The following is a 144179-nucleotide window of genomic DNA, read 5'->3' as shown; positions in this document are numbered from 1 at the left end:
CCGTCTTGAAGTGGCAGGTGTTTTTGAACTGAGGTGAGATTAACCATGACATGAACTAGTCCTTCTTCTTCATCATGCTGTCAAGGAACATGTAGTTCATGCCGAATCTTGTTGCATTCCACTTGACCAACTCCCCATCAATAGCTTCCCTCATTATGCTATGAAGATTGTTGGAGTTGTAGAGCCAACTGCAAATCTGCTGCCCGCTTGCAATGCATGCATCATGTTCCGGAAACTTCCCTATGTCCTTGACCATAAAGTTGATGGTGTGCATAAGGCAAGGCAGCCATACGATATGGGGAACTCATCCGTGAGAATGGTGCACGCCTTTTTATAGTTGGAGCCATTGTCTATCACCAGCTGAACCACATTGTTAGGCCCCACTTTCATCACCATTGCTCTGATCTCCTGCACAGTAATGCCAAGGTGAAATGAGTATGATCCCGATGGTCATTATGGTTCGGTGGATGAAGCGGGACTTACCTTCAATAAGAGCACAATGGAAATGGTACAACTGTGTCCCTAAGGGCCCGTCTTCCTTTTCAGAGAGAACTGAAGCAGAACATCTTTCTCTATGAGAATTTTAGAGTCAAAAGGGAACCGAAAACATTGATTTTTTGTGCATGGTCTTGTATTTCCCCGGACGCATCGATCGACTTCAAGAAATACATAATGCCACTGCTATAGACCAAAAAATTGATAATTGAGTTTCGCATAGGCCTGGTCCAAGAAACACACATGAGGGTGACACCACATTCATCCCACTTGGCCTTCCACTTCTTTGTCTCCTTCTCTATCTCCTTCACATTCTCATCCAAATGTTTTCCATCAATCTCCCTTCCAGTTGGTATTTTGATGCCAACACCTGCACTAAAGGAAAGAGAAAGTGTTTAGACCACAAAGACGGAAAGAAAACCATGACTCAAAATAAACGTAGTTACCTTGTTTCTGAGTCTCAATGATGGCAACCTTAAAGTATGGGTCATCAACTTTTCGGTCAGGAATACCTACAGCATGGCATGCCTTTGCCCATGCCCTCCCGAGAAGCTCCCTCGATGTCTTTCCCTTGACAGTCCATGGGCCAGTATCTATCCATTGCTGTCGTGGAGCTGAGTTCAACCCTAGGTGGTAGTCCCTAACCCTCTCAAGGACTTGTGACCGGCTCCTAGTGAACATCGAAGGCAGCGGTCCACCACTGGCTCCCACACCACTCCCTCAAACACCGCTCCCTCGAACACCTACTGCCTCCAGCACGACTGCTAGATACAGATCCACCACCAATCTCATATCGTGGCCCAGCTTGCTGCATAAATTCATACTCTTGCCGTGACTAGCGTAAGTCAGCCTGCAACTTTGCATCCTCATCGTGCCCCGAGGCCCCCTCCTGCTCTAAGTCATCGTATGACGCCCTTGCTGCTTGGTCCCTCAGCAGCCTTTCTCGGGCCCTTGCTTTTGCTTTAGCCTTGTTCTTGTCCAGCTGCTCAATAAAGAAGGCCTTAACCTCGAGTGGAACCGAAGGGCAATCCTTCACATCAGAACCCCGGTGTGCCAGATGCTCCTTGGGCCGGGTTGCCCCTCCCCCACTCTTCTCTTCCCTGCAATACTTGCATATGAATCCACCCTTGACCTTGTGGCCATGCTCCCACACTGGGTCCACCATTTTCCTACAATCACGGAGGATAGTTCACATACTACCTAGTAACATGAAACCACAGGCCATTAAGTTCATCACTACTCACCAATCGTAACATCAGTATGCACTCAATGTAACAATAATAATTAACACTAATACTAACAGTAGTGGTTCATTCCAAGCATTTATACTCAAATAACCTAGGTTCCGTACTGCACATCATTAATATTATTCACAAATAAGCACTAGGTTCCATAAATCGACATAAAAAATCCTAGGTTTTCCAAGCATTTAAGCACTAACAATCCAAACCCTAGGTTTTCCAACTGCACACATTAATATTATTCACAAATAAGCACTAGGTTCCATAGATCGACATAAAAATGCATCAAAATCACCCAAACCCCTCTCCTTCCTTCGGATTCCAGGCGGCGGCGGCGGCTTCCCGCTCTCTAGAGGCGGATTTTCGGACAGCGGCGGCGGTTTCCCGTGCGGGAGGCGTCGGCTTTCCGCCTAGGCGGGAGCTCGTCGGGATCTGGACGTCCCGGTAGGAAATCCAGACCCTGGAGGCAATTTCCCGCCTCCCCGCGACGGAAGAAGGGCGCCGCGGCGGCGTTCGCCCGGGGACCGCAGAGGAGAGGCGTCGAGTGGACAGTGGGGGGATGTGGGGGACGAATGGTGTACGGTCGAATGGCCTGAGGTGAGTGGATAAGGTGGTAGATGCTTAACGGGTTTTAGAGTCTTAACGGGTCCGAAGAATCCGAACCCAAATAGCAATTTTAACCAACCAAATCACCTTGGATTTGAACAACTTCTAGACCCAAATGCTCAGAAAAACACCTGGTTTTTTTATCATCATTGTTCCTGATTTTTTTACAATTTTTTTAAAATTTAAATTCGGAACGGAAAATGACGAAAAAAACGGAATTCCATTTTTCGTACATGTCCGGAAACGAATTTTTTTTTCTCCAAAAAACTGCCGGAAAACAGTCGGAAAGTTTTTCCTTCTGCGGGACTGGGAGGCAAAGAGAAGGTAAGAGAAAGGGCAGGAGATGCATGTGGTGGGCCCCGCTCCATATGGAAGCGGCTTTCGGTAACCGGAGCGAGGATTTCTTCTCTCTCCTTGTTTCTCTTTCCTATGTGGGCTTGCTATAGCGAGAATCCATTGCGTTGTGAAAATGGATGCTCTGTGTAAATACTGATGCGAGCAAGCGGTGTCGTGGTGCGTGTGTGCATGGATGCTCAACCGGGTGGGGCATGCTTGTGAGGAAATGGCTATTGGAGTAGTGTTCAAACCAGCGGGGAAGAGCAGTGCAGCCGTACTGCTCTAGAAAGCTAGCATCTCACGTATTGGATACTTGGCCGCTTTGCAGGGGATGGCGCCTCTGCACCGCTGGGAACCGATGCATTTGGAAAGCCGATGACCTGCACCGCAGTCACGTACGCCTATTCTCGCGTGGGTGTGGCCCTCTCTCTGGATAGATGTGCACCAGGAGCGCACTTTTTTTGCCAGATTCGGAAAGGAGACAGCTACCACCCGTGGGGGTGGAAGCTACCACCGTCCACCGGTGAGAGCAAATCCTCTATATATATATATATATATATATATATATATATATATATATATATATATATATATATATATATATATATATATATATAGACGTGAGATTGGATTAGGATCTAAACCCAGACAAGACAATCCAGAGAAAGTCCAGGTCCCAAAAGCCACGTATCCAATCCAAACCAATTGCACAAATCCAAATCCAGTCTAAACATCCAAATTATTTAGTCAAGATGGTCAGAGGATGCAGGGCGGACTAGTGAGCAGGAAAATCCCCATCCCAAATCCGTCGGACCCGCGGAGGTCGAGCGGGAGGGCCACCTTGCCGTGGAGCCGGCCGCGCTTCGCTCAGTAGCGTAGCCAGGATTTGGCACCTTGGTATTCGTTATAAAAAAATTTGTGCAATGCAAAATAGACTCATCCTCTAGAATCGAGTTATGGCATTCTATCGATCACATAACAGTACACACCTTGCCTTGAAAAAATCGGCTTCGCTCGCCGTCTCTGGGCTCACCGCTGCAGCGAAGGCGCCATAACCAGTGGTTATCACCGCTGCAGCTAACTGCTGAGTGCCTGTTGGCTGCTGCCCTTTGGCGTTTGCTTTTTGGGATGCCCTTGAAAAAATCTAATGAATGATAGTCATCCATTGAAGCAGAAATTTAGATGAATAACATACATATGTATGCAATATATTGACCATAGATAATAGGTGCTTGATGAGGACATGACCAATATGCATACGACCAAGGCCCAAGCAAAGATGGAGTTTGAAGCCCAATCCGAATTAAAACCCAATTTATTCACGAGTCCGGTTCGGACTGCTGGAGCAGGCCTCACGAAAACGGACGCCCAGGCCACATACGGGCTCCGTTTCATGCGTTCTACATATCGTTGGAAAGCTAAGGAGATAAGCTTTACAACACAATTGGTTTCACGTCATTTGGACTTCGGATTCGACGGGAAATCACGTCGCAAAGTGACGGACAGAATCTGTCAGGGTGCTGCAACACCGGTTTTTGGGCCCGCTGGCCTTGTACGCCCTAGGGCTGCCCGGCCACCCCCTTGGCCACCCCCTAGCCCTCTCTCTTCTATATACACAGCTGCTGCCATTAGATTAGATGGGTTTTGCTTAGATTATTCTGCTTAGACAGTTTCGCCGTTGATCGGTTTGTGGAACCCCAACTTCGTGTGTTTAATCTTTTCTATTCGCAATTTCAGTTGCATCTACCGTGTTCTTGCTTGTGTTCTTCGATTCGCAGGCAGGGATAAGTCTTCGTGGCGAGGTCAGTCATGTGTGCACGGTTGACAACCAGAGGAGACGTGGTGCTGCGATTGCAAGGTTCAAATCGTGTTGATTGGAAGCCGGATCGTGTGTGTCGTGCCTCCGCCAAATCGATAGTTATCCCCACCTGACGGAAGATCGGGAATCCCCGTCCCACTGCTAGAAAATCTCTCATTAGTACCGGTCGGGAACCCCCGGTTTGTACCGGTTTCCCGACCGTACCGCTCCTCCGGTACTAAGTACACGCGCACTTAGTACCGGTCAGCTGGCCCGGTACTAAATGACCCGTTTAGTACCGGTTGGTAGCACCAGCCGGTACTAAACTGGCCTGTTTAGTACCGGTTGGTAACACCAACCGGTACTAAACTGCTGGCCACGCCAGCAGCTAGTCCGAGCAGTTTAGTACCGGTTGGTAAAACCAACCGGTACTAAACGTTTTTTTCTTTTTGAATTAATTAGTATTAGTAGTCGTACTCGCAGCGGTTTGTGTATTCGTACTCGTGCTCATATCTAGAATTCGTATTTGTATATGGAGCAAAGCAAATAAAAAAAATTATATACATATACATACATGGATAAAAGAAATGTTAGAAATTATATACATACATGGATAAAAGACAATAATATTTACAAGTATGAATTCTCATAAGTTTTCTCCGACAAATTCTTCAATAATTCTAATCATCTGCATCGTCATCGACACCGGCATCCTTCTTGCGGCGTTTGTTGAGTTTATCAGCTCGAGCCACACTTATTATTGGATCGGAATAAAATTCACCTTTTGGATTTATCACCTCATTCAACAGGAATCCACAGAGTGCTTCTTGAATTGCCCTGATTCTTTCCGGTTCGATGAGGTTCTCTTTCAGTCTCCAAATCTGTCAACAACAAATAAACACCAATAGTTTAATTTAGTACCTGCATGGAATTAGATACAAGAAATTGATACTAATGTTATACATACTTCGAAGTTTTCTTGTGTCACCCTCTTGGTTTCTCTGCAAAAAAAGTGCATGTGCTCACATACGTAGTATCCGCAGAGGTTGGTTCCTTGTTGCTGTCTCAAACACTATATACATATATACATGTTATGAAATATTCATGCTGTTTGAATAAATGAAAGTAGATGTGCGATATTCGTACCGGCTTGTTATAGTTGAATTCAAGCTCATTCAGTGTTGACGCGACTCCTAATTGTGTTTTGAGGAACCGAGACCATGCCCTTTGCATGATGTCTACGAGATTTTGATATAATTCTGGTGGCTTATTCAAGGAGTCCCACACAGTAACTCGGGACCGATCGATTTCGATCACAAGTAGGATCCAGTGGAAACTGTTGATACATACATATGGATACAAGAAATGTTAGATATATACACTTATTGGCTTGTTGAAGTGACTCAAAAAGTGAAAGGACTCACTTGAAGTTGTACGGCAACAGAATGAATGTGCGATCGTGCTACCCTTCCAAGGACATGACTAAATTATTCTCGGTCCGATTAGGATATTTGCGTACACACTCCTCATGTATAACATTTGGATCTATGAAGCCAACATTGTAAATCCCGCTCTTCCGGCATTCTTGCATTTTCATCCTGCACGATTACAAATAAAAGGAGGGAATGAGAAATCTAAACGACTTAGTAGAGCTAGAGTATACAATTGACAGAAAACACTTACATAGACCATACACTGACGAGGGACTTGTCTAGGGCGTCTTGATGGAATAGAAACAAAAAATGGTCCAAATCAATCCAAATGTCATCCATTCCCCGATAGAAATGGGTATGTTTAATTCAAGCAGCTAGCATTATATACCCATCTGCACATGCTTTCAAGTACCACTGATGTAACTCATGCATTCTTGTTGGTAGGGTGTCAATCAACTCTGGCCACATCAGAGGTTCCCCCAGTACAAATGGTTTTTTTCCTGCCCCTTGGTGAAGCGGGATTTTTTCCAGACCTAGGAGCTGAGCTTTTGTGAGGTTCGTTTCCTTGACAAACTCAGCAGTAGCTTCATCCTCTTTTGAAAGCACTACTAGAGGGGGTACGCTTTGTTTGGGTTGTTCGCCGAGCTGGGGGACTTGGTTGTACCTTCGATTACTCTTCTTCTCCCATGATTTTGTAATCGAGCAGTCGTAGTCCGACATCAGTGGAGGCTTTGGTTGGCACATCATGGATAGATAGAATTTCTTCGCTGCTGGATCCACTGGTTCCTTTGGCGGAGGCTTCTTTGGCTTCAACTGCTTGCGCACGTCTTCTTGCACCCAAGCAGTCAATTCCTCTGGAGTCATTTCGTAACCTGACTTCTCTGGTGCGGACTTCTCTTTCTTGTTTCGTGCTTGGGTCTTCTTCGGCCTTGGAGGTGGCGGTGGCGGCACCCAAGTAGATTTCTTCTTCTTTGCGGGGGGGGGGGGGGGAGGAGATGGCGGAGGCGGACTAACACTGGGCTCCCCGGAAGCGGCCGGTGACGGCGATGGACTAATGCTGGGTCCTGGGCAGCGGCCGGTGACGGTGGATCCACACTTGGCCTCGGAGACCTTTGAGCAGCTGGCAGTGACCTCGGAGACGGGCTAGGATCCCTTCCTGCAATTCTTATGTAATGTTTCTTCCAACCAATCCAATTGTGGAGGGCCTGTCCTAACTCCTCTTCTCCATCGCCTCCAGGGATCTCCAGGTCGAGGTCTTCCCATCCATTCTCGACATGGTCAACCATGACTCTAGCATATCCTTCTGGGATCGCCATGCCATGGATTGTCCCGCCTTGAACGGGAACTTTAGCAACCCCGTGAGCAACTACTTTCAGTTTTTTCCTGAGCTGATATAGAAGCTCACAGGGGGTCCTCACGGCGATGTCGTCCACAGGGTAATGTTCCGCAACCGCTTCCTCTCGATCTATGGCTGGGTGCTCCGTTGAAGTGACGCTGCTACGACGCTGCGAGCCGATGGGGCTAGTCTCCAGCTGAGCCATTGATCTGGCTTCTGGTGGCTGCTGTTGGCTAGCTGTAAGTGCACCTTCGATCGAAGCAACCTGTTCTTCTAAGGCACGCACCTTCTCTGCTACTTCAGCCTTTTTTCTCTACCGGCTTTGATACGTCTCTATGTCTCCACTGAAGACATGCTTCCATGGAACTACGCCCATGCCTCGCACACATCCTGTGTGTTCCGGTGTGCCAAGAGCGTACGTTAGCTCATCTTTCTCTCTGTCCGATTTGAAGCTGCCTTCGGACACGGCCTTTAGTGCCACTTCGAGCCTGTCGGCCGCTTCCCTTATGGCATCGCTAGTGACGAATGACCCATCTTCCATATTCAATGAGCCTCCATGAGCGTAGAAGTAATGTTTTGCTCGCAATGGCCAGTTGAAAGTCGCCGGTACGATTCCTCTGGCAACGAGATCATCTTCCATCTTCTGCCATTTCGGAATCGCCGACGCATATCCTCCTTGCCCAAGATGATGGAAGTGCTTCTTTTTGCTCGCATTCTCCTAGGCTTGGGCTGTCTTCTTCTCGCTATCCTCGAACGACTTGTACTGCACGAATGCCTCCCAATAAGGACGTTGATTCTTGAAGTTTTTCTCGAAGTCCGGCGTGAGTCCCTTTCTAACATAATCTTTGTTCAAATTTTTCTTGAACATCTGAAAAGCAAAAGCCATCTTCTTCATGACCCAATCCTTAAACAACTGTTCTTTGTCCTCCAGAAAGGTGAAGTGCCGTTTGACATCTGCCCATAACATTTCTTTCTCGGTCTCGGGAACGATGTCAGCATCGATATCTGTGGCTTTACTTTTCTTCCATAGCTTGAAGCTAATGGGAATGTGGTCCCTGACATAACATCCACATTGATTCACCACCGTCGTCTTCACACCCTTCGGAGACTTTGGTTCACCGTTAGGATTCAATGAAGTGATAATAGTGTGCCCCTCCATGATTTTCTTCGACCCTCGTTTCCATTTTGGTTTTCTAGTCGATCCGGATGCCTATAAAATATGTATTTAGTGCGTATTGTACTTAAATACAGAATTAATGCGTATGTTTATATATATAAGCACGAATTGTATATACCTCTGCGCTATCATCTTGCACAGTCGTTTGTTCTGTCTGGTTATCATCGCCATCGCCAGTATCGTTAAGGTATTGGCTACCATCGTCCTCGGCAGCATCCTCTTCGTTGTGGTGCGTGCCCGTACCAATTATGTCCGCAAGAAAGGCCTCGTCGTCATCACGGTGAAAGGGATCCATTTCGTTTCCTATGTGAATCAACATATGTTTGATATGCAATTTTGTACTAATTGACAATGTATAAAAAATTTACAAGTGCACCTTCAATAAAGCCGTACAACCCATACATGGACAAAATTTCTAAAATTTACATCATATACATCTTATATACAATGTGCCCTAGAATTTTATAAAAGGTGCCCTGAATTTTCTAAGATTTTCAACTATTTTTCTACAATTTTCACCAATTTCTCAGATTTTCTACCATTTTCTACTAATTTCACCTGTTTATAGTATAACAACATAAAATTTACAAAGAAAATTACAAATTCAATAGATAAAGCTGTACAAGACAAAATTTACATCATATACATGTCATAAAATACACAATTCAAAAATACCAAATAAAACAATAAATGTTATGCCCGTAAAGACATGAAGTTTTCTACAATATTCAAGATTTTTGTACAATATCCATAATTACTACAAGATATAAATGTGAAGCCCATAAAGACATGAAGTTTTCTATGTATATATCTACCAATTTTTTACAAATTTTTACAAATTTTGTACAAATTTCAACAAATTTACTATATATTGAACAAATATCTATAATTTTCTACAATTTCTACAATTTCACTATTGCGTATCAATTTCTAACAAAAGTATGATCAAGGGGCCACTTGCCTTCCTCGAAACGCTGCTGCTGAACGGCGTCTTCAAAGTCTTGCTCTTGTTGACCCTCGAACGGCGCGTCGTCTACGCATCACACAAGCACATACAAGCAAACACATACAACAAATAAGAAATAGTACACCAAATAATATAAACAGTACAAAAAGAGGGTATAAAACTATTCTACACATTGCAAGGATCGCGTGAGTGCAAGAATCGTTGAAAACGGATTTAAAACGGTGAAGTTATGGCTAAAACAAGGTGCTAAGGGCTTATTTGTAAAGGTTTTAAAACAACAGGGGCTAAAACATCAAGAAAAGGACTAAACTGGGATTATTTTTTTAAAAGGCTTGGACGGCGGGTTGATTTTAGAAAACCAGAGGGGTTCTTTTGCAAAAATGCCAGAGTTGACTGGCACTTGGCTGGTTGACTCGGCTTGGGACAGATTTGGACCCTTGGATCGATCGGGCGGCCGGTACGCGACGCGGCGGTGCGGGCGGCGGCGCAGAGCGCCGGCGGCGACGTTGGGCGGCGGCGGCTCGCCGGCATAGGCCGAAATCGGCCGTCTGGGGCTCTTTTCGAGTGCGGTTTGTACGGGGAGAGAGGTCGTGAGATCGCGAACTCATTTAGGGGCTCGGACGGAGCGCAGAGGCGGCGGAGGGCTTGCGCGGCGGCGGAGTGACTCGACGGAGGCGGCGGCGGCGTACGGAGGGACGGAGGTGGCGGCGGAGGGCTTGCGTGGTGGCGTACGGAGAGGCGGCGGCATACAGAGGACACCTCCGGATGATGTGCTTGCGCGGGGGAGGAGGCCGGCGCCGGAGGGGACAACGACGGGCGGCGGCAGCGCGCGTGGTAGGGCACGGGGCCGACGTCCGCAGTGCAGGGTGGCGCAGAGGAGGCTGGCGCGAAGGATGGCGGTGCAGAGGGCCTCGGGTGACGCGCGCGAAGGGGGCCGGACGGCGGTGGCGGCGTCGGCGACGGGCGACGGCCGGCTTCAATCGATCTCGTCGGGGGGGGGGGGGATGGCGACGAACGCTAAGTCCCCCAGGTTATATAGAGGAGGCAGTTTAGTACCGGGCCATGGCTGCGCCCGGTACTAAACTGCCGACAGCGCAGTTTAGTACCGGCTGGTGCCATGGCCCGGTACTAAACTGCCCAGTTTAGTACCGGGCCGTGGCACCTGCCGGTACTAAACGTCCCCAACAGGCAGGAAAAATTGGGGAGGCAGTTTGGTACCGGCTGCAACTATGGCCCGGTACTAAACTCCCAAAACGATTTTCCAGTTTTGTAATTGTTTTGTAATTCGTTTTATGTTTTATGTGCAATAAAATTCAATAAATGATTAAAAAAATAGATATATGTACTATTTTCACCAAGCAAAATTACATTATTATTATTAAACATACATTAATCTTAATAAGTATTAGTCTTTGCGCTAAATTCAAAGTATTGACACTAAATTTCAAATTTCAAATTCAATAAAAGCCTAGAAAATAGATAAATTTACTATTTAAGCACTTAATTTATCATATTAAGTTCAAAATTTATAACATTAGTGTGTCAAATGTGTTTTAGTGTCTAAAGTATTATAAAAATGCATATATTTAATATTTAAACACTTAATTAATCGTATTGAGTTCAAAATTTGTTATATTAATGTGTCAAATGTGTTTTTAGTGTGTAAAGTATTATACAAATGTATAAAAATGCATATATTTAATATTTAAACACTTAATTAATTGTATTGAGTTCAAAATTTGTTATATTAGTGTGTCAAATGTGTTTTAGTGTCTAAAGTATTATACAAAAGCATATATTTATTATTTAAGCACTTAATTTATCATATTGAGATCAAAATTTGTTATATTAGTGTGTCAAAAGTGTTTTAGTGTCTAAAGTATTATACAAATGCATAAACAAATGAAAAAATAAGTTTCAGAATCAAATCGATTGTAGGTTTACGCTCTGAACTCGTCATATTGAGTTCAAAATAAGTTTCAAATATATTACATCAATCACTTGGTTACATGAACATGAAAGTATAACATAATGATTACACATCATTGTTTAATGGAATGTTGACAACCTTTCTTTTTACAAATGTCCCTTGATCATGATCGAGGCGTAAGTAAGGAGCGTCCTCTTTGGACAACATGATGCTAGGGTCAACATCGATAGAGAATGGAGGACGGTCGTCAAACTGATCAAAGTCTTCTGACTTGTCCGAAATGTCTTCAACTCCAACGATTTTTCTTTTTCCTGGAAGAACTATGTGGCGTTTTGGCTCGTCGTTGGACTTGCCTTGATTTTTCTTAGGTTTGCTTGCCATGTCCTTCACATAGAAAACCTGCGTCACATCCTTGGCGAGGATGAATGGTTCGTCTTTATATCCAATCTTTTTGAAGTCCACTATTGTCATTCCATACCGGTCTATTGTTACACCGCCACCTGCTCGGTTCACCCATTGGCATCGAAACAAAGGAATCTTCAAGGGGTCATAGTCAAGCTCCCATATTTCCTCTATGACACCAAAGTAGCTGTCCTTATTTCCATCATGGCCTATTGCATCAATACGCACACCACTATTTTGGTTCGTGCTCTTTTCATCTTGGGCTCTTGTGTAAAACCGTATATCCATTGATCTCGTATCCTTGGTATTGCATGATTGTGGCCGATGGTCCCCTAGCAAGCCACTGTAGTTGTACATCAATCGTGCTGTCACCTATGAGTTTTCTTCTTAGCCAAACTGCAAAGATATCTATGTGATGACGTGTAATCCATGCCTCAGACTTCCCTATGTTTTCATATCGGACAATATTGATGTGCTCATCCATATATGGGGCCACGAGGGATGAATTCGGTAGAACGGTGAAATTTGCTTTGTGGATTTCACTTTCAGGGATGTGCATATTAGATTTCTTACCTAGTGTGCCCTTTCCTTCCAATCGCCCATCATAGCGTGACATGGGGACCCCAATCGGACTAAGTTCATCAATGAAATCAACACAAAACTCAATGACCTCCTCTGTTCCATAGCCCTTGGCGATACATCCTTCTGCCCGAGAATGATTCCGAACGTACTTCATTAAGACTGCCATGTATCTCTCGAAAGGGAACTTATTGTGTAGGAATACAGGGCCTAAAATGTTTATCTCTTTCACAATATGAACCAGGAGGTGGGTCATAATATTAAAGAACGAAGGTGGAAAGACCATCTCAAAACTGACAAGACATTGGACCACATCATTCTATAGCCTTGTGATCTTATTTGGATCGATTGCCTTCTGCGAAATTTCATTAAGAAAGACACATAGCTTCACCACTGCTAATCTTACATTTTCTGGTAGAATACCCCTCAACGCGACTAGAAGCAATTGGGTCATCAAAACGTGGCAATCATGAGACTTTAGGTTTGTGAATTTTTTCTCTTTCATATTAATTCTTCCCTGCATATTCGAGGAGTAATCGAACGGTACCTTCATACTGTTCAAGCAATCAAACATGCTTTCATTCTCCTCTTTGCTGAGAGTGTAGCTAGCAGGACGTAAGTAGTGCTGTCCATTTTCTCTCTTCTCAGGACGTAGGTCTTCTCGTTGTTTTGTTTCTTTCAAATCACGTCTTGCTTCTAGTGTATCTTTTGACTGCCCGTACGTACCAAGGAATCCCAGCAGGTTCGCGCAAAGATTCTTCATCAAGTGCATCACATCGATTGCGTTGCGGACCTCCAGGACATCCCAATATGGGAGCTCCCATAGTATGGACTTCTTCTTCCACATTGGGGCATGGCCGTTTTCATCATTCGGAACTTGTTGGCTTCCACGGCCCTTTCCAAACACGACATGGACATCCTTCACCATCGAGAAAACACGCTTCGCGTTTCGGAATATAGGCTTAGCACGAGTTTCTAGTTCCCCTTTGATATGTTTTCCTTTTCTTCTTAAGGGGTGGTTGAGGGGAAGGAATCGACGATGACCCATGTACACGACCTTCCTACATTTTTTTAGATACAAGCTGTCGGTTTCTTCTAGACAATGAGTGCATGCCTGGTATCCCTTATTCGACTATCCGGACAGATTGCTAAGTGTAGGCCAATCGTTGATGGTAACAAAAAGCAATGCTCACAGGTCAAAATTCTCCTGTTTGTACTCGTCCCAAACACGTACACCTTCCTTCTTCCACAGCAGCAAAAGTTCATCAACCAACGGTCTTAGGTACACGTCAATATCATTGCCCGGTTGTTTTGGGCCTTGGATAAGCACCGGCATCATCATGTACTTCCGCTTCATGCATAGCCAAGAAGGAAGATTGAACATACAGAGGGTCACAGGCCATGTACTGTGACTGCTGCCCCACTCGCCGAATGGATTCATTCCGTCCCTACTTAAACCGAACCTTATGTTCCTTGGGTCGTTATCAAAATCTGGGAAATCTCTATCCATGTTTCTCCACTGGGACCCATCCGCAGGGTGTCTCAGCATCTGATCTTGCTTACGCTCTTCTTTGTGCCACCGCATCAATTTAGCATTGAATTTATTTCTGAAAAAGCGCTTCAAACGTGGTATTACTGGGAAATACCACATCACCTTAGCGGGAACTTTTTTCTTGACGGCCTCCCCGTCGACCTCACCAGGATCATTTTGCCTGATCTTGTACCATTTTGCATCACAGACAGGACAAGCATCCAGTTTCTCATATTCTTCGCCTCGATAGAGAATACAATCGTTAGGACATGCGTGAATTTTCTGTACCTCCAATCCAAGAGGGCAAACAACCTTCTTTGCTTTGTATGTTGTAGAGGACAGTTCATTTCCCTCTGGAAGCATGTTCTTTACGATTCCAAGTAGCTCCTCAAATACCTTATCGGTGACACCATTAGCTGCCTTCCACTGCAGCATTTCAAGTGTGGTACCCAACTTTTTAAGCCCCTGCTTGCAATCTGGATACAATATTTTTTTTGTGATCCTCCAACATCTTCTCAAACTTCTTTGACTCCTTTAAAGTTTCATAGTCTCTTTGTGAATCCACTAGAACCTGACCTAATTCATCATGTGGTTGGTCTTCTGCTGCATTTTCTCCAGCCTCGTCCATTTCTTCAGCATCGTCCATGGGTTCATCTTCAAAGGCTCCTGCTTCATATAGACGAGCCCAGTCTGCAATATTATGATCATCATCTTCTTCACCATCTTGCATCACAACTCCAGGTTCACCGTGCTTGGTCCAAAGAGTATAGTTATCCATGAAACCCTTTTCATAAATGTGGGCATGTAGAGTGCTCCTCTTAGAGTATTCCTTATTATTTTGGCAAACGCGGCACGGACAACACATAAAACCTTTCGATGACTTGTGGGCCTCCGCCGCATCGAGAAAAGACTTTAGACCATTAATCCATGCCATGGTGCACCGGTCGCCGTACATCCACTGTCGGTCCATCGATCTACATTTTTGAATTAAGTAACAACATTATTTTACTTGTTTTCATATCATTTAAATTGGCACATAACATAATGAAATACAAAAGCCATTTTTGCGAATTTAACATTGAAATACAAAATTAATAGAAGTCCAAATTAACATATACATTACACTACATGCTTAAATTATAGAACATGATAAATAGAAGTCCAAATTAATATATACATTACACTACATGCTAGCTACCTAATACAAACTACTCATCATGAGATCTTTGGACCAATTAATGCCTCGTGAACTGCCTCGCGAAGTCTTGACACGGAACGGTCATATTCCGCCAACCCCGACTCTTCACGTCGTGCATTATATAGAGCCATCAACTCACGATCATCATCCGTACCATGCAACTCGACATTAAATTCACGACAAATTTTACGGCTTTCTTTGCCAAGGGAGAATATATAAAAAGCTTTCTTAATCAAATGACGAATACGACCGCTAACAAGACCAACACGCTCTGCAGGGTGGAACTCAAGCTTTCTTAAAATGAAAACATAAATTGTAAACCATAATTATTTTGACACTCTTCAGTTCAATGCGAACACGTCGTTCCACGCCATAAGGGATGCGCAATCAATGTTCGCGGCTTTGTTTCAGGCTCACTTTCTCTAAAACCATCGAGAAGAAAAAATATTTGTTTCGAAACATGTCTATGTCGTCAACCTTGACCCTGCAGTGATAACACTGACATTCGGGGCTACTATTGACATCCACGACACAGTGAGGTACAATAGGACCAGATGAAGGAGTACGGCCTTGGTTCGGATAATTTCATTCTTAACTGGCTCAAAAGGTGTGGATTTCATAATTGAGACCAATACCGTACTCCTTCATCGCGTCCTCATATATACCGCACCGTATCGTGGATATCGATGCTAGCCCCGAATAGCAGTGTTTTCACTGCAGGATCAAGGTTAACGACATATTCATGATCCGAAACATATATTTTTTAAACTTCTCGATGGTTTCCATATGAGCCCGAATAAATATATCATTAGAGTGCCAAAATAATGCAATTAAATACATAACAAATACCAAACTAATTAACCATGCCACTTGAATAATGCAAAATCACATTAATTCTCAATCAAAAAACCTGAATAAATTAATTGAGAGAAATATCTAATTAATTGAAATAAATCTCTATAACTCCTAATTATTTTGACACCTTTCAGTTCCAGGAGAACACTCTTTTCAATATCCACAAACCATCTAGAAGAAAAAAAACTTTATTTCGGAAAATGTATATGTCGGTAACTTCGACCCTGCGGTGATGACAATGCCTTTCGGGGGGACACGGTGCGGTACAAGGATGTCACCAATCGGCCAGTCGCAGCACCAACATTTCTGGTTAATAGGAACACAACACTAGGCACAGGCAGCATGCTCGTTGATATGCTCTCAGTGCAACAATGGTCACGCTAACTGCGTCAAATGCTGTCTTCGTATCAATCGGAAGTGCTGGTGATGCGACCAACCGATTCGCGACGTCCATATAGCGCATAGTGTTTCCCCGAAAGGTAGTGTCATCACTATTGGATGGAGATTAACGACGTATACTTGTTTCGAAATAAAGATTTTTTTTAGCTTATAGATAGTTTCAATGTGAGCCTGAATAAATACATCACTAGAGTGTCAAAATAATCAATTCATAATAAAAAAATCTATTATAATTCTTTCATTAGTTCATTATAAAAAAAATTAACTATCCACATTATGGTTATATCTACTACAATAACATGTTTTGTCTACACTCATTCTAAAAATTTCTACTATCCACATGCTCATCTGAATCTAAAAATAAAAAATGTGCTACGGTCATTTGTAATATATAGAAAATGATTGAAAAATATGTCTATAAATTTTTCATATTCAACCTAGCCAATAAACCTACTCCCACATTCAAGTCATCGGTTCTATATATCTCAAATCATTGTATAAATCAAAGAAATCATACTCATCCTCACTATTTCTAAAAGTCACAAATTTCTCCAACTATAGAGCATAAAACGAAGAATAAAGACTATCAATGAAGAGAGGATGAAGTTGCAAACCTTTGGCGCACTTGAATGAGTCCAAATCACACAAAAAATGGATCAAATAATGGGGGCGCAACTCTAATATGAGAGAAGAAACCGAGCTCGAGCTAGCTCTCTGGTGAAATGGGCGCTGGCTCGGCTCGGGGAGGAAGAAACCCCAATTTATAGTGGGAGCATTAGTACCGGCTGGTGGCTACAGCCGGTACTAAAGCTCCCCATTTAGTACCGGCTGGAGCCACCAGCCGGTACTAAGTTTCCTGGCGCCAATTTAGTACCGGCTGGTGGCTCCAGCCGGTACTAAATTGTCACTAGCCGTTCTAGGCGGCTGTCGGGGGCTGTCGGTGGCGCACTTTAGTGCCGGCTGGAGCCACCAGCCGGTACTAAACGGCTCCCAAGGGCACTGTTTCTTTGACCCGGTACTAAATTTGCATGTTAGTACCGGCCGAAACCGTGACCGGTACTAACGGCCGCGGACGAATGTGCGTTTTTCTAGCAGTGTCCCCATCAAGTGGTCGTATGCGTATTGGTCATGTCCTCATCAGTGCTGACATGTTATGATCCCATACAAACATACTGAAATGTTGTATGATATGTACTCTAAAGACGGTCATCGAAATAATATTATAAAAAAATAATATAGCATTGACAAGAATTCAGATTACCCTTTTGGCAAACAAAGTCATAGAGAATTGGTGGGAGATAAACAGCACCTAACTGATTGTTGAGAGAGATTAGGAACAAAAAACATAGTATGATTAAGAGAGCAAATGAGCAGCAGAGTTAATGAACCCAACATAACTGAGTTTGCAAACAGCCGAATGCAGTTAATTTATGTAAATTGTTCTAACTGAACATGGCATAATAATAGTTCAAGAAGCCAACGTACCTCTTGTGTTCACATACATCTGAATGCAGCTAATCCATATAGAATTGTATATGTTCTAACTGTAAACAATTGAGTGGCATAATAAACAGAGTTCCCAAAACCAGCACACTTCTTATCTTTGCAATAGTTGAATGCAGCCAACTCATGTAGATTGTTCAACAGTCAATAACTCAGGATATGGCTTTAATAATTTTTTATTGCTTTTCTAAGAAAACAAACTAAAAAAGTTTGATAAAAATTAGCAGAACCAATACATGATGCATACATGGGGGCATAAGTCGATGACCTCATGGGGGGAAGACCAATTAGGGGTTACATCACGATATGAAAGTTAAAAGAAATTTGAGATGTAAAGCTTGATCAATATAATCCAATTTGAAATATATGGAGGTAGCAAAAGTATTAAATTAGTCGACCTACTAACCTGTATAATCAACACAGAATCAAAGTTTAGCTGCTGAGAGTATTTGGGTACACCAAGTATTTTGCTCTTGTGCACGTAAAATATTCTAAAAAGTTTTGTACGTGGTATCCTAAGGCGGACTGCGTGTAATTGTTTAACATGTTGGCAACTGGAGATCCGAACACCAACCTCTGATTAAGGGCAAAAAAAAAACAGAGGGATGAGAACACCATAACGACGGTAACATAATTGGCAAGAAAACAAAAGAAAAATGTAAGAATCAAAGTTTCTCAAAATGAAAACCTTGAATGCGTGATAACTTGTAGTATATGAAATTTGAATTTATCTTAATAAGTGATACCTAAAAACCAATCAATCAATAATACAAATGAAGGGGACTGAATGATGGATCAACCAGACCTGAATGAAATATATGGCAAATATGTTTGCTGGTGGGCATCGATGATGAACCTGATAACGCTCAACGGACTGGACTTGGCGGCGAGGATGATTGCAGCGATCTTGATTAACTACATCAATGTTGGGCAAAATAACAACCCACGTAGCAGCAATCTAAGCGAGGGGACTTCAATCTGGGGGAGTTGAATTGATGTCAGTCAAGGGTATGTTGATCCCAATTCCCAGACGAATTGGAGGTTGAAATTAGAAACAGAAAAGAAAAAGATAAATAACAATAAAATACTATAAATCAGAGATTAGGCATGAAAAGGTACAAAGAAATGGTAACGATCGTCGATCGGTCGGATTCAAGAGCAGGGGAGGCCTTCATCCATCGGCAGGATGTAAAGGCTAGAAGCAGAACATTCTGGGGGCGTAACACAGAGATAAATATGAAGTAAAGAAAGGTTTCAATGATCAAACACATGAATAAGCGTATGTTTTTTTACCTCTTGTGGGTAGCCACCATGGTTAGCGAGTTGGTTCTGAACAACACCGGTGAAGGAAGGGATGCACATCAGCATATATTGGAAGAAGAACAAACAGATTAATAATTGGAAGTAAATCTGTGGCATTAGTGAACGGCTCGTAATTGCTGTTCATTGCACACTGGTGGCATCAATTTTGGAACGGAGGCACGCCTGTTGGGCTGCTGTGCAGCGGCAAAAGATGGAGGCTCAGGGACGTGTGGAGTGCGTTGGCGAGGCGGCATGCGTCTGGGCGAGGAGGTGGGCAGGCGCGGAAGGTTACGTTTGACGTGTGAGGATGTGATGACCGGCGTATGATGTAACGAATATCAGATGGCTATTACGGATGTCCGGTGAAGATCAACGGCTCAGACAATAGGTTTGAGAGAATTAGTAGTTGATGACATGTAGTGGGTTGCACTTATATAGGGTATATAGATATAGATAGATAGATAGATTATGAATCATTATGGTCTCTAAGCAATGGATCTCGTATGTGAAGAGTGTACGCCAGGTTTGGCTGGCCCATAGTATGATGGGCCTGCTTTGGTGGCTCACATGTGGCTTCTCATCGTTCACTTGTCAGTTTTACAGTTTACTGAAAAAATGACCATGCGTTACAACGGAAGAAAAAACATATTTTATCATATTAAATATGTTTTATATCCATAAATATGCGTCAAAAGAACCTGGACTTGTATTTGACAATTAGTCATCAGGTATATATGTAACCTAATTTTTTAAAGATTTAAATCAATGTCTTATCTTATATTGATTTCAAATTAAGAAATAATGACTAACATAATTAAAGACTTGTGTTAACAGGATTAGTGGCTCCTGTCCTAACAGAATTAGTATGATGAAGTTTTTTAGCAATGGATGGACAGTGGAACCACTCCTTTATGTCGATCTGTATAAAGACCAGCGTGTTAATAGAGTTTTGAATCCACCTCATGATCAGTGGCGGACCTAGCGTTTCCAGAAGACTAGGGCCAAAATTTAACCTCGTAAAACTACACATACGGGGAACCGAGCACAGCTCGGTTGGCAAGGCCAGCCAGAGCGCTGCCTGCCCACCCGGGTTCGACTCCCGTCTGGAGCAACCCGGGTGTCCCACCGGGGATTTTCCCCTGAGGGGACTGAATGTGTGTAGGTGTGTGTTAGGTGTGAGTTGTTCAGTAGGCGCGTCCTGGATCAACCAGGCAGCCTCACCTGCGTTTGAGCGCGTGGTCGGCGTAGGTGCCCAATCTGAGTTCTTAAATGATGTACCAGTGCTCCTGGTGTAGTTCAAAAAAAACTACACATACGATCCATAATACAAGCCATATGAAGAAATTCCAAAAGTAGATGAAAATCTCTTATATTTCCGGTGATAGTTCAACTATATATGGTCGTCCTTAAAGGTAATGACTTTACTGCGGCCGGCGTATTTTGGTCCTTCCGCACGGCCACTCGTTTCCACCATCTATTTTCATCAAAAAGACTCGAAGCGCAAGAGTTCTTTTCCAGGCCACCGGCCAGCCCCGCTCGGCTGCTCCCTCACTCTTCAAAATCATTCCGTCTCCTTTCCTTCTCTCTCTAGGGTTCCTCTCTCTCCTCCTCAGATCCTCCTAGGCAACTTCACTGCTCACATCCTCTTCACATCCCTGGTAGATTTCTACGTCTCCGCCATCCTCGTCACATCGCTCGGCAGCTCCCCCAACTTTGTTGCATAAGTGTGAAGATTTGGCGTGTGGAGGGTGACCTCTCCTCCTCCCCGGCCACTGACGCCAGGGCCGACCGGCAAATAACCTCACCGCCGGCCGCCGGGTAAGTGCCGAGTATTCTGATGTATCTGCTTGCAGCGGCGTATGTGGATCACGCTCGAGGGGAGTACGAGCAGGAGAGGCTGCGAGGATCTAGGAGAAATGGAGTGGAAGCAAGCAAAAGCTTGTTATCATCGACCTCGTGTCCTCAATCCTCGTCTAGATCCTCGCTTATAGTCTGTTGCTTCGTGCCGTAGACCCGTGGAGGTGGAGCCGAGATCTGTTGGGCAGATTGTGCGAAGCCTGCGGTGCTGGTGCCTGCACGGAGGTCGCTCTAGTACGTACTCCATTTGACTTTTTGGGACCGTGGATTCCTGTGCGTGCGGAGTACTAGATAATATGGTTGTGATTAATCTATTGCTGATTACTTCTCTTGCATATGTAGTTTCGACCGTGGCTGATTTTCCACTGTACGTATCTCTTGCATTTGTTTTGTTCAATGTTCATGCAATGCTTGTAGCATCATTTCCCTTTTTCTTTCAATGTTGAATGGATCTACATGAACATGGTTGTTTGTGTTCTCTTATTCCACATGATTGTGTGAGTAATGTGCGCAATCTTCAAATGTAATAGTAGATAGTCACCAAATGTTCTACAATGTACTGACCCCCAATGCCGATTCCGCATTGCAATCTGAGTTTCTAATTTAGAGTTGCAAAATTGCTCCAAACCTAATTAGGCAATAATATGGGTTTGGAATAATATGATTCATTTTTATAGCTTAAATTGGTGTTGTCTAGCATGTTTTGGGCATTAAACAATGCTTTAGCTGCTCTTTCTAATTTAAAGTAAGCCTAAGCCCTGATTTGAGAGGAAAAGGAAGAGTTGCTAACATATTTGCTTGATTAGAGGGATGGAGAATGAGACTGGGGTTTGTGGGTGTTGAATTGGGGTAAAACTAAAATAAAGAAATCCAACTCAACTCAAAGATGGCGCCACGATGGGGATTAGAGGAAAGGAAAAGAATTTATAATTTTTATTTGTACTAATGATATAGAATTTTTCATTGTTAGTTTTAATTGATGATTTTTACCTATATAATAGGTTGTGCAATAATACAGTTCTTCATGTTCGCATTTTGATTGTAGGTAGCTTGTTCGGTTCTTCACATTTTATACGTGGTTCTGCATTAGGCAATAATATAGATATGATTAGGTAAGAATGTGCTATTAGATAGGCAATGATAATTGTCCTAAAAGCAATAGTTATCCTACTGTTATTTTTTAAATTGTCCTAAAAAGCAATAGTTATCCTACTGTTATTTTTTATCTCCTCCGTTTATGTGTACATGCATGATAGTTTTCAAAATCTTTAGTTAGTTGTTGTCTAATTCAGTTCCATCATACATACACTATTGTAGCTGCCCAACAATTGCAGCTGCTGGCTCTAGATTTCCTTCCCCTCTTTTCTAGACACCATGCATCATTATGAGTTGGTGACCTGCAAATTCTGCATTTGTCTTCCTCTTTGGTTCAACATTCACCCCCTTAGACCTTAGCCTTTTCTCTTTTTTTGCATGCACTTAACTGTTACTTTTTCTGGTTCCCTACAATCCACTTCATTAAGCAATAGTATGATTATAATTAGGCAAGCTAATTAGCTGATTTAGTACAACATTATTGTTATATAAAGAATGTCAAAGTAATGAGGAATTTTATATAATTTTCCATTTAACCATTATATGCAATCAACATTGAAATTAGAGAGTGCATTTCCATGTTCATCGTTGTTAGCTATTTAAAATTTAGATCTAATTGAACCATATTTCTTTATCAGTGATCAAACTGAAAGATTGCTACCTCTAGTGCTGCTGTGGTGGTGGGCCAAATGACATGCTGAATAGTTCAATCATGGGAGTGTTTTTTCCTTAGGATGTACTTTCTTTGTGCTTCTATTTACCTGCAGCTTCCATTCAGTTTGATGACTCAAATAGAACTGAAAAGCTTAACTGGGGCTATTGATAACCTAGCTAAAATACTTTATCCCTATCTAGTATGATTTACTATTGATGTATGCTAATCAATTGGATTCTAATAATTAGTATTACAGTTAATATGAATTTTATGATATGACTGTGTGCCAAACAATACGTTTATTTATTAGACAAAATGATACACTTCATTAGGCACTCATATGGTTTTAGTTATGCAATAATATGATTTTGTTTAGGCAATAATATGGTTTTGAAATCGAAGAATAATGCATTTCATTTGGTAGGGGTTTTTTAGCATCTCATATTCCCTTTTTTATTGTTTCCCTTTAGTACTAGGTCTACAATTGCCTTTAGATAAGCTAGCTCTTTAGTCTGTATGTATTTTTAGTCCATACTCTATGTGAGTAAAATGATGTGAATAGTTAATGTTTTACTTAGGAAAAATAGTTCTTCAATTAATTTGGTATAATATTGGGACTTAATTAGTCAAAAATGCTATTTTAACTAGGCAAAGTATTGTATTGGCTAGGCAATTTAATGTTTTAGTTAGGCAAAATAATTTCCCAATTGATTTGCCATAATATTCTGATTCAGTTAGGCAAAAATGTTATTTTGACTAGGCAAAATTTTGTTTATGATTAGACAATGCAATGTTTCTAGTAGGCAAATTTAATGTGAAGAGTTGGAGTGGTGGGATAGATATATTAAATGCTATGCCACAAAGCACCATTTGGCTAATATTACTGCAAAATATTGAAAAAATATCAAAACAATGGTTGGGTACAACTTTGCTCGTTGGCTACTCACCGACTGCGCGTGGCAGCAGTGGCGGACCCAGCTTCCATGCTAAGGGTATGCCGGGCAAAAAAGATCGCAAAAATAGCCTTCTCAGGATTTGAAGGCAGGTCTTTCAGATCCAAGCAATGGTGACTAACCACTAGGATAAGTAGTGTTTTGTGTTCTTAGGGTATGCCGTGGCATATATGTACAACCCCTTGGGCACCGCCCCTAGTGCCAGACTTGAGCTCACCGGGCTGTGCATCACATACCTGAGGGCAGGTTGCAGGTCGATTGGCAGTTTTGATGATATGGGTAGCCGCATATCTTCATTTTTGTGGAGCTCGACGATTCTGCATACTCGCCGCCTGCTCGGCAGCTACTTCCTCCAGGTCCCAAATCCCATATGCCTCGGTGTCCTCTCCAGCATCTTGTCCCCTTCCGCTTGTTATACGATTCAGCGTCGTCAAACATGGCGATGAATACAGAACGCACGGATCGGAAGGGAAGCAGGCGTTGCAGGGGCCGCGGCTGAATTTATGAGGGCATGCAAGGGGGCGCCATGGTGAAGTCATAGCGCAGCGGACACCGGAGATGATAATTAGACAAGAAATTTAACCACACATGGATCCATGATATATACTGTAGATAGCAAGGGACGCACGGATGAAAAAATGCATAATCGGTCCCACCCGTGAGGTATGTGTTATTTTAGTATTATTATTTATTTTTATTTATTTATTTTAATATTAGAGAAATGGAGATTAGGTAGAGATAAGCGTGGGAAGCGCTGTTGCTAGCAGCCACAAGAGCAGCCTTCCTGCTTATTTTTGTAGTTGCATGTAGAAGAAACTGCTGACTGCTGAGAGAGTTGCAAACAGGGCCAAAGGACCTTGATTTGATGCACAGGCAATTGCTAAAGATGCTCTAACGCACTTGAATTGTTGCAGACACATAGAAACGACAAGATTGAAATATTCTAATACCTTCAGAAACAAAGTACACGAATGTAAAATCACAGTCACAACCAAAATTAGCAGTATGAAAACATATACAGTAATGTATATGTTTTTATTGGACCCGACCCTCACGAGCACCAAAAAGGAAGAGTCAACCTAAAAACAAAGCTGGAAACAAATACAACGTTATAGGATAACTACGGTACCTTATGACACTGGCTGCAAGGCCCCCTAACATTTAACTGAACTGCAGGGGGTACTCTTCCTATGATGTATATACTGACAACCCTGAGAGCTTCATGTGCTTCCAATATCATCTCCCTTGAAATCAGACCGCATCCACTGTATTTTTGGACACAACGCCTCCCACAATCGCCATGCTCAACCACTGTACCCTGATCAAACTGATCAAATATGGTGTCCAATGTAAGGCTTTCAAGGGATGTTGCATTCTCGAGAATATGACAAGTGAGCTCAACCATGCTCTTTGCAGAGCAGAAGCCAATGATCTGCACCTTCCTAAGCCTGCTATGCTTGTGTGCAGGAATCGACCCCACATGCAAGGCATTCCCAAAAACTGAATCATGCTTCATGTCATTCTGCTTTACCTGCACAGGATAAGATTAATGTCACTTAAGATTAACCACAGATATAAAAGCTTTTTTTTTCTAAAAAAAGATGGAATTGCATGAAGAACAACTTACACTCAGGATGAAAGTCTCCAAGGTAGGTGAAGCATCCAGAAACGAAACCAAAGACAGATAGTCATAGTCTGGGCAAAAAGCCTTAGAAAAACCAGTAAGATGAATCCTTAAGTACTTCAGATTGAGAAACTTGTCAGCTGCCATAGGTGTATTAACGATCTGCGTTAAGATACATCAGGTTACTAATACTTCAGGGCATGACTATACGCCATAACACTGGTAATCTGAAGTTTTAGAGTATACCTCATTAACCGAAGTTACTGTAAGAGTTTCAAGATTTGGCGCAGCAGAAGGAAGCTCGGTAATAGCATAAAGAAGAGAGTTAGGCCTATAAGCAAGTTGAATATCTAGATTCTTCACATGTGAAGATTCTCCAAGCGAGAGGCGTACTGGGCCACCAAAAAATCTAAAAGTGAAGAGGTTTGGAGCTTTGCTCTCTATAACTTGTAGCATGTAGCACTCAGACACCACAAGGAAGCTGAGCCGCTCTAGCCACAATGGTATTTTCAGGAAGATTAGCCGATCGCAACATTTGAGTTCCAACTTCTCCAAAGCAAAACAATTGGAAACAAGAGACCCTAACTCATCACCTGTAATACGCACTTGATACAAATGCAGCTTTGTCAAGCTTCTCAAGCAAACAAATCCAACTGGGGGATGGAAGGCACACTCGGTGAGGCGGATGTATTTAATTGAGTTTCCACACCCACCAAATAAAAGCGAGCACGGGAAGCTGTATTTTTTCTTGTAATTTGGAGGCAGAAAAAGTGTGACTTCTTCAATCCCAGGTGTGATAGCAATCTGAAGCCAACGATTAAGTTGACAAGCATCAACTTCACAATAATAAGGGAAAGAAAGCCTAAGTGTCTTCACGCCGATGCCTGAGTGATTTGTAAGAATTTGGTCAACTGTCATGATTAAACGCCTTGCTATATAATCCTTTCCACTTGCATTTTGTTTCAGTGTTTCCTTAGTGAAATTTAGATAGGGGTAGCATCTCCAAGAACGTAAAAATGTGTGAGATATGCTGGCAGATTGAGCAGCATCTTGTAGTGACATTAGGGAAAGTATACGGCACCAGATATCCTGCAAAAGCATGAAAGAATAGTGTAACAGTGAAGTTGTAAAGGCAACATATTTTTTCAGTCTTTAAGCAACGGGATTACATGGGCATACTATCCCAGGCTCCAAGGTTATCTCTCCATGTTTGCACAAATGTGCAGCATCACAATGATACACAGTGGCAGAGGGCAGGGATGGCTGACAGAGGCAATGGCCACCTATGACTGAGTTCTTGACTGAAACAAATCCTTGCTAATTAAGTTGTTAGATGAAGCAGCAGTTTATTTGAAACAGTCTGCTTCAGGTTACAGAAGGACAATATTTCGCCATATGTTTCATCTTTTGCCTTCATCTTTTCTATAGGGGGGCTATGTTTATGCAGGCTGTGTATTTCAAATAGCATTTTCTGTAATGTTTTCATCTTTCTATAGCTAGAGGAGGCTAGAGCTTAGCCTTCATTGTCACAGCAGCAACAAAGTAAATACTAGAAGATCTGTTCACAATTTTTTACGTAGCTAGTATAGTCCCATCATTTAGAGCAACCATAGAGATGTTTTACTTGTAATATAAGCTTTTCATTATCAACATGTTATGACATACCTCAGGAAGGTTTGGCCCCAAATATGTGGATCTTTCACCACCTTCTTGGCAGAGCAAGTCCTTCTGTGGTACTAGAGTAATAGTAGATCCATCTGCAGCACACCATGCATGGTAATCAGACAGATATTAAGGTGCTGTTTGGTAGCCTTGCTCAGTACTATTTCGCCTTGACCATCGAGGATAGCCAATGAACTTGTGCATTTGGTAGCTTTGCTGATGCATCTCGGTGTTCGTGCGAGCAAGCTTTGTCTAGAATCTGGCGGAGACGTTTTAGCTCGCCGGGATGGGCAAGGATATCAGGGCTTGTGCCAGCGACGCGAGGCAACCCACGCCCGAGCACCAAACATGCCCTAACTTTAGCAACGCAAGCATATGGATGGAAGCAGAACAATCCAGTTTGTTTCTACCACAAAATTGTTGCAAACAAATCCCTCCAATCGCTAATATAGGACGTCCAGATTAAAAAAATAACTGCAGTACAAAATATATGTCCAGACATCATATATAAATATGTAATCAGGAGGAGGTAGTAATAAAATATATCTAATAAAAAAGTTGTTTTGATTCAAGAAAAAAACTACATAGGTCATAAACATTTGGAGTAAGCCCATTTTTGACCTTTGAACTATCATGAGACTCTCCTCTTAATCCTTGAACTCCAATACCAAATAACTTTAACGCATGGTAACGGTTTCACCACGTATGATACTGTTAGCTCGCCTTGATACTGTTAGTTCGCCTTGATTGTGAAGTATTTTCAGGCACCTGTATAATATCCTGTGTGCCTAAAAAAGAGCGCTCATACACTGTGCGGCGCTGTAGACAGAGAGGGTGGTAGTTGGAACAGTGGATGGGCGTCCTGGTGAGCCCAGCCTAACATCGTGAATAGTAATGACAGATCTAAAAACCGTGACATTTTATAGTGGTGTGTATCTGATTAACCCAAAAAAGAGCATGGCTCTAAGTCCTAGAAAAAAGGGGCAACCTTGGTGTTTCGTTGCTTAGTATAGATCAATGTAGATGTAAAGTTTGGTTCTCCCTCGAAAGGACAGATTACCCCATGAAGTAATGTGAGTAAACATGAACCGCTATAAAAGGCTAATCTTTTTCTACGAGGAAGCGCATACCTAGGGCAATGGAGCAATACTACGCAAAGCAGACACAATAGATTTCAAAGAGAAGAATAACAGAGAGGTCGAGGGGACTAGGAGACGACTTACTGCGAGGTTGGGTTCGCCGGCGGCTCCACCGCTTCTGCTTGAGCGTGAGAGCTTGGGTTCGCCGGCGGCTCCACCGCTTCTGCTTGAGCATGAGGTGATTTAGCGACAGCATCCCCATGACACAACTGCCTCGGTCTGCGTGGGCGCGGCGAGTCTTTGTGTGCTTGTGTCTCCTCTAATCTACCCTACCCAATCCTTTAGATCTCTCAATTCCTAGTCTCTTCTATTCTCGTCTCTCTAAATCTCTCAATTCCGCGTCGCCTGCGCTCTCGGTTTCGACTCGAACTCGAGCTGCCAAGGGCGTAAATCGAGGTCGCGTCACCCGCGGGTACGCCCGCGAACCCGCCGCGAACCTTGGAGATCAGGCCGGCGGACGGCGGATGCGGGTCACTGGGGCTCGAGCCGTCGGACGCCGGCACTCCCTGCTCGCCTCCTCCTGGGGCGCCGGCACTCCCTGCTTGCCTCCTCCAGGGGGCCTGGGGGGCGAGCGCGCGCCCGAGCCGGAGCGGACTGGCGGCGGCAGCTTGGAGGAGCGGACGCCGGCGAGCGGGCTGGCGGCGGCGGCTTGGAGGAGCGGACGCCGGCGAGCGGGCTGGCGGCGGCGGCTTGGAGGAGCGGGCTGGCTTGCAGCGGCGGCGGCGGGGGTCAGGGTCGGGCCGTCGGGGTCTCGGCGAGTGCCCGAGCGGGACCCGTTAGAGGGAGGGCTGGCGGTGCCGCCGCTTGGAGGAGCGGGCTGGCGGCGGCGGCTTGGAGGAGCGCTGCTGCGCTGGCGCGGGCTGGCTAGCGGCGGCGGCGGGGGACGGGAGCAGGGGCGGCGGCTGTGAAAGGGAGGCAGGGAGGGGAACGGGGAGGGGGATGGAAGGAATGAATGGAACCCTATCACAAGTGATTATATAGTTGTATATGGAGTCCACGTGTCAGTTAATTTTGTGGGTTCGTGGGTAAACAGGTATGGGTACAATTTTTTTAAATCCGCAAAATTTTACCTGTCGGGTTCAAATATAAACCCGCACCCGTACCTGTGGGTACAAATTCAAACCCAAATTCTAGCCCTAGCGGGTTTTTACCCGCAGGCACGCGGTAATTTGTACCCGTTGCCATCCATAAGCGGAAGGTAATAAGTAATACTCTATGGAAATCAGTGGGTGCGTGTTACATACGGAAATCAGTGGGTTCGTGGTCAACACGCACGGCCTTTTACGCGGAGGGGAAAAAAACCGAGCCCACAGGAGGTGAATGGGCTTCGGGACTTGATCGATAGGCCTTTGGGCTTGGGCCCTCTATAATAAATCCAAACCCGTGTTGTTTGAGGCGGAGACGGAGACAACGGCGACGAAGAGGAGAATCGCGAACTGATTTGGGGGTAAGCCAAGCGGGCGGGGAGGTTGGATTAGCTAGAGTTCTGGGAGGGAGTGGGTTCGCCGCAGAGGGCGGCAGATGGCGGCCGTGGAGAGGCAGCTGGTGGTTGCCGTCGAGGGGACGGCGGCGATGGGGCCCTATTGGTCCACCATTGTGGCGGACTACGTCGAGAAGATCGTGCGGTATGCCCCTTTTCTGTCCTGTCCTGTTCTGTTCTGTTCCCGGCATAGCTCATGCTTCAGACTCTAGTGCGCGAGACAAGCGGGGAGGCTTGGATGCGGAGGTGCTTGTGGGGAAATTTCTTGTTGCCTCTTTGCTAGGGTTCAGGGGGGAGGGCCAGTCGCCCAGAGTGTTCGCCGTCTCTATCGCTGGATCATATCGTGGGAACCTGTGAGGACTATTTTAAGCTTTTGGGGAAATTCTAAAACAAATTAAGCTTCCAGAGATTGGGGTTGGATTGTTTGATGATTCCTGATTTGGTTTGTTGATCATTGCTTGTCGGAAAGGAGGGAATGATCTCTTTTGCTAGTGTTTAATAAATAAATTAATACGCTGGAGCACCGAGTTACTAACTGGCGATCAGACAGACCAAGTGACTATTAGGATTTAGGAGCTAGGTGGAAGGGTGTTACCTACCACTAGCAGGTTGTTGGCTTTGCAAACCATTTTTTGGAACTTCCCTTGTGGAGTTATCATCTATTTTATTTATCTGTAGTACCCATGCCTTCAATCTTCTGTCTTGTCACAACTATACACAATTTTTTTTAAAAAATAATAATCTGATTGGCATACCAAAAATCTTGGTCAGTTTTTTGAACAGTGTTAGCATAAACGCTAAACATTCGGTCACCCTTTGTTTAGCGAATAGTCAGACTACATGGCTGATTATATGGGCTAAAAACAGATTAAATGTGATGATATAGATTAAATGGCCGGCACGACGAACACAGTTGACTAGTGAGTAGCGTTTAAACAACATGTCATAATTCATTTTTCACACGACTCTGCTATGTGATTTTTACTTTTTTTGACTTATTTGTGGAGTGACTTATTTGTGGAGGAAATTCAAATATGTGCAGGAACTTCTGTGCAAGTGAACTGCCAGGGCAGGTAATTCTGTCCTAATGATTTGTTAATTGTATGTGTTCTCAGTTTGTGTATGCTATTCCAAGAATTGTGTCAATGTATAACTTGTTCTTCATGTGTGCAGAAGCTTGCAGGAGCACCACCTGAGCTTGCCTTAGTTGTTTTTCATACCCATGGACCTTACAGTGGTATGCCTATATTTCGTCCATGTCCATCACCATGTCAGCTAATTTACACTATCAAACAAGTACTACATCTGTCCCAAAAAGAATGCAATTCTAATTTTGGCCTAAGTCAAACTATCATAGGTTTGGCCAAAATTATAGATAATAATAGTATTACAATTTATGGCACCAAGAATGTATAATATGAAAATATGTTTCATGATGAATTGAATTATACTTATTTGGCACCATAAATATCCTGGACCCTACACAAGCGGGAGCTCATGCACTGGGGCTGCCCCTTTTTTTATATATAAACTTGGTCAAAAATTATAATTGTTTGACTTAGGATGAAGCTAGGATCACATTCTTTTTGGGATGGAGGTAGTAAGTTATTAACATCATTTTCCAATGCAGCTTTTGGTGTGCAGCGCAGTGGATGGACGAAAGATACCGATGCTTTCCTATCATGGTTGTCGGGAATATCATTCAGTGGTGGAGGATTTAGCGAAGCTTCTACTTGTGAAGGTCTCGCTGAAGCACTGACGGTATTGACATGTTGACGCTGTTTAAAATTTTGTTGCAAATGATGAGTTCCTCGTGGCCAAAAATTAGCAGTTAGGAACTTTTCTTTCACCCTTTATAAGATCTCAACATTGTGTATCTTCCAAGTTGTGTTGTTAAGAGAGAATGATGCCTGCAGTTAGCACAATATGCTTTCTTTTGCCATTGTTGCCTATGATTCCATTGCCTTGTTTTGTTGTTAACCAGTTCTCTATGAATAAAGATGTTTTATAGTTCCACTTGACGACAAACATCGATTCGTAGCTCTCCTTGCAGGTGTTTTTTTTCTAATATTGTTGTTTAATTACTTTTGTAGTTGGGAATAATATTGCACACGAATGATGATTATTTCAAATATAGGCCACAATATGATTTGCACAGGCTATTATTTGACTGAGAAAGTTTGAATATTGTGTTCACACTGTTTTGAATCCTGGACAGTTTAGTAAATGCCTTGATCAAAACACTGCCTTTCTTTTCTTAGTGTATATAGGCACCGTTCTTTTCGGTGGTGTATCTGTTTTCCGCTAAAACTGGTTTGCTACGGATGCCTCTAGACATTTGATTCTTTAAATGAATGGAGCAGATTGCTTTTGATCCTACCTGCCGTAGCTGACCGCAGACAGTGCTACTCAAAATAACGGAGCCATAGTATGGATCAGTAATAATTAGTTATTACTATTACTGGTAATATATTTGCATTACCCAGAGATAAGAATGGAGTGAAATAAGCATGATAGTCTGCTGCATTTTTTGGAGGGCATCATGCCATTTTGTTCGCAGGGATGAAACTTACGTGATGAAATCTTTGGTTACACAGCATTGATCTTTCTTTCGTTGGAACATTAAATTAGCTCCTGTCCAATGTCCACAATTTTATTGATGTCATAATGGTCATTTTCTTATGTGCAACTAGATACTTCAAGGCAGTCCTAATACAACAACCCAAAGTCATCAAAACCATGAAGCACAAAAGCATTGCATACTTGTCACGGCAAGTAATCCATATCCTTTGCCTACACCTGTCTATCGTCTTCCTACTCAAAGCACTGATCACAAAGAGAACATTGAGTCATCAAAAGAACCTTCTATTGCTGATGCTGAGACTGTTGCGAAATCATTTGCTCAGGTGCTGCACAAGTTCTGCCATAGCTTGTTATTATTTATTTCCTGTATCTCAAATTCTCAGTGGAATGCCAGTAACATTTGGTTTATTTTATTTAATATTTTGGATGCAGTGCTCTGTCTCATTGTCAGTGATATCTCCAAAACAGGTTCCGACATTAAAGGCTATATATAATGCGGTAATTTTGTCACTTGTGTTGGACTTGAACCTTCGTCTATTCCCTTTCTCTGATTCTTTTAGTTCTTTCATTAATCTATTGATGTACTGTACGAACTTTTGACTGCATGGATTCTTGGATGTCAAATAAAAAGAACCAAGGAGTACATTCAAGTAATAAAAACATACTTTTAGAGTACGATACGTCGATATCACTCACTTTAATGTACTTTCAATCTGACTTCTCATTTTAACTTCATGGATGTGGGAGTGGTTAATACATTGATTTTTGGAAAAAAAAATATGTCTATGCCCACATCTGTGCACAAGTACTTATAGTCCCCTGATAATGTCTTTGGTGAAAAATGGTCTCAAAAACTGAATGAAATTGATTATCAAGTCTAGACTAAGCTTTTGTGACGTTTATATTACAGCGGAGGAGGCATTAAATTCATTGCTCCCTCCGGTCATTAATATATGATGTTTTTTAGTTCTAAATTACACTAAAAATATAATATATTAATGACTGGAGGGAGTAGTATACTAGCTAAAATTGTAAGTTATGACCTTTCACCAACTCTGATTTTCCTAGTTGACATTGACTATTCCTTTAAACTTATGTGATACAATTGGACCTTGTAAGGCCTTCAACAATTGTGATGAGCATGGACATGATCCTTACTCCATATTCTGCTACAGGGCAAGCGAAATCCTCGAGCTGCTGATCCATCAGTCGATCATGCAAAAAACCCACACTTCCTTGTTCTTCTATCTGAGAATTTCATGGAGGCGCGGACTGCTCTAAGTCGTCCTTTACATGGGAACATGGCCCCAAATCAAACCATAACGAAGATGGACACTGCACCTGCAGTTACAATGTCAGGACCAACTTCAAATGCCAATTCCTCAGGTTGAAAAGATGTTAATGTTAGGCATACTTTTTTCAATAAGTTATGTTTTTGGTTCTTCCCCTTATAGAAAGGAAATGTTGTTGATGTGATATCTGTGCGCAGAAGGGATGTTGGGAAAGTTTTATAAAAGAGGTTTAGGTATTTTCACCTAGTTTAGTGAGAATTGGTTTAACGAATACTAGTTTCAATTTGACTGAGGAAAAATTACCCAAGTGAATTTATTCTTGATGTGTCAATTTGGCCGGCATTCCTAACATATGGCAGAAAAAGTAATAATGAATATGGCCGACTATTTTGCAGCAGACAAGGGTTTTGAATATGCTATTACATGATCTAGTTTTGTGTAAAGAGTACCTTTGTTGTGCAAAAGGCTCAAAGGATTGTGCTTGTGATGCTTTATACTAGTGAGAACACATAAAAAATTGGATCACATTTGGCGCTGATATAGTGTGATTTCTTGTTGCACAGTGAAATCTACCTTCAGTTTGGTGAGTTGAAATATGTTTTATCCTGTAATTGCAAAAATGAATACACTAAACATAGAAGTTGATCACTATATTTCTAGCAGTTTGTATCACTGGAATATATTTCTGTCAGTTTGGGCAAATGTTTTGCTCAAGCACCATTATAGGACAGAGATGGTCACATATCCTAAAGGTGTTAACTGGCAATACTTGTGTTTCGTTCTGAGATGTCGATCTTTTTTTAAATCAGTCACATCTGAATTGCATATAGGTAGTAGTTGTTTGAAGGAGTTTGTCATAATTAACATGAGATTGATATATTGTGAGGCTTACACACATTAATTTAATGTATATGTACTGATATGTAAATGTACTACTACTGTGCATATGAATTCTTGTTAAGTGGCTGCATTATTTGTTCCATAGAGTAATTTTTTAGTATTATAAGTTGCTATGTGCCATAAAACACTGTTAGTCATATTTGTCAGTTTCAGGAGTTCATTTGTAATCTTCTTATAGAAATGGAATTATGATGAGTTGATCCACCTAATATTGCGATTTGCTTTTGCCTGTTAATCCATGTTATTGCATACCTTGACATGATGGCTAATTCCATCAAATATTTCCAGTGAATGGACCAATGATTGGCCGTCAATCAGTTGGAGTTGGAGGCATTTCTACTGCAACTATTAAAGTGGTAAGCTATACAGTTATTGGAACCTCTTTGTTTGTTTCTTCATTCTAATAAAATAATAATACATTCGAATTTTATTTTGTTAGGAACCAGCAACCGTACCGCCGATGGTTTCTGCACCTACTTTCTCACACATAACACCTATTTCAAATGTGGCTTCGCAAGGAATATCAGCATTGCAAACCTCATCACCATCTCATATTTCACAAGAAGCAGATGTTGCAAATGATAGTGTGCAAGAGCACAAACCTATAATAAACCCTGTTCAACAGCCGGTTCGGCCTGGTGGTCATGGCAGCCTCCTCAACAATCTGTCACAGGTTCGGCTGATGAACTCAACTTCTCTAACAAGAGGAGCTACCTCGATGGGACTGCCTAACATAGGGACAACACCAATACAAGTCCACATATCGAACATGATATCAAGTGGCATGACATCGACACCCTCTGTCATCTCCTCTATGTCTGGACCTGGACAACCTATTGCTGCTCAACAGATGGTACAGAGCACGGGTCTTGGTTCATTTGGCTCAAACACTTCTACTGTATCAGGCAATTCAAACGTAGCCGTATCATCCTCTCTGCCTAACATCCAAAGCAGCATGGGCATGGGTCAATCAGTGCAACCTGTGGCACAAGGAGGCTTGATGGCTGGATCACAATTAGGACAAGGTGGAATTGGTGCAAACCAAAATGTGATGGGTGGCCAAGGTGGAATTGGTGCAAACCAAAATGTGATGGGTGGCCTTGGGTCTACTGCTATCTCTTCAGCACCTGCAATGATGCCGACACCGGGGATGGCCCAGCAGACTGGAGTCAATTCCCTAGGTGTGACTAACAATTCAGCCATGAATATGCCTATTGGGCAGCATCCCAATGGCCAACAGGCACCACCAAAGTATGTCAAAATCTGGGAGGTAAAATCCTTGCGCCCGCACCCCACCCACCCACTCCCCCCACACACAAACAAAACTGCAAATTCTGTAACATTGATAAATTATTTATGTTTGCTGTCTATCTATATTTCAGGGGACCTTATCTGGACAGAGGCAAGGACAGCCTGTATTTATTTGTAAACTTGAAGTAAGTCTCTATTTGCATTATTGAACTCCCAAAAATTGTACATTATTTGTAAAAATTATTAAACCTTCCAGTAGTTTTTTTAATCTGCAGTATTACTAGCTGAATGAATTACTCCTGAGATATGGTGACACTTCTATGCTCATTCAGTTAACTCTTGTGTTGTCTTGACCCATTTTCTTGCTAAGCTCATTGATATAGAGTACTACCTCCGATTTGGAATACTTGACGCCGACCAATTCAGATTTACACAATTCAGCATCATTTTTGTAAAAAATGGAGGAATTTGTTTAGATAAACTCCTGAATCTATAACATGGTTGCTTAAACTTGGTGTAAAAAAATTAGCTCTTTTTTCTTGTTGATATTTCTCACCCTTTCTCTGTCTGACAGGGTTATAGGAGCGGAATAGCGTCCGAAACGTAAGTGTTTGAATTATTGCAATAATCCTTGTATTTTCTTGAATCTCTATTTCATTAGTGTTTTCTGTTGATTACTATCACGGATCAGGAGTTATTGTTCTTAGTTGATGTCATTGTTGTCCTCGTCTGAAAAGAAATGAGTTGCACTAGAATTGTTCTTTTTTGGGTCTTTATATTCTATTGATGCTTATGCCATGTACAATTTGCTTGATGTGTTCTATGGGTATAATAAAGATCAATCTTTTTCTCCAATGTAACCCATTGTTGCTACTTTCAAATTGTGCTTCAAATCGTGCATGCTTCCTGACTAACTAGGAGACTGAAAGCCCTACCTTCTATGTATGCAGACTTCTAGCAGACTGGCCAGAAACTATGCAGATTGTTCGCCTCATAGTACAAGAGCATATGAACAACAAGTTTGTTTCTGAACTTAATTCTTTCCGATGTCGATTTATCTAATTGTCACATTTTCTTGTAATATGCCATGAGTGACACATTTCTGTGGTCATTCTGCAGACAATATGTTGGCAAGGCAGACTTTCTAGTATTCCGGACTTTAAATCAGCATGGGTTTCTTGGACAACTACAAGAAAAGAAGCTGGTCAGTGCCTGGTTCTAATCTTTTAGTATGTTTGTGATTCTGCTGTGGTTCATCTACTGTTGTCTCAAAGACTTTGTTTTCTGGCAGTTATTGTGTGGCTGGTTCTAATCTTTTAGTACCTTTGTGATTCTGCTGCGGTTCATCTCCTGCCGTCTTGAAAGACTTAGTTTTCTGGCAGTTATTGTGTACAGTTCTAATCCCAATTGGTCCTCAATTTCAGTGTGCTGTGATACAGTTAACATCGCAAACTCTGCTGCTATCAATGTCTGACAAAGCAGGTCGACTGATTGGCATGCTCTTCCCTGGAGTAATCTTGATTGTAGTTAAAAATATATATACTTCAACATAATTATCTGCATTTGCTGAAAGATTGCCTTTTTTGTCCAGGACATGGTGGTGTTCAAACCTCAGGTATCAACTCAGCAACCACCAATGCAGCAGCAACAGCTACAGCAACAACAACAACAGTTACAGCAGCAGCTGCTGCAACAGCAACACATGCATATGCAGCAGCAAGGCCTTCCACTTCAGCAGCAGCAGTTGCCACTCTAGCAACAGCAGCAGCAGCAGATGCAGCCGATGCAACAACAGCAGTCGCAAATGCAGCAGATTCAACAACAGTAGTCGCAGATGCAGCCAATGCAACAACAGCAGACACAGATGCAGCAGCAGCAGCCGCAGATGCAACCGATGCAACATCACCAGCAGCAGCCTCAGCAGATGCAACCAATGCAACACCAGCAGCCGCAGCAGATGCAACCGATGCAACACCAGCAGCAGCAGATGCCACTCCAGCAACATATGCAGCAAATGCAGCATCAGCAGTAACAGATGCAGCCCCAGCAGCAGCCCCAGATGGTGGGCACAGGAATGGGGCAGCAGTTCATGCAGGGCCACAATCAGGCAGTGCAGATGATGCAAGGGAAGATTGCGCCGCAGGGGCCAGGCAGCATGCCTGGGGGAGGCTTCCTATCTTGAAACATCTCTTGTCAGCAGGGCATCAGATGACTAAAGGGTTTACACTGGCCCTGATGGTTGAGATGTTTCCTGGTGTCACCTTTAACTGACAATTTTAGAAAGTAGTCACTTGTGTAGTGGCACGTGATGGATAAGAGTTTATGCGGCAACACTATGTCAAGTAGTCAATACTACTATTGTACTGTAGCTAACCATGAGTACCTGACTGTAAGTGTAGTTTATACATGCACTTTTCATGACATGTTAACACTGAGTTGATGACAAACTGACGCATAATCTTGTGTGCAAACTCAAGATATATATCAGTAAAAACTAGTCTTTGCAAGACGATCATTTCATTGCAAAGACTGATTCTACTGTTCCAAAATATCGATTGTTGCAAAACAAAATTGAAAGGTCTGTGAAATACAAAAATTTTCATTGGCATATATCTTATATGCTAAACATGCACATAATTCAACTATTTTTGGCAGAAGTTTTCAAGTTCATTTTTTTGAATCCTATATACGGGCTATGTTTTCGTTGTTTTGGGGCACAAGGAGCATTTACAATCATACGTCCTTGCTGCCCACAAATAGGAATACACAGAACTATGCGTGTGTGCGCACACGAGTTGGTTGAGTAACGCTTGCTACAACGATCAACAACGCTGAGTATATTCATTAAATTCAAATATATACCTGAATATTATAGTTTGAGAGTTGCCTCCGCAACGTGTGTTTTCAGCAACAACAATTAATACAATTGGCAATAGTCATGAATGAAACAATGACCCCCATTTTCTTCTTCCCTAGGAATCAATGGTACCCTAAAACTTTCACTCAAAGCACCAAAATTACTTCAGGTCCGTGCTTTCGTCTTGGAAACCTTGGAGGATTGTGTTGCATGCGTTCATGGTGCGGGCGTCTAGAAGGCTGTGGTTCTAGAGTTTGATCATGAAGAAACGCCAGCCCCTGTCCATCAAGCGAGGGAATTGTAAATCGGATAAGTAGCATTGCACATACGCACAGTACATGAGGTCTTGACTAATGTATTTCCAAATCAGCCACTTACCACAGTAGAGCAGGGTTCTGCACAAGTCGCCGTCCATGAAATTGGGAGAATGCCTCGCAGGCCCAAGGTACATGACCATCAGCTAGCGCCCTGCAATTTATATTTTCTGAAACAATTAGAATTAAGATCGAATGACATGGATAGTACTAGTCTCAATGCTTCGTTGGATCTACATATAAAAATGGAGCAATAAAGCAGTTCTATCCAGCCACGATAGGAAACAATAAAGCAATTCAGATGGCAAAAAGAAAGCTCAACACAGAAGCCGTACTCAACTAGAAAACAATCCTGGAGGTAAGGCATTAGGTTTGAGAACAGCGAATTCATCCAAATAATCAAACTTTAAAGCTTCAGAAAAAAAAACTCAGCACGCATCAAGGAAGCCATTGTGAATTCGCGTGTTGGCTGGCAGGCGGAGATGATAGGCCACCGTGCCTACGTGCTATATTCTGATAAGGGTCATAGAAGTGGGGAGCTAACTTGTGACTGCCATCCACTGTGATTCCAGCAGCTGAATGATGATGCAGCGGCCGAAGCCACACCAACAAAATGCATATGGATATTGTTAATGATCACATTGCCAATACAGCCCGTAACCAACAGTGATGTGCCATGATCGGGACCGGTGGGTATATAATGCGGTGGAAATGTGGGATCTGCAAAAGTTCACAGGAGGTGACAGCATTGAGGTCTAGTGGCGTTAATTGAGGGGATGGAGATGGTAGAACTGTCCTTGACTTGGACTGGCAACTGGCAAGAGAAAAAAAGGGGGCAAGATAAATTTGGAAGTATTTGTAATTTTGTACCATTTCTAAGTTCTAACAACAGAATTTTGACCAATGTTTTCACAGTTTTCCCATTTGATAAAATCGAAGGGGACCACATACAACTTAACAACCAAACTTGATGAAGCACTTAACAGCCCAACTTGATGAAGCTTGTACACAAAAAAAGATGAACAATTGTTTTCAGCATTTCACTGAAAGAAGTTCTTGATAACTGCTGCTCATGTACACAGCTAAAATTGAACACATGAGAAATTATAGTTTCTCTGTTCACCAAGCTGCTTATTATCATAACAAACTAAGTAAAAATAGTAACAGCAGAATCAAACCACTCCTGCCTACTATGATAGACAGTTAGAACTAAGTAAAGATAGGCCTGACCTTTGTTTTCGAACAAATGAATTCCACATATGCATAATAAGCTTCTCATCTTTCGTAACATCGACAAAATCATCAAGCATCTGCACGGACTCAGCAAAGTCAAAATTCACAATAATTGAACAGCTAGGCAGAAATGACTGAAGCTCAAGCGGATATACAACATGCATAAATTGTATGTTTCACAAACAAGTTTGTCACTTACTCTTCTATCCTCAAAGTCAGCAATATCATCGTCAACTTCATCTTCACTATCACGGTCTGAGAACACTTGATCCAATTCCATGGGCTACAATGAATTATAATGATACAATCAGGCAAGACTTCAATGAAGGCATAACATATGTGCAGATTTAATTTATATAAAAATAGATAGTATTAAAAATCTAATAGAACAACATTTTTGTAGGAACAGTGCAATGGATCTAAGCCAAAAAAAAAGTTTGGTACCTTTTTTTTTGGAAAAATGTACTATTTGCAACTTGTTTCCCAATGTTATTAGTCATCATAATAAAATAACAAAGGGATCAAAATGTACATTACATTGCGAAAAGGTCACATATTTGAACTATGTAATACTATGATATTTGCTTGATTTGTTAAGAATTGCATTTGTAAAAAATAAGAAATTTAGAGCACCACCAGAACAAATAGGATGTGAGATAAATGGCATTACGCAAAGTAGGCATTGTTGGCTAAAAGTATAAAATGGAGGACCACACTCCACTATTTCTGCATGTCTCCCAGCTACATCACTGTGACTTTATTTCCACACAATTTGAAGTTTCTTGGAAATTAAAATTCTTAATCTTTAGTTTATTCTTTTGAAGGGTGGACCTGGTGCAGTGGTAGTCTCTTCACTTGTGGCCTGGAAGTTTTGAATTTGAACCAACCTCATTGCAAAATTGTACAAATAATTATGCAAGGGTAAGGCTGTCAAGAAATTGCCTTCCCCAGACTAATTTTCAGCACTAGGGAGTACACCATTTTTTTAGTGACAACCTGGATTTGTTAAAAGTGGAGTACGGCGATGCAAACCTGCTTTCAACATCCACTCACACAAAAGCCGGAAAACCCTAATTCAAAAAACAAAGATTAATCCCTTTTGCTGGTTAACAGTTTTCCTGTCACTCACTTAATGGTGTAGGCATAAATTAGTGACCTCATACAGATAGCTAGTGGAATTTGCCTAAATGCTAGAAATGATAGGAGCCATGTTGTGGCCTCTAAATCCATATTTTTCACCTAATACCTGATACTCCATCTAGTTTATTTTGTATGATGCACAAAAAGCAAACTTTAGTTAATTTCGAGCACAAATTTTTTTTATCTAAAACGTCATACATTAGGGAATGGAAGTAGTAATTTGGAGGAGCATGGGGGCTCACAAGGGACAGAGGAAATGGATCAAAGTTTGTCCTCAAGGTGTTGCAAATTTTCAAACCTAGTGGGTCATCGGTTCAGGAAGGATTTAATATTCTGGTGCCATACTGATTCCCACCTTCAAGTTGTAATGCCAAACATCATGTTACATAGATCAGTAGGATTCTGGCAATGATGGATGGTGATATTGTACAGTGGTTAGAGATGTTCAACCGCGAGCTATCATTGTCATTTTCTTTTCAAAAAGATATTGTTCACATTGAGCTAGGTTCATAAGAGCATGTAGAGCCCTAGAGTAAAAAACAAGGTTGCAATAGTTGAGGTCATGTACTTTCTAACACAAGATGTTTTTTTAGGAGATCACTACCTTCCACTTAGGTCTGCAAATATCCTTCCAGATCTTTGATTTCAATTCAAGAGGATTTAGAAGTGAAGGGAGTCCTTTAGTAGGCATCGGATTGGATTTTTTTTCTAAAAGACAAGGTTCAGCTATTATTTTGTTCTTTGGACAAAATTATCAACATATTAAGCACAACAACCAAGAAAATTAAAGTATATATAAGCTTTTCCATAATCTTATGTACGCGCCAGAATTAACTAAGGGGTGGAATAATGGATCTATCAAAATACAAAAATGCATTATCAGTTTTGTTAGGTAAACTACATCAGATAAGTAGCTAAAAATAATGTAATTCAATCAACTGAACTGAACACACAAACAAGCCCTGCTTCTGCCACAAATGTGTGCAAACTACATAAAAGATAGTTGAAAAGAGATTAATAGTTTCCATTGACCTGTGCCCTGTGCGAATGGAAGAACTGCCGCTTTTGCAGGAGTTGCCGACTGCCAGATAATACAAACACAGGGAAACAATAAATCAAACAATTGCAGTAGCAGTACCTTAAGAAACAATGTTATGAGAGTAACATGATATCAAGAATGTAAACAGAAAGGACAACTTTCTAGGGTCAGCTCGCTCAGATAGCTTCCTTGTCTTCCCAAACTGTAGTACTGTTGGTAGTGAAAGATTGCTACCATGTAAAGATTGGGCAGGATCAATTGAAGCATTTGCTATAGAAGTCCCTGAATTTTACCATATGAGTCGTCAATAAAGGTAGGCAACAACAGAACAAGACCCAGAAAAATACTAGAGCAGGAAACAATGAAGTTTTTTGTAGCAAGCACATCAATGATAATTGTAAATCACAAACACCGAGTTCCAAGTTATTAAATAGGACACCAATTTTGGAAATTTCCCACCAAAAAACTAGAGGTTCAACTTTTATAGAACCATGAAGGCAAAAAAACGCTTCAACATAATGTGATATTGCACAAATGGTTCAGAATTTGCATATTTTCCAACTAATAAAATAGGAGAGACAAAAGATAGTTTTTTACAAGCAAAAAAAAACACTTATAACAGATAGACGTGTTTGTGTCAGCTTTTTTCATAGATATAAGGATATAACAATTAAAGTGACCATATGATCACACTGTACCATTCTCCCCTTGCACATAGTCATCCTCAGATCCTGCCCGGGCATCTTCAGGTGACCCTGATTCCATAATATGTGAATGTACATGCCTAATTTTCTCAGTTGAGGTCTTCGATCGTCTACACTTCTTAAACCTTGAGCTGATGGAACACAATTACGTAAGCCAGAGAAATAAAATGGTGCCAAAAAAAAGGAGAATGAGCATACCGGTAATAAAATGTTTGGTGCCTTGGATCAACTCCCTCTGCAAAAAGCTGCAAGTAGGGATCATTAGTTATTACATACCAATAAAAAAGAGTTGTTCCATTTGGAGCAATATTCACCATGCATCCTAAGCATGTTAAACATTATCCACAGAAAACTTATTGAGTTGCACAACATGCTATTTCAAGAATTTTGGAGGAATGAAGATGTTAGATTTTCAGTGAGGCAGAAAAGTTCAGCTCTTTAATCCTTGGCTTCTGCACTCAAGAAAGTAAGAAAATCACAAAAGCAAGTAGTTGTGCTGGACTAAATAAAGTGCGGTGTCCTTCAAGTGACCAATTAAGTCAGGAGCCTCATTGTAAACTAACTTTAGAAGAACACTCAGGGACACGTTAAGTTGAACACATGTAAAGTACTAAATTCGTCAACTGCATCTTCATATATAGCGAAATGAAATGTAACTGAAAAGCATCTTAAACTTCATCTCTGTCATCAATTTACCTCCGTTCTCCAGGCATCTGCCTTCAGGCTAACATTAACAATCTGGTACTCTTCAAATATCTGTGAGTAGCACATAAATGTATAATACTTATAAAACAATGAGGATTGAAGGAGATCATGCAATGGAGATTCGAAACGTTTACCAACCCAAAACTCATAGTGGAATAGGTCATGCGATGAGTTTAAATGGCATCCCAGACCCTTGTACACCAAAATAATTATATTAGATATGGCTTCAGAAAAAGAATAGGTTAATTGTAAAAACAAAGAAATCAAAATATAACAGGATCACTAAGAAATAATATAAATTAATTGTGCACTGTGAGTAACAAAAGAATATGTGCTTTAATCATAAACATAGCAGGCACAATTGTGCTCCTTGTTGGAGTATGTGTATGCAGCCCATATAATGGCCCATGTAGGCCCATGTACTCTACTATTTACCCCACCCTCTAGGGTTTGGGATGAATCAATCCAATTATTCTAACACGGTATCATTTGCCTAGGGTTTCTTCCTCTTTTCTCTTCTTGCTCCCCAGCCGCCACCACCACCACCTCAGGCAGGCACCGCCGCCGCCGCCGCTGCCGACCGCCGCCACGCCATGGCTGGCAGGGAGCCACTGCCGCCGCCTCCCTCTTCCTCTTTCCCTCCCCTCCCCTACTCCACGGCCCTCGCCCGGTCCTCTGCTTCCTTCGCACCGCAGCCGCCGCCGCCGGTCTTCTCCACTGCGGCCGGCACCTCCGCGCCGCCGCCCCGCTCCTCCGCGCCGCCAGCCTCGTCAGCGCTACAGGCCACCTCCTCCATGGCTGCCGCCGCCACCACCCAGGCGGCCGCGCGCCGCTCGGCGGAGCGCGATGCGGCCCTCCAGGCCGCCACTGCTGCCGCCGCCGAGGCTGCTGCCGCCCAGGCTGGTGCTCGGAGCTCCCTGCTCCCATCCCACGCTAGCGCAGGGTGGAGCACGGCTCCCCTGCGCTCGCTGGACTCGCTACATAGCCTCTGGACTGGGTCGGGCTGGGCCGCCTTGGGCCTGGGCGCAGAAAGGGGCCCCTTTGGCTCTATGTACACTGCCGGGCCGTCTTCGTCTCTGTCCTTCATCGCCGTCGGGGACCCTCCGGCCACCGATCCGCCGCTGACTGCCACCGCCCCTCTACCGGCCACCTCAGACTCTGCGGGGAATGGGGGTCAGGTCTTCCACGAGCTCCCCGCCGGTGCTACACTGGCTGCCGCCCTTCGTGCAGCCAAGACTGAGGCCGCGGCGGCTCAGGAGCGTGCCCGCGCGGCTGCTCTTGTGTGGGAGCGTGAGCGCGCTGAGGCGGATGCCCTCACTCGTCGTGTCGCCGAGGTGGAGTGCTTCCTCTATACCGCCCCCGACCTACAGCTTCACCAGGACAGTGCTGAGGGTGGGGCCACCTCTTCCCACCCGGCTCCGCCCCATCCGAAGTGCACCCGGCCCGACCCTGCCGACCCGGTGGTTGCCCAGCTTCACCTCCAGGCGGCGGGGGTCCAGAACATCCGGGCCATGGTTCCTGTCGTCCTCGACCCGGGGTCTACCTCCTTTAGCCGCTGGCGGGACTTGGTCCTCCTCACCCTTCGCCGCTATGCCCTCGACGACCACGTGCTGCTCGACACTTCCGCCGCGGATCGGGACCCGGCGTGGCAGCACCTCAACAGCATCGTCCTGTCCTGGATCTTTGGGACCCTCTCCCAAGATCTCCAGGACATCGTCCGTGCTCCCGAGGGCACAACGCGCCAGACTTGGTGGGCTCTCGAGGGCCAGTTCCTTAGCAATGCCGATGCTCGGGCTCTTCAGGTCGATGCGGCCTTCCGCACCTTCGAGCAGGGGGACCTTTCCGTTGGCGAGTACCGCCGGCAGATGAAGGGCATGGCGGATGCCCTTTATGACCTTGGTTGGCCGGTGAAGGATCGTTTCTTGGTTCTCAACATCGTGTGTGGCCTCAACGACACCTACGGCCACCTGAAGACCTGGATCTCCAAGCAAAAGCCGTTCCCCTCCTTCCTGCAGCTTCGGGATGATCTGGTACTCGACGAGATCACTAGGGGCTTCTCCAAGGGGTCCTCCTCCACCGTCCTCGTCGCCGCTCCTCCAGCTGCCCCTGCGAGTACTCCCGCGCCACCTGCGGCTCCTCCGGCCCCTGCCACTCCTCCAGCACACTCCCTCCTCAGCGCTCCTCCCCCCCGGGCCGAGCGGGGGGGGGGGGGGGGCGTGGTGGACATCGTCGATGGAGTGGGCGCAGTGGTGCCGCTCGTGGGAATACACCGATGCCTGCTCCCACCCCTGCTGCTACTGGTGGTGCCCCTTGGCCATCCTTCTCCAACCCATGGTCAGGGCGCATCTCCATGTGGATGTTCCAGGCCCCAGGGGGGTCCTCGCGCTCAGCACCAGCCATCGGCCATGTTCGCTGGCGTTGGTCCTCCTTTGCCGCCGGCATCCTGGCTTTCACCCGCTCAGCCTCTTCCTCCGGCCAGCCCTGCTGGATGGGACTAGGCTGCGCTGGCTCGCTCTTTCAGCTCCATGGGGTTGACACCGCTAATAGGTACCGAGTGGATTGTTGACTCGGGGGCCTCCTACGACACCACTCCGACTGCTGGTATACTCTCTTCTGTCCGACCTCCACCTTCTTCTTGTCCTTCTTCCATCATGGTCGGGAATGGTTCTTGTCTTCCTATCACCTCCGTGGGGGATGCGGGCAGTCTTGGTTCTTTTCGTCTTCCCAATGTTCTTGTTGCCCCTCATATGGTCCATAATCTTCTTTTCATTCGTCAATTTACAGCTAACGGTTCTTGCACTGTTGAATTTGACTCTTCTGGTCTTACTGTGAAGGATTTGGCTTCCCGGCATCCACTTCTCCGATGTGACAGTGCGGGGCCCCTTTACACCCTCAGGCTTCCACCTTCCGCTGCCTCGCCTTCGATTTCGCCTCCGTCAGCTGTTTTCGCTGCCACCACCTCTTCTACTACTTGGCTCAGTCGTAGTGCAGATCTGCCTTGTACTCGAGCTCCTGATGAGCATCTTTGTCATGCATGCCAGTTAGGGCATCATGTTAGACTTCCTTTTTCTACCTCCACTTCTCATGCAGATCGCTTGTTTGATCTTGTACACTGTGATCTGTGGACATCCCCTGTACTCAGTGTTCCTGGTTATAAGTACTATTTGGTGGTGGTTGATGATTTCTCTCATTATTGTTGGACTTTTCCTTTGCGCTTCAAATCTGAGGCGTTCTCCATGTTGTCGCACTTCTTTGCTTGGGTGTCTACTCAGTTCGGCCTCACCATTAAGGCTATCCAGTGTGACAATGGGCGTGAGTTCGATAACAACGCCTCCCGCCCTTTCTTCCTCACTCGTGGTGTCCAGTTGCGCATGTCCTGCCCCTACACCTCTGCTCAGAATGGCAAGGCTGAGTGCATGATTCGTACCACTAACGATATTGTGCGCACCCTTTTGTTCCAGGCTTCTCTTCCCGCTCGCTTCTGGGCGGAGAGTCTTCACACAACCACCTACTTGATCAACCGTCTCCCCTCTACTACCTCCCCGGCTCCCACCCCGCACCATGCTCTCTTCGGTACTCCTCCTCGCTACGATCACCTCCGTGTCTTCGGGTGTGCGTGTTACCCTAACACCTCCGCCACTGCTCCTCACAAGCTGGCCCCTCGTTCGACTCAGTGTGTGTTTCTTGGTTACTCTCCTGACCACAAGGGGTACCGCTGCTTTGACCTCATGACTCGACGGGTCCTGATCTCCCAGCACATCGTGTTCGATGAATCGGATTTTCCTTTCTCCTCCACCACCACCCTAGCCTCTGACCTTGAGTTGGAGTCCCTTTTTCCCACTGACCAGGCAGTTCAGCCACCCTTGTCTGAGCGTTCTGTAGGTTCTCCGCCGGTGTGCCTCCCTGATGTGCCGGCCCTGTTCTCGGTGGTCCCAGGTGTGCCACGTGCGGCTCTAGAGTCTCCTACTGCGCCACGCGTGGCCCCGGAGGCCCCTGCCGCACCACGCACGGCCCCGGAGGCCCCCTCGTCCTCTGCTGCACCACGCGTGGCCTCGAAGGCCCTGTCCTCCCCCGTCTGGCCACACGCGGCACCCATGCCTCCCCTGCGTTATGCGCAACCCGTGCGTGTCTACCAGCGCCGCACGGTGGTTTCTCCTGCTCCGACGTCGCCGCTGCAGGTGTCTCCTGTGCCAGCCTCATCTACGTCACCGCCTACAGGGCCGCCGGAGCTGCCTCGCCACCCTCGCCTTGCCGCCCGTGTCGAGTCGATGGTGTACCACCCGCCGACTACTACATCCCATGGTGACACGGCGGGCGGCTGGTGTTCTTCGGCCCGTGGCCCTCTCGACTACTACCGCGGAGCCGGGGGTCTCTCCTGTACCCTCCTCCATCCGCGACGCCCTGGCGGACCCTCACTGGCGCTGTGCGATGGAAGAGGAGTACGCGGCTCTCCTTGCTAACTCGTGGGATCTGGTGCCACCGCCGCCTGGTGGCAGTGTGGTCACTGGCAAGTGGATCTGGACGCACAAGAGGCGAGCTGATGGCACTCTGGATCGCTACAAGGCTCGTTGGGTTCTCCGGGGCCTCACCCAGCACCTAGTGGTGAAGCCTGCTACAGTGCGCACGGTCCTCTCGCTGGCTCTCTCCCGTTCGTGGCCTGTGCATCAGCTGGACGTCAAGAATGCCTTCCTTCATGACACCTTGACTGAGACCGTGTACTGCAGTCAGCCGGCGGGTTTCGTGGATCCCGCTCGCCCAGATATGGTCTGCTAGCTCAACAAGTCTCTCTATGGCTTGAAGCAGGCTCCTCGGGCTTAGTATTCTCGGTTTGCCACGTTCTTGGTCACCTTGGGGTTTACTGAGGCCAAGTCTGACACATCCCTGTTTGTCTATCAACATGGAGATGAGATGGCCTATCTGCTGCTATATGTTGATGACATCGTCCTCACAGCTTCCAGTCAGCACTTGCTTCAGCAGATCATCACCTCTCTGCAGCAGGAGTTTGCTATGAAGGACCTTGGCGTGCTCCACCACTTCTTGGGTGTCACAGTCGAGCCCCGTCCTTCTGGCCTTCTCCTCCACCAGCAGGCAGTACACTCTTGACATTCTGGAGCGAGCCGGGATAACAGACTGTAACCTCTGTTCCACCCCAGTTGACACTCAGGCCAAGCTATCAGAGGATGCGGGCCCTCCAGTTGCTGATCCTACTGCCTACCGTAGCCTTGCTGGTGCTCTGCAGTATCTCACCTTCACCAAGCCGGACATCACATATGCAGTTCAGTAGGTCTGTCTCCATATGCATGATCCCCGGGAGCCACACCTCATTGCCCTGAAGCGTCTCCTCCGCTACCTTCGGGGCACTGTGGACTACGGCCTTCTTCTTCACCGGTCTTCCTCCGCCGAGCTTGTTGTCTACACCGACGTTGACTGGGCTGGGTGTCCAGACACTCGCCGGTCCTGGGTGGCAATCTTGTCTCTTGGTCGTCCAAGCGGCAGCCAGTCGTCTCTCGCTCCAGTGCTGAGGCCGAGTACCGGGCTGTCGCCAACGGCGTGGCAGAGGCTTCCTGGCTCCGGCAGCTCCTGGCTGAACTTCACAGCCCGCTCGCCAAGAGCACGCTCGTCTACTGTGATAACGTTAGCGCGGTGTACCTCTCCACCAACCTGGTCTAGCACCAACGGACTAAGCACGTGGAGATCGACCTGCACTTTGTCCGTGACAGGGTCGCCATCGGCGATGTTCGAGTTCTACACATCCCGACCACCTCCCAGTTTGCCGACATCTTCACCAAGGGTCTCCCCTCTGCGGTCTTCTCCGAGTTCTGTTCCAGCCTCAACACCACTCGTGGCTAGAGTTGAGCCTGCGGGGGGGGGGGGGGGGGGGGCGGGGGGTTATCCTGTGGGTGTGCTTTCTTTCTTGGCCAGTCTTAAACTCCGCTGCGCCGGAAGTTCAGACTGCGGGGAGGGGGGGTGTTGGAGTATGTGTATGCAGCCCATATAATGGCCCATGTAGGCCCATGTACTCTATACTATTTACCCCACCCTCTAGGGTTTGGGATGAATCAATCCAATTATTCTAACACTCCTTATGACCAGCACACGGCAGCAAGCAATGAAGTATGTGAAAAGATGATATGAAAGAAGTTTTACTTTCATACCTTGAAGCTTCCACATCGTACGTAGCAAAATGGGCAAAAAAAATCTTCAGTGACTGGTAAGAAGAGATCAATGATCATATAACATAGTTAAAAATAAGTGTAATGAGAAAGAAGCAATAGGAAACTATCATGGAATCATAGATGGGAATAGTTAGATAAGAGTAATGGCCAATATGCAACAGGAAATTATCTCGATCAACAAATGTCGTTCGGCATCCTAACTGAAATACATTAGGTGATTGTGAAGTATCTACATCCAAATTTTGGCCATGACCAGCATTCTACAGAGTTGAAAATGCATATGTTTAACCATAAAGGGCTAAGTTCCATGTTAAAAATTATCATCAAAGAAATAGCAGCACACTCACATTTACTATCAACCATGCCAGCAAACGCATGATCTTTCTATCTGGAATAAGGAACTAAAGTGGTGGCTGTCTGCAAATCATTTTCTTAACATTTCTTCTTATAAATTATGACTACTGTTCCTCGATCCTTTTTAGTCTGACTGACCTGCATTACATGTGCAATAATTTGTTTTCAAGACAAAGAAACCCATTTGATTTTTCAGTTCATAGAAGCAGTTATTTACAGATTTGTGTTGTATAACATAATATTTGAATACATACCTAAAGCAAACTAGCTCTCTCTGCAGCTGTTAGCATAGCTACAACATGAATGATTAGACAAAACAAAAAATCAATCACACCAACCGGAAATTGATAGCTTTTGCTCTAACGAGTAGATGAGAACACATAAAAATTTCCCTATTGTTATGATGGTGGAGGTTGGTAGATGGAGGATGGCGCAAGGAGGAATCATATGAGGTTGTAGAGCGAGGGCCTGTACCACATGATCGAGGTTTAGGGGCCAGCAAAAACATTAAATTGCCTAGCCAATACAATACTTTGCCTAGTTAAAATAGCATTTTTGACTAATTAAGTCACAATATTATACCAAATTAATTGAAGAACTATTTTTCCTAAGTAAAACATTAACTATTCACATCATTTTACTCACATAGAGTATGGACTAAAAATACATACAGACTAAAGAGCTAGCTTATCTAAAGGTAATTGTAGACCTAGTACTAAAGGGAAACAATAAAAAAGGGAATATAAGATGCTAAAAAACCCCTACCAAATGAAATGCATTATTCTTCGATTTCAAAACCATATTATTGCCTAAACAAAATCATATTATTGCATAACTAAAACCATATGAGTGCCTAATGAAGTGTATCATTTTGTCTAATAAATAAATGTATTGTTTGGCACACAGTCGTATCATAAAAATCATATTAACTGTAATACTAATTATTAGAATCCAATTGATTAGCATACATCAATAGTAAATCATACTAGATAGGGATAAAGTATTTTAGCTGGGTTATCAATAGCCCCAGTTAAGCTTTTCAGTTCCATTTGAGTCATCAAACTGAATGGAAGTTGCAGGTAAATAGAAGCACAAAGAAAATACATCCTAAGGAAAAAACACTCCCATGATTGAACTATTCAGCATGTCATTTGGCCCACCACCACAGCAGCACTAGAGGTAGCAATCTTTCAGTTTGATCACTGATAAAGAAATATGGTTCAATTGGATCTAAATTTTAAATAACTAACAACGAGGAACATGGAAATGCACTCTCTAATTTCAATGTTGATTGCATATAATGGTTAAATGGAAAATTATATAAAATTCCTCATTACTTTTGACATTCTTTATATAACAATAATGTTGTACTAAATCAGCTAATTAGCTTGCCTAATTATAATCATACTATTGCTTAATGAAGTGGATTGTAGGGAACCAGAAAAAGTAACAGTTAAGTGCATGCAAAAAAAGAGAAAAGGCTAAGGTCTAAGGGGGTGAATGTTGAACCAAAGAGGAAGACAAATGCAGAATTTGCAGGTCACCAACTCATAATGATGCATGGTGTCTAGAAAAGAGGGGAAGGAAATCTAGAGCCAGCAGCTGCAATTGTTGGGCAGCTACAATAGTTTATGTATGATGGAACTGAATTATCCAACAACTAACTAAAGATTTTGAAAACAATAGATCATGCATGTACACATAAACGGAGGAGATAAAAAATAACAGTAGGATAACTATTGCTTTTTAGGACAATTTAAAAAATAATAGTAGGATAACTTTTGCTTTTAGGACAATTATCATTGCCTATCTAATAGCACATTCTTACCTAATCATATCTATATTATTGCCTAATGCAGAACCACGTATAAAATGTGAAGAACCGAACAAGCTACCTACAATCAAAATGCGAACATGAAGAACTGTATTATTGCACAACTTATTATATAGGTAAAAATCATCAATTAAAACTAACAATGAAAAATTCTATATCATTAGTACAAAGAAAAATTATAAATTCTTTTCCTTTCCTCTAATCCCCATCGTGGCGCCATCTTTGAGTTGAGTTGGATTTCTTTATTTTAGTTTTACCCCAATTCAACACCCACAAACCCCAGTCTCATTCTCCCTCCCTCTAATCAAGCAAATATGTTAGCAACTCTTCCTTTTCCTTCCAAATCAGGGCTTAGGCTTACTTTAAATTATAAAGAGCAGCTAAAGCATTGTTTAATGCCCAAAACATGCTAGACAACACCAATTTAAGCTATAAAAATGAATCATATTGTCTTCTCTTAGTTCCATCTTGTCTTCTCTTAGTGACAATGTGTTCAATTGTGTTTATTCTTGTGAAAATGCTCAAAAGCTATGGAAGACTATCATTGAGAACCATGAGGGCATGGAGGATGTTGCCAACGAAAGATATCATGTTCTCATTTATAAGTTTAATAGCTTTAAGCAACTTGATGATGAGAATGCCAAATCTATGTACTCACGTTTGAACACTCTTGTGAATGAGATCAATTCCCTAAGTGTAAAGCAAATTGAAGACTTGGAACTCATTCGCAAGATCCTTCACTCACTCCGAAGGCCGGACTATGATTTGGTGACCACAATTCTATATGAGAAAGATCTCAACACAATGACACCAAATCAAGTCCTCAGCAAGGTGATCGCCCATGAGCTCAAGTGATGAGGAAGAAGAGGAAACAAGAAGCTCCTCAAGTGATGATAAAGAGCCAATGCACCCCAACCTCTACAAGCAAGTAAAGAAGATGAACAAATGCTTGAAGGAAATCAACTCAATGGGGTATATGGTTTTCCTCAAAGATGGGCCTCGCCATCAACTTATGAAAGTTGAGAAGAAATTCAAGAAGAACAAGCAAAAGAAGGAGAAGAAGCCCAAGCATGAATCATTTGCCATATTTGGTGAATGGGTTAGTGGTGGTGAAGAATCAAGTGCAAGTTTAAGTGATGAATCAAATAAGAAATTCACCACCTGCATGGGATCATCATCCAACACCTGTTTTATGGCCAAAGGTATGGATAGCGATGTAAGTGATGATGACTCCGACTCTCCTTCAATTGATGAACTTCTTGACTTTGTTCATGAGCACCAAAAAGTCATTAAGAAGCAATCAAAAGAAATTAAAAACCTTAATGCTCTCAATGATCTACATACTTCTATTGCTACAAATTTTGAAGATTTGATGTGCAAATTCAAATTGCTTAGCAAGGAGCATGAAGAGCTCAAATTAAAATTTGAGAGCATTAATGATACTAATGACTTTTTGGAAATGAAGCAAACTATCCCTTGTGCAATTCCAATTTCTAGGATAGATGCTTCAACTTCTTGCATTGATTTAATTGATTAATCTTGCTCTAACCCTTGCAATGAGAAATGCTATGAGAATGTTGTTGTAGAATCATGTGATGATCTCATTGCCATGGAGAATGATGAGCTCAAGCAAGAAGTGGAAAGGCTCATGAAGGACTTGTATAGATTGAAGGGCAAGAGCATAGAGAGCAATGTTCAACCTTCTCAAGATAACCGTGAAGACATAGTGAAGAAGCTTGAGAAGGGGTCCACCGTGACTTGCTCAAAGTGCCACAAAGAAGGCCACAAGTCCAACAAGTGTCCACAACCAAGGAAGAAGTTTTCGGATGAGAAGAACAAGAAGAAACTCACAATCAAGAGGTCTCTCATCTACACCAAGCCCAACCGGAGGAACAAAAGCAATAGCACCTCCTATGTCAACAAAAAGAAGACCAATGGCAAGGTGGTTGCTCACAAGGTTGGGAAGAAGGAAAGGAGTTGGAACCACTCCATTTGGGTGCCCAAGGACATCATCACCAACTTGAAGGGGCCTCAAATGGTGTGGGTTCCAAAGGAGACTTAAAGCCAAGAACGGCTTCGGGGGATTTGGAGGCTTAGCTTACAAGTTGAAGTGAAGGTTCAAGCCAAAACAAGCTAAGCTCACAATTTGGATATTTGTTGCCCAAATCCCCCATAAGGTAATGGAAGCTAGATTTCAATTCAAGTATCATGTAGATCCATTGCTTTTGCTAGGATGTTTGCTTATATTGCATCTCCTAGTGTTATATATGGTGGGTTGCTTGTGTCATGATTCTAACCCATGAGCAACCTACATGGTTTGATAAGTGTGTTGAAAGCTACACAAGTTTACCCTTCATGGTACATGGACCTCATGAGGTATGTATTTCATATGTGTACAATGAACACAAGCTATAGAATAAACTTCCCAATTGAGTCAAAATCAATGTGCACACATTTTGCTTGTTGATTCAAACACTAAATGCACACTAAATCCTATAGGTTGTGATTTTGAGACTAACATGTTTGCAAGTTTATCTTTTATAGTCTCTCAATGGAATTAACACTCTAAGAGAATGTTATTCACGATTAATGTGAACAAACAACTCTATAAGAGTGATTAGATAGATTGTGCTTCATGCATATTGAGCCATGCTCTATTGAACTTAAATGCTCATATCTAAGTTCAAAGGCTATGTGCTCATACATTTGCTTAATCTTGGTGTACCAAGTGCTCTTTGTTTAAAGACTTTCAATTGGTTGCAAGTCACTTTCAATTGGTACATGCAAGGTAAACAAAGTAACCCCCGGAGGTATGCAAGGTTCTAAACTCATTCAATTGGTATAATTGTCAATTTCTTATCTTTTTTAGAGCTACCTCCATGCATGATATGATCTAAGTTTTCTTGTTGAATCTTTTAGTTGTACACTTGATTTTCACATTATCATGTTGTGTACACACTTGTGGAAAGCTTAGTCCATGTCATGCTAGTTTCGTGATTTTGTGATCCATCATAGTAAATTTTCAATTGGTATCTTCATTGATATCATACAATTGGATCATAAGTCATGAAACTAACTCCCTATACTACTAATCTTCTCTTGAGCTATATTGTTTTGCAAGACCTTTTAGGTGCAAGACCTTTTAGGTGATTTGATTCCAAAGGGGGAGAAATGTGGATCAAAGCAAGGCATGTTCCCAATAAAGGGGGAGAGATGTTCCCAAGAATGAAAAGTATATTCCAAAGGGGGAAAATGCCGACTAGATCAAGTCAACATATGAGAGAAGAGTAGTAAATAGGGGGAGGAACAAAGGGGGATCATGGTTTTAGGGGGAGGCCAAACTGTCATTGGATGATGGTAAGCATCCAAGCAAGTGTAAGTGGTTAAATTTGTCAATTCTTATAAATTTTATGCTTGCTTTGATTGTGTTGTCATCAATCACCAAAAAGGGGGAGATTGTAACGAACATGGCACCATTTATGCCATTTCGAGTAATTTTGGTGATTGAATGAGAACGCGGGACTAATGGTTTTGTTGAGTGAACATTTCTAGATCCCAGGAATGATGTAAAAAGGACATACAAACAAATACACGAAGAAAGAACCCAAAGAAACATTGAATTGGACGAGTTCTACTGAAACCAGTAGCACCGGAAAAACCGATGCCTATAGCATCGGTGCATCCGACAGTTGTCGGAAGATCCGACGGCCTGGCTTTGGTGCAAGACTGAGCGCCTCTGGAGATCAAGTTAAGAAAGAATGAAGCACCAGGTGAACCGACGGTGTCAAGAGAAGCGTCGGTGCAATCATCGTACTATGTTCCAGAGACGATGTCAATCGCTAGGGAGCCACGCCTTCAGCACCGGTTGAACCGGTGGAGTGTCGGAGCAAGGCGTCGGTTCAATGACGTCAGCAAGGGCAATGGCTACATGGAGATCAAGAGGCACCGGTTGAACCGACACTAAGTCATCGGTTAAACCGGTGGTTGCCAACTCAGCTGCAGAAGTGTTAGAGTTGCCAACGGCTACTTCAGAGTGCAGAGTGACTGGAAGAACCGATGCCCTATGCATCGGAAGTTCCGATGCCTACGCAGAAACTGGCTAAAAGCTAGTAATGGCTAGTTCGAGTTGGTGGCCTATATATATGCCTCACCCCGGCTGTTTTGAGTTTGCTGGAGTTGCTAGAAGTCATACACACACCCAAGAACACCTCCAAGCCATACAAGAGCTCATGGATCATATCCTTAGGTTTTAGAACTAGCTTTGTAAAGTGTGAGTGCTAGATTAGCTCTTGAGTGAGTGAACAAGCAAGGTTGAGATGCTTGTGGCTGGTTCTAGAGTGAACCACACTTGTATTATGGTGAGCCGGCCTCTTGGAGCAATTGATAGCACGCCGGCAAGTCAACAACCCTCCAGCTTGGTGTGGAGCAGCGTCGACAACATTGTGAGGGGGACGGAGACCCCTCCTTCGTGGGCAATCTCTCTTAGTGAAGATCGGAATCAAGGTGACCATGATTGTGTTCACGGAAGAGATTTGATTACCGGGAAGCGATACTCTTTGTGAGTGCTTCAACAACATGGACGTAGGGGCGCCTTTGTGGCAATCCAAACCACGGGATAAATCCTCGTGTCGAGAGTTCGCTTCCTCTCATCCCTCTGTTTAAGCTTCCGCATTTCATGTTTCAACTTGTGTGCCTTTACTTTTTTAGTGTAATATCTTGCTAGGTTTGGCCATAGGTTGCAAAACTCTTTTGGGATGAGGGTTTCACACTAAGGTGAACCGTAGTTGCACATCTAGATAGCTTGTTTTAGTTTAAGTTTTGTGCAAACTATTTGGAGCCATAGGTTAAGGTTTTTAGAGTGCCTAATTCACCCCCTCCCCCTCTTAGGCTAGAGCACCCGATCGCTTTCAGATAGCCATCATAGCCAAGGACCGGAATCTTCCCGGAGTAAGTCATCGTCGCTACGGTTTTGTCACCCGTTAAGGTATGGAGAAACCTAACCGGCTCTGATGCCACTTGTAGGACTGAGATGTGCGACTAGAGGGGGGTGAATAGGAGCACTTGAAAACTCAACCTCAAACCCCCTCGGTGCAAACAAACAAAATCAGAGCACTAGGCACCGTCCACTGATCGGATACGTACCTAGCCAAACATAGCGGAAGAACCTTGTCTCACCGACCAAGAGAATGATCGCAAGGCAAGTCGAGCAACAACTCATGCGACAAGTGTCTCACTTTGCCACTCCGCACCGAAATGCGTCTCACTGTCAAACAGCAAGCAAAGAGTATGGGCAAGAGGTGAGGAACACCAAAAGCAAGGTCGAAGCGAAAGCACGGAGTGAACAAACCGTAAACGCAGGCGAAACAGCAGCCACCCAGGCTCTGCCGGATAGTCCGGTGGGGCACGCCGGACAGTCCGGTGACACCGGATAGTCCGGTGAAGCCCACCAGATAGTCCGGTAGAGGTCCGGGCAGCGACCGGCACCGGATAGTCCGGTGGCCTGCACCGGATAGTCTGGTGAAACCGGATAGTCCGGTGATAGGGCCGGATAGTCCATTGAAAATCTGGAATTCGAGCAAATCAAAACCAAAATGTGACCAAATCTTGTCCAATCTTCATGAGCTTTTACACAGGCTATTCTGACACTACTCCAAAGATTCTCCCAGAAGATCAACTCAAAATGATCACGGGATTAGCGGGAATTTCAGATCTCGTGAAGATGGCAATATTTGGGCAAGAAGGGGGAAAGCTCAAATTCAACTTGCTCGTGGCAAACCTGAAGGTTTGAGATGCACTAGGGCATAATCTCCACGTCCTAGCAAGTCCAAAACACCGGCAAAAGAAGGGATTCACCCATGGCCAAAACAAGCACTCAAAAGCCAAGGATTGAACCCAAAAACCAAACTAGAGAAGGGAGAGGGAGAGGACTGCACACAAGCACTCAAATTGACGACGAATCTTGCTGGAATTGAAGTGGAAATAGGTTCATACAAGATCCCTATAGCCTACCACCCTTCATCCTTCCCTCTTGATGCAAAGTACTAGCCTAGGGGACTCCAAATCCTAGATTAGCACCCGATTTTCTCTCTAAGCACTTGGCTGCATGGAAACCTAGCCTAGGGTTTGTGTTACCGCCATAAATTAATAGGGTTAATTTATGGGCTGTAAGCAAGATGGGCTTAAAGCAGAAGATTAAGAAGGCTTGTAAATCGGCTCCTGCGTGTGCATTTGGGCCACATGGGCCATGTATCTTTAGATTTAGTTTAATATTAGAGATAGAGTCCGATCGGGACAAGATTAGTTTAGATTGTTTCTCAAGTCTCAGGACTATAAATATGTACCCTATGTTATTCATGAAAAGAGAGAGAACGTCATCACGCCTCGCAAACAACAATCTCGGCGCATCGCCACCCCTAATCCTAGGGTTTCATCCAAGTAAGCGCCATGCTGCCCTGATCGCTTCTCGCGATCAGGGCAGTGTTGTTCTTGCTTTTACCTTGGTATTACTCGTACTGAAGCATTTTTGATGGTGAGTAGTACTAGTTATCTTCATGTTCATAGCATGACTTTTAGTAGATCTGTTGTGCTTTGTTGCTTATCATCTACGAATATCATGTTGTCTTATGCGATCATGTCATCATCTTATACTAGCTCTTGTTGCATAGAGCTAGCTGCGTAAAGGCAACACCCTGCTTCTTTTATGTCTAGTAGATCTGATATGTTATGGTTTGCTCTTATTCTCAAGAGTTGGTGTAATATCTGTTAGATTAGGCCTTGCAAACGGGTTGGACGATCCGGTGGTGTAGTAGATGCTTTATCTTAGCCTTAATAGGGATTGTTCCGGGAATCGGCTCTTGCTAGTTCTTAGGCCTCTGTTTTGGGTTTTGGTTTAGTTATCCGTCACGTTCATTAGGCCCAGTCACGTGTAGGATGTTCCGATCTAGCAATGAAGCTTTTAGCATCGTGGATTAGATTGACTAGATTTAATTGAAGTAGCTTTACAGTTATTTGCTTTATTCATCAATATCTGGATAGATGCAGATCCAATCTGACACCGAGACTCGATCGGCTCTTTAAAGCCGATGCAAGAGTCGTCCTGGGGAGCCGACCACAGCTCGGACTTACGTTTCCACGTGTTTGTGTATGCAGGCTAATCGTTGCAAGCACGTTCGCACCTTCCTGATCAGGTATAGGTCAGGTGGCACGCCCTGCATCTTCACAAGCCGCTGCGTGCGCCAGAATTGCGGGCCATCGACGAGGGAGCAGTGCCTGCCAGCGCCCCGGAAACCTCCCGGCTCTTCGTTTTGCCTGTCCCTGCTCGCCGGTGGGTTTCGACCGACAACACATTCTGGCACGCCCGGTGGGACACTTCTCGACGACAACGTCCCCTGCGACAATGTCTGGAGCTCAAGATCAAGAACCCGCTCCCAAGCCCATCACGTATGAAGAGCTCCCTCCTGAACACAAGAAGAAGTATGATGAGATCAAAGCTCTGTTGGAAGCCGATCTCATCGGCTCTTTTGAGAGGACCCACAACCATGACATTAAGTGGAAGGGGTTCTCGCCTGAAGGTGCTCTCGACAACGTAGATTTGTCTGTACCATCAGAGGAGCGCACTAGGGCCCTATGTCAGGAGATGAACTACATGGTGGCCCATACGCTTCATCGGCACTCTCAGAGCATGATGAACGAGCTCGAGCGCGTGGCGCATCGCGTCATCCAGGAGATAATCAAGAACCAGTACTCTCCATCGGGACCAACCCTGGGGAGTCACATAGAGGAAGCTGCACTGCATTCTAGGCCGCTATTGCTGTTCTCATTTGCGGCTCCAAAACCACAAAATTCGCGGATCTACGTCGTCCACAAGATCGGCGGTGATCCTGGGAAAGGCCAATTCCTCACCGAGCCACCCAAGGATATCCCGCACAGCTACACGTGCGCCTACATCCCTGACAGCGTCAATCCAACACGCTCGGTGCAGATGGTAAACCCAGGAGCTTCTGGAGCAGACGCGGAAAAACAAGCATGGTTGGCAAAGTACTCTACCAGGCCGAATGCTGAGCCATCGGCCCCAGGAGTTCTTAGTGTGGAGCAGGTCAGTGCAATACTGAGAGACCAGTTTGGCATCCTGCCCAAGAGGAAAGCGATCGGCTATTCCTAGCCGTATCCAAGTGACTACGACTTGATCTCGTTGCCTCCCAAGTATCGGCTTCCTGAGTTCACCAAGTTCAATGGGTCAGAAGGAGCCAGCTCCATCGAGCACGTGAGCCGATACTTAACGCAGCTTGGGATGATCTCAGTATCGGATCCGTTGAGGGTCCGGTTCTTCGGCCAATCTCTTACAGGCCTAGCTTTTGGATGGTATGCGTCGCTGGCTCCAGATTCTATTCGAACTTGGAGGCAGCTGGAAAATCAGTTCCATACCCAGTATCATTCAGAGGCTGCTGAAGCTGGGATTGCCGACCTCGCCCAAGTCAAGCAAAAGCGAGGAGAGACTGTGTCGGAATACATACAGCGCTTTAGAGAAGTCAAGAACCAATGCTACTCCTCGCGCATCACAGAGAAGGAGGCAGTCAATTTGGCTGTTCTGGGACTCGCTAAGCCGATCAAGGATCTGGCTTTTCAGTTGGAGTTCACCTCTCGGGCACACATGGTGCAGAAGCTTACGGCATATGAGGTTTACCATACTGAGCTGTACCAGGACAAGTTCAAGCGCCATGTAAACATGGCCCAGGCGGATGAATCTGATGACTCTGGCGGGGAGCAAGAAGTGGCCGTGGCAGAGTGGACTCGGGGGGCAAACCCTGTCCCGTGCAAGTGGGTCAGACAGCAGGGGCTTGTGAAGGGCTTCGACTTCGACGTGACCAAAGCAGAGCAGATATTTGATCTGCTCCTCAAAGAAAAACAGCTGAAGCTCCCAGAGAACCACAAGTTATTGACGGCACAAGAGCTGCAGGGAAGGCTGTACTGCAAATGGCACCACTCATTCACTCATGCCACGGGTGAATGTAAGGAGCTGCGTCGTCAGATCCAATCGGCTATCGAGCAAGGCCGATTAATTCTGGCTCAACACATGATGAACGTCGACACGAAGCCCTTCCCACAAGCCAACGTGGTAGAGTTGTCAGACTTCACTCCTACGAGCCAGAATTTTTCATTCCAGATCAACATGGCGGGGCCCGTACGCCATCGTGACAAGCAAAGGAGAGAGGCCGTTTCTGGCAAATGGCCCCGGGATCAAAATAAGTCAGGGCGACAGCATATTACTGAAGAGCAAGTGCGTCACATCCGTAATCAGCTTCCTGCTTCCGATCGGCTCCTGGAAAAAATATGAATATCAGCACAAGTTGCGTCGCCGATATCAATCGGAAGAAGAGGAGTACGAGTGCCGCACAGGGAGGATGCTGGGAAGACACCAGGCTATACGTGACCACTGGCATTGCCCGTTCTTCAGGTACTGCTGGAATTCCGGCATGAGCCGATTGCCCACCATAGATGATTGTCTGGAGTGCAGGCCTCGGACACGACAATCAGGCGATACTTCGGTGTTTCGACGCTTGGGGCCCAAAGTGCGTCACAATGAACATGTCGACCGGTCAGCCAGGGGTGATTCCGAGCCAGAAGAAGAAGACAGGTACCATCGCCCGCGGTGGTGTCCTGACGGGCTTAATCGCTCGCAGAAGCGCAGAGTGCAGCGCTTGCGCAATCTAGAAGAGGCAGAAGTGAAGTACCTTGACGTGCTGAGGAAGACGCGTCCGGACCTCGCGGAACAAGTCAAGCACCCACGAAGGGTCGAAAGGCGCCCTCCAAGAAGAGAGTGGTGCCCTAAGCAGACAAAAGCCGATGAGAAGCCATCGGCTGATGTGAACATGGTGTTCGTGCTCCCATCAGAGTTTCGGGCACCCCAACCGGAGGACTTGCCTGTTGCACAGTTGGATCTTGGCCCCCAGTCGATCATCTTCGAGAAACCAAAGGAAAAAAGCTACAAACATTTGAAGGGGCTGTATCTCAAGGGCTTCATCAATGGCAAACCCGTTAACAGGATGGTGGTTGACACCGGTGCTGCAGTCAACCTAATGCCATACTCAGTGCTGCACTGGTTGGGTCGTTCTTCTGCCGACCTAATCAAGACCAATGTAATGCTCAATGACTTCAACGGACAACCATCAGAGGCAATGGGGGTTCTTAATGTGGAATTGACAGTGGGCCGCAAGACGATCCCGACTTCATTCTTCATCGTCAACAGCAAGAGTACATACATGGTGTTGCTTGGGAGAGATTGGATTCACACCAACTGTTGTATCCCTTCCACAATGCATCAGTATCTCGTCCAATGGGATGGCGATGAAGTGGAGGTGGTCCGTGCAGATGACTCCAGTGAGGTCTCGCTCGCAGACATGAACGCCTGGGATGCGGAAGGACAAGAGCCGATCTCAGGGATTGCCCTGGAAGATTGTGATCGGATCGAAGCGACAAAAAACGGACTGAGGCTGGTCTTATCCACTGGCCTCACAGAGTAGAAGCATCCTGACATGCTATGGGGTATAATTGAGGTAGAAAGGCCGGTCCCATCGACCGGCCCCAAAAAATAGAAAAATCCTGTTCGAGGTCGGAATTGTTACATCATGTACATACGATGGCCTACTCTGGCAGTTGGCCATTCATCGACTATTTGGTTTCGGATAATGATGGAAGTATAGAAGCGGCCAGCCCGTGCGGTTGGCCAAATAATTTTTCTTGTCATCTCCCTGTGTTTGCCGCTGATCTTGCGGATAACGAGGACTCGCCTGCGTTCGCAGCTGGTTTTTCAGACGACGGCAAGCTCGGATACGGGTTCACGACAGCTGATGATTTGGAAGAGGTTGACATCGGTCTTGGTGATAAGCCACGACCGACATTTATCAGCAAAAAGTTGGATCCGGTCTTGCGTGAGGAGATGATTGCACTGCTGAAAGAGTATCGGGATTGTTTCGCATGGGACTACACCGAGATGCCCGGTCTAGACAGAAGCATCGTTGAGCATCGGCTCCCACTCAAGAAAGGGTTTCGGCCGTTTCAGCAACGAGCACATCAGATGAAGGCCGAAGTCCTAGAAGAAGTCAAGAAAGAGGTGGAGAAGATGTTGGATGCTGGGTTCATCAGGCCGTGCCGGTATGCAGAATGGATCTCTAGCGTGGTACCGGTGCAAAAGAAGGATGGCCGATGGCGTGTCTGCATCGATTTTAGAGATCTCAACAGAGCGACGCCAAAGGACGAATACCCGATGCTTGTTGCAGAGACATTGATCAACGCAACTGCCGGCCACAAAATGATGAGTTTTATGGACGGTAATGCCGGCTACAACCATATCTTCATGGCCCCAGAAGATGTGAACAAGGCTGCGTTCAGAGTACCAGGCGCGGTCGGCTTGTTCGAGTACTTGGTAATGACCTTTGGACTGAAAAATGCCGGTGCAACGTACCAACGTGCCATGAATTATATTTTTTATGATCTCATCGGCAAATTGGTAGAGATCTATATTGATGATGTTGTGGTCAAGTCCAAATCAGCTGGGGGGCACCTAGAAGATCTGCGCCAAGTTCTGGAACGGACTCGAAGGTTTGGGCTCAAAATGAACCCAAAGAAATGTGCCTTTGGCGTGTCGGCCGGTCAATTTTTGGGATTCCTGGTGCATGAACGGGGATTCGAGATCGGCCTGAAGAGTCAAGAAGCTGAGAAGACGATGAAGCCACCTACTACTAAGAAAGAGTTGCAGAAGCTCATCGGTAAAATTAACTTTGTCAGATGATTTATTTCTAATCTGTCTGGGCGCATTGAGCCGTTCATGGGTTTAGTGAAGATCAGATCCGATGATGAGTTTCGTTGGGGGGCAGAACAACAGCAAGCTTTCGATGAAATCAAAGAATACTTGTCAAAGCCTCCGGTATTGGTTCCTCCTCAGCAAGACAGGCCGTTCTACGTGTACCTATCCGTGGGTGACACTTCCATTGCTTCGGTGTTAGTCCAGAAGCACGACGGCCAGGAGAGGGTGGTTTTCTACCTCAGCAGGCGCATGTTAGACGCCGAGACCAGGTATCCTGAAATCGAGAAGCTTTGCCTTTGCTTATTCTTTACATGTACGAAGCTTCGTCATATTTTGCTCTCGGCGGAAACAATTGTCATATGCAAATCGGATGTCATAAAACACATGCTATCGGCTCCTGTCCTGAAAGGCCGGCTTGGAAAATGGATGTTTGCATTGTCAGAGTTCGATATCCGATATCAGCCCGTGAAAGCAGTTAAAGGACAGGCACTGGCGGATCTTGTTGCAGACAGGATCAGCACTGATATTGCCGCACTATTCATTCGTGCTTGGGCTATGTTCTTTGACGGATCGGCTTGTGATGATGGATGCGGTGTGGGAATTCTGTTGGTGTCGCCTAGAGGGGCGACTTACTCCTTCTCCATCAGGATGACTGCCCCATGCACCAATAATTTGGTGGAATATGAAACCATTCGCAAAGGAATGGAATTGCTCCTCGAAGCTAGTGCAGAAGCGGTGGAAATTTTTGGAGATTCAAAGCTGGTGATTTCTCAGCTCACGGAAGAATATAGATGTGAGATCGAGGCTCTTTTTCCAATATGGATGCAGTGCCGTGAGTTGATGTCACAATTCAGGTACATCAATTTCCACTGGATACGCAGGACTCTGAACAATGAAGCCAATGATTTAGCACAGATGGCTTCTGGCTACAAGGATACAACCTTTTCTTGGTCAAGACTTGGGGGGCAACAATTGCAGAAGCTTGTCTTCGTTTGGAAGCCGACTGAAGTAAGTCTGGCTGAATAATCATTATCACTTTCTTCATTGATGGTGATCCTTTGCAGAAGAGTACATTAGGAGCAGTTGGAAGGAAGTGGAATGACTCCCCGTTGCTGGTCATAAGTTCTGGACCATCTTGTTGCTGCCAACAGGGTGAGCAGGATTAGCCAAGAGAAAGGGATAGAGGACTTGGAAGGAATAAAGTGCATAGATTCAGTACCTCTTCCTCGGGGATTACATATTCAGGATTAATTTGCTACAGTCGAGGACCTAGAGCTTTCCTGAATACATGTGTTTTCCACATTCCCCACCATGTGCTGAAGTCGATTGATGAAGAGGTGAAGGATAGATCGGCTGGTATTGGAATGTGGAGATCATCGAACATGATGTAGCATCTTGAGCTGGTGAGACCATCAGGCAGATCGGCTCTACTCTCCACCAAGTGGTGAATATGGAAGTGGGGATGGACCTGTCCTAGGCCAAATTGCCGAGCTGCTATGACTGGTTGGTAAAATTCATAACCTGGCTTGATGATTCTATTGGAGGTGCTGATGCCAACAGGGAGGAAGCCAAGTCGAATCATCAAAGAGTATAAATGCCGAGTGCTGTTATCATCGGCAAAATTATCCAGTCTAAAGGCAGTTGGATTTTCAAAGGATTCATATTCAGTGAATGGAAAGTAGAGTGGATTGTCCAGTCCTTTGTAGAAGACTCTGAACCAGTTTGCTGCATCTGCTGAATTCAGTTTACTGCCAGGGAGACTAAATAAAGCTTGGCCGCAGCTAGTACATCTAATTGGTTTGCCACTCTCATCAGGAAAGGAGTTCTTGGTCAGGCCTTGGAAGTTTGGGATGTGGTGCTGAAAGTACAGTTGTGTCCATAACTGAATAAACCACCAAGGGCCTCCAGTTCTCAGTTTCTTTTGGTTAAGCAAGTTAGATGTCATCAAATGGAGATATCTGTAGGTTTCTCCAAGGAAAATTTTGCCTAGGACGATGTGATTGCCATGGGCCAGGTGATAGGCCAAGGGAAGATAGTTCTTAGTAGGAGCTAGAGAAAGGCCACAGAAGATGAAGTGCTCTAGCCAAAGATTTAAGAAGGCTGTGTGTTCCTTCTCAGTCACTGGACCTTTTGTTTTCATGTGCTGATTCATATAAGTACCCCAGTTTGTGCAGTTTACTTTGGAAGAAAGTTTGAAGGGGACTTCTGCCATTTTGTGGGCAGCCGGATTAGGGGATCCAATGTCTAGTCCAGTGATCATGGTGACATCTAGCAGAGTGGAAGTCATGGGTCCATGACCAAAGAGGAAACAATTCAGAGCATCAGACCAGAAATAGCCGATGGTTTTTAGAAGGTTTTCATCTTTGTCAAGGGGTGATAATGATAAGCTAAGTGCATCGGCTATGTTCAAATCCTGCCACAAGGGCACATAAGCTTTTGCTACTCTGCTGTACCATGTAATCCAGCTCTCAGGAGGGTTAGGCCAGGCTCTTAAGCAGTCGGCCCAGAGGTTCAAATCAATTTTTTGACTCACAAAAGGAATCCTATTTGCTTCACAAGAGATCAAATCTATGGGGTTTTCATGAGTTCGTGGGCCAAGACAGAAAGATTTTGGGTTGGAAGGATGTGGCAGGAGAATGTCTGACACCTGAGGATTCAGAAATTCAGAAGTGTGCATATGGTGTCAAGTTTCAGAAGCTTAATAAGCTGAGGAATACTAAAGGATTAGGCCAAATATTACCTTCGGGCCGCAGATTGCCGCATCATCAACAGTAGGATTTGTTGTCTGAGCTGCAGAGTCTGCCATGGTTCAGATCTGTTGACTTGGGGTTTGGTTGCTGTGGGCTCTGATTCGAATTCCGGATGCTTGGAGAGTTCTTGCTCGGATTTGTAGAGCTTGGTTTTTGAATTACGCTCGGATTTGAGAGCTTGTTTCGAGTTCGGTTCAAGGTGGAAGTTATAACTCTACTCTTATGCGGGTTGCTTCTAGTTTGAATTTCGTCGGCTCTTGGATATTTATAGAAGTCTGATGCGTTGCCATCGGCTTTTTGGAAAGTGAACATCAGATATACGGAATTGAAGGAAATTCGATTTCATTAATAAAAGGTCATTACAAGGAAAGCCGATTGTTAGAAAGGAATTAATCCTTCGGCTTTGTGATCCTACCCCTACGATGCTACCTACTACTACTGATCGTAGGTACCTAGTACCTACGGCGCTTGGGGCTTCGGGCCGGTGCATCCCCGCTGCCGTCGTCGTCGCTGTCGTCATCGTCGTCATCATTGCTGCAGAAGGCGCTACTGCCGCCTTCAGACCCAAAATCGCTCCAGCCATCGCCGCCGCCGCTCTTCTCTTCCTCGCTGTCCTCCTCGGAGGACCCGAGGAACCGAAAGGGCTTTCCGCCCATCGGCTCGTCGTCGTCGGAGGGGGAGTCGATCTCCTCTTCCGAGGAGGAATCGACTCCGTCCGAAGAAGGGTCTTCCTCGACGCTGCTCTTCGACTCCTCCTGGAATAGGAGCCGGAGGTCTTCTCCCTCGGTCTTGGGCTCGTCTTCCTCGGAGATGACCCCGAAATCGAACTCCTCTGCATCCCAATGCAGAGGAGCCAGCGCTTCGTAGGCCGCTGCTGGGTCCCACTCTGGCGTCGGCTCCCGACTCTCCGGGATCGAGTCGATGGAAGAAGCAGGGAGGGGGGAAGAAGAAGGAGAAGAGGAGGAGGGAGAGTCTCCGAAGGAGTTGGAGTCGGAGGAGGAAGAGATTGCCATGGCTGGAGGACTGGGGTTTTCTGCGCTACTGGCTTGGGAGGAAGAAGGAGTTTGCCATGAAGAAGAGCCGATTCGGGGTGAGACGGATCGGCAGTTTCACGTTCTACGAAGAGCCAGTTGCAGAGACGTTGCGTCTTCCTTGGTGGTTGCAGTGTGTTTTAATGAGCATTAACGAGAAGATGAAGCGACGGATTGGTTTTGGAACTATCATTGCCAAAACCAGGGGGGCATGTGTTACCGCCATAAATTAACAGGGTTAATTTATGGGCCGAAAGCAAGATGGGCTTAAAGCAGAAGATTAAGAAGGCTTGTAAATTGGCTCCTGCGTGAGCATTTGTGCCACATGGGCCATGTATCTTTAGATTTAGTTTAAGATTAGAGATAGAGTCCGATCGGGACAAGATTAGTTTAGATTGTTTCCCAAGTCTCCGGACTATAAATATGTACCCTATGTTATTCATGAAAAGAGAGAGAGAACGCCATCACGTCTCGCAAACAACAATCTCGGCGCATCGCCACCCCTAATCCTAGGGTTTCATTCAAGTAAGCGCCATGCTGCCCTGATCGCTTCTCGCGATCAGGGCAGTGTTGTTCTTGGTTTTACCTTGGTATTACTCGTACTGAAGCATTTTTGATGGCGAGTAGTACTAGTTATCTTGATGTTCGTAGCATGACTTTTAGTAGATCTGTTGTGCTTTGTTGCTTATCATCTACAAATATCATGTTGTCTTACGCGATCATGTCATCATCTTATACTAGCTCTTGTTGCATAGAGCTAGCTGCGTAAAGGCAACACCCTGCTTCTTTTATGTCTAGTAGATCTGATCTGTTATGGTTTGCTCTTATTCTCAAGAGTTGGCGTAATATCTGTTAGATTAGGCCTTGCAAACGGGTTGGATGATCCGGTGGTGTAGTAGATGTTTTATCTTAGCCTTGATAGGGATTGTTCCGGGAATCGGCTCTTGCTAGTTCTTAGGCCTCTGTTTTGGGTTTTGGTTTAGTTATCTGTTACGTTCATTAGGCCCAGTCACGTGTAGGATGTTCCGATCTAGCAGTGAAGCTTTTACCATCGTGGATTAGATTGACTAGATTTAATTGAAGCAGCTTTACAGTTATTTGCTTTATTCATCAATATCTGGATAGATGCAGATCCAATTTGACACCAGGACTCGATCGGCTCTTTAAAGCCGATGCAAGAGTCGTTCCGGGGAGCCGACCACGGCTCGGACTTACGTTTCCACATGTTTGTGTATGCAGGCTAATCGTTGCAAGAACGTTCGCACCTTCCTGATCAAGTATAGGTCAGGTGGCATGCCATGCGTCTTCACAAGCCGCGATGCGCACCGGAATTGCGGGCCGTCGACGAGGGAGCAGTGCCTGCCAGCGCCCCGGCAACCTCCCGGCTCTTCGTGTTGCCTGTCGCTGCACGCCGGTGGGTTTCGACTGACAACAGTTTGATAGTAGTGGAAGAGTCACCTAAATGACCAGCCACTTAGGTATATATAGTCCAGGCCTAACGACACCATTTAACACAAAGACCCTTACTCTAGAATACCCGAAAGGGGCTGAAATGAAAATGATACAATCGGACGACTACGATGACGGCTTGAGCATCTTCGGTTTCTCCGCCTCGCTTAAATGTGCGCCACGTAGCCAATAGTCCGGAAGCTTCCCCCGGTTTTGAAGTCAGAAATCGGGAAACTTTATTTTGCGGGCTTCCTGGGCCGAGTTGGGCCTGATCTTCTATCTTGACGAGCTTTTGATCCACTCGCCAAGTCTTGGTAGCTTGGGTGACGGTTTTGAGCCGAAGCCGTCAAAGCCTCCCTCACACACCTTCGCGCCATGTACTCGGGTTGGAGCACCACAGTGGCACACGGCTTCTCCAGTCCATCGGAGTTGCCTCGCGGTCCATCAGAGGGCTTACACCACCGTTGCCAAACCGCCCCTCCGTGTACCGAGCTCCCATGGCCGACCGACGCTGAGCTCTTGTGCCTCCGGTACATTGGAGGGCTTTTGCCTCAGTCCATTGAGGTCTTTCTCCTTCTTCTATCTCCAGTCCATCAGAGGGCTTGAGCTTGTTGACAATCACTCATCACACCAGGAGAGTAATGAAGCTGTTCCATTGGCTCTCATGCTGAAGGTCCCCTGACCACCCTGAGGCACAGTGAATGGAAGTGGTCCAGACATGCTCGTGGTGGCCATGGTGGTATGGTATCCTGAGTGACCTGAGTAGCCTGCGGTGTAAGCACCACTCATACCAAACAAGGACTGTGCAGCAGACTGAGCAAACACACTAAGCATGTCTCCAGGTGGAGGTGGCCGAGGAAACTGCTGCTGGAACAACTATGAAGGCGGCTGAGAGAACTGAGGTGGATGGCTGTATTGTGGTGGTACTGACGAAGTCCCAGCCTGTCCCTGACCAAACTAGTATCCTGCAAAGGGATCCACTCGGAATTCCTCAACCTCTAACTCCTCCTCCTCAGGCTCTCTGTCTGGTGAGGGAGCTGGCTCTATGCCCAAGTGTCTCTGAACACTCTTCGCCCTATTATCTATAACAATCTGGCGGTGACGGATCTCCCTCTTCTCTGCCTTGTCCTTGGCCCTGAAGCACTAGAGGGCACCCATGATGGCCTTGAAGGCCTGCACAACAGGTGAAGCGCTCCTTCTCCTCTCACTGGTAAACTGCCCTGTGCCTCTCCTCCTCTGTGGGGAGTGTCTCTGCTGCTGAGTCTCAGGCGGCACACTGGAGCTGGTAGGTGCACCTATAGCTGATGGTGCTCTAGAGATGTCTAGAACAATGGGACGCTTCATCATCTTCACCTGAAAAGGCCGATGCTCAACATCACAGACATATGCTGTACTAGACACTCTGTCGATCATATCCATAATGAAGGGTGCATACGCACAACTCTGATATGGGTCAAAGGATATGGCCTTGATCTCCTCTCATATGAAGTTGGTCACACTGAATGGTCGTGCAACTTCCCTCATCCTAGCAAGCAGATTCTTGGCATAGTGGGAAATATTAGTGGAATCACCAACACAAGCGGCTAGGGTCTTTCTGAACATCCTGTTCAGGTATCCATAGAAGGTGTAGAGCCCCTGAGAATGACCAAAGTTGCCCTGATTGTTTGGAGGATACATAAATTTCATCTCACTATCAGAGAGACACTACTCTAGGTGAATCTTGGGCCTGTTTAGATCATGGTTATCCATCCCAAGCACTATAGCAAAATCAAGATAGGAAATAGAGTGAGTGTCACCTTCAGTCATCCATACCATTTGCCACTTCCTTGGATTTGCATCAGTGTCATCAAAGTACACGGTTGCATAGAACTGAGCAATGATCTCCTTATTCCAATCATGTCTGAAACCCATGATCTTCTGAATATGCTGCCTGTCACAAGCTGCAATTACCTGATCAAAAATGGGATCTTTCTTCTTTGTCATATAGTTCCAATCAATCCACTGATCATCTGTCACAGGATGCTTCTTAGAAGTAATCACTGTCTCATAGTAGTCTTCCTGAAACCTGGTGTGAAACCTCCAATCGAAGGCATCTCTCTGTTTAGCCCTGAAATCTTTCCTTCTTTCTCTTCTGATATCCTCAAACTTGCCTCTTGCATTGTAATTTATAGCTGGTTTGTTTGGAGGCCTGTAACGTTTCGATGTTTTCCTTGCCAAATCTGCCTCTGGTGCAGGATTGTGATGAGGTACAGGCTCTTCTTCCTCTTCTTCTTCACCATCATTTCCCTCATGCTCATCATCGCTATGAGATGCCAGACCCTTCCCATGGGGCCTTTGCTGAACCCTAAAGGTGGCATCATCTGCACTGTCATCATCTGATGAGGTAGTGTCTGCTGTCCTACCCTCATCCTCAATCCTCATCTGCCCTCGGGAGTAGGCTGATGAGATCCATTGGTAGACCTGAGGGTTCTTCTCTCTTGAGGACCACCTGCATCGGTGTCCTCCAGTGGAGAAGAAGTGCTGCTGCCTCCCGAAGCGGGACGAGATATTTTAGCTGGAACTTTTCTTCTCTGCCTGGTATACTACCTGATAGGTTCTTCTCCAGCCATCCTTACAGCCCTGAGATACAAAGATTTGGATTTTGAACCTTGACTTAGTCTTAGAAGGCCACTAGATAGATATGATTGAAAAACATGGTGAACCAAAAGATGGACATGATGTGCTTGTCACAAAGACAGGTGGAAACATATGGATGAAATTTGGGGACTCATAGAACAAGTCTAGAGCCAAAAGACCCACAAACCTGAGCTCACTGGGTTCGACCGGATAATCCGATGGCCATCACCGGAAAGTCCGGTGACACCGGATAGTCCGGTGGCAGCTGCTGGATAGTCCGGTAGTGCCTAGTGACCCAGGTCTAGTTGATCTCCCAAACTATCCATGGAAAAGATTTGATCTCCTAGGGCATGATAGATAGACATAGTAGGAGTACTTCTACCAAAGGAAACATGAAGCATTGCACTGAGGAGAGAGATCGAGTCAAAAGTGCACAAAGTACCTTTGAGAGAGACCCCTAGGGAAAAACTGATGGAGAGGCCGGTGGAATCGGATGTTCTGGTGGTGCAGCGGCCAATCCCCACCAAAAGTTCCAACAATCCACGGAGGAAAGTGGAGATCCCCTTGAATCTCCCTCTGGTCGTCACACAGAATAGAGGCTCGGTGGAGGCTCGGTAGAAAGAAGAGGGGTAAATGCACTGAGTAGATACCCCTTGGAAGTTACGGCGGGGGTAGATATCATGTCTTGTTTAGGATATTAGCATGTTTGACTCATACTTTTCTCATCAAGGCATAAAAGGCATTCTTGAGCAAAGTATCAATCAAACATATAAAACAAATAAAACTACATGAGACAAACTCATGACAGAGCATGATATATCACTAGCTCAACCTTAGGAACCCTCCCACAAAGACAGTTAGTTAGATTAACGATCTCACAAAAGATGTTGGCACATTTGACTCATACCTCCTATCGGCTAGAAGCACCAAGCTCTTAAGACTAACTTATGAGCTCTTTAAGTGTTAGAGGTATCAATCAAATGTCCACATTTAGAGGTCAAGATACATTAATCCACCAACAACCACACAGGAGCTACAAGGCCAAAAAGCACTTACAATGCATAAATGAAATCATACCTTGGCCTTGATTTACTATAGTCATAGGGATATTGATATCAGCACATTTTGTTGATGACACGATTCATCTAGACACTTACTGGTTCAACCAATATTCACTTAGGCTCTACATGTATACTCACATAGAGTTGTTAGTACCACAATGCCTTAGGCATAATTTCTACTCCCCCTAAATGCATGCAGAAGGTCTAGGAATAACCACTGTGCAAGCTTCAAGTTTTCTGACAAACTTGGGGAATTAGAATTTATACTTAGGCCAAATATGATTATTCAGGGAATTGAACAGGGGTTTAAGCTTAACTCACTATCACAGAGACTTAATGTATTTTTTCAATTTATTTCTGAATTTATATACTGAGTACAGTGCCTGATGCAGCCAATCTTCCTCTCACCGGATAGTCCGGTGATGGTCACCGGATAGTCCGGTGATTGGGATTCCAGCTGCTGCATTTAGTTGGCCTCCTCAACTTTCCCTTTTGCTTAATCTTATGTTCCTGCATGATTTAAAGCATGTGCTCCACAAGAGCTATCAAGGTATCACAGGAACACAAGAAAATGGGATAGGAGTGGAATTTGAACTTAGTTGGCTTAGACATATGCAATCGTAGAGATTTAGCATGCCTATGCCACTAAGGATCTGGTTAAGCACACATTACTTATGATGTCATTGACGTTGATGATATTTCAATAGTTTTCAATCTTGGCTTATGATGGAAAGAAGTCATCTTGAGACAATAATATTGAGTGAATGCTAACTTCTCAAGATTGCCAAGACCTTCAATGCATCTGCAGATACCTGTTGATCTTCAAGCATGTTTTGGTACCCAAACTTGGTTGGGTCCACAAAGGTTAGTCACATAGATCTTGGGTACCCAAATAGCCTTAGTGGCCCTTGGTGCACTAGTCACCTTAGGCTCACCATTGCTGACCTTGGGCATACAAGTTACATTATGCCTTTTATTGACAAGGTTGGGAAGTGTGAAGTTACCATGTGGGCAATCCTTACCAAGATGCCCCTTTTTGCGGCAATTGTAGCAAATCCTTTGTCTAAACCCTTTTTGTTCATTTACTGCTTTGCTTGTGTGGGATTCCTTCTTTTCAACCTTGTTGTGTGACTGGGCAGGTCTTCTTGCCTTGGAAGTGGTAGCCTGGGCTGCCTCTGGCTTCACCGGATAGTCCGACAGATTCTTGCCGGATAGTCCGGTATCACCGAATAGTCCGGTGGCTTCTGCCGGAAAGTCCGATGAGCCAGAGCTGCTCACAAGCTTTGGCTTGAGGGCTGGGCAGGTTTGGACATTGTGACCCTTTTCTTTGCACCAGTAGCATCTCCTCTTTGCCTTGCTCTTGTGCTTCTTGGATTTGGCTTGCTCTTTAGCACTTGTGCTCTTCTCACTTTGAGACTTGTCTGTAGTTGGTTGAGTGAGTTGTGCACGGTTTGAACCCTCCTCAAGCTTGTTCACCATGTCATCACGGTTATCTTGAGCAGGTTGCACACAACTCTTCCCTTTAAGTGCAGACAAGTCTCTTCTTAGCTTTTCAATCTCTTGCTTGAGCTCTTCTTTTTCGTTTGCAATGGAATCAATGCAAGATTCTACACTCACATGCTCAACCCAAGAGTTACTTGCTTTTGAACAGCAAGGGTTAGCACAAGCAAAGGTAGTTTCAATTGAAGAACATGAATTATATTGCACAAGAGGTTCATAGGATTTTACCGAAGTCACAAATACCTCATGTGCTATCTCATCCATGTCTAGCTTGTCCATGAGCTTAGCATTTTCGTGTAGTAGCTTGTCCCTTTCCTCTTTAAGGTTCTTATGCTTGTCTTGAAATTTCAAGATCTAATCTTTCCTCTCCTTGTTTTTACTCTCAAGCCTTTCAATTTTGGAAGTGACAATTGTTGAATTTTCCACTTCCTTGCTTAAGTTTTCACATTTGAGGTTCAGATTGGTGATCTTGAGTTCGAGTTCTTCATTTTCTTCTTGAGCTTCCTTGAGATCCTCTATTTTCTTGATTAGGAGATCTTCTTATTTCTCAAGAGTGTGCTTTTGTTTTGCTATGAGCTTGACAAGCTTCATCACTCTTAGTTGATCTTGTTTGCTCAGCTTGCCAAATTCTAAATCTTCATCTTTAATATCCTCATCTTCTTCATCTTCATCACTGTCACTCACTTCACTCTCGCTCTCTTCATAATCCTTATGGCTCTTTGCCATGAGACAGAGCTGTGAAATTGAGACTGTGGATTTGCACACAGGTGAACATGATTCTTCACTTGGTCTCCATCGCTGCTCTTCTGTTGTCGCTGCTGCCACACTGCTATTACCGGATAGTCCGGTGGCTGATGCTGGAAAGTCTGGCACACCGGATAGTCCGGTGTGATCTACCGGATAGTCCGGTAGATGCAGTGTCTGTAGCACCATCTGCTCTTCTGGTTCCTTCTTGTCCTCCATGCTATCACAGATGCTCATTGCATCTTCTTCTAAGTCCTTCTGCTGAGGGTTGGCTTGTTCTTGGATTTTGCAAGCAAACTTATTTTTGAGGGTAACCCACATGTCTTGAGCATTGCCAAATCTCTTATACTCTTTGAACAACCATGAAGTTGTATCTGGACTCAAAATGCTCAGAATATAATTAGCAACTCGAGCATTGAGTTGCAAGCGTATTGTCTCCTCATGAGATAAGTTTCCCCACTCAATGCTAGAAGGCAATATGCTTGCATCTACAATCTGCTCCACAAATGGACCATTGGTCCTAAGAACATGAAGTATGTGAGTAGACCACTGAGAGTAGTTAGAGCCATCAACCATGAGTGGCTCACAAGTTACCTCACTAGGTGTCGACATCGTATCTAATGGCGATGAAGCTTTTCGGTGAGTTCCTGCTCTGATACCAATTGAAAGGACCTTGATGTCACCTAGAGGAGGGGTGAATAGGCTAATATAAAATTTCACAACTTAAAACAAACTGTCAGCTCTTAACCGAATAGTCCGGTGGCCCCTACCGGATAGTCCAGTACGTACCGGATATTCCAGTACGCACCAGATCATCCGGTGCGTACACACAGAGAAGTAGCCCAAGTATATAATTGTGTACAAGAATACTTATTGAGCTACGAAGTGTAGTCACAAAGATTTCTCTGATGGTGATGAGCTGTTCAGCACTGCACACCTGCACTCACAACAAGAGCTTGCACAAACGAGTAGTAGTAGAAGCAATAAAGATAAATGCAAGTAAGGAAATGCACACAAGCACAAAGCTTGATGCAAGCTCCCAGCAGGGGCACAGCACGCAAGACACAAGATTTATTTCCCAAGGTTCGGGCACACCCGCAAGTGTCCCTACGTCCTCGTTGAGGCGCCCACCAAGAGCTCGAGTCTTTTTCAACTCACGGCCTCCCCTCTATAGCCACCAAGGCTGTGAAGGATGCTCACTAAAACTTGCTCCAAAGAGCGGGGTAATCACCTACAAGAAATTGTGCCACTCGGAATACGAGTGACCTTCGGGACGCTCTAGCCGTCTAGGAGGAAACCTCCAAGAGTAACAAAAGCGTTTGCCGGAAAGCTTTGCCAACTTGTGCTCAGAAGCTAGGTTGCTCTATCAAGCTCACACAATCTCACAATATTCTCTCCCAACTCGATAATCTCACAAGTTTGCTCAATCTCACAAAGAGAGTAGTTGGGGAGTGTTTCTTAGGCCTCTGAATGTATATGGATGTTGGAGGGAAGCAGCAGCAACAGCAACCCACAAAGAGGTGGTGGGAGGGTATAAATACCCAAGCCCACAAAACTAGCCGTTGCCCTGTGTCAGGCTTCCACCGAATAATCTGGTGGGCCTTACCGGATAGTCCGGTGGAGGCCAACTAGCCGTTGCAGTTCAAACTGGCACCACCGGATAGTCCGGTGGCCGCCCACCGGATGGTGCACTAGGAGGCTAGGGCATAAATGCCTTGGTCACTAGATAAGAGTTGTAGGTGTTTTGTCTATAGAAGAGATACACCTAGCTGAGAGTTTAGCACAAGATTAAGAACAGAGAGCTCTCACACTCAGTGCCATGAACATCACAGAAGATGAGATAGCGCGACACTCTTTGAACTACCTAGAGCACATGTTGACTAGTGACTTCCAAGCTTAGCTTCCCTCTTGATAGTACGGCATACCTATACTCAAGATTAAGGTATAAATCCAGTTGAAATCCACTTGAGTGTTGACTTGATAACCAATGTCGTCTTGAAATAAATCAACAAGAGAGAGATAGCCAAGCTGAGCTTCTTCTACTTAGAGCAATCCTCTTTGAGCTGAATAAGTTGGACTTCATTAATGAATACCTCTTCAATAGGTAGATGGAGCATATTTTCTCATTGACCATTCAATATATTTGATCTTTACTAAGGTTGGCTTGTATATGCAATAGTGTACAATGATAGCCATTTGCAATTTATCAATTCAACCAATATGATGACATCCAAATATATGACTTAGGTCCATTGTCATTCTTTTCAATATGAACACCAATAATAATCAACGGCCTCAAAGTGCACCAATAAATGATATACCAAGGATAATCTGCACTTGGGCACTTGCATTCAATTAATATATCCATTTTAGATCCATTCAAGTGACCATGACAATAGTGTACAATGATAGCCATCTTTCTGAACATATGAGAAACAATTATGATTGATCACAAGATATATTCATTAAGATCTATTTGATTACACTTGCTGTGAAGACCTGTCAAGACATCTCACAAAGAGATTAGACCTTTAATCGCATTGTCACTCAATCCACCAAAACCACTAAGGAGCATTGCTGCACTTACAGTTATAAGTTGATTCTGGACCAACCACTTGGAAAATCCCACCCAAACGCCTTGCTTCTCCCGTGAACCAACTTTCCTCAGAATCCTTACCCAATGCATTCTCGCTTTTCTTGTAACGCGAGCGAAGGCTAGTCTCTTGCGCCTGTGGATCAATTATTCCCCTCCTCCCGACTCCGCACACTAGGGTTTGGCGCCACCGAGCCACCTCCTCGTCCTCCTTCGCGTTGCCGGTCCGCCTCCTCCATGCCATCGAGCCACCGCCAGGCTGCCTTCGGAGCCGCCACCAGTCCATGTCATCCTCCTCCACGCCGCCGGTCCGCATCGTCCTCCTTCGCGCCACCGATCTACCTCCTGAGCAAGTGTGCCACACAACTTGAGCCAACGGACCTCTCCACCCGCCAGCACCACAGTCCGTCTTCTTTCTAGGCTATCATCACATATCCCCTCACATTTTTATTTCAACTTCCACTCTATCTGCACTTTATATTGTAGTGTATCTACAATATTTTACACATCCTTTTACACTCTTCCATGGCAATTTCCTTACACCGACGCCTAAATAGTCATGGCAGTTTGACTTGGTATCTTGTAAAGATGCAAGCAGCTAGAAGCAGATCCTAGCTGATCTCTGACATTTGGTCCCTCTACAGTTAGGCCACTGCCACACGGACCCCACCATACGCTTCCTCCACACGCTTGCAACCATTATCTCATGTGCTCTCGAGAATTTTTTTTCTCATTTCCCTTTTTCTTGTGCAATTTTTATTCCACGGGACTACCGATTACAGAGTAGTCTACAGGAGTGTAAACATGCACTGCAACATGGGCCCTGTCCACAACAGGAAAAAAAAGGAAAAAAGGACGAAAACACTGGGCTGCGGTCCTTCTTTCCCCTCTTTGCCCAATTGCACCGCGGCCCCGCGCCGACTGTCCAATCCCGTGGAGCCGCTCCTGGCCGCTATCCGCCGCCGCCACGCTCCCGCTCCCGCCCCCGTACTGCTCCTCGCCGCCTGCACCCTGCCTTCGCGCCGCCGCCACGCTCCCGCTCCCGTACCGCGCCCACTGTTGTTCGATGCTGATGACGTGATCCCTCCGTAGGGCGAGTTCCTACACCCGGAAAGCGGAAGTAATTCGTCAGGGTCCCCGGTCCACAAGACCCGAGGTGTTCATCAGCGTCAAAGATGCCTGGCCTGCCTCTACCACAGCCTCTATCACAGTAAGTTGACAATGGCCCAGACCTGAGGATATGCGCGCGTCGCCGGAAATAGCTGTGTAGCGCATTGTGACGCGTCTTAAAATCGAGTCTATTCGAGCAGGAAGTGAGAAAGAAACTCTCGATCGTAGACGGGGAGATTAATTCTGAAAATATATGTAGTGCCTAGCTTTGTTGGTTTTCTGATCGAAATAAGGCTTTGCATAGCTTGCCTAGCTTGTTTTGCATACTACTGGAATCACCCCCTATACAAATTAAAATGTACATAGTCCATCTGTCCCAAAATATAAGACGTGGGCAAACCTGGCATGGTCTCCAATACTAACATTTTGACTCTTAACGTCTCCCACACAACAATGTTTCTAGCAACTAAACTGTCCCTTATGAAAGTATCTTTAAACACAAATCCGATGACATGATTACTATAAGACAAACTTTTCATTATAAAAGATTAATGATGAGTCAAAAATTGCAAACTTTGAATCTTCAATTATATGCATACCTTGTATTAGGGATGGAGGGAGTACCTGATATACATTGATCAGCTGTTGCTGAGCTCAGCTTGCATTCTTATATGCAGGAATATTGGATTTGAACATGCTTATCCCGGACCTGCAGGCCAGACCCTCCGTCAGCAAACAAGAACTGCATTGTCTCCAGAGGAAAAACTTGCTGCTGAAAAAGATTTGGCGCTGTATTGCAAGCCAGTTGAGCTCTACAATATTATGCAGCGGCGAGCCATTAAAAATGTAAAGTCCATCCTGCAATTACGCTCCCTTCTTTCAACATTGTTGACATGTTCAAACTTACTTTCCAGTAACCGTTATGTTCAATTGATTTGAGATGCAAATAATGGTTTCCTGAACTTTGCGGCCCCCTTTTATTCAATGGTGCCTTCTTTACAATATACACGCGAGGAGGAAAAAAAGGTTTGAACGTTGAATAGACAGCCCTTCATTTAAATGTTGTCACACTAGGAATATGTTTGATGTCATGGTGCAGCTGGCAGGCCCAGCCATGCGAGCACAACAGACAAATTTATGGATTGGGACGATTAGTTTCTTTTGCTATTTTGTTGTTGCTATGAGTAAGATTTATTTTGTGTCTATTTCTATCTTTTAGGCAATGTCATAGCATCACTTTCTGCATTTTATGCATAGATTGATCCGTTTTGTAGTCTTTCTCGTAGTCCCTTGAGCCACTCTGCTTAAAGCTATACATTTTGATTTTTCATGCATGCTATTTATATTTTATAGTTTTAGCTACAAATATTCATGTATTTTTTGTAAACATTTCTCCTTGCATCTTGCATGGATTTATAGATTACAAAAAATTGCACATTTCTACCCTTTTCACATCCTAATTGGGATTTTCCATTATAAAAATATTAATAGCAAAGTTGCTACAAAACCCCCCAACTAAATCAGTTGTGTGTAAAATAATAAAATGAATTTGGAAAAAAACACAGGCATGACAAATGACAGCTGCCCTCATCTCCCCTCTGTCAATGCTTATTCTATCTTCTCCCTCTCAATCTTTCTCAACTCCATTCCCCAGACTTGATGAAAGTGATCTAGGCCCCTAGGTTGGTTTTGGTGAATAATGACAAAACACATGTATATTTAATTGTGTAATTAAGCATGTGTGTAGGTGATGAATATGTATAGGTGAATCAAGTGATGGCGTATGGCCCCTCAAAAAAAAGGAAATGAAAAAGGCGATGTTCAAGCATACTCATGGAATTAGTTTTTATTTTTGAAATTTGAGTATAGGGAAGTCGTACTATCAAGAGGGACTTAATTCAAAGATGTTGACTTAAAACTAGTGCTCAAGAGAACCTAGACAAATACTTGTGAGCCACAAAACAATTCAAGAGGGCAAAAATCGAAGTTTCCCTGCCTAACCCGGATACTCCGGGTATAGGGCCGGATACTCCGGACCCCTTTTGCCCGGAGTGTCCGGGTGCTGTTTCCGGGCTGAAAAACTTGTGTTGCCCGGAGTCTCCGGGTACCCTTTCGCCCAACGGCTATTTCTGGGCTGAAGACTTTAAATACCCCCACCATACCCCTTCAGCCCTCACTCTTGCCACTTTGACGAGCTGAACTCAAACCTAAGCCAAGAAAGAGCTCTCTCACTCCCTTTTCTCCATTCCTGAGTGATTCCCTTGAGGGATTTGAGTGAGAAGCAAGTAAGAGCAAGGATTAGTGCAAGTGACCCTCATTCCCATCTCTTGAGCACTTGGTTTTGGTCAAGTCCGCGGATTCAAGTTTGTTACTCTTGGAGCCTTGTGCTCCTAGACGGCTAAGCGTGCTTGTGATTGCTCAATCAAGATTGTGAGCTGCACAAGAAGTTTGTAAGCTCCATTCCTCGCCGAGGAATCCATAGTAAGTAACCTTGGGCTTGAGAGGTGATCTCGCCCTGGGAAGAGGAGCATAGGGGTTTTTGAGCACCGTCTCTCGAATCCTTCCTCAACGGAGACGTAGCACCTTCGGGTGTTAACTTCGGGAAACAAATCCTTGTCTCCTTTGTGTTAGTTTACTTGATTTCTTTGCTATTTGCTTGTGAGACTTCATTTCTAGGGTTTGAGCTCGATCTACTCACTCACGAGTTTCTAGTGAGTTCTATTTGTTGGATATCAATCTCAAGGAACCCCTGGTACTCTTACTTTAGCTCGATCTACTTTTCAAACATAGATTCTTGTAGTTTTCTTTCAGGTCGTTCATACCCGGAGACTCCGGATATATCTCCGGATACTCTGGATCACAAAACTCGGAGTATCCGGGCTCTTACCCGGAGTATCCGGGCTGGTTTGTGTCTGATATTTTTGTCAAGTGTTTTAAATTGCAGATTGCCTATTCACCCCCCCCCCTCTAGGCATCTTAAGATCCTTTCAATTGGTATTAGAGCAAGGCTCTCCATTCAAGGGGCTTAACCGTCCGGAGAGGTCAAGATGTCCGATGATGAGAAGAATCCAGATAATCCGGTTAATGAAGGTGAAAAAGGTGATCCCAGTGATAAAAGAGACAAAGACAAGAATGTAGAGCCATCCAATAACAACAAAAAGGGAAAGTATAAGAATGGTGGAGAAGAAAGTGAAGAAGAGACATCCGATGATGAGATGTCTTATGAGGAGTGGAAGGCATGGAGGAAAAAGAAGAAGGAGCAAAGGAAGAAAAAGTCTAGCTCCCGAGTTATCATAGATTCTAGTGATGACTCCGATACCGATCCCAAGGGAAGAGCCTCACGCTCTTCAAACAAAGGCAGCTCATCAAGGTCAAAAGGCAAAGGTGACTATCGAAGAGTTACTCATGACTACAAATTTTCACTACCTAGTGAACACAATGCATCAATTCATATGGGCAAGCCACCTTTCTTTGATGGCACCGGATATAACCAATGGAAGACTAAGATGTTCGGTTACATGATTGCAATTCACAAGGATCTTTGGAAAGTTGTGGAGGTTGGATGTGAAATTCCGGATGAAGATGAAACTCCAACACCGATTCAAGCATATGTGCTACAAAGGAACTTTCAAGCATTGAACATACTGCACACATCCGTGAGTCCCGAAGAGTTTGACAAGATAGAGGATGCACCAACCGCCAAAGATGCTTGGGACACTCTCCTAGTGAATCATCAAGGGTCAAGAAAAGTACGTGAATCAAGAATCAAAACTTTGGAAGATGAATTGAGCTTATTCTCCATGAAGAAGGATGAAGGTGTAAAAGAGATGTATAACTGCATGAAGAAGATCACAAATCAAATCAAATCTCTTGGTGGTGACAAGTGGGGTGACCGTGAGATCATGGACAAGCTCTTGACCGTGTATATGGCTAGGGATGTTACTCTACCTAGCTTGATTAGAGCCGAAAGAGGATTCAAGCACTTCACCGCCGAGAATGTTCTTGGGAGAATTGAGGCTCACCATGATCAATTGAAGAGAGTCAAGATTAACCAAGATCTAGCCGAGCTTCAAGAACAAGCAGCCAAGAATAGTGGCTTGGCACTTCAAGCTAAGTCAAAAGGCAAAGAAAAGGCAAACCAATCCTTAAAAATTGAAGGCACTAGTAGTGATGATGATAATGAGCTTGATGATGAGCAAATGGCTTTCTTTATCAAGAACTTCACAAGAGTAATGAAGAAGAGTAACTTTAGAAACTTTGGGAAGAACAAGAAGTATGAGCCAAGAAGAAGATCTAATAGGCCATATTTCGGGTGTAACAAAGTTGGGCATTTCATTGCCGATTGCCCGGAAGAAAAGAAAAAAAAACAAAGACACCAAAGAAAGCTCATCCAAGAGAGATAGATCAAGATACAAGAAGCAAGCCGGAGAAGCTCATCTTGGCCAAGAATGGGATTCACAACAAGAAAGTGAGTCCGAGAAAGAAGATGTTGCAACCATGGCTTTTAAGGCATCATCTCCACATCCTACAAGTTTATTTGAAGATCTCACCGACAATGAGGATGAAGATCCTATCATGTGCCTCATGGCTAAAAACTCCAAGGTATCATCTCCAAACTCATCAGATGATGAAATGGATAATGAAGTAGAAGTTGCCAAACTAGTCAAGAAATATGGTAAAGGGGCCGCAACTAAAATGATGAAATTAGTTATGAAACTAGACGAAGCGGATGAGACTCTTAAAACAAAAGAAGAATTGCTTAGACTTGAGAGAGAAAAATTCAAATTTCTTGAAAAGGACCTCGCCTATGAAAGGGAGGAAAACAAGATGCTTGTGAACTCAATCAAAGTCAAGGATGGCACTCTTCTTGAGTTAAAAGAGTCACTCTCTAGCAAAAAAGAAATAGTGGATGATTTGACTAGAAAATTTTCTTTTGTCAATGACACTAACACTTTCCTAAGGAAGGATAATGAGAAACTTCAAGAGAGCTTGACAAGCTTACAAGCTAATCACATGGCACTTGAAGTTCAATTTAATACTCTTTCGGAAAGTACTTCTAAGACTAGAGAGACATCAAATTCATCTAGTCCTTCTACGAGTAATGGATGTGCACGGTGCTTTAATATTAATATTCAAAATTGTGCTACTAACCTTGTTGAGATGAATGCAATGAAGAAGGAAATTTCTAGACTCACTCATTTGTTGCAAGAAGAAGCTTCACCACACACTCAAGTCCCAAAGAAAAATCCCTCAACAAGGGTAGGTGAGTTTGAGAAACACACCAAGGGATTTGGGTCAAGATACATGAGCAAGTTTGGGTTCGAAAAAGGTAAGGGACTTGGTAGGAATGGGCAAGGTACTCCACATGCCATTCCATTTACCAAGAACAAGGACAAGACTGCCTTGGGTGCTCAAGGAGGTCTAGTGAACATGACCACTCCCATTCACAAGACAAATGATGTGATTCAAGAAAGTGGTCATGTCAAATTCATCAAGAGAGGCACAACATGTGATGAGGGTGCTAAGATTGTTGCATCTTCATTCAAAGAAGATAAGTTCAAGGCCTCTAACTCAACCAAGATCAAGGCACAAGAATCATCTCATGTATCATTTTACGCCGATTATGTTTTGACAAGGAACCACTATGGTAAAGTGGTTGCCAAGTTTGTAGGACGTCGTACATGGAACACAAAAGTAAAAAGTCATGTTTGGGTGCCCAAAATTCTTGTGACTAACATTAAAGGACCCAAGTATTGTTGGGTACCTAAAAGAAAAGAGTAACTTTGTTTTGTAGGGATACTCCTCCGGTGGATCAACTTGGGTGATTGATAGTGGATGCACAAATCATATGACCGGAGAAAGGAGTATGTTCGAAACTATAACCGCATCAAGTGGAGATCATTTCATTACCTTTGCGGGAAATCAAAAGGGAAGAGTGCTTGGTACCGGTAACATTAATTTAAACTCAAAGTTCACTCTCTCAAAAGTTCTTTTAGTTGAGTCACTTGGTTACAATTTGTTGTCCATCTCACAACTTTGTGATTCGGGCTTCAATTGTTTGTTCACTAACGAGGGTGTAACCGTCATTAGAAGAAGTGATGACTCCGTTGCTTTCAAGGGGGTGCTCAAGGGAAAGCTTTATCTTGTGGATTTCTCTCAAGAGGGGGCTCAACTTGACGCTTGCTTGATAGCAAAGTCTAGCTTGGGTTGGTTATGGCATCGCCGACTAGCTCATGTTGGGATGAGAAATCTCAACAAACTTCTAAAGGGGGATCACATCCTAGGACTAACAATTGTTTCTTTTGAGAAAGATCGTGTTTGTAGTCCATGCCAAGCTGGGAAACAAATTGGTGTTCCACATCCATCGAAGAGTATTGTCACCACCGTCAAGCCATTTGAACTTCTACATATGGATCTCTTTGGTCCAGTGGCGTATATTAGCATTGGTGGTAACAAATATGGTCTTGTCATTGTTGATGATTATTCTCGTCTCACTTGGGTATTCTTTTTGCATGACAAAAGTGTAGTGCAAGAGACCATCAAGAAGTTTGCAAAAAGAGCTCAAAATGAATTTGAGACTAAGATGAAGAAAGTGAGAAGTGACAACGGCACCGAATTCAAGAACACTAACATAGAAGAGTTTTTAGATGAAGAGGGCATTGGTCATGAATTCTCGGTTCCACACACCCTTCAACAAAATGGAATTATTGAGAGGAAAAATAGAACTCTCATTGAGGCCTCAAGAACAATGCTTGATGAGTACAAGATCTCGGATCAATTTTGGGTGGAAGCAATCAACACGGCATGTCATGCCATCAACCGTCTATATCTTCACAAGATCTTGAACAAGACAGCATACGAGCTTCTACTTGGTAAAAAGCCTAATGTGTCTTACTTTAGAGTTTTTGGAAGTAAGTGCTTCATTCTTAACAAGAAGCCCAAGAACTCTAAATTTGCACCTAAAGTTGATGAAGGATTTCTTCTTGGTTATGCCTCAAATGCTCATGGCTATCGTGTTTTCAACAAAACCTCTGGTTGTGTTGAAAGAGTGTGTGACGTGACATTTGATGAATCTAATGGCTCTCAAGGGGAGCAAGTTGATAATGTTGTAGGAATGGAAGAATCATCAAGTCAAGCCATCAAGAAGTTGGCGATTGGTGAAATAAAGCCTCAAGAACAAGTGGATAATGATGATGAAGATGAGATGATGTTTCAAGGACCATCTACCTCTACATCCGCTGCAAAACCCGAAAACTCCAGATATGAAGCCGGAGACTCCGGACATACTGACCGGAGTATCCGGACTCCAAACCGGAGTATCCGGGCTACTCAAGCCGAGGCATCAACTCAACATCAAGATCAGTCTCTAGATGATAGAGAAGCTGAACCAATCCAACATCAATCCCCCATTCCACATCCAAGAGTTCATCACATAATTCAAAAGGATCATCCCGTGGATAATATCCTTGGAAGCATAAGTAAAGGGGTAACCACTCGATCTCGTTTGGCTACTTTTTGTGAACATTACTCGTTTGTTTCTTCTTTGGAACCTCTTAAGGTGGAGGAAGCATTGGATGATCCGGATTGGGTGATGGCTATTCAAGAGGAATTGAACAACTTCACTCGGAATGAAGTCTGGTCCTTAGTAGAAAGACCCAAGCAAAATATAATTGGAACCAAGTGGGTTTTTCGAAACAAACAAGATGAACATGGCGTGGTGACAAGAAACAAAGCAAGGTTGGTTGCTCAAGGCTACACACACATTGAAGGTTTGGATTTTGGTGAGACTTATGCACCCGTAGCTAGGCTTGAATCAATTCGTATTTTGCTTGCCTATGCTACTCACCATGATTTCAAGCTATATCAAATGGACGTGAAGAGTGCTTTCCTTAATGGTCCAATCTCCGAATTAGTATATGTTGAGCAACCACCGGGTTTTGAAGATCCCAAATTCCCAAACCACGTCTACTTGCTCCATAAGGCGCTCTATGGGCTCAAGCAAGCCCCTAGAGCATGGTATGAATGCCTTAAGGACTTTTCTCTTAAGGAAAAGCTATGAAATAGGCAAAGCCGATCCCACTCTTTTCACTCGCAAATTTGATAGAGATATCTTTGTGTGTCAAATATATGTTGATGACATTATATTTGGTTCTACTAACAAAACTTGGTGCGATGATTTTAGTAGAATTATGACAAAGAGATTTGAGATGTCTATGATGAGTGAGTTGACATTCTTCCTCGAATTTCAAATCAAGCAACTCAAGGATGGCACTTTCATTAGTCAAACCAAGTACATCAAGGATATGCTCAAGAAGTTTGACATGGAAAATGCCAAGCCCATCAAAACTCCCATGCCAACCAATGGGCATCTCGACCTCAATGAAGATGGAAAGGCCGTGGATCAAAAGGTATATCGCTCCATGATTGGATCCCTTCTTTACCTTTGTGCATCTAGGCCCGATATTATGCTTAGTGTGTGCATGTGTGCAAGATTTCAAGCTAATCCGAAAGAATGTCATTTGATGGCGGTTAAAAGAATCCTAAGATATTTGGTCTTCACTCCTAACCTTGGTTTATGGTATCCCAAGGGCTCATCTTTCGACTTACTTGGCTATTCCGATTCGGATTATGCCGGTTGGAAAGTGGATCGAAAGAGCACTATGGGGACTTGTCAATTTCTTGGCCGGTCCTTAGTAGCTTGGAGCTCTAAGAAGCAAAATTCGGTTGCCTTGTCCATGGTGGAGGCAGAATATGTCGCCGCCGGTGCGTGTTGTGCACAACTCTTGTGGATGAGACAAACGTTGAGTGACTTTGGTTGTCATTTTGATGCAATTCCTCTATTTTGTGACAATGAGAGTGCAATCAAGTTAGCAAACAACCCGGTACAACACTCCCAAACAAAGCACATAGATATTCGTCATCACTTCTTAAGGGATCATGAGGCCAAGGGAGATATTGCTTTACAACATGTAAGCACTGATGGGCAACTTGCCGATATCTTCACTAAGCCTCTAGATGAGTCAAGGTTTTGTGCTTTGAGAAGTGAACTAAACATCTTGGATTCTCATAACCTAGCTTGAATTACTGCATACACTTGAGTGATCTTAGATTAAGTGGTTCTCCAAAATGAAAAGATCTTGAAAAACTTTCAAAAATTGGGTGACTTTTGTTTTATAAAAGGCTTGGTTCTTCACTTTACTCACTTGAGATCATTGTTCTCCTTGATTGACTATTGGCTGATCTCGAGTTGAGTAATTTCTCTCACACTATTAGATCTTCAAAATCTATCTATACCAAATCCATCTAGATCAAGGTCTTTTGAACATTTTTTTGCTCAGTCTCAGGGGGATCCAGAGTCTCCGGCTCAGGGCCCGGATACTCCGGCCCTGAGGCCGGATACTCCGGGTAGTAAAATGTTCCTTTATATACCGCAGGGGGTCGGGGTAAACGGTTCCTCACTTATTTCTCACTGCCGACGCCACCCTCTCCCTTCTCCTCTCCCTCTCTCACCCTAGGGATGATTTCTACCTTCCAAGCTTCACGAACTCGTCAATCATTGAAGGAAGGCTCTCCTCCCCTCCGGAAACTCCGGGGAGGTTTTGGATTTGAAGTTCCCGTGCTCTCAACGGTCTCAAAGGTATTTTGAACTTCGGATCACCCGATCTCCCAATGCTGTTGGTTTCTTTGAAATATCTTTAGGGCATCTCTTCCTAGCATGTGTAGGAACCTTTGGATCAAGTTTCATTCAAATCCCATGGTCAAATCCTTAGATTTTTGAAACTTAGGGTTTTAGGTGCTCAAGTCCGAATACTCCGGATATACACCCGGATACTCCGGACCCTCTGGCCCGGAGTTTCCGGGGATATACCCGGAGTCTCCAGACTGGGTCACCACTGGCACATCTTCTTCTTCCTGATCCTATCCATCTTGGTCTTGATCTCAGTTATCTGTTCTTTAGGCATGGTGAGGCCATGTGCTGGTGAGTCCTTGGAGGACGTGGAACAAAGAAGGAAAAAGCGGCGTCATGATCCTCGCACTCAAAGGGAGGATCCCCCTCGAAATCCTCCAAGGGAGCTGCGTCCACGTCATCGTGCGGGCAAGGAACCCGCTGGCAGTAGTTCAGGAAAGGAGCCAAGGAAAGCTCCTTACATTATGCAAAGCTGACCCGCAGCTCCTCCATCCCGTCCAACTCCAACAAGCAAGGGTATTGCTCACGACATTTGTCCTAAAACCCCTCCTTGCTTGCGAGTTGAATACTCCTCTGAGCAGCGCAACTATCCAAGAGTTCCAAGGCTTCATCGTCCTGGAATTGTTCCTGGCTTTGCGGTTGAGATGGAAAGAAATTACTACAAGCAAGATGTGGCACTTAGGGAGGCACGCAAGGAGGAAGTCTACAAATATGACAAGAGTGAAGGTCTTGAGAGGCGCTTTTGGTGCAAGCTTCATGAAGTCTTCTATTCCTCAGTGGTGATGCGTAAGTCTCGTGCTCCCATTGTCCAATGCAAGTACGTGGATTGGAAATATTACGAAAATATGAAGGATCCATTCTTTAATGAGGCTATGGAAAAGTGCAAAGAGATGGGTCTTTATGATATCATGGGTTTTCGCTATGATTGGAATGAGGAGATCCTAGCTCAATTTCACTCCTCTTTGTACTATGATGAAAGGGAGATTGCTTTCTATTGGACCACCGAGGGAGCCAAATATGGAGTGGATTACATGACCTTCTCTAGGTTACTTGCACTTGGCACTGAGGATGAGAAAAGAGATCCCATTCATGTTGAGGAACAACTAAAGTCATATCAAGTACCTACCTTGTTCTACAATCCTATTTGTGCTCAAGAAGGAAAGGCCAACCATCTTCTACCGGTATACTATGCAATGAATCAATTCTTCAGAGCCACCATTGATGCAAAGGATGGTGATTCCGTGGCACTGAGATACTATGCAATAAACCTTCTAGCCCGTACTTTGCCCAGTGGAAGACCTTTTTGCATCATGGACTTCATTTGGAATGAGCTAAGAAGGACTATGATTGAGGCCAAGAAGTCACTTCCTGCAGCACCATACATCATGTACATGATAGAGAGGGTGACAAAGGTCACATTTCCAAAGACAGTCAAGCATGAACCTCTTCACCTGCGTGCCCGCTCTGGTGATGCACCACCACCTCCTCCATCTCATGCCGGTGCAACAAGAAATCCAAGGCATGATCCTGCTCCATCTTCTGTGGGTGCCTCTTCATCGTCTCGTCACCGTCACCATGACTCTTTTGTGAAGAGGGCCCTCCACAGCTTGTTTGGAATGTGCAGGAACATTGCACAAGATGTTCATGAGAACACAAGGTCGATCAATGAAATTTGGGGTCACTTGGGGCTTCCTTTGGATTCTCACCGCGAGCTCCTGGACTTTGATGATCCTTTTGCTGAGTGGGATGCCGCCGATAAGGCTGCTGTTGCTGCTGCTCATGCCCCACTTCCTCGTGCTCGTCGCCAAGCCCGTTCTCCTCGTCGTCGTACTTCTACTTCCTCTCGCCGTGCTCCTATCTTTGATGAGGAAGAGGAGACCGAGGAAGACGCGCCCATAGGCTACCGGGAGCACCTCGACTCCGATGAAGATGAGGATACCTCCGAGGATGCCGCCCAAGATGAAGATGATGAGTAGATGCACTTCATCCCTCTTTTCATTCCCTTTTTGGCACTTGATGACAAAGGGGGAGTGAAACTGCCATTTATTTACTCATTTGGGCATGTGTCGCCTTTGTATCGAACTTATGTAGTTTCCTTTCCGTTTCGAACTTCCTCGATCGTGCGTAAGGACTATGTGGTGTGAGAACATTTGTAATGTGTGCTACTTTGTGCCTAGATGTGTTGTTTATCTCTGTTTTAAGGAAGTTGTGCTAGGGTGAAAATTCTTTCCCTGATTGGTGACTGTTTTTCTGTGATCTGGTTCAGAAGGTCCGGATACTCCGGGATAAATGCCGGATTCTCCGGATTCCCTGACCGGAGTCTCCGGGCTCCTACCCGGAGTCTCCGGGTCTTGCTGGCAGACAGATTTTTTTTAAGTGGATTGAGTGGATAACATGTCATTTGCATCACACTTGTCTTGCACTCACCTGTTCACCCCCACTGTAAAACATATAAGAGCTTTTATGGTTATCTTGATATATATGCCAAAATTGTTGACATATCAAGTCAAAATTGAAATTCAAAGTTCATGGCATACATTAAGGGGGAGCTCTTATATGCTATATGTTTATCATTTTATGTTAATCAAATGAGCTACATGTGGGTTGTCATCAATCACCAAAAAGGGGGAGATTAAAAGTGATCTAGGCCCCTAGGTGGGTTTTGGTGAATAATGACAAAACACATGTATATTTAATTGTGTAATTAAGCATGTGTGCAGGTGATGAATATATATAGGTGAATCAAGTGATGGCGTATGGCCCCTCGAAAAAAAGGAAATGAAAAAGGCGATGTTCAAGCATACTCATGGAATTAGATTTTATTTTTGAAATTTGAGTATAGGGAACCCGTACTATCAAGAGGGACTTAATTCAAAGATGTTGACTTGAAACTAGTGCTCCAGAGAACCTAGACAAATACTTGTGAGCCACAAAACAATTCAAGAGAGCAAAAATCGAAGTTTCCCTGCCTAACCCGGATACTCCGGGTATAGGGCCGGATACTCCGGACCCCTTTTGCCCGGAGTGTCCGGGTGTTGTTTCCGGGCTGAAAAACTTGTGTTGCCCGGAGTCTCCGGGTACCCTTTCGCCCAACGGCTATTTCTGGGCTGAAGACTTTAAATACCCCCACCATACCCCTTCAGCCCTCACTCTTGCCACTTTGACGAGCTGAACTCAAACCTAAGCCAAGAAAGAGCTCTCTCACTCCCTTTTCTCCATTCTTGAGTGATTCCCTTGAGGGATTTGAGTGAGAAGCAAGCAAGAGCAAGGATTAGTGCAAGTGACCCTCATTCCCATCTCTTGAGCACTTGGTTTTGGTCAAGTCTGCGGATTCAAGTTTGTTACTCTTGGAGCCTTGTGCTCCTAGATGGCTAGGCGTGCTTGTGATTGCTCAATCAAGATTGTGAGCTGCACAAGAAGTTTGTAAGCTCCATTCCTCGCCGAGGAATCCATAGTAAGTAACCCTGGGCTTGAGAGGTGATCTCACCCTTGGAAGAGGAGCATAGGGGTTCTTGAGCACCGTCTCTCGAATCCTTCCTCAACGGAGACGTAGCACCTTCGGGTGTTAACTTCGGGAAACAAATCCTTGTCTCCTTCGTGTTAGTTTACTTGATTTCTTTGCTATTTGCTTGTGAGACTTCATTTCTAGGGTTTGAGCTCGATCTACTCACTCACGAGTTTCTAGTGAGTTCTGTTTGTTGGATATCAATCTTAAGGAACCCCTGGTACTCTTACTTTAGCTCGATTTACTTTTCATACATAGATTCTTGCAGTTTTCTTTCAGGTTGTTCATACCCGGAGACTCCGGATATATCTCCGGATACTCCGGATCACAAAACTCGGAGTATCCGGGCTCTTACCTGGAGTATCTGGGCTGGTCTGTGTCTGACATTTTTGTTAAGTGTTTTAAATTGCAGATTGCCTATTCACCCCCCTCTAGGCATCTTAAGATCCTTTCACTTGAGGCTCCTCCGGCGAGAGCTTTGAGAACCCAATGAGCACTAGCCAATCACTCTGCTCTTTTGCACTTGCTCTCCCACACGCTGGCTCGCCGGTACCGGTCACGTGTCTTGTGCCCAATCAGTTGTCGCTTGGCCGGCCACCGTGGCTGCTGGTCTCACTGGCTCCCCCGTTCGCTCGCTTGGTTGCCATAGGGCATCCTATCGGGCACGCTTGTTTGGTGGTTGCCACGACTTTGGGTGGAGTTTTAGTGATAGTGTGTTGTCATGGATGGGAGGAGTGGTGGGTCAGGCAGCAGTTCGCGGCTTGGCACACAGGCGTGGGTTGCTGTCAGTGGGGGAACACGAGATGATGCCGCCTAACCTTGTCAGAGTAGTCCCTCCCAGGCTTGTGAAAAGGTGAACAATGAGCCAGGTTCTCAACAACAGATGTTGGGTTGCTGATATTTGGGGTGCTTTGACTGTTCAGGCCCTGGTTGAATATGTACTCATTTGGGACTTGGTCGACAGTATGGTCCTACATCTGGATGTCCCACTGACAGCAACCAAGTCCTGCTGCTGTCAGTGGGACTTGGTCGACGGTATGGTCCTACCTCTGGTATTTACAGCAGCAGCTCAGCGTATCCCACAATGATTACTGGTACCATCAAGTTCTCCCCTTGGAAAAGGGTCTGGAAGAGCTAGGCCCCTTTAAACTGCAAGTTTTTCATTTGGTTGGCCATTAATAACCGCTGCTGGACGTCGGATCGCCTAGCCAAGCGTGGTCTGCGGCATCAGTCAGCATGCCCCTTCTGTGACCAGCTGGAGGAAACAATAATCACATCCTCACCTCCTGTGTGCTGGCCAGGGAGGTCTGGTCTTGGGTGTTGAAGAGCCTGAATCTAATAGTTGTGCCACAGTCAAACTCTTCGAGCTGCTTCAATTCATGGTGGAGGCAGGCAGGTTGCTAGCTCCCTTCCTAACTGACTTCGCAGAGGCTTCAATTCATGCTTGGCAGTGTTGCTCTCGGTGGCTGAGGAAGGCCGCATGTGGTGTTTGGTGGGGGTTACTAGGTTGCAGGAGCTCCTCCCTAGGCCTGCTCTTCCTTCCCCCTATTGGTCGTGGAAGTTTGTTAGTTGTGTAAACCAGTCAGTAGTGTCTTGTTGTTAGTGGGGTTTCTAAACCCCTATTTTGTATCACCTATTCTTTCTTAATGAAATGACACATAGCTCTCCCGCATTGTTTGGAAAAAAGAGGGGCATTTGGTCCTATGGATGGCATTTGTTTGATTTGTGTATGCGATGGCAGGTCTGATGCAATGCAATGCAAGACATTCTAGTGGCAATTCTGTGGTTAGGTAAGATGGCAAACATGCAAAAGTGAGATCAAGTGGTTAGGTAAGATAGCAAACATGCAAAAACGAAACCAGACAATGGCAGATTTGCATATTGCTATAGACTACTTAAGCTGGAGCTGAAACTATTTTAGTGAGGCTGAAACCAAGATTCCTACTGAGAGTACATACACAAGATTGACAGCCAAGAATCAAGATTGCTCTAAAATCATTGTGTTGGTAGAAAATATTCTTCTGTCTCAAAAAAAAGTTTCGTTCCATTTGATGACACAGCATAGGAGTGACTCCACCAGGTTTAGCACAATACAGTATGGTTTGGTATTTTTTCTATTCCTTAGTTAATTTACTATTAGATTGTTGAAAAAAACATTTATTGATGAAAGAACCAACTGTATCTAAACATTTAAATCTAAGCGATAAGTCCAGAAATGCATGTACTCCCTCCGTCCCAAATTGTAAGGGGTTCTAGAGCTCAACTAGATTCATTCATTCCTCCATGTATGTGTGTTCCATATGTGTCTAGATTCATCAGCATCCATATGAATGTGGACAAACAAAAAGAGGGCTGGAACCCCTTTCAATTTTTGGACGAGCCATGGAGGGAGTATTTTAAATCTAAACCCAAGGCAGTTTAAGTATAGGATTTGTATATCTACACAAACTTGAAGTCTACTTATGTTACAAAGTTCAATGTGTTAAAAATACATTTTGACAAATCAAAACCTCAAAATTGGAAGTTGGAATTTCAAATGGGAGCATATGACCTTGAATTTTTCACCTTCACTTATCTTGCACTTTTGTTAGCACTTAGGGCCTTTTTTTTCTCAAATACACATGAGAAATGCGTATCATTACATTAAGAAGAAATAAAAGGGGTAAGAACCCTTACAAGCTCACTGCCACACACCACACCAAGCCTTTACGTAAAAAATACCTGTGCCGTTATCTGAAAACAAAACACGATCACTTCCCAAGCTTCAATTTTCAACTGGCACTAGGGCCCATGCCTCTGCCATCTTCCACATGTGTAACTCCTCACTAGCAAGAAACAGAGCGCGAGCTACAGTTGGAGACGTGCTATCAAACACGTATCTCTTGCAGTGGCGGCACTGGCCCATGCCTCTGCCATCTTCCACAAGTGTAACTCCTCACTAGCAAGAATCAGAGTGCGAGCTACACTTTGGAGACGCTGAGGACCGAATCTGCGCAGGAGGTTGAACCTGAATTCTCTATCAAAACGCATGACAGTAGCTAGTGGTTGATGCTCTCCTTTGCTTGGTTATAATAAGTCACAGGCTGCGGTTTTGCAAGCTGATTGGCTGTCCAGCACCTATCTTGGAAGACCAACCACATAAAAAAGTGGCATTTGCGGGCCCCCAAGATTTCCAAATCCTTTCCCAAGGTCTAAATACAACGGTACCATGGAAAAGACTTCTGAGTATCTACCGTCTGAATAAAACCTCCAAACATGAGATTCCTCGAACTCTGGTTTAGCAACTATTGCAGTAGAGAGATGCTAACTTTTATGTTTATAATGTTTGCTTCAAAATTCCTGCCTCCAAAAACAAATTTGCACTATGTTCCTAAAGATGCATCGCTGTTTGTCTTATAGTTTACGGAGTGGTCTATGCTATTGTCTTATTCTGAAGATGGATTTATTCTTCTGGGAGAATTGTAGCTATTTGTGTGAGTACTTTTTGTTGCTCTGGGTGCTCCAGCAGTTTTGCTATTCAAGTACTTTAGAACTGGTCACAAATGTCAATCAGGTTTCGAGCAGAAATGCTGAACACTGAAATAGTTTCTTGTTATTATGTTTCTGATCAATTGTTTTCAACTTTTAGATTTTTTATGGGAAGTTTTCAACTTTTAGTTAGGGTCTAGCACTATATGTGTGTATCTTCTTCATAAAGCATAAAAGAAACCAGAATAGCAGTTCGGCCATGTTATGAATAGCACTTGTACTCAATATGAGCAGCAGCAGCAGCAGCCACCGGTGCAGCAACGTGACGCCGGCGTGTGGAGCAGATGAGCCACCGGTGCATTGTGCTTCTGTGCACGCACATGCACCATGCAATGGAAAAAAAAACCCATCTAGGACAGACCTAACCCTAGTTTGGCTCTGATACTGTGTTCTGAATTGCACTTGTATTTGATAAGAGGGCTCTAGGCCCGAATATATACAGTTAGAAGTATTGGCAAATATGGTATACAACGGGGAAAATACAAGTACATATACATCTTACAGGCCAAACAAGAGACAAAAAATTTCCCAAGTTTATGTGAGGTGGAATTTATGTGACAAATCATTTGGACTGTTGAATCAGAAACTTGTTTGTTGCAATATCCTTTGTTTGACTGTATGTATCAACGCAGGATTCAGATAACCATATCACTTTCTGGAAGTACAAATACTGAGTTGCAAGCACGGAATATCTTTCCTCTTTATGTTCTGTTAGCTAGACCTACTAGTAATGTTTCGCTCGAAGGGGTAAGTCTAGCTTTCATCAGTTTGTGAAATGAGTAACGAGCTTCAATATTTGTCTACCAAATTATCTTAATTCTTATCTATAATCCAATTTTGCAGCATTCTCCAATTTATCGATTCAGCCGGGTTTGTTTGCTTACTTCTTTTTGTGAATTTGGGAATAAAGACAACACTGAAGCCACATTCATCATTCCTGATGTGAAGAATTTGTCAACCTCCCGAGCTTGCAACCTTGACATTATGTTTATTAGCTGTGGTACAGTGCATTTCCTATATGAGTTTTTAAAAAATTTAACATTTCTGTGCTTTTCATTGAATTATTTATTCCAAAGGGCAAGTCGGACAAAGTACTGGTGAAGAAAATTTCATTGGAAACCATATGGAAGGCTCTTCTCTCCAGAGTAAGTTTATGTTAACATTGTGGGCAAACATTATGTGATTGCTTTTCCAACAGGATTAGCATGCTAATGGGCCCATTTGTTGTGAATTGTGAGTAGCTAGATTTCCTTTATTCATGACAAGAGTCCCTATTGTCATCATTGCTTCTTTATGACCGTATAGTTTAGAACATTTGTATTTAATTAATTAATTTAAGCATACACTTAAACTTGTATTCCTATTCAGTGAACTAATGACGATCCATGTTGGGATGTTGTGCATTTTAACAGAGCTTGAAGGGAAATGCTCCTGGGGTAAAATACCAACTAATTTACTTGCTTCATCTTTGGAGGGTTGTGTGAATTTAAGTTTGGGACATATTGTGGAGTTGGCTTCTAAAGTTACAATGATACCAAGTTTCTTAGAGGTATGTTAGTAAGATGCCACCTTTACTGTCGAAAAGTTGTTTTGTGCTTTGCATTTTATGTAAATTTTAGTTGAAGCTTAAATAAAATGCGAGTTTTTTTTCTCGAACGACACAGGAGAGCTGCGTGTCAGCTGCATGTCATTCATTAAGGAAGAAATATATACGAAGGAGAAACAAGGCTGTCAACTGCTAGCACAACGGAGGGGCATGAGCCAACTCCCGAGTCCCGACAACCACTCAACTAAGACCCCTAGTCACATAAAAACACCACCACTACCAAGTGTAACCTTCAGGAGTTAGCCATCGGAGGAGCAGCTCTTCAAGAGCAGAGGCTCCCATCACACACAAGGCACACTCATTAGCCACTGAAATTAGAATCGCTTCAATGCGTGGCCTTGATCCTTCGAAAACAAAGTTGCAGTGCTTCCAAATCTCCCATGCAACCAGAATGATCAAGGAATTCAGACCCTTCCTCATTTCCTTAGGAACACTCGACAACATGGCACCACAAGCTGGAGAATCGGGAAACCCCCAGCTGTTTGGGTGAGAGTTAGCAGCCCCAGTCTGTTCAAAAACCTCTGCGTGGGCCACTGTGCGCGCCGCATGCACCAACGCGCAGTTGCGTTTCTGTTATTATATACTTCTTCCATTCATTTTTTATGCTTGTTAGTTCAACAATAAACTAGCCGGTAACAAATATTCGAGAATAGAGGTAGTAGTTCACTAGTGAATGTTCATTGGAAAGCAAATGGCTACATCTGAAAGACAAACACACAAGCATTATCAAGATGGGTAAAAAATAAAGCATGCTAGAATTCTCACAACTAGTCAACTACTAGGTCAAATATAAGGAATAGCTCTCCGTGCTACTGTACAATCAAATTGTTGGGTCAAAAATCATAATGATTAGGTGATCAAATGATCAGTGGTCAGCAATTTTTATAATGATGAAGCACAGAATAAGAATAAGAATAAGGAAAAGGAAAATTTGTTAAATTATAGAAAATGAGATATTGGTTACCTTATGATATCCGATAACGATGAAGGCGGAACATCATTATATGAGTAACTGCTATAAGGAGACAAAGACATGTCTCTCGCACCAGCTTCTTGCGCGGACATGCATAGTTGTAACTGATATGAACCCTGCACTAATAAGGCTTAACAATCTCAGAAATCTAAGATACACTGGTAATGATATCTAACAAAATTCATGTCAGATCACATCCCACCTCCCCCACCCACGAAATAAATAATAAAAAGAAGTTGCAGGTGCAGGGAGGTTTCCGAAGTGGGAAACAGCAGATCTAATCCCAGTCCCTTGTATCTGCAGTATTGCAACAATTAAAAGCTTACTGATACCCCGCCCCCACCCACCCACACGTCTATTCTTAACAGTTGAAACGTTTTTGCCTGAAGTTTGTGCAATTCGAGTTCAAAGCTATGTGTTTTTCAGTAATTCCATAGAAAAGGGAGCATAGCACATTTGGTGGCAGTGAATGTCTAAAGGTGAAGCTGTGAACTTGTGATTCACTGAAGTAGCTGGAAGAAGCAAAGCATGTTTTGAATGCATTCACCCAATGGACGGGAAGTTGCAAGCAGGCATTTGCCTGTTGGCCACACTAATCTTGGACTCAAAAGAATATGCTAGTAGCATTAGAAATATGAGCAACATGAAAGTAACAGAGGAGACCGTACCGCAGAATCAACCTTATGAGAGCAAAATGTCAAACAACTGTCTTGCTCCAGGAATTTTGCCTGTGCACATAACAATAAATAAAAGATAAATAGGTTAAATAAGGTATCCTATCAAATGTAATACTACCTCTAGTTTTTTTCGTTTGCTGTTGGGCAATGTAAAAGTGAGCTACAGTGTGTCAAACATAAAAATACGGAGGGAACCTTTGGAGAGTGAGGGAATGTGTTTCGCTATATAGCAGTGCGTCCATCCGCCTAGGCTCGAATTAGGGCTGCCTGTCTTGTTTGTTCCTTCTTGGGTGCCCAGTCTTTTGGCCTGAGGGCCACCGGCCCTGTGTACACTTAACTCTTTTCCCTCACTTAATTGAAAGGCAGAGCTCCTGCCACTTCGTTCAAATAAAAAAAAAGCTAGACAAGCCAAGAAACGACCAAGAATGGGAAGTGGATCATAAAAGCAGGTCAAAAGGATGTTGGGGGTGGAAAGAGGACTGGCTGAGTTCACCAAAGGAAGATGCTAGGATGGGTCGATCAGTGGAGCGTGATCAGGTGAATACGGTCCCGAGAGATTCTAGATCAAGACTTTTGGTCAAGAGGGGTTTGTAGTTTGTATAGACACTTTGGCAACCGATAGCACATACTCAATGCTACGATGACGCAATCAATTTTAGCTATATGCCTAAGTCCTTTACGCCATCTATTTTTTTTTATCTGTTGCAATGCAGTAGTCGATACAATATAACATTTTCTACCATGGTTAGAATTTCTAACCATGAGCACTGAACCATCATCCCTAAAAATTGATTCACAGGGATAGGTGATATGATGGCCAGCCTCTAGAAATGTATTTAACCATAAGTTGTGATTCCCATGTGCTGAGGATCCATCAGACCATAAAACACTAACGGGAGTTGTGGTAGGTCCCACTACCTTTATGAAGAATCCCTAGAGCACATATATAGTATCCTGCTGTTGATTCACAGGCTTGCTGTTGATCTCTGGTGCTCCAAATTCGCCATCTAATAGTGTTGTCTACCCGCTGTCTTACTCTGTACCCAGTTGATCTGAACAATGTAGTCACTAGGACTACCGAACTCTCTGTACCAAGCACCAGCTTGCCCGGCATCAATGGGTAATCGATTCAGGTGGGGACTCTCGTCCCCCAGGTGTGCTTTCAAAAAAAAAGTATCCTGCTAAAGTTTTCCTAGCAAGGTGATTGCAGAACACTCCCCCTCTCTCATGCCTTGTGCTATTTAAGCCATAATCAAACTGAATCTGAATTAAACATGCATTGCTGAGTGTTTTCACTCACCCAGTGCTTATTTGGTTTCTATAAGGTATGCATTTAAATAAGGAGTAGACACATATAATTGGTAAAACTAGTCTATCAACCCGTGCTCTCTCATGGGTTAGAGTTTTAGGGGATATAGGTTTAATCTAGTAATATTAGAGGTGATTATTTTAATTTATCTTTCATAATGGTATTGCAGATAATTTATATGCAAATTTATGATTTATTTTAGTTTACCTTTCATGATGGCATATTGGGTAATTTATGTGCAGATTTAGTGCTTATTTTAATTCATCTTTTATAAGGGCACTGTGATTAATTCATATGCAAATTTAGGGGGTTATTTAATTTATATTTTATAATGGCATTTTGGGTAATTTATATGCAAATTTATGAGGTTATTTTAATTCTATTTCATAATGGCATGGTGGGTAACTTTTTATATAGATTTAGGGGGTTATTTTATTTCATTTTTAATAATGGCATGGTGGGTAATTTTATATAAATTTAAGGGTTATTTTATTTCATCTTTAATAATGGGTGATTTTTAGAAAATATAGTAGATCTAACTGCAACTATTATTAGAGTTACATGATGGACGGCCGGATGTTTTTGATTTTTGTGAGAATTGTTATGATCTATTTTTTTTCTTAGCGCGTCTAGTGAGGATTAACGTGGAGGCTTCAAAAGGAGTCTCCCATTAGTAATATTAAGATTAAGATTTGGTTTTTCTTTAATTATGGTTGTGGTTGATACGTTCTTGTGACTAGCTATGATGGTTTTTTATGTCCGGGGAATGGCTACAAAGTTTTATATCACCTTTTTGTATATAACAACTTCATGTTATGGTTGTCATATATATGGGATGCCGGTTGTTGGATGTCCAAAAGATTTATTCAGTCTTAGTAGAATATATATATGTTATGTGTTGATAAGTGCTCAAGAAACCTGTCGATGGATACATATAAGAGCACGGATATATATGGAAAGCACACGGCCACGAAAGCGGAGAAAACTAGTACTGTACACACAATAATTATAATTATAAAGGGAAATCAACACATATAGGGCATGCCATACGTAGGTATATGTGGCAGCAGTCACAAAGCACGCATACATGGTGTCTGTCAACTTGATGTTGGCACTCGCACAGATTATTCCAATACTCGACTCTCAGAGAATAGGCATCACCCAACCTGATGGAGTCGCGCTCACACTGATGAGACACAGGAGGATATATATATAGCAATGGGCTGTCATTCGGTCCATAAAGAATGACAGTAATCATTCCAGCTCATCAGCTTGGAATAACTTAACGGTGCACGTAGTAGCCGGCCCGGTCTCTGTCGCGCTCGCGCATATACGTACGACCATGAATGAGATCACCGGTGGTGATGGATCACTGGGCGCCGCCCTTTCCCGTCCCGCGGGGGGCGCAGTTTGAGGTGCAGTCCTAGGGGGGTGGCTGACAATCTTTTCCACCAGCACGATCTGCTTGCATCCAGCTGATAACTCCAACTCAGTCGGCAGTTTAGACCTGCTTGCATATATAGTTGCATGCATACATACATTATACTCTCTTCGTTCTTTTTTTATTTATCGTATGTTAGTTCAAAATAAACTAACCGACTACAAATATTCGAGAACAAAAATAGTACTAGTAAATAATAAATAATTTACATCATCTAATGATATAGATGTAGTAGATTATATATATTTTTTCAATCAATCTTAAATACAGTATATAGCTAGAATATCACTAACTACTTACTACAGGTACGTACCCTTCTGTCGTGTTTGCTCCTGCTGCACACCCGACGATTAGCGTGTCGAGGCCATTAATAATAATAAAAGACGTACGGCTTGGCGTGCAACAGCAAAAGCTCTTGAAATAATCTTCACCATATATGCATGCACACGCCGATGAAACTGACCTAGCTACCTAGGCTGAATTAAAGGTGTGCTCGCTCATCTGCTGACGCCCGATGAATCACCATCTCAATCATGCATGATACTTGATGCATGAATGCTCCCTCTAGTCTTCTGCCAACATCAGGCTTCCCTCGATCGACGACCCTCCTCTTGGTCATCATCGTTTGGCAATGTAATACTAGATTTGTACTCCCTCCGTTCACAAATGTTTGTCGCCGGCTAATTCAAAAATGAACTAACCGGCCACAAACATAAAAAAAACAGAGGTAGTAGTTTTCTGTAGTATATGTTGTTACTGCTGCCTCTGACTATCTTACTATTACTAATTGGAGACTCCTTTTGGAGCCTCCACGTTAATCCTCACGAGATACGCTGAGAAAAAAGATAAAATCTTAGAAATTCTCACAATAATCAGAAACATCCAACCATCAATTGGCAAATTGGAATATTAATAGCCATTAGATCTGTTTTCTAAGTAATTACCCACCTCTGCTATTATAAAAGGTCTTGAGTTCAACTCTCAACGAAAACAATTTTTTCTTTTTTGGCAGATCTTCTATGTAATTACCCACCTTTGTCATTATGAAAGGTCTTGAGTTCAACTCTCAACGAAAGCATTTTTTTTCTTTTTTGGCGGATCTTCCAATTTTCAAATTTACGCTTGGTTTTTTGTCGCCTTTTTTTTCCATTTACAAGATTATCCTACTAAACGCTCCAACATATTCATTACATTTTTTTATTGGGGACTCCTTTTGGAGGCACCACGTTAATCCTCACCAGACGCGCTAGGAAAAAAAGATAAATCCTAAAAATTCTCACAAAAAATAGAAACATCCAGGCCGTCCATCATGTAGCTCTAATAATAATAGCCATTAGATCTATTATATTTTCTAAGAAATTACCCACCATGCAGTAATGAAAGATGAGATAAAATAACCCCCTAAATTTATATAAAAATTACCCACCATGCCATTATGAATACGATCTAAAATAACCCCCTAAATTTGTATAAAAATTACCCGCCTTCCATTATAAAATATGAATTGAATTACCCCCTAAGTTTGCATATAAATTACTCACTATGCCATTATAAAAAATGAATTAAAATAAACCCTAAATTTGCATACAGATTACCCAATATGCCATAATGAAAGATAAATAAAAATATTTCCTAAATTCCATATAATTAACCGCCGTTACAAAATTGAATAATCACCTCTAATATTACTAAGAATTAAAACTCTAACCCATGCGAGAGCACGGGTTGATGGACTAGTTAGGTTCTAAATGTAAATAGTTGGGGTGTTTCTTTTCTCTTTAATGAAATATACATGCTGAGGTACATTCTAGCCATCCAATTAACTACCGTAAAAGTCCAGAACTGATGAGTACTGACACGCCAGCTCTAAATCCTGATATTTGCATGCAGCAATAGAACTCTTTAAACCCAACAATAATGGCCATCCCCGATGTGGTGTACATGTGGCAGGGGGCCCAATTGCCATGCCACTGGGCACGGAGCCTTTGCCTTACTGAGTTGCCATGGCAAAGGTATCATGCTTCATTTCCCTTGCTTGTGTCTATCCGCCATGCTCTACTCTGCCTCCCCCATGCGCATGGGTGGTAAAGGGCCTCACACATTTTGCCGACAAAATTTAAGAATAGTTCCAAAAGAGTCGGATCAATTTTTTCTATGTTTTAAGCCAGGGGCGACGCCACGTTATGGACAGGTGGTGCACCGGCACCAGGGAAAATTTGAAAAATGGCTACTGAAGAGCTCATTTTGACCATTTCAAGCAGTCCAAATCGACAATATTGCTTCAAATTTAGACATGATTCTTTAGGTGTGCACCACCGTCTTTTCCAGTCTGGCTTTGCCCGTGTTTTAAGCTACAATCAACTAAGGACTCATTTGAATTTTGAAACCTAATTAGGTCATGATCCATAGACCATTCTACCCGCTTGTGGCTGACATCATCGAGAGAGATAGTGTGGGGAGGGGGAGAAAAGGGGTAGATCCAGAGAGAGATAGGGGCTGGTAGTATTGCACCAATTACATGTGGGCCACATATATTTTTTCTATTTTGTTTGTTTAACTGCTGATGAGTTAGTGCCACGCCGACAAAACAATAATAGTTCATAGGTGGGCATCGTTGCCATGTGCACGCCACACCAACGAAAACCCCATTTGAAATCAGCCAATATATGATCAAAGTTTTCTCATTTCAAGAGTTAAATGGCTGCGCATACATGGTTGTTCTATAGTTCAAATGCCAAATCAAGACTCGGACAATGGCTCAATGGCCAAAAATCGACTTTTTTCATAAAAGAATCACTTCACATCAAGGCAATGGTTAGAACTGGTATCCATGTGGTTATATACCGAGTAGCTGAGACAACATAAAAGCATGTGCAATATGGTTGGAAAGATTGTATAATGTATTACATCATCCTAAATATATTAACACATAACTGAGTCAATTAGGCCTAAATACATATACATGCGCTCGCTCCGTCTACAAAAGAATGAAATTCTCGTTTTCTAAGTCAAACCATCGTAACTTTAACTAAATTTATATTAAAATATATTAAAGATTAAGCTACCAAATTAGTATTGTTAGATTTATGGTCAAATATATTTTCATATTAGACGTATTTGATATCATAAATGTTGTTACATCTATATATGCATAAACTTGGTTAAACTTACGATGGTTTGATTTAGGACAAAGCCAAACTTCATTCTTTCGTAGATGAATGGAGTATTACGCATAACCGGCGGACACAGGTTCAATGAGAAAAAAAACTAAACAAACGAGTGGAACTTCATTCCTTTTTTCATCATGACTTCATTGATATATATGACATCATGCAGTGCAAGAGGCGGTTAAGCTATCATAAACATTGGAAAACCGTAACATTATTTGGTAGATGACTTATCTCGGGTTTGGATTTTCCAAGTTGTCTTGTATTAATATTTGCAAGAAAATGGGAGTCCTAATTAAAAAACACCTGTCGAATAAATACAACAATGCTGCTTAGGAGTACTTAGTTACAAACGAGCCCCACCATGTTGGGATCTCAGCATATATATATATTGGATGGTAGTGTACTGGTATCAAACTTTTTATATAGAGTGGAGGTCTGCGGAAGGTATACATACTAACCAAGCACAACCCAAGAAGATACATAAACAGAAGAAACAACACCTATATATACATATCTCCCAGTGTCCAAGATCAGACGACCGCGCGTTATATAAATGTCAAGTGCCTAGTTGCATTCGATATACGCATGAACCAATAATTATCACCCTTGATTAATTAGCACCACACCGTTGTTGGTACCTGATGTCATTCTTTTTCTCCATATCCTTCCTTGATATAACTGCCTGCGATCCAAGAGCCTGTTAAGCTGCCACATATAGACATTGGCAAATTAAAAGAAAAAAGTCTATATTCCACCTGATGTATAGTTGGTCGTCTACATCATCCGCTGGACTACAAAACTAGTTATTTTACACCTTAAACTATTGAAAACCTGACAAATAACCCTTGAGTTGTTTTGACGATGTAGCAGTGGGACCCACATGTTGAGTATGGAAGTTTGTTCAAATAACCCATCATACAAATTTTATGTCCAAAACACACCTCCAACTATTACATTTGGTCCAAGCCACCCCTTATTAATTTTTTCTTTTTTGTTGCACTATGAACATGTTAACTTTTAATCACAATATATTTTTATAATTATATCTGTGATTATTTATCATTACTTTTCATGCAATTGTGTATTAGTATAGTTAATTTTATTTTGTATTATATCTGTGATTTTTCATCATTACTTTTCATACAATTTGATATTAATTATATATGTTAATTGATTAGTAAATGTCTAACCTATAAAATTGTAATAAAAATAAACATATATTTTTCTAGAATAAATTATTATGTCTTTTATCACCACACATTTTGAACTTAAAATTCAACTTGTTCAGAGTGTATGAAAAAAACAAAATTTTAAAGGGTGGCTCAAACCAAACAAAATAGTTGGAGGTATAATTTGAACACATAAAATTAGTTTAAGGGGTTATCTGGACAAATCTCTATACTTAACATGTGGTCTCCCTGCTTTTTGTCTTGTTTTTAATAGTTTAAGGTGTAAAATATCTGGTTTGTAGTTAGGGGTGATGTAAACGACCACTTATACGTCAGGGGGTTATATAAATTTTTTTCTCAAATTAAAACCAATAATATTAGTAGATGCGACTTCTTGTGATTGGATTTTCCAACTTGTCTTGGACTTGTTAGACAATTAATATCAATTAGCTCACAAGCACATGGCAGCCCTAAATGACATATGGCGCATAATTAACACAACATGCTGCTTAGGTACAAACGCGCCTAGTAGCCTGCCATACGTTGGAATCTCAGCCCATCTTTTTGGATGGTATGCGTACTCATACTAACCAGTAACCACAGCCTTCTTTCTTCATATTCATCAACTAGGTAGCTAGCACAACCAAGAAGACAGCAAAAACAGAAACAGGCACCTAGCTAAATCACCAAAAGAGGAGCTAATGGCCCTTGGAAAAGATGATCAAGATCACAAGAATTGCTCGGAGGGTCATCATCATGGTAGCCACTTCCTCGTGGTGTCCTACGGCATCCAGAGCCACGTCAACCCTGCGCGTGCTCTCACCCGTCGTCTTGCTGGGACAGGTGATTTCACACACTTTAGCTTGGCTTACAATATTAGCCAGCAATACTCTCAAGAGATTTGAGAAGCACGTCACGTATTTATATACAAGGATGACGGGGCCAAACAACCAGAAGAAATAGAAATATCACAGAATGAAGTGTAAGAATATAATCCAACAATTACAAGCAGAGTATAAAATAGTTCACATAACTATAAAAGAAAAGGCGTGTAGCTGCCTACGGCTTGGAGGAGCATTGCATGAAGAATTGAAAGTAAAGATTGTAAAATGTGCCATAAAAACTGATCTGTCCTCGGTAAAACGTAACATTGTTCGTTCAAGATTTTATAATTGGTCATACCGCTCCTGTTGGACATCTTCCCCAGCTGAGATTCAGCATCGCTTGCCTTTTCGGGATGTGAGTAATGCTCCTTCAAGCACTGAGCTGAACGATCTTTCAGTCTTTCACGCAGCTCTCTTGAGTATGAGCTGCATCGGATAATGCAAGCCGGGCCACTTTCAACTTCTCAATATATATATTGCTTCAGTTCTTAAACATGGGACGAGGGCTTCTGCATCCAGAGTTCTGCAATCATAGAAACACATGTTGTCGCCATGATGTCTTGAGCGCTCTCAATTGTGGCAGCCTTATTATCAACTTGAGCTCGTTTCGAGGTAAAAACTCACAGTCCAACAAATTTTTAACTTGAAGTGGAGGTGACCCCATCAGTTTTGCCCAACATTTCATATTGGAGTACGTCATGATCTCCTCTTTGCCAAAAAGAGCAATGTTTGAGTATATTTTGGAAGCTTCAAAGGTCACCTCTTTTATGGTAGCACGAAGGTTTTCAGATTCAGCGGCAGCCAATTATGGATCTGTCTGGCTAAAATAAATAAATAAGAGGGTTTGCTTCCTCTTCTATTTGCTCTTCGTTTTTCTATTACTTATTAGAGAGGGTCATCCCTTCTCTCTAAAAGGGGGGAAAAGGAGATAATGCACTCTCGTCGCTCATTATTACTTGAGTGCCCAACATTAGCTCTATATGTGTATGGTCCTGCGGCCATGTTTATTTAAGTCAAAGCCTTGTGGCTTTATCAGCATTGTTTGTCAAGCATCTATGGATTTTCAGATGCATGCTAATTATTTGGGAGCAGTGAAGCAAGCCAACGCGGTGGTTGTGTAACTGTGAAACCCTTCAAGATTGATGGCTGGCACTGTTACAATTAGACAGTCACATCAGACTTGATGAATTCCTATAAAAGACAGCATTCCATTGGCCGGCACCAGCATTCTCTAGGGCGGGTGTATATGCGTCTTCCATATGTGTCGACTCCGGGAGCTATCACCGGAACAATATTTGTTGTGTCGCATTTTGTGGCCGAGTTGACTTCTTAACGCGGTTCCAGTGTACTTCTTAACGTACACCGGAACAATATGTGCAAGCCAAATGATACGGCTCAACTTAAATCAGAATCCGGATTGTTGTATGGGCCCACATGCATGTTGTGCGTGTACGAATCTGTATTCACAAGCTAGAGATCGTGTCATGCATATCACGTTTGGTCATTGATCGTGTACATCTTGGATATATATTAAAGATAAAACAATCAGGTTTCCACGTGCACTTAATCTACTATATGAGCGCATATGAATATTTTTTCCCTTTTAATCTGATGTCATGGGATGGGGGATTAGAATAAGTTGATCTATTTTCTTTCAATCTAGAGGTTAGATCAAAATATAATCTATTGTGTTAAGATTAAACAAAATCAAAATAGACATGTTTGCTTGCTTTCAAACCAACGTGCCAGGATCATAATAAAACATGTATCTATATGTTGATCATAATAAAATGGCTTTGCATGAGATTAGAATATATATACATATACATGTTCTTCAATCGGCTTTGCATGAGTTGTGAAGAGATTAAATAAACAAGTATAAAGCGGCAACATCGACTCCACCATGCTGGTACGCATCCTGGTAAGTAAATCGGTCTCCTTATTTCTTTACATTACAAAGCGCCTAGTGCTCTACGGCAGATATGGACGGTTACCTATCTCCGTAGCTTATGAAAATCAATTACAAGTCTCCGAAAAGGCAATTTGCCCAAGAGAAAGCTTGATGCTCTCGACATACGGCAGTTGATTTGTCCAAGAGAAGCTTTGAAGCTCTGAATTTCCGCAGAACCGCCAAGTTCCGATTTTTCGCAGAAGCCGATTTTCCAGTAAAGCTCCGAATTTCCGCAGAAGCATTGAAGCGCTAAAGTCCGCATTTCCGCCGAAGCGATGAAGCCCCGCTCCAACCTTCCAATGAGGCTCCGATTTTTCGATGAGGCTTCGATTTTCCGATGAGGTTCCGATTTTTTATGAAGCTCCGATCTTCCGATGAGACTTTCGTTGAAGTGCACTTAGCCATTGAAGCGCCGAAGTTCAAGATTACTGAGAAGCTTAATGTTAAAGCTTGAATTTGTACCAAGTGCTTGCCGCCGTGAAGCCTGTTTTGAATAGATATGAGAGTGCTCTGAATTTATATCAAGTGCCAACCGTGAAGCTTATTTTGAGAAAGCTTGCGATAGCTATCAAGTTTCGTTAACAAATTTGCATCACCGATTTGACCATGTTTGTCACCAGTAGGCTGAGGTTGTGTACACGTCATATGGTGCTCGCGCAATGCTATAGCAACGTTGTATTTGTAGCGTGCAACTCTCTTAATCGTGTCTAGTGCCGACGAGGCAAGACGAAATTTTGGCCAAGTGCCGATGAAACAAGGTCTCAACTCTATCGACATGTTTACCAAGACTTATTGATAGCAAAGCGCCTGACGGCGGCTATCTTAATAATACTACTACAACATGTTTATCCAAGACTTCTCGATAGCAAAGCGCCTGACGGCAGCTATCTTGACAATACTACGACATCATATGTACCAATATCCATAAGAGCAATATAGAAGATTATTTGCTCTTTTATTGACTAAGTCTTTGATTTTTCTGCAAGCCGAAAGGCCGTCAGAAAATCATTCATCTTGCAAGCATCGTTCATGTGTTTCAATAATCACACCGTGATTTGCGATCCACATATTTTTACTCCGACATGTCTAGTGCCGACGAGGCTAGACGAGATTTTTGGCTAGGTGCCGACGAGGCTAGGTCACTATTTCCACTGACACGTCCCCAACAACGGGATCGGATATACTGTTGCTGGGCACCGACGAGGCGAAAGTAACATTTACATCTATGTTTGATGAAGCCGGGCATATATGACTGGGCACCGACAAGGCGAATGCCATCCCCTTTATCAATAGTTTATTCCATTAACTACGACGTGGCGACGGGTAGCTTTGACTGGGTTTCGGCGATATCAAGCCACTTATGTCACAAGTTCCGCACATAATATTTCTATGCCATATATCGCATATGGACGATGAGCAGATGATTTATTTGACGACAACCATTTAAAGCGCAGCTTAATCGGAGGTTTTCCGTAGACTCGCTCTACGGATGTAATTAACCGGTCGCGCCTAACATATAGGCCCCGGGAATCAATGAACTACGCAATCTCTACATAGTCAGACCTCTCCTTAAGCATGACGCTGAAGACAAACAAAGACTTAGTCTCGATGATCATGTATTTTGTAAATTCAAGCAAGAATTAATGAAATATATGGTTATCGGATATGTGTGCATATTTACTATTTTTCGTCTTCGGCCTTATTTGATTTTGTTTATTTTCACCGATACACCGTCAGGCTTTGGGCCAGTCATGGACTCTCGCCTAGAGCTAGACCATGCGTTCTTCAAACGAAGACTTAGTCTCGATGATCATGTATTTTATAAATTCAAGAAAGAATTAATGAAATATATGGTTCTCGGATATGTGTGCGTATTTACTATTTCCTGTCTTTGGCCTTTTTTGTTGGTTTTGTTTGTTTTCACCGATACACCGTCAGGCTTTGGGCCAGTCATGGACTCTCGCCTAGAGCTAGACCATGCGTTCTTCGTTCTCCCAGAGAGAGCCGGATGGGCAGAACACCAGCAGCCTAGATCGCATCGCTGGAGCACGGCGAGACGACTCCAGCGCCACAGCCTTCGCCGCTTCGTCCACGCCACCACCGGATCCGCCGGCCTCTCCGAGCCTACCTAGATTGTGCCGCCTCCTTCCATGAATCGGAGCTGGAACCGGAGCAAGTCGACCAAATCGGAGCTCCTTCTCCTCCACTGATGGCCGATGGATGCCGTCTCCTCTCCCACTGCAGGATCCGCGCCCTCCACGCCGCCGCGGGGCGCTGCCTCCTGGATCCACCGCGGGCGCCGCCTCCCTTTCTTCTCCACCCGGATCCGCCGCCGCATCCGCCTCCGGTCGCAGGATCCGTCGCCGGCCGCACCGTGCGGACTCTTTCTGCGCCGGCCTCCACCACCGGCATCCTCGTCCTCTCCGCGGGTGGCGTCGCCCATCCTCGCCTGGCACAACGACGGCTCCCGTCCTCTCTCTCTGCCCTCTTCCGCCCACACGCATGAGGGAGCGGCCGTTGCTCGGGCCCATGAGCTACAGTACGTGGCGGAGAGGGGAGGACTCCGCCACATCTGGCGGAACGGGAGGGCTCTGCTGGTGTGGAGGGATCGGTAGAGGGATGGGCTGCGGGCGTTTTTACTCCAAATGTTTCCGCTATCTGCATGCCGAAGAGATTGGAGGGACGAGTGCGGATAGTCTAAAAGTTCCATGCCAGATCTATATTTATATCTTCTATCGATTTTATGTGGCATAATGTATGTAGTGATTTTCTGTGGCGTACCATTTCCAACCTATATAGTGGAGCCAATATGAGGGATATAAAGGTTTTCGCTAGGTGAAAAATGGTATCATAAAAATTTGCTCTTTAATAGTGTAGATTTACAATTACAATATACATATGTTACGATAACTCGTGATAACGTTTACCCTAATTTTATAATAACTCATTTTGAGGATGTTGTTAATAAATCTATGTATTTGTTCTCGTAATTCTTCATGTATAAATACAGTACACCATAGGACAGTTACACACGCTAATTATATTGAGATTATATGCGGCACATTTATTTCGTTCCCTATGGCAAAACTTATGACTTATGAGGCATCATATGGGAAAGAGAAATCCAGAAAATATATACAAACAAAAGTAAAACCGAAACGCATAGTTAAGTAGAATTCTTTTAGGTGAGATCGATGAGAGGAGAAAGACATACCCTGTTATCACAAATACTACTGACATGGCATGGTGGGTAATTTATATGCAAATTTATGAGGTTATTTTAAGGCTGCTCTCACCAGCATACCTATCAAGATGCTCAAATTTCAAACTCCTCTGTCTACAGTACACGTACAGTACAAAACAGTGTTTTGGGCACCCCAATGGACACTGTAGTGAGAAAAGCCTAATAGTCTTTCATAATGGCATGACGGATAATTTATATGAAAAATTAGGGGTTATTTTAATGGTCTTTCATAATGGCATGGTGAGTAGTAATTTATATGAAAATTTAGGGGGTTAATTTAATGGTCTTTCATAATGACACGGTGAGTACTTCCTCCGTCCATTTTTGATAGTCATATAAGCAAAAAAAACTGTGCAACAATGATAGTCATATAAGGGCCAAAGCTAATAAATGTCGCACAACGATTGGCTACATACAATCTATTCGTTTCAGATTGCGGCAGCTGCGGCTGCTTGATCGCAACAGTAAAAACCAGCACGTATATAGTGCAAACAGCAGCAACCCCAGCCACAAAACAGATAGCATCGTAAAAGATGCATTTTGTTGGTGCCAATCTAGGGCCAACACATGAACGTGCTTGATCGCGCAGTGAGCGACGGCACAATTTGCAGCGCCGATGCTCAGACCGGTCAGACCGGTTCGCCTGTGCAGAACGACGAAATCCGATGAACGCTCGCCCGGGAGGGACCCCGTCAGGGCAAACGCGCGTAGGGTTGTTCTAGGATCGGCAGGCCACCTAGAACGCCTTCAGACGTTGCGGAGACGAAGGAAGAACAGCAGAAAAGGGTTGGAAGGAGCTAGGGTTTAGAGACAAAAGTAAAGGCAATAAACATAAAGAAAAGTAATGTATTGATGTATTTTGATCGATTGGATGTCTCAATCGGCCGTGGCCCTTTATATTTATAGGGTGGGTGGACTTGTCCCGCAAGAAATCCTATTACAAGATCTAAATCTATGAAAATCTCTAGTTGTACTCGGACTCTGCTTGGACCGGTCGGCTCCTGCCGAATCGGCTACATCGTCAAAGACCGGTCAGACCGCCTGAAGCGACCAGTCAGACCGGTTGGTCTAGTCTGCTACCAATTTTGGTCGTCAACATATGCCCCCCTGTTCTTTGGCAAAGCTTGCGTGCCAAAGAACACTCTTCTGGACCAAAATTATCTAAAGGCGATGATCAATGATACATCGGCCATTTTTTGTGCTAAGGGCGATAAAAAATATCGGCCATGTCTTGCTTTCCTTCAAGTTGATGATGAATCAATTCGCTTCGGTCTCCAAACTTTCTTCATGACTATTGGCTTTGTTGGCTTGACCTCCACTTCTTGCCCCATCGTTTCTTGCTTGCGTAAACGTTGCAATCTTCGCTTTTGAGTGTGAGATAAACCGGAGGGACACCACCTCAGCTGTAAGTATTTTGAATCTTTCTTCACGTCCTTCTCACCCTCTTTGCTGCAATTAAGCTCTTTTTCGACCAGATTATTGCTAATCGGTCTTTGTGGAATACAATTTGGATATATAGAAGGATATTGAATATAATAGGGCTGCATATACATCCTACCATAATCCAAAGGTGTATAATAACAAGGATACGACCAGAACTATGGAGCGATCGGCTCAAAATTTGGCATAACAACACAATTACCTTGATGTATGCGAGAATCCGATTGCTCACTGGATGTTGACGTTGACTTGGTACCCTTAGTTTCATCTGGCCGTTTCTTGTGCCTCTGAACAATTCCATCCTTCTCATACTTGGCCAGGAGCTTTTTGAAGCTCGACCTTGTTCTAAATTTGGTCGAGGAGGAATTTCCAGAATCACTAGGAGTACCGGTCAGACCGGTCTGGGGATCGGTCAGACCGCCCTGTGGACCGGTCAGACCGTTCGACGCACCAGTCTGACCGGTTAGATTGCTGCCGGTCTTATTTTCTTTGCGTTGCCCCCCCGAGTGTTGATGTCCTTGTTGAAGCTCGAGGAGTCTTGCTCTGCAGCACCCTTTTCTCATGCCTTTCCTCACCAACCACCACATTTTTCCCTTTAGTCGATTCGGCTTGATGCGGCCGAATCAATACTTTTGGATTTGACAACTCAAGTGTATGAACGGGAAAAGGATTTTGATCAATTTGCATCGCAGAAATAACCAATCGTCCTTCATTTATAGCCGATTGTATTTGTCAACGAAGAACATTGCAATCATTAGTGGCATGAGAAAAAGTATTGTGTAACTTACAATATGCACGCCGCTTCAATTCCTCCGCTAATGGAATAGTGTGAGAGAACTTAATCTTCCCAAGCTTTGCCAATTCATCAAAACTTCTATCACACTTTGTCACATCAAAGGTGAATTTAATCTCATCTTGCCGATTTTTAGAAATCGGCTTTAAAGAAGTACAAGTACTGGGCTTATCACTAGATGACCATACAAATTCAGCAGCATATACTTCATTACCCTCATCATCTGAAGATTCTCCTTGTAGCATATGCTTACTAAGACGATCGGGTTTAAACTTAGACTCTTTGCTTCGGCTTTCTTGAGCCAAAGCCCTCTGCAACACTTGATTAATAGTTAGAAACTCATATCCTTCTAATTTTTCTTTAATATGAGACCTCAAACCATTAAGAGCTAATTCGGCAAGATCCTTTTCAGAAATAACCAAACTATAACATCGGTTTTTTGTATCTCTAAATCTTCTAATAAATTCAGCAACAGACTCATCATGCTTTTGCTTAACCGATGTTAAATGACATAGCCTCAACTCATTTTCACCATTATAAAAATGATCATGAAATTTACGCTCTAATTGAGACCATGTTTGCACAGAATTAGGAGCTAATGCCGAAAACCATGAAAAAACAGTGCTAGATAAAGACAAAGGGAACATTCTAATTTTCAAATGATCAAGACTCCCATAAATTTCCATTTGTGCATTAAACTGACTAACATGCTCCCATGTAGTTCTACTATCCTCCCCAGTAAATTTAATAAATTCTGGTACTCTAAAATTCTGAGGATAAGGAATAGAATCAAAACTCTCAGGATACGGCTTTTGACAGACTAGAGTTTTGTCCTTCAATTCTACGCCGAAAGTTTCTTTGAACATAACAGCCAAATCTTTCTTATGTTTCTCAAGTATTTGATTAAAATAAGAATTATTTGGCCTCTGAACATTGGCGCTAGAACTATTCGGCATTTGCGGTGCATGATTCGGCTGTGTATATGGTGTTTGCTGCGAATAACCATGGTTTGGCATTGCACCATATGAATAGCCCGAACTTTGGGGAGGCATAGTATACAGATTATAAGTCATAGTGGCGTATGGAGGAACACCATAACTAGTAAACCCATTTGTTCGGCTAAAATCAGCCTGAACAGGAGGCATACTAGTAATAGGTTCACGAGGCGACTGATATGCCACCAGAGCACCAGGACCGGTCAGGGAAACCGGTCTGACCGGTTGGAACCGGCCCACCGAGACCGGTCTGACCGGTTTGTGCAACCGGTCTGACCGTTCCATTCGCATTGCACTGCTCTGGAGGTTTCTGACCATCATAAAAATTCATCGGCATGCCGTACTGTGGTGCAGGTATTGCCGATGATTCAGGATGCATAGTATTATGATAAAAAGTGCCATCCATATTAGGTCTAGGAGTACCACTATCATCAATCAAAGGTTGCTTGCCTAATGATTTATCAATCATATTTTGAACAGTAGCAAGAATCTTTTCTTGACCATTAACCACCAATTGAGTAATTTACTCTAAAGTAGGTGGTGTTGTAGCACTTACAGTAGCACTTGATTTGGCTTGCTCATCTAAATCCGAAAGAACGACCACCTCCTTGTCCTTAGAGATATCACCCTTCCAATTCTTGGAAAAGTGAGACAAGAACCACCGATGGTTTTCTTCAAGTTCTTTTTCCTTGCGCCGCTTGCTCTCCTCTTCACACTCATTTATGAAGGCTTCATAAGCTTGACGATCCTCGGGCGGCAATTCATCAACAGACGGTCTGCTGATGTTATCGGGATCGATCTCACCAGGATTCGACAGCTTCACCATCGTAGTAGAAGGAGTAGATTAGATTGGTTTTACAACCAAGATCTTTCTTCCCCAGCGGAGTCGCCAAAAATATGTTGGCGCCAATCTAGGGCCAACACACGAACGCGCTTGATCGCGCAGCGAGCGACGGCACAATTTGCAGCGCCGATGCTCAGACCGGTCAGACCGGTCGGGGTAACCGGTCAGACCGGTTCGCCGGTGCAGAACGGCGAAATCCGACGAACGCTCGCCCGGGAGGGACCCCGTCAGGGCAAACACGCGTAGGGTTGTTCTAGGATCGGCGGACCATCTAGAACGCATCCAGATGTCGCGGAGACGAAGGAAGAACAACAGAAAAGGGTTGGAAGGAGCTAGGGTTTAGAGACAAAAGTAAAGGCAATAAACATAAAGAAAAGTAATGTATTGATGTATTTTGATCGATTGGATGTCTCAATCGGCCGTGGCCCTTTAAATTTATAGGGTGGGTGGACTTGTCCCGCAAGAAATTCTATTACAAGATCTAAATCTATGAAAATCTCTAGTTGTACTTGGACTCTGCTTGGATCGGTCTGACCTAGTCAGACCGATCGGCTCCTGCCGAATCGGCTACATCGTCAAAGACCGGTCAGACCGCCTGGAGCGACCAGTCAAACCGGTTGGTCTAGTCTGCTGCCAATTTTAGTCGTCAACACATTTACGAGTGCATAGCTGCATGCATCCAAAGAGTGTACGAGAGTAATTAAAGAGTAGTAAATGAGATAAGTAGACTTCACACTTTCTTGGTCTCTGTGTACGAGCCTTATATGACTATCAAAGATGGACAGATGGAGTAATTTATATGAAAATTTAGAGGGTTAAATTAATGGTATTTCATAATGGCATGGTGGGTAATTTTTTAGAAAATATAATAGATCTAATGGGTAATATTATTTTTGATTTTTTTGGAAATTTATAGGATTTATCTTTTTTTCTAGCGCGCTTCGCAATCCGTGTTTTTTTAACCTCTAATTAGTAATAGTAAGATATGTGGACTCCAACATCAAAAGCCAAATCTTAGAACTAAAACCTCGCGTTCACATCTTGAAATTTTATGAAAAGCTTTCGGAATTTATTTGGAGATGACTTAGTATGTCGATCAACTAATTCGTGCATACTATTACGACAATATCAATATGTGGATCCCATGTCAAGAGGCCAAACCTCAGAACTAACACCTCAGAACTATTACTATTGGGATGTTGGGCAAATTTGGGCCAACTGTGCATTTATTTACTTCCATGTAATTATAACAGAAAAATCATGCCACAAATAAAAACATGATTAAGAAAAAATAGAACTCCAAAGGGCAACTTCATCTGGCATCTAACATGCTACCAGGACTGGAGTGGGCCTATTTCTCAGCCTTGCGACTTACCCTGAGCGTTACAACCCTGTGTTCTGTGGCGCCTGTAGTACTGACGTCCACACATGACAACAACTAAGTCTATATTATCTAGGTCGAACAGTCTCATTATTCCAAATGCTAAACCCAACATAGATTATCCATGGCAAATTTTGTATCAGAAGAGATCCAACACATCAAAAGATTGGCATATCATAGCAAGATATTTAATCAGAGTACTATGCAGTATGCACCTATTGATGCATGAATGCAGAACATTACAAGCTGCATGATTTATGATCTAACGATGAGCTACAAAGAAGAGGCTGTTTCTCATTTATCACTGTGACAAAACATGTGCATCTACTATTCACTGGCAAATTTTGTATCAGAAGGCATTGATTGAACATCCGTTTCTAAATAATGACAGTGATATATGCATATAAATCCAAACTGAAAGCCTTTGAAATTTAATGTGCCCTGATTGAACACACTTCTATCGCATTTCTAACAGAAGCAAACTCAGAATTAATAGCAAGATCTATTTACCAACAAGCAAAGAAAACTAACCTAAATTTTATTAATCAACCTAGAATTCATTAGAGTTGCAGCAAGATCCTCTACTATATGTTCAGAAAGTTTGCTCTAGATCACTTTCCCAAAGGTAGCCTCAGTAGCAGTAGAGGATGCTGGGAGACCAATCTAACATAAGAGAAATAAGAACTGATGGACACACTCAGCTAATCTTTACAATGTGTCCCATGTGTCATGCTTTTGCTAACAACCAATCAAAGAACATCGTGCTGTCAGGAGCATTTTGTTAGCTTTTCTTAAAGATTCTTGCGAAAAAGAATTAGCCTAAGACAACTGAAATACCGTTGAAGCTTAAATATCAACAAGACAGCAAATTTGTAGTGTTAATCACCTGAAACAGATTTCGCCATTGCACACTTCAGAACAGTGCTTCCCAAGGTCTGTCAACAGTTGGCAGCAAAAACATAAACTCTGGTGGTCCACAGCACAGATAGGACTAAATCATCATCGCAATTTCAAAAATGGCATAAATTCCGTGGACTTTGTCAAGATAACTACTAAACGGATAGGCGAAGACATGATTATGTCTGAGATCACTGCATTAATTATCGGTGCCTAGGTGATTGGAGCTGCAGGCTCAGAAGCAGCCAGTGAAGTGATGCCGCAAATGAGGTCAGGACAAACGTATTACTTGGCACACTAAAACCCTGCTGAAAACTCAAGAGTGGCTTCAGGTTTCTCATTTCAGATGTTAAGATGTAGCTCTGCCAGTGCCCAGTAGAATTGGAAGTAACTCTCCATCGTGCATACCGCCTTAGTGCATCTTCAGTCGTCGTACCTTCTTACATATATATATATATATATCTGCACCAAAGCAAATTTCTTCTATTAATTATCAAGGTGTATATTAATCTTCCAAAAGTGTGAACTACTGAAAATGGTCTGATGCAAGTCATGTTCAGGACTTGAGAGCCTGCATGAACCACTGGGAAAGCATATATCACAAAAGAGAATGAACAAGGGTCACTCAAGCACAAGATGAGTGTGAATATTATAGTTCAAAAGAAAAAGAAGAGTGCATCCAATTTGATGAAATTGTAGGCTCCTAAGTGACTGATCCTGACCTCCGCTGGAAAAGAATGGTTATGGGTTAAGGTCTACGACAAGCACGGTAAGCAGCACTAGTCAAGAAATCCTTCAAGCACATTGGTGGTGCAAGACGTAATTATTTAGATGCAAAGGCCACACAATTTAGCACACATTGAATTCATTAACTGCGTTTGCGTCCACATTTTGAGGAATAAAGTCCTCATTGCACTAATTTCAGTATCATCAGACAACATTAATACATGCAGTAGAAACGTAAACTCCATGGGTTTGAGTCCTAATATGGAAATTTCAGCAACAGAATTGAGACTGGCTGGTTTAAAATGAACAGCTGATTAAAAGAGAATTGCATAAGAATCACTGTCTAAGAGCTACCTTGGACTACCCTAATGTTTTAAAAAGAATATTACAGCGCCAAAAACAGGTATGCTTGCAGAAATATTTGTGCCAATGGAAACAAAATCAACCCAACTTCAGTTATCCTGATCTAAACAACAATGCATTGTTAAGCTAAGTAAACCACCCATCTATATGCCTGAGAGAAACCAGACGTTCAGTGTTGGTGATGGCCAAATGGGGACAGCCTCTGAGGCGATTAATTCCACGCAGCATCATGAGCAATAACGAATCCACGACACCTTGGGTCACATCACTTCAGCATTCCTCTGTGCCATCTCTCTTGAGCTCCTTCTTCTTCCTCATCTTCACTCTCGGTGTCACCATCAGGTGCTGCACATGCTCCTTCTAGAAGGCGACCATGGCCCGGATCACCCCCACCATGGTCTCCTCAATCTCCTCGCCCTTCCCCTCAGGCTCCAGCAGCCGAAGCGCCCTCGCGACGGCCTCCATGGTGCTCACGCACCCCTTGCGCGGTTCCTTCTTGACCACGAGCTCGGACTCGAACATGCTGTCACCGTCAACGCCGCTGTCGACGGGGAGGGCGACGGGGAGGGCGCCCAGCGACACGAGGAAGGGCCCGCTGGCCGCGCGCATCTCCTTGGCCTGCTTCCACGTGCCGTCGAGGAGGAGGAGCGTGGGGCTCGCGCGCGGCGGGAGGAGTGGCCCGGCACCAGGCGGCGAGGTCGGAGGCGGCTGGCGAGGGGTAGAGCAGGAGCAAGGGGCCCGAGCCCGAAGGGGAGGGAGGAGGCGGGAGGAGTGGGGTGGAGGAGGGGAGGAGGCGGCGGCCCGGGAGGACGTGGAGGTTGGAGAGGCAGCGCGCGAGGAGGGGCAGCGTGGAGAGCGGGTTGCAGCTGAGGGCGTGTGGGTGGTGGAGGATGACGACGGTCGTGGAGGTGGGGAGAGGGCAGGGGGGCAGGTGAGGGCAGAGGCAGACGCGGGACGGACGGCCGCAGCTGGCGTGGCAGACGGAGAGGCCGGGAGAGGGAGAGGCGGCGGTGTCGCCGTCGTCGGAGGGAGTGGGTCCAAGTCCATCTGGTCGGTCCACTGCTCAGTTGCTTTGCACTTTCCCTTCGTCCCTCCGGCCTGGTCCGTTTGACCCGACTAAACTTATTGCAAGTTATTAGTAGGCCTGGGTTGGGCCCAATGTTTAGAAATCCCGTTCGGAAATTAGAATGCATACGATTTCGTCCATTTTTTTGGAGTTTTTTTATTTCTATATTTTCTAAAAATAAAAATTATAAAAACATACCTTTCCATACACAATTTACAGATGTATACACATGTCGCCCGTAGGAGGGGCGATAGGGTACCTGTCGCCCCACCCGTTGGCGAGTGCATGGTGCCTGTCGCCCAGTTGACGGGCGACCAGCGGCGATCAGCTACGAGGAGCTGGAGGCATGGAGCGCTCAGTGAGCTGGTGTACACGCCGCGCCGGTCTACTGTAACAAGCTAACAAATCAATGTGTGCAGTATGTATGAATTTACACATCTAGGAATTTGTGAATTTTGTAGAAAAGTAAGTATATATCCATTTGATTTGAGATAAATTTCGTTAGATGCATAGAGTTATCATCTAAAAGACAAAAATACATAAACTTATTTTTTAAAAAGTGTGTATACATTATTTTTGTCCTTAGTTGATTCATATTAAATAAAAAATATAATGAAACTGATATTGCACTTTTTCTGTATATCACGCAGCTGTGTAACGTCTATTGAATTGTAACTCATTTCATAAGATCATATAATGGCATAATGTTCCATTCAAGATTATGTCACAAGTCACAACTAGACATGTGTTTCATGATTTTTTTATTCGGCAATAATTTTCATGATAATTGTAACTCGGCATGTCATCCTAGATATAACAAACTAATTTTCATGATTTTTAATTCGGCAATAATTATCTATGTAAGGTTTAAATAATGCATACACAATTCTATTTTGACATGCTTTTTGACTTCACATATTTTTGCCACGTAGACAATAACACTATGCATATAATGAAATCTATCTCATGTTAATCGGATGTATATTTATTTTTCTATGGAATTCATAAATTTCGATACGTAGAATGTAAGATTTTTCTTAAAACGATAACATTTTGTTTTGTAAAAAGTAACTTTTCAACATATTTATTTGATTCATCAAAACATAGTCAAATGAGATCTTGTTTCGAAGCTCTTGTTGAAACAAACATGATGGTGTGATCGGATTTTGATTTGGATGCTTGGTAATATAACTATGAAATTTTTGAAAGGTTGAAAATGCTTTAAAAAAGAATATTACCTTTTATTGTAGGATCTTCATGTAAGACTAAATGGAGAGGTATATCTGTTTAGTTGTGTCATTAATATAAATCGCGGTTGACTTTTTTAAAAAAACTTTGATCTTCCGTCTTATTCATAAAAATGTGTAAACATATAAGGAAACTAGTTATTCTCAAACTCTCTATAATGATAAAACAAATCACAACAAGATAAACAATAAATTATAAATTTTTTAATAAGACGAGGGATTGAAGTTTTAGAAAAAAATGTCAACCACGACTTATATTCAAATACAGAGGGAGTATCTTTTTCGAATTCTCTAACACTTATACATATATGCACTATGTATACAAGTTGTTTTTGGCAAAAATGATGGGTATTAAGTTGAATATCCATGAATTGATGTGGGCCCGCCCCTGTGTTGAGGTACATGAACATCTTCCTCTCCTCTACGGAAGATTATGCTTGCCATAAGAGTTTGCTTATTTGCATTGAATTACTAATTATTCTGTTTGCCTTCCGGAACCACTAGCAGTGAAATCTACAACACTAAACACTAGCAAACACTAGGGCATATCTATCTCATTTGCATGCAACTAAATGCATTTAACCATAAGTTGTGATTCCCATGTGCTGAGGATCCATCAGACCATAAAACACTAACGGGAGTTCTGGTAGGTCCCACTACCTTTATGAAGAATCCCTAGAGCACATATATAGTATCCTGCTGTTGATTCACAGGCCTGCTGTTGATCTCTGGTGCTCCAAATTCGCCATGTAATAGTGTTGTCTACCCGCTGTCTTACTCTGTACCCAGTTGATCTGAACAATGTAGTCACTACGACCACCGAACTCTCTGTACCAAGCACCGGCTTGCCCGGCATCAATTGGTAATCGATTCAGGTGGGGACTCTAGTCCCCCTGGTGTGCTTTCAAAAAAAAAAGTATCCTGCTAAAGTTTTCCTAGCAAGTGATTGCAGAACACTCCCCCTCTCTCATGCCTTGTGCTAATTAAGCCATAATCAAACTGAATCTGAATTAAACATACATTGCTGAGTGTTTTCACTCACCCCGTGCTTATTTGGTTTCTATAAGGTATGCATTTAAATAAGGAGTAGACACATATAATTGGTAAAACTAGTCTATCAACCCGTGCTCTCGCATGGGTTAGAGTTTTAGGGGATATAGGTGTCCCCGTCGACGCGGCTGTCAACGGGGAGGGCAACAGGGAGGACGCCCAGCGACGCGAGGAAGGGACCGCTCGCCGCACGCATCTCCTTGGCCTGCTTCCACGTGCCGTCGAGGAGGAGGAGCGTGCGGCGTGGCCCGGCACCAGGTGGCGAGGTCGGAGGCGGCGGGCGAGGGGTAGAGCAGGAGCACGGGCCCGTGCCCGAAGGGGAGGGAGGAGGCGGGAGGAGTGGGGTGGAAGAGGGGGCGAGGCGGCGGCCCGGGAGGAGGTGGAGGTTGGAGAGGCAGCGCGCGAGGAGGGGCAGTGTGGAGAGCGGGTTGCGGCGGAGCGCGTGCGGGTGGTGCAGGATGACGACGGTCGTGGAGGTGGGGAGAGGGTAGGGGGGCAGGTGAGGGCAGAGGCAGGCGCGGGACGGAGCGGCCGGGAGAGGGAGAGGCCGCGGCGGCGGTGTCGCCGTTGTCGGAGGGGAGTGGGTCCAAGTCCATCTGGTCGGTCCCTTCTCAGTTGCTTTGCGCTTTCCCTTTGTCCCTCCGGCCTGGTCCGTTTGACCCGAATATTATAAGTAGGCCTGGGCTGGGCCGAATGTTTAGAAAGCCCGTTCGGAAATCAGAATGCATACGATTTTCGGGAATTTGTCCATTTTTTACAGAAAATTTACTATTTGGTGCATGGCGGTACTCTCGAGGCCCACGTTCTTCGAGCCTTGATGTACCGCGGGCTGATTAATTGAATTATTAGGATTTTCATACAAGGGTTACTTCATCTTGGATGCGTGATGCATCCCTCACCGTCCGTACACGCGACCCCGGTGAGCTACGGCGCCCCGACGAGGCGATGACCAACTCATCATGCACAACGCGATGGCGCGGCGCCCGCTCCGCTGCCCATCTCTACCGTACCCCTGCTAGCTGTTGCTGCCTGCGATCCCAATCCCAGATGGCGGCAACATGTGTCTAGCTACTCCACAGCGGCCGCACTTGCGCACGCACACGCCACTGACGAAAAAGGTTGATCCATTTTCTTCTTCCGTGCACTTGGTTGCATCATGAGAAATGATGAAAGCCATTCATGTCAAGTTACCAAAGTACCCCTCGTTCACAATGAGCAAATAATTAATTATGGGCATGTCCAGTGTTGTGTGAAAATCGAACCATGCGAAGAAACACCGAACTTTGCACACTAGAGCCAAAAGCAAACTCTAAAGTTTGTTCGACGCAAGGGGACTCAAGTATGGTTTCTGTGCGCAGAATTGGACAACGAATAGGCAAACAACATGAGAGAGAAGATAATTTATGGTATATATTATTTGGCAATAGGACCCATCTGGAGCACCCAAACTCTATCATGCATCGAATGGTGAAACAGTTCCAAATCGATTCTACACTGGAGATGCCCTTAGAGCTGTGTGTTTTACTCCCTCCGTCTTAATTTATAGGCTGTTTGACTTTTGTAACACCAAGTTTGACCGGCTCATTTTATTTAAAAAATTTATAATTATCATTTATTTTTATTGTGATTTAGTTTAGCATACAATATATATATACTTTTAACTATAAATTGATTTTTTTAAAAATATTTTGAATAATACAAGCCGGTCAAATTTAATGCTAAAAAATAACCTATAAATTGATACGGAGGAAATAGTCTTTTACATGGACAGCTCGCAACAGCTAATAAAGCAGTTGGAGGAACCTCTGTTCCATCCAAGCACTGTAAAAAAACCTCCGAAAACACAACTAGAATCTTGTGACTAATAATGACATAGGCTAGTTGGAGTGTAGGGGCCATCAACACGAGCTGCGCCCACGCACAACACAGGAACCACACCGATCGCCAAGTTAATTTCAGTATCATCATTACAAGAACTAAACCACCACCAAGGCGACCATCATCATCATTACTAAGATGCTCTTTAATTAACTATCACTACTGGAAAAAGTGCCTTTGGCCCCGGTCATGGATGGCCTTTGGTACCGGTTTTTACAACCGGTACTAGGCATCCGAGACTAATGGCTCTAGCCATTAATACCGGGTGAATGACCCGGTACCTTTGGGTATCTTTGCACTGTGTCAAAAGAAAATAGGAGCACATTGCAGTGGCTAGGATTCGAACCCGTGACCTCTTGTCTCAAGTGTATCTCCTTTACCACCTCATCTACGACGCAGTTGTGACTGAGGCGAAGATATTTTCCTTTTAAAGTAACCTATGAAGCAATTTTAGTACCGGGTGGCAGGCACCACCCGGTACCAAAGGCTAGACATAGGTACCGGGTGATGTTTTCACCCGGTACTAATGTGAAAGGATCCATTAGTACCGGGTGGTAACACCACCTGATACCAATGTCTAGCCTTTGGTACCGGGTGGTGTTACCACCCGGTACTAAAGGATCCCTGGATCTTTTCATGCACCTCAAAAGAAGCTTTGGTACCGGGTCATTTTAGTTTTGGTACCTTTGAGGTGGACCGATGGCCTCTTTTCTAGTAGTGTATATTGACTCATCGGGTCTTGCATTGGGCTGCTGCAGTGCAGTCGTCTCGCTTTTTTTCCTGACATAAATAATTTTCTACCAAAACAACATTACTTTTAATTTTTTAGGAGAGAAAAAAACATGAATGAAAAGAAGAAAGAAAGATGCAAGGACTGACCAAACGACCACGGATGATGGCCTAACCTCGATCGACATCATATCTACGGATTCCTTTATCGTGAATTTCACCATACATCATCATTGATTTATGGGACCGAGCCCATGCATCAGTAACGGTCACCGACGTCAGAGGATCCACTCCTATTTTATGGCGAATCTGAGAGCGCACACATATTGTTTGCATTGGTTGCTGGGCTACTGCAGTTGGAGCCCTTTTTTGTTTACTGCAGTTGAAAGGGAGCTTTATTTATTTGCCCCAATGGAGAAATAAATAAAAGAGTGAAAAACACGAGAGGCCCTTAACTTTTCTTAAGGTGTCACTTAGTTCCATTAACTTAGAAAATAAAGTTTTAAGTCCATAAACTTTTTAAAGTGTGTCATATAGGTCCATACCACGTCTAATATTAACAAAAAAAATTACATATCGAATCACGTACATATCCAAAAATTACAAGATCAAATTTGTTATTTTTGTATAGATGAAATCTACATAGCGGAACTAACTTGACATGTAAATGACCACGTTACCCCTATCTATGCTAAATAAATGTATAGTTACTTTTTACTCATACTTATTGTTTAGTACATCTAAAGACCTTGCAAACATACTATTGTGCATGTTATGCTCTATGTATACATTTATAAATTTATCATGGTTATTGTTTGCTATTTTCTTGCAGAAATGATGTCTTTATGAATTATGGTCTTTTGAATGAAAAGAAATGTATGGCTTGTTGTAATACTTAATAAATTTCACAAAAATCATGTTGCTTGTATTTTAGTCAGTATATATGTGTAAAAATTTCACGAATAATGCTTTCTATTTTGGGATCAAAATAAATGAAAATAGGTTTTAGCATTTAAATTTGTTGTACCACTTAAATAGCGCCAAAGTAGTCAATGTCAGTTCCACTATGTAGATGTCATCAAGACAGAGCTATCAAAGTTGATTTTATAATTTTTAGAAGTGTATATGATTTTATATGTAATTTTCTATTAGCGTTAGGTGGACTATGGACTATATGATACACTTTTAAAAATTTATGGACCCAAAACTACACTTTCAAAAGTGATGGACCTCGGAGTCACTCCTAGACAAGTTAAGAGACTTCATGTGCATTTTACTCTAAATAAAATCACAGAGTTTGGTGGTGATCGACGTTCTCTATCCGAACAGTACATGCAGTGCTTCTAAATCAATGTCCGAATACTACTACCAGACTCCTCCTGCGATATATATATAGTACTAAGTGTAGATCATCGGAGCCAAACTCCCACAGAGCAAGTGGAAATGACGAACCACACCTTTTGGCTTACCTTCAAAAGAGGCAGCAACAATGAGAGTTCACCCTCTTCAGCTTGCAGCTCCAGGTAAGTTCTTTTTCCTTCCCACACCCTAAAATCGCATCAGTTCATTTGTGCTTAATTTTATGCTCGGTCCATTTCCACGCCAGTACATGTGTTTCACTGCATGTATTCTTCTTTCCATTTCATAATTTGCCGCCCCAAATTAATATAGGAAGAAAGAAGTAGCTAATTATTCCCTTCGTTCTTTTTTATTTAGTATTTTAGTCCAAAAATGAACTAGCGAATGACAAATATTCGAGAACGGAGACAGTAGTATCGGCGTCGTACACACTAATAAATCACACCACAAGAGAACAACCAGCAGGCCAGCCACCTCCGATATGATCCCTTCCATGTTGCTGCTGCCCATAGCTCCATGTTGCAAACTGCTAATAAGTGGCTTAATTATTTCTCCGACGATCTGGACGTGTTCTTGACATAAGATTGTTGAACGTACGGCTCGCAGATGTAGTCGTCCAGAAAGCTGACGCTAAATTTCTGTGTGCACTGTGTTTTGCCTGTGTTCTCAAATTTCTAGACAAGAGAATTAGAGAAAAACATCATATGAATTCACCATCTTCTCGAAAAGGCTCTCCTCCATCCACCAAGCCCACAGTGAGTAGAAGCAGAGACTAGACTAACCATCATGATGATGGCATTCAACATGATCCTACTGCTAACCAACTATTTGAAAAGGTGCCGAGAAACAATTTGTTTTCCCCACATTCCATATGCAGGCCAGGCTTTTGAGCCATGGTCTATGAGGAGAATACTCTCTCGCTGACTCGTGTCCGCGCGTTGCCCGTCCGCTGCACTCGCATAGTCATGTGTATATTGTGGATCATCGAGTCGCCGAGGACAAGGGTATTGCACTGCATTGCATACCATTTCATGGAAAACCCGCAAAGACTCTTTTGGATCGTCTGGCAACAAAAAAAAAATCAAATATCATTATTCCATGTCACCAGACCTGGGCACCTCAGCATTTTAATTTGAACAACATGAGAGCATGCTCCATATCGTCTTTGCACCTGCGATGCATCGTACCAATGCGTTCTGACTGCCAACCCATGTGTATCTCCTTCCCAAGCCTCAACCATCCTGCCTGTAAGCAATTCAAAATTGACCTTTGGACCATCTGTCACCATATCGCGGCTTTAGCTGGTCTATAATCACACATCCGAATGTAACCACTGGCAATTTTGTTCGATGTCACTGAGTTCACCTCTGCACCCTTAGCCTACATCCCAGGAAATAGATCCACTACCCAAAGCATCATAGGCAGAGATCATCGAGTTCTAGGACATCACATTCCTTTGACCCATTCCTTCGAACACCCTATGCATAGCAACAAGGTTAGACTCTTTTTCCGCGGGTTCTACGAATATTTAGTTCAGTCACTAGACCTGTAACTAGACCCACTTGCATCTCTAGACAACAAGTTGGCGTACATAGACACCTGTACGTTCAGGAAAAGCAAGGAGAATAGAGGAGTAAGGCTATCTCTAGCAGTATACTTATATATTTCTCAAATTTACTCTATGTACAGTACAACAGTGTCAAACAATGTAAGATTCCTCAAATTGAGCGTACCACTGGAGTTTGGCATAAGTGAAGGCTTATGGGGAACAACATTCTTGACATTCACCTCCTGGCTCTCCGCTGCGGCGGCTGCCTGGATGAGCACCACTGACGATGTCAACAGGTGGCCCACACATAGGAGCCGGAGGCGACTAGTGGAGTCCGGTCGCGAAAACATGTGCTTGTGCCTGGGAGCAATGGCTAGATGAAAAAGTTGCCTGGGATCGGATCGAATGGTGAGAAAATCAGGCAAGGAGAATACTGGTGTTCCAGCTATCAAGTTATGATTGCTAACGTGTCATACTATGATTGGTCCACGTGTTAGATGATTTGTTCATGATTTGGTTAACAATGCCCAAGTTATAAGAGTCCGTGGTAGCCTCAGCTCAGCACGTGGGCCACCTTCGTTGGTTAGAGGTCCCACATGAAAGGGCAGACATTCGTTGGTTAGAGGCGCCATATGAAAGGGCAGACATATTGATGACATAGCTTTTCCACGTGGCACTAATAGGAAGAAGTCCATTCTTTACCATCTTATTATCATTCGAGTCTAGATTTAACCATTGAACTTTAAAACCAAGTATATTGACCATCTAAATATTGAAACCAGATATATTTGATCCATCGGGTGTTTTCAACGATGGTTTTATTTTGGAAATAATAAAAATTCATAAGTAATTCATTTTAATGTGAAAATATGAAATTGTTACCCTTTTTTTTTGTAGAAAAGAAGTTTATCAGATTGTACTCTACTTAGAGTTATTTGGATCATATTTATTTGTCTCATTGTTCGGAGCCATGCCCACTAGGAGTAATAAATAAAATTCACATAACTCTAAGTAGAGTACTAGCTGGTAGATTACATTTTTAGAAACAAATTTCATTTTTTTAATTTAAAATGAATAATATCACCATGCGGCACAGATATGGCTTTCATGACTAACTAGCATGCAGGATTGGAGTTTGTGTGGCCCTATGGTATTGGTCCATAATATGTAGACTATGTATGTGGTACATGTGGCATGTTATAAGGAGCGCTTCTACCTTATAAATGCACATAAGCATGTACACTCTACTGTTACAAAGCACCTTTGAGAGATTGAGCCAACAAATCTCGCGATTGACAAAGTCAACATCAATGGCGCCTTGCAATATCCTCAACAGGGAGGGAGGGAGAGATAGGTATTAGCGATGAGGAAATAGGTAAGCGATTTCACACAACCAAAAAAAATCAGAAAAGTGTAAATAGGAGTATACCAGCCGATAACAGAGAGTAGTATTTCTCTTGTTCCCTCAGGTCTATTGGTCTATGCCAACTTGCTATTTATTAGCTAGTACCATTGTGGACGCTGAGTAAGGGACACGCGGGAACGATGTTTGCCTGTGGTTGTCTTGTGGCCCTAGAACAGAGGGGGAGAGAGATTTGGTACAATAGTATTCCATAAACCCAAAAAACTAATTGTCTGCATAGAAAACTGGTTGGCGGTCAACACGGAGGAGTCGGGAGATCATGTTGTTGCTGCGTCTGTCTCTCCAAAAAATTCGATCAAACTTGGCGCTATCCAAGTGATCCGCAGTTGTGCCACTTGCCTTGACCAGCTAGCCATCAAGGATTAGGTTCTCGACGTGTCGCCCAGTGCACATGTAAAAGAAAAGTCAAATACATGGGTGCTGATCGAAACGGTCGGTATCAGACGAGCTGTTGAGACCGGCTTCCTAGAGAGACAATTGATACTGGGATATTGCAATAAAGCTAAAGATAAAACATGAAAACCACAATACAAACATATTCCGTGAAATGCTAAAAATATCATATTCACGCTAGATTTTCTAACACTACATAATCGTTAGATCTATGATCAGAGCTTGACCAAATACATAAAACTGACTTTGCCCAAACATCTAGCAAGACAGAGGACAAACAATCGACTGACACCGATCACCGAAAACATCCCTATTGTGATTTGGCCAAGCAATCATTTAAACAACTGGATCCTTCAATTCAATAGAATAGGCCAAACCAGACATATAGGTAAACCTCCTTTAAAGAACATTGACTAGAATGAATCAACTCCCTTAACATGATAAAACAGGGTGAAAGATCCATAATTGACTCATAAACTAGAATATGCATGTATTGTAGCGTACATCATGATTGTAGCAGTCAAGGAGCCGAATATACTCAAGCAACATGACCAAGATCAGATACATATCACAGATATACATGAAAAGCATAACATGAGATACACATATATAGATCAAAACCAAGTGGACTTGTGTTGGTTGCAACATAACGTGTTCATGCCCAAGAAAGGGTACATATCTATAGTCTGAAGAACAAATTAACTGTATCTTTTGAATCAAATCATACTAATATAAGATATAAAAAAGATACATAGCCCCATGGGATGATAAGTTCTACTGAGTTGCCTCCGTGAGCCAACCTATATATATATAAGCATTCTTGATCTTCTTCAGCTTCGAGTAGCCCATTATTTCGGCCTAGGCAGGATTTGGTATCGATAACGGAGGCTGTACTTACGGTTTTGAGCTTGGGAGGGACTTTTTGGCATAAAGGTTTAGAGGGTTGGCCGGGAAGGCCATCAGATTGATAATGGTGGTGGGATGTAGGTAGGACGGTGGGGGAGGGGGTGAATAAGTATCGGTGGTGGAAGCCTGAGGTGTCGTGGCCATAGCGGTTAATTAGTGGTGGATGAGGTCATGGCCGTGTCGGATATGTGGTGAGGGTGTCATAGGATCCAAAGGGCGATGGTTTAGGCGGCGACATCGTGATGCAGCGATTCTTGGCAGCAGCGGATCAGGAGGTGAGGGTGCCACCTGATTGGAAAGGTGGTGGCGGAAGTGGAGGATTCTAGATCCACCCATCAGATGAGGTAGGGGGGTGGGAAGTGGTTGTCCTTGTTGGCATTTAGAGATTGTGGCTAGCTGCAAGGCAGGGACATATATACTACTAGCACAGAGCACGGAGGAAGAGGCAGAGAGAGCTCGAGATATGTGCTTTGGGCCATAAGGAGAGATGTTTCCATATAAGAAAGATCCTTTCGCAAAAAAATATTGAAAAGGGTACCATTTGGGGTTGTGTGGTATTAATTAGATTAAACATTTAAGTTAGGCCCTAGCTTGCAGTCGCCACCGTACCCTTTTAAATATTTTTAGTCAACTTTAATTTTGAAAGCAGTATAGATATATTTGCCTTAATGACATTTCATAATGTTACAAAGTTGTTAAGTTGTTTTGTACACATGTAATTTATAATACAAAAAATTAATGGTAAAATTTCGATATCCGAAACTACAATACTACTATAATAACAATGAATCAATACTTTTTTTTGTGAAACACAGTACAACGTATGCGCTCAAACGACGTCGCCTACCATTGAAAGAACAAACCTTAGGTGCCGCTCCAGGTGCTACCTTAGGTGCCGCTCCAGGTGCTGCAACCACTAGGCTACAATCCCTTTGGCAACAATGAATCAATACCGGATAGATATCTAAGTCAGTTTGTTTTCTCTGGAGACAATTTGGATATTTGTGTTTACCTAATTAATTTCTCTTTCACTTTGTTGCATGCACGGGCTCATCAGGGCATGATGTCGAGGCAGGGGTGGGCCCAAGATTTGAAGAACAGGTATGTTGAAAAATTAGACAAGATCTATAATAAATTCTGAAAGTAAATTATGCAAAAATAGCGAGACATGATGTGATCTCATGTCGCAATCATGATCCAGCCCGGCCAAGCAACAAGATCCGTAATAAATTCCAAAAATAAATCATACTAAAATTGCAACACACGATCTACTCTGATGTCGCAATCATGATCTAGTGAGGCAAGCCAACGCGTGTAGACTCTTTGTTCTTCTCTAACACCCATGACTTAGCGATAGAGGAGAGCCTCCACGTTTAAGAAGGTGCTCCACCTTTTCCATTAACAAGGTGGGATTAAAGAGTTCATCTATCTAATTTGCACACACATGGACCTTTAAGATTGTTTAGGAATTAGTTGATGGGCTAAGCCCATATTTACCCAATAGGGAATTCAAAATTTTCAAAGAGCACAAAGACTTTTAGCAGCCTTAATCTTAGTTGTTTGGCATATAATATATATAAATATAATAACTAATTATATTGTCACACATTACTAATTGTATATCATATTATCATATAGAAAATATAATGCTTAATTGAGCATACACAACTAGTTGTAACTTGTTAAATAAAAAGTCAGTCATATCTTGAAATTGTTTTACATACCAAAATACTAATTGTTTTATCATAAAAAATGGTACTCCCTCTATTCATTTTTTATAGTCATATAACCAAAAGAAAACTTTCCAATAATGATATTCGTATAAGGGCCAAAACTAATAAATGATGCACAACGATTGGCTACATGGCACCATAAAAGATGCATTTATGAGTGTATAGCTGCATGCAACCAAAGAGTGTACGCGAGTAATTGAGGAGTAATAAATAAGATAGGGTAAAGTCTACATTACAAACTTGTATTTGTCATGGTAGTCTAATTTGCAACCTAAAACCACAAAACCAGATAGGACACACCCCTATACTGTCAAAATCGTCTAAAATACAACCTTGACTGGTTTTTGTGGCCGGTTTTTGGTTATGTGGTATTCTGGGACCCACACATAGCACTAGGTAGGTGGTCCCACCTCTCTCGTTCCTCTTTCGCGGTGCCGTCACCCGCCGCCTCCTTCCCCGTGCCGGCTAGTGCTGCCCACTGCTCGCCTCCCGCCGCAACGCCGTTGCTCGCCAGTGCTGACGCGTGGGTCCCACAATGCCACATAAGCAAAAACCGACCCAAAAACCACTCAAGGTTGTAGTTTTGATGGTTTGACAGTAGATGGGTGTGTATTGCCTAGTTTTGTGATTTGGGGTTGTAAAGTTTACTACCATGACAAGTACAAGGTTTTAATATAGATTTTAACCAGTAAGATAAGTAGACTTTACTCTTCTTTAGTCTTTGTGTTTAAGGCTTATATGACTATCAAAGATGGATGGAGGGAGTAAGTAGCAATATCTTAAATAGGTAGAGGAATGTGGCAGACGTCTTGATATTTCAGACCTGAAAATTCTAATCACTCAAAAGTTCTACATATAAATTCAAACAATCGGAGAGTCTCAAAGAATTAGAGAGCTGTAGCATAAATTAGACATGCTTTGCTGCTAGTACATCGATTGGCATGGACTCTTGCCTGCTGCTCCTCACGTGTTGATTGCCGCAGCCCACAGACAGTCCCACACGTAGTGCTGGCTGAGTTGAGGCTAGTAGAGAAAAATAGCTTGGCTAGGGCCACGTGGGCTAGGCCATCGGGCCATGATGTAGGGAGCTGGAGCAAAGTATTTTGGGCCATTTGGCAGACAGACTGCTCACTGTGCTGTTGTATGCATATCTTTTAATTTTTTAAAAAAATTGTACTTCCTCCATATTTAAATATCCCAAAAGCTAAATTGACTAAATGGAGACCCCTCATTTAAAAAATCACAATCATATGATCACATTATTTTACCACAACAACAAAGTTAATTTATATACATTATATATGAATTTTAGAAAAAATAACTTTATAACAGAAAAGGTAACTTTGTTGTGAAAGCTTATTTTTCTATCTTACTTTTCTGTTAAATGGTAAAGTTACATTTTTTATTCATAGTGAAGTTATTTTTTACTAAAAATATAATTTTTACATAATGAATATTAATAATTATTCTATTTTACTTTTTACGTATCAAATGTTACCTTTTCAAATAAATGTTATTTTTTATTTAAAATTTATATTTTTTCATGTATTGAATCATCACAAAATATGTTAATAAGTTGTTTTTATTTGTAGTGTGCATTTGAATAAGTTACTTTCTCTTCAATGTTACTTATCTAAGTCACTTCACATATCGAGATGTTACTTTTTTTTTGTCATAGTATGTTACTCACAAAAGAGTAACATTGAAAATAAACATTAAGTATGTGGAAAGTAAGTTTTAAAAATATATATTTTTGTTCGTAAAAAGAAACATTCATTGTATAAAAAAGTAACATCGATATATAAAAAAGTATTTTTTTTTCTAAAATGTTACATTTGATACGTAGAATGTTAGATTTTTCTTAAAACGATAACATTTTGTTTTGTAAAAAGTAACTTTTCAACATATTTATTTGATTCATCAAAACATAGTCAAATGAGATCTTGTTTCGAAGCTCTTGTTGAAACAAACATGATGGTGTGATCGGATTTTGATTTGGATGCTTGGTAATATAACTATGAAATTTTTGAAAGGATGAAAATGCTTTAAAAAAGAATATTACCTTTTATTGTAGGATCTTCATGTAAGACTAAATGGAGAGGTATATCTATTTAGTTGTGTCATTAATATAAATCGTGGTTGACTTTTTTTAAAAAAACTTCGATCTTCCGCCTTATTCATAAAAATGTGTAAACATATAAGGAAACTAGTTATTCTCAAACTCTCTATAATGATAAAACAAATCACAACAAGATAAACAATAAATTATAAATTTTTTAATAAGACGAGGGATTGAAGTTTTAGAAAAAAATGTCAACCACGACTTATATTCAAATACAGAGGGAGTATCTTTTTCGAATTCTCTAACACTTATACATATATGCACTATGTATACAAGTTGTTTTTGGCAAAAATGATGGGTATTAAGTTGAATATCCATGAATTGATGTGGGCCCGCCCCTGTGTTGAGGTACATGAACATCTTCCTCTCCTCTACGGAAGATTATGCTTGCCATAAGAGTTTGCTTATTTGCATTGAATTACTAATTATTCTGTTTGCCTTCCGGAACCACTAGCAGTGAAATCTACAACACTAAACACTAGCAAACACTAGGGCATATCTATCTCATTTGCGTGCAACTAAATGCATGGTTTATTGTTGTGTGTTTTTTTGGCAGCCCAACGAATTACCACGCCGCCCACGCACCCGTGTGTATCTTGATGAAACACTCACTGTGTTCTTCAGCAAGGCATTCCCCGCGGTGGATTGGATCCTGGTCTTGTCTTTCTTCGTGAAAGTTGTGCCACACAACAAGCTGTCTGACTGGACGGCCATCATCTATGTGACGAGCTTCCTCCTGTCCTTCTGCCTGCACGTGGTCGGAATGAGCCGCAGCCGGTGCATCCGTGGCCAGCATCAGGTGCAGTGGCGCGGCAGCATGATCGCGTACCTCTCGACCGTCCTGCGAATGCTCAGCGCTGCTGCCCTACTGCTGTTCTTGGACTACGGTGTCCACTCGGTGGCCGTGCTGCCTCCATTTCTCCTGGCTCTCACGCTCGCCGCCACCTTGTTATGGTGGACAATTGGCACAGAAGAGGCAAGAGAAGTACTTGGGTACAGCTGGGGACATTTCGACCAAGAGCTGAAGCTCGTGTTCAACTTGTCTGCCGATGTCGTGTCCATGGCGTTTGTAGGGCTGGCTGGTAGAGTCCTCGGCGGCGGCTACAAGCAGTTGCAGGGCCACCGCCGTGGGTTCATGGCCGTGGCACCTGAATGCTTATTGTTCTACGGCCTTGTCCTCGGACTCTTCATGGTGCTTCATTGCACGGTGCCAAGCCACGCCATGTTCTTGAGGAGACTACGCATTGTGGCCAAGGTATACAAACCACTCCTCGCCTACCTCGCACTGTTGCTCCTCATCCTGGCCAGCGTTGTGGCAGCTGAGGACATGCTGCGGATCAATGTCTTCTTCGTGTGCTTTGGCTTCGTCGCTGCCGCCTTCGCCTACTTCTTCTGGAGAAAGTACAACCGGTGGGGTGGGGAGAACGCCGCACGCGTGTCGGATGAAGAGGTGGAGCATCGACAACGCCAGCCGGCTGAAGTTGCTGCTGCTGCAACAGCCCGGAGGGAACAAGACGCCAACATCTCCCAGTATATTCTCAAGTGCTACATCACGCCACTCTTCTCACTAGTCATGGCCACCCAATCCAAGTACAGCATCGATGGCGCCGGCACACTGAGCTGGATGTTCAAATGCTTCCTGTCCTTCGGGCTTTGCAGCCTCCTCATCTACGCGGTCAGCATTTTGGTTTCTGCTGAGATGCAAGACTGGGACAGGGAGGATCGCTGTGCAATCTCTTGTACGACGTATGCCTCCTACGGAGTAATGGCAATTACAGGTGTTTGTTTTGTCCTTGTCATGGCCCTGGAATTTGATGAGCTCAAGAATATCTTAGCCAGCTGATTGACGATCCAGCTGTACAATAAGGGATCGGAAAGGCCTATATAATGCATGCAACATATTGCTTAGATTGGGAGACTGTACATCGAGTCAGATCTATTGTACTATCATTTGTTTACAGCTTAATTCTAATTTTATCATTGCTTAAATGGCGTCGGGATAAATGGATGATACACTAAAAATTTAGTAAAAAAAAATCCTCCCTCACCTATGATGTCATCTTGTTTTCTCATCTTCTGTTGACTCCAAGCTAATTTTGGGTGCTGTCATTTAGGTTGGAAAGTTTATCTCCTTAACTTTACATGAATACATAGAAATAGATGTATTATGCAACTTGACTACTCGTTTTTCATACCATATATTACAAATTATTCATGTCATCTTTTTTCTATCGGCTTCCAAGCAAATTTTGGGGTTGCCGATCAATTGGGATATAGAAAGCTTATCTTCTTACCTTGTAATTGTGTTGTCCCCGAAATCTGGCTGTGGGACTCCGCAGCGAGAGACAAGCGGAACTGGGAGGCTGCAGGGTGGTGCTCCTCCAGAGACAGAACCAAAGACCTTCTGGCTGGCATCAGGTTGTACTGCCTAGGTGTGGTACCTAGCATGACCTTACAACTAGGGAGGTTGTCGACTCGATCGTGATTCGCTATCCTATAGGCAGACAACGGCGACACGTGACAATTCAATGCCCCAAGCCGATCGGGCGACTTGGCTTGACACCATGTCGATTGGCTATTCCCCAACCGATGGCACGGGAACATGCGAAAGTATCGCTTTGCATTGACACGATAGTGGTAACGTAACTCATCTCATGCACGATAACCAAGCTCTCAGGCGTGAGATGGACAGAGCCCGCAACCGAAACATCACAGGATAGGAACACACAGACGATCCAAACAGGAACGTTCCATAGCCAAAACAAAGAGCCATGACTAGTCAACACACGCCAACCAAACTCGAACGTCCCATAGCCGAAGATAAGAGCCATGTCCGGCCAACGCGTGCAAAGATCCATATCCAAAGCCAAGCCCGCGGAACCAATACAGACCAAGCTAGATCACCTAATCAAGCGTAAGCAAAATGAGGCGTGCGGGGAAATTACCCTTAGATACGCTCTGCTGGATCGGCGAGGGCGTTTTCCCCGAATCCATTGACTCATCGACTCGATAGACCAATATCGACTCCATTGGACTACATAGGGTTCAGGACTCATGAGGCACCTTCTACAGGGCGTGCTGGGACATCATCAAGGAGGATTTAACAGCAGCGTTTAGTCAGCTCCATAGTTTAAATGGACAAGGCTTCAAACTCCTGAATGCGGGCAACATTGTTCTCATCCCCAAAAAATTGGATGCTTCGTGTGTGAGTGACTACCGCCCCATCAGCCTTATACATAGTGTTGCCAAGATTTTCTCAAAATTATTGGCCAACAGGCTTGCGCCCCTCCTAGACGGTCTTGTCTCAAAGTGCCTTCATTCGGAAGAGATGCATCCAAGATAATTTCTTGTATGTGCAAAATATTGTCAGGCAATTCCACAAGACTAAAACGCCGGCGTTATTCCTAAAGCTAGACATCCAGAAACCGTTCGACACAATAAATTGGAGCTACCTTGTAGAATATTTGCAAGCTCGTGGATTTGGACACCGTTGGCGTGAATGGATTACTATCCTTTTTAGCATGGCGAGTTCCAGGGACCTGATAGATGGTGAACAAGGGAACTACTTCGACCACAAGCGTGGGGTGAGACAAGGAGACACCCTCTCTCTCATGCTGTTCATCCTTGCTTTTGACCCACTCCAGAGGATTCTAGACCTCGCTTCGGAACAAGGTGTCCTCACACCTCTCCCTCTTGCTGCAGCTAAGCTCAGAACTTCACTTTATGCTGATGATGCGGCCATCTTCATTAATCCAACCCGAGACGACCTGCAAGCCGTCAAACAGATCCTCAATGCGTTCGGAGCTGCCATGGGCCTAACCACAAATTTTGAGAAAAGCTGCATCCACCCCATCCATTGTGAAAATGTGGATTTGCCCAACATCCTTCAACCGTTCTCGGGCTACTGCAAGACCTTCCCTTGCCAATACCTCGTCCTTCAGCTCCACACCCGTCCGCTCCAAAAAATTCACATCCAACCACTAGTGGAGAAGACAGACAGCGACTTGCCGGATGGAAAGGTCAATTGCTTAACCGCGCAGAACGCCTAACTCTTGTGTCTTCAGTGTTCTTCTCCATGCCGATCTACCACCTGACCATCTTACCCCTTGCGAAATGGGCTAGAAAGAAAATCGACAAGATTCGGCAATCTTTTCTTTGGAAAGGCGAGGATAATGCACATGGGGGGCACTATCTAGTTAATTGGCCAACGGTGAGCAGGCCAAAGGACCTTAGAGGATTAGGGGTGCTCGACCTTGAGAAATTCAGCCGTGCCCTTCGACTCCGATGGCTTTGGCAAGAGTGGACTGACAGCTCAAAACCTTGGGAAGGGCTCTAGGTCCCTTGCAACAAGCTAGATCGCCTGCTGTTTCAGGCGTCCACCACTGTGATGATTGGCAGTGGTTTTAAAGCGAAGTTTTGGCACCATAGCTGGCTGGATGGGGAGGCTCCACGCAACCTGGCCCCTCACCTCTTCGAACTAGTCAGAAGGAAGAACAAATCAGTGGCTCAAGAACTAACCAACTTGGCTTGGATTCAGTCTTTGCGAAGGAAAATCACAACCACCACGCAAGTTGAGGAATTTGTCTCCCTTTGGATTAGGATCCAGCCGGTGAGCTTGCAGCAGGATGTAGACGACACCTTAGTTTGGAAGTGGACACATGACGGACTCTACTCCTCCAGTTCAGCCTACAGAGCCCAATTCTTAGGATCTTACATGAAGCGCCCCAGCCCTTAAGCGGGACTAAAATTTGCTTTATTACCATCCCAGGGTTTGGTAATCACATTCTTACATCAGAGTAGTACAGATCCGCCCTAACGGGACAGACCAAACGGGGCGCAGCCCGAGAAAACACAGCAGCGGAATTTAAAACGTAGACCCAAGTTTCCCCACAACACCAGTTGGGGATAGGCCGTAACCCTTATTCGTCCACGATCACAATATCTTCGTCTTCTCTGTAAACCAGCAACAAAGCAAGGGTGAGTATGAAACGTACTCCGCAAGCCCACTTTCCTCCATGAGGAGTTGGGATAAAGCTATTACTACATGCAGGATATATCTGGAGTTCAGGATAGTTTTTTTGCCATAAAACATTTTATATGCAGGGTTTGTTAGTTCTTTCTTTTAATTCAGAAAACACTTTTTCCAAGATAAGCGGGGGTTGCCACTGGACACGCAGGTCCACCGTGGCTAAAGCCAACAACCACAACAGGTTTCCACCATGCTACTGGGCCTCGGCCCCGTAGCTTTCCAACACCAACACCAAACCAACCACCCCATTTTTATAAAACAACTAATCGATGAGGCAAGCCGTAACTCGTCCATACCAGTGGACATGGACGATCCGGATAGGTTTAAACTCTGATCAGAGGTTGTATTATGACCCACACGTTGGACTCAGCGACGATTTACCGTCGTTAATGCCCGAATTCCAACCAAGCCTTGCCTTCCTATTATCATCAGGCGGTACCCCGAGAGGATCCAAATAGCTTTGTTGCCCTGCCAGCAGACATGCAACCCAAGCCCCCAATCTTTAGCCTCTTGCCCAGACAACCGCAAGACTATCCATTCTGGCCAAAGCCTAGAAGCTGCCCACACAGCATGGAGTGGTTGTACTAAAAGAGTTAGGCAAGATCGGTCGTCAACTCGGTTCTTCAGGGCAGAAACTTCCCCAATGCTCACCACCGAGCCACGCCGTCCAAAACCTCCCATGAGGCCGGACCCCGAATAAACCGTAAGAGCGGTACCCGGGTATTCCATCCTGTAATCACGTGGCATGATCATCCGAAGTCGATCGCTGGGGTCTTTCCCCATGTTTTCGAAAACACACACACCAACCATCCCAAACCAACACCACAGTTCCAACAATAAGTTTAGTATAAGTAATTGAGTGAGCGATCACCTAAGTGCGCTACAACTAAAAGTGGTTTAGGCGGCTATCCTACCATGCTTCCTTAGCAAGCAAAACATGCATGTTTTATTTGTGTTATCAGGGCAATAGGCTGTGTATATAAAAACAGGGTAATTTATGCATCAAGTGGGATTCCAGTGGACTTGCCGTTCACTTTGTTGCGGCTTAACCGGGCATCTGCGGCTGGAGTCGAGGGTACAGTATCTCCTGGATGCGTTGGTGCGCCCTTGCCCGTCGAACACGTTCTAACTCCTGCTGCCAGGCGCGATGGCGTACCATCCACCTAGCGTGTTGGTACAGCATCCGCTGCAAACGCCGGTTGCTCTCTGCCAGCATCGTGAAGGTCCTCGCGAGGGGCGTACCTACCAAAATCTCCGGTATAACCTATGCGCAAAAACAGAATAAACAACAAGCAAGGCAGATCAAGAGCTCAACTAGAGTTTGATGGGTGGTGAGAAGATGATCTATGGGTTGCCTGGTGGATTTTACCAGTGGTGCTGACACCCATGGGCTGGGCGGCTCCACAGCTTGATGCTGCATCACCGGATGATGAAACGGGGCCGATCGTACCGTCGGACTTGGTACAGGTCGAGAGAGGGGCGTCACATCCATGGGTACGGACAGCCACAGCGAAGGCGAAGGTGCCGGGCGTGCGAAGGTCGCATGGCGGCGATGAGGCTTTCTGTGGACACATCAAAAATGTGTGAGACGTGCCACAAAAGAAATCAGAACGTGAAGTGTTTGATCCCTCCCGTCATTTGCCATCGTGTGGCCTAGCGGCCCTCCACATGGCGAACAAGGGGATGGACGGAGCCATGACACGGATCAGTAAAACCGGTCGGTGCCGAAGGCGCCGCGCCACATGAACGGTCGAATTAACGCCCAAGTGTTGCCCCATTAAAAGGACCGACATGGTGGCGGTAAACGACCGTAAGAAGTGCATGGTCGTGAAGTGCTCGATTTATGGAGAATTTTGACGCAAGAATCGCCGGATTCTAAGTTCAAACGGAAAAGATATGGATTTTGAACGAACAGAGCTATATATATCTAGACAAGAATAGAAAAGGAATATTTCTGGAATATTCCAAAATCCGAATATCTGGAAACTGAAGAATAAAATTGTATTTTTGGTTTCTGGAAGAACAGAAAATATATCTGGATTGCTTGTGAGGAGAGCTTCACACTGGTGCTAACGGTCCGTGCCTACAGTGTCACATGTGGCACCGGTTTGTAGACGGGTCCTGGAAACTCCTAAAATCATGAGGTTAATCTGGGTGGTAGATATTGATTTTAGATGAATTTAGAAAGAAGAAGCACTGGAATCGGAGTTTGTATGGTTGAGAGATTAAATTGGAAATAAATGGACAGAGTAAAAGAATGATACATAAGTGACGAGATGCTAGCAATGTGACTTTCGAGCATCGTCTTCTTCACGCCGCCGCGAGCAGCAGCAGGGGCTCACCGGAGCTGCGCCCAACTCAAGCTCTAGGTCACCATTCCTAAATCCGAGCATACCTGAAGAGAGAGGAGGGGGAAGCGAATTCAATCCCCCAGCTCTTGCTACGAGTGGAGGTGCGGAGGAGGGCCGGTCATGGGAGGCCATGGCCACGGACGAAGAACTCCGCGGACATCTCTGTTGGAATTGAGCCCTCTGTTCTCTCTCACACAACGGACGGAGGTAGGAGAAGCTAAGAAGAACAGTAGAAGCTAAGATGAACAGTAGAAGCAGTTTTGCATTGGCGACGGACGCCGCGGCCGCGCACACAGCCTGTATGTTGGCTGTTCTATTGATCAAATGGAACTCGACTCAACTCTGCACACAAGGATTACATGACCACTTATAGGCCTTGGCGACACACAGCGCCCACGCCACCACACTCGAGCGAACTCGGCGCCCACGCACGCACGTCCTGGCGACCCGGCTTCTTCTCCTTCGTGAGCACCTAACTTCACGCAAGAACCGGTCACCGTCTTCATCCGCGAGCCCAAGTGGCGTCCCTTCCGCTGCTTCCGCAAGCCTCCAACTTGGTCATCCGAGCCGCACGCGCCGCACGCCGTGCTCACCATTCTGCTGGACCCGAACACGAGCACCTACTCGTGCACCAACAGACCCGGTACAGACTCGATCAAAAATCTAAACAAGATAACTAACTCAAACGAGGAGAACGCACGCACACACGTGACCAGATCCTAACAACCTAAACAGAATGTAGCCATACCAACATTTTGGACTCGACAAACTCGTCGCACACACGACGGACTCGACACGACCTCGACCTGACACGCCATGTACGTACACGATGTGGTTTATTTCCTAACAATCTCTGTACAGACAAGGACAGGAGAACTTGGAGCTGGATGGTGGCTGAAGAAGATGGTGAGGAGCTCACCGTGGTGAGCTCGGCTCGTCGCGGAAGCACTCCTGGTGCAAGTTCGTGTGCGTGTGTGCTCTATGCCAGTGAGGTGCTCGCGGCGGACGGCGTCTAGTAAAACCGGCCGCTATCCGAGATGACGAGAGTGGAGTGCGTGTGTGCGTGTGGAGGTGCTCTCTACTCGGTTGTTCAAGCGCAGGCGGCGGAGTTGGCGCACAACGGACGCTCCGGCTTGCTGGGGCTCCCGGTGCGAAGGTGGTGTGTGTGCGTGCGTGGTGTGCTCAGTGCGAGCATGTGGGTGAGGCAGCGAGGCTCGCCAGTGGTGTGCCTTTTATAGGCACGGTGAGACGGAGGAATAGGGCGACCAGGGGAAAGCTGCGCGCGGGTGAGCAGACCTCGAGGTAGAGCCGGTGAGGGGCCGAGGTGCCGGGAATCTGCGCTGCTCGCGTGCTTGCCTGTCAGAGCAAGATGACAGGCGGACTCCACGCGCAGGGACAGAGGGGATGGATTTTTTTTGTTTTTAAATTTTGATTTCGGAATTTGCTTTGGAATTTAAATAAGAAAATTGGTGGGGAAAAAATTGCAGGGATTTATTTAGAGGTACTTTAGTAGAAAATTTTGAGAGATTTTGTTAAGCTCAAAAATGCACACTCAAACAAATATATATTTTTTTAAAAAAATAAATTTGAATTAGAAGGAGATTTAGAGAAAAATTATTAGGGTCGATTTTTGGGGGTCACACTACAGCAGTCACAAGATCAGCCTCATATGGCGGGCTAGAGCAGAGAACAAATGCAAATTTTTTGTTTGGGTGCTCATCTATAATAAGCTCCTCACGGTAGACAACCTCGCACACCGTGGCTGCCCACACCATCCCGCTTGCACCCTTTGCAATGGACCATTAGAGTCAGTACTCCATTTGTGCCTTACCTGCCCCTTGGCTCAGGAAGTCTGGAGTAGAGTTCTAACCTGGGAGAACTTTCCCCTGCCACAGCAGGCTGACCAGAATAGCATCTCCAGCATTAGGGAGTGGTGGGAGAAGATGGAAACTCTCTTCCCAAAGGATCGCACGAGGGCGTTCAACAGCGTTGTCACTTACACCATGTGGAACCTTTGGAGAGCGCAATCGAAGAATCTTCGAACATTGCTCGTTGTCACCGATCCAGGTCGCAGAGAGAGTGAGGGAATGTGTTTCGCTATATAGCAGTGCGTCCATCCGCCTAGGCTCGAATTAGGGCTGCCTGTCTTGTTTGTTCCTTCTTGGGTG

General features: G+C 43.8%; 2 protein-coding genes and 3 pseudogenes across 6 annotated transcripts; 1 reads left to right on the top strand and 4 right to left on the bottom strand.

Annotated features, from left to right (window-relative positions):
- Positions 1-24567: 24567 nt before the first annotated feature.
- On the bottom strand, positions 24568-29004 carry LOC120678939 (F-box/FBD/LRR-repeat protein At1g13570-like). Of its 2 annotated transcripts, none has more exons than XM_039960399.1 (5): positions 28158-29004; positions 26938-27029; positions 25519-26361; positions 25276-25434; positions 24568-25179 (listed from the first exon to the last, which is right to left on the bottom strand). In XM_039960399.1, the coding sequence occupies exons 1-5, from the start codon at positions 28273-28275 to the stop codon at positions 24769-24771; spliced, it is 1623 nt and encodes a 540-aa protein (XP_039816333.1). In that variant the 5' UTR covers positions 28276-29004; the 3' UTR covers positions 24568-24768. The 2 variants fall into 2 exon arrangements, with proteins under 2 accessions (XP_039816333.1, XP_039816334.1); XM_039960400.1 differs by having other exon boundaries at positions 28203-29004.
- Positions 29005-29463: 459 nt separating this feature from the next.
- On the top strand, positions 29464-38106 carry LOC120678651 (mediator of RNA polymerase II transcription subunit 25-like). Of its 4 annotated transcripts, none has more exons than XM_039959909.1 (15): positions 29464-29698; positions 30596-30626; positions 30727-30790; positions 31184-31314; positions 32247-32459; positions 32569-32634; positions 33312-33522; positions 34617-34684; positions 34768-35598; positions 35711-35764; positions 36154-36182; positions 36530-36598; positions 36699-36783; positions 37004-37061; positions 37171-38106. In XM_039959909.1, exons 1-15 carry the CDS (start codon positions 29595-29597, stop codon positions 37848-37850), a joined length of 2694 nt encoding a protein of 897 aa, XP_039815843.1. In that variant the 5' UTR covers positions 29464-29594; the 3' UTR covers positions 37851-38106. The 4 variants fall into 4 exon arrangements, with proteins under 4 accessions (XP_039815843.1, XP_039815844.1, XP_039815845.1 ...); XM_039959910.1 differs by having other exon boundaries at positions 37004-37090; positions 37171-37509; XM_039959911.1 differs by lacking the exon at positions 37004-37061 and having other exon boundaries at positions 37171-37509.
- A 490-nt stretch (positions 38107-38596) lies between these two features.
- LOC120679657 lies at positions 38597-99683 on the bottom strand (annotated as a pseudogene).
- A 19763-nt stretch (positions 99684-119446) lies between these two features.
- LOC120679656 lies at positions 119447-120529 on the bottom strand (annotated as a pseudogene).
- Positions 120530-122636: 2107 nt separating this feature from the next.
- On the bottom strand, positions 122637-123135 carry LOC120679655 (annotated as a pseudogene).
- Positions 123136-144179: the final 21044 nt, after the last annotated feature.

Source organism: Panicum virgatum, chromosome 6N (assembly GCF_016808335.1).
Source record: "Panicum virgatum strain AP13 chromosome 6N, P.virgatum_v5, whole genome shotgun sequence".
NCBI classification, from domain to species: domain Eukaryota; kingdom Viridiplantae; phylum Streptophyta; class Magnoliopsida; order Poales; family Poaceae; genus Panicum; species Panicum virgatum.
Note: the sequence above shows the minus strand (reverse complement) of the source record. Positions and strands in the feature narration are given on the sequence as shown.

Excerpts from the sequence above, each read along its gene's own strand:
- LOC120678939 (XM_039960399.1), bottom strand. The coding sequence starts at position 28,275 with ATGGGGATGCTGTCGCTAAATCACCTCATGCTCAAGCAGAAGCGGTGG. Across the intron at positions 26,362-26,937 it reads TGGGGCCAAACCTTCCTGAG|GATATCTGGTGCCGTATACT; the intron begins GTATGTCATAAC and ends ATGCTTTTGCAG. Across the intron at positions 25,435-25,518 it reads CAGTAACTTCGGTTAATGAG|ATCGTTAATACACCTATGGC; the intron begins GTATACTCTAAA and ends ATCTTAACGCAG.
- LOC120678651 (XM_039959909.1), top strand. The coding sequence starts at position 29,595 with ATGGCGGCCGTGGAGAGGCAGCTGGTGGTTGCCGTCGAGGGGACGGCG. Across the intron at positions 34,685-34,767 it reads CTACTGCAACTATTAAAGTG|GAACCAGCAACCGTACCGCC; the intron begins GTAAGCTATACA and ends TTATTTTGTTAG. Across the intron at positions 37,062-37,170 it reads ATCAATGTCTGACAAAGCAG|GACATGGTGGTGTTCAAACC; the intron begins GTCGACTGATTG and ends TTTTTTGTCCAG.